The sequence below is a fragment of the Oncorhynchus clarkii genome, chromosome 29 (genome assembly GCF_045791955.1).
Source record: "Oncorhynchus clarkii lewisi isolate Uvic-CL-2024 chromosome 29, UVic_Ocla_1.0, whole genome shotgun sequence".
Classification (NCBI taxonomy): domain Eukaryota; kingdom Metazoa; phylum Chordata; class Actinopteri; order Salmoniformes; family Salmonidae; genus Oncorhynchus; species Oncorhynchus clarkii.
Genome location: NC_092175.1, coordinates 23,921,697 through 24,052,208, shown reverse-complemented (window position 1 = coordinate 24,052,208; position 130,512 = coordinate 23,921,697). Strand labels below are relative to the sequence as shown.

Sequence of the window (130,512 nt, the reverse complement as noted above, 5' to 3'; positions counted from 1 at the left end):
TGCCCCCTAACCCCTTCAACCTTCCAACCCTATGAGGATCAGAGGGGGCTGCCCCCTAACCCCTCCAACCTTCCAACCCTATGAGGATCAGGGGGGGCTGCCCCCTAACCCCTCCAACCCTATGAGGTGCAGATCAGAGAGGGCTGCCCCCTAACCCCTCCAACCTTCCAACCCTATGAGGTGCAGACCAGAGGGGGCTGGCCCCTAACCCCTCCAACCCTATGAGGTGTAGATCAGAGGGGGCTGCCCCAGCTCTCCCCTCCTGACTGGGCCCTGGATCTGTGTGTGGAAGTAGCGGTGCGTGGGTAAAATCACTGGGGAAGCCAAGCCAGGAAGAATATCCATATTACAACCTATGTATTGTGAAAATTGCGTTGTTTGCTCTACAACTTGTTAGTTCATATGCCTTGCGACCATGATATAAGGCCGAGGCAATAAGAAGACACAGTGGCAGAATAAATTTAACCACACCTTAGTTTCACCATAAAACCGGAGAGCAACATCTTTCCAGTGAAGTCCATAAAACATATTGAATGTAACAAACAGTTACATGACCTACAGCAGAGAGTTACTGCAAGTCTCAAACAAACAGGAGCTGACTCCACTATTCCAGCACCATTTCAACTTCAACATTTCAACATCATCGAATCACCAATGCTTAGTCTAATACAGTGACAACTAAAAGATACCAAAAACAGTTTAGTCCAATCAACATCAGCTAAATATGATGTTGCTGTCCATGGTAATGATTTATGTGTGTGTGTGTGTGTGTGTGTGTGTGTGTGTGTGTGTGTGTGTGTGTGTGTGTGTGTGTGTGTGTGTGTGTGTGTGTGTGTGTGTGTGTGTGTGTGTGTGTGTGTGTGTGTGTGTGTGTGTGTGCAAGTAGAAAAAATATGTTGACTCACCCTACTTGTAGAGAAACGCCAATGTCCTCCTCCTAAACGGTCTATAACTCTGTCATATAGTAAGTACACTCTTTTAGTTTTTGTTGTTCTAGGCTACCTGGCTAAAATGCTTGATCATATTGAACTTTCATCTTCTTAGGCAAGGAGCACAATGTATGAATTTATGATTGGATCAGAAGCTTCGTTATAATCATTGGCCAGTACGGAGAATTAAGTAAAACCACAAATCCAAATCCCTATCTCCATCCATGGCTAATTTAGGAAAGGGTCCATTTTAGCTAGCACAACACACAATTTGCAACAATTCTTTTTTGTTGTTGTCAGTAATGACGTTTGGCTTTTGATGTGATGTGATTGGTGTGAAGCAAAATCCAAACTGACTTCCCTTGACACCTTTTTTTGATGTGCCAGCACCATTCACAGCTCAAGCTCACTCAGTTTAGCTCAACGCTGATTGTCTATTATTTAAGATTTTTATCAAGGGAGGCCAAATTCCTGCTGGCTTCCTTTGCATTCAATGGTGCGGGTAGCAACAATATCATATTATTTTTGATCAGACAGCATCAGATAGATGGGCTACACATATAGAGATGCTCGGATGCTATCAGCCTCTTGTGAAATGAAGGAAAATTATGAAACACAGGGAGAAAAAAAGGAAGATTATTTTATGTTTTTTTTATTGGTCCATTTTTTAGGAGGCCTTGCTTCCCTTGGCATCCATGGATACACACCACTGGTGTGTGGCGCCTCTGGCATGACTCTCAGCAGGGGAAAACTACCTCCTTATCACTGCTGCTCAAACATTCATTACACCGCTCTCGTGCAGTGTGTTCCAAAGGGAGACAATGCTGCCTCTCCAGCTTTCAGCCTCTCTCACTTAAGCACCCTATTTACACAGAGATGGCAGGGAGGAAACCTCAAAGTTAGGGCCCCGGGTTCAGGTCCACATACATCACAGTGGAGGGACACACCGGGAGCAGCACTCTCTATTCAGCTGGGAGGTCATTACCGGGCTATGTTTACGTCTAAGCACTGATGTCTGTTGCTGTTTTAACATTTGGAATTCCCTGCTTCCATATACATCCCTTGCAGTCAAAATACCTTATGTTGTGGTGTGTGTTGTTGCTTTAGCTGTGGTTTTTGTTGGTAGTATTGAGTGAGCCATCGTAGACACAGAGGATGACTGTGTGAGAGATGATTATGTTTTTTCCTCATGCAGGGCAGAGCAGTGGAGTGTCCATTCATGGAGAGTCAGGCTAAATGTCTCAAAGTTAGTGAGAATTGTACTTGAACAATGTCATACTATACAATGAAATGCAGGTAGGGTAGTATTGCTCGATTAGGGATGCTATACACAGATAATTTACATCAATTAAATAGAGCCATTATTCTACAAGACACTTCAAATGGCGTATTTATCACAGACTTTCATCAAATACCTCCAATGTGTTTTAAGCGTGGTTGTGGACCTAGACCATCAAATGTTTATCTTTTTTCTATACAAAAAAAGTGTGATTTTGAGAGTGTAAATCTGAAAAATGTATAGGAAAACTAATAACAAACCAAAGGAAAACATGATTTTTGACACAGGTTGCCTTTGCTTTGCTGGGCGGGCCGTTTGGTAACTTTCTGGCAAAATTATAGTATACCCACTTCTCCAGGCACCACTAAACCACTCCATATGGCCGATGGAAAGAAAGCAGTCACACACAGCATGGTGTTAAAGGATAAGCAGTTCATAAACTCTAACATAATGTAATGAGCCAGTAGGTCCCAATCATAAGAATACAAAACACAACCATTAAGCATTTCCCAAATGAAATGTACAACTATTACTTCCTATTGCAAAAAAAACATTTCACGTTTAGCACACCAAGTAACCTGTGACCTAAAGTTTAAAGTGAAACTGACAGCGTTTTAACATACTTTGAGGATATGAAACAAACAGACAATCTTAATATCAATAAAAATATAAAATTCCCAGTTTATGCTAAAAAGAAAACAAATTTATAAGAGGGTTTAAAAATAGGTTATATTTGATTCAACATTCCATGACATACACTAAGGCACTGCAGGCAGAATAGATGGATGCAGTTCAATACATGATTAATATAATTCACCAATACATTTCTTGGTAGTCCAATAAATATTACTATCAGGTTGTAAATCACAGCTGGCCTGGTACATTGTTTGCTGCCTCCATTTGGGATTCACTGTTTCAGTTTCAATTACTCAATATTCTGGACAAATACGGACGAATGTAACTAAGGCTGGGAATGTCAATACAATCAAACTAGCAAGAGCAATGATCACAAGTCAGTCATAACGTGGCTAATAGGCTAGTATATATTTATATATTTATGCAGCAAGTTTAAAACACTGAACCTAATGTTAGCTGGCTAGCTGCTAGAAGGATGTCATGCCATTGAAGGGTGAGTGACTGACTTTTCCCCTCATATCGTTTTTTGGTGGCTACACAGCTAGAGATGCAGGTGTCATTTTATTAGCTAGCAAGAACTTGAACAACTGTTATCTAGTTAACATATCTCTTGCGTTTGCAAATTCAGTATGGCTATCTACCCCCGACATCAGAGCACTCTCGTCTGAGTGTGCCAGAGTGCAAAACAACTTGAATTTACAAACGTGCAACACCAGCTGAATATTTACAGTGTCAGTAAACGTAGGCAAAAAAAGTAATAGTTAGTCAAGAACGCTCTAGATAACATGTAAACAGTCTAACCAGCTCTGTTACTGCGAGTAAAATGGTCAGAGTGAGGCGTTCTCTTATTTGTGTCTGAAAGTAACTAGCTAGAAAGCTAGGCAGCTTTAGCCAGTTAGCTTGGGTGCTTGGTTGGGACAAGCATGCATTGGCAGGCAAGCTGCAGAAGGATAAGGAAGCTTCAATTCCCCATCATTTATCAATGCAATTTTGACGACCAACTAGCTGAAAAAGTTTCAGAGGTTCTTTCGTTAGATTTGAGCTCATCTTGCTCTGGCTAGCATTAGTTGTTCATCTTGTTGTTCCTGATGTGCATACTGTAACTGAGGGAGAGAGAGCCTACATTTTCATGTTTTGTAAGATGACCGTGGTGTTTACATATTTGCAGAAATCCATACAGGTTTATTTTGTGGCTTTTGTCAATTGCGTTCTAATGATCTAATGTATTTAAGTGTCATATTCTTCCTGGGGGTGTATATGAACAGATTTGAATAATATTGCATGTTTCTAAAAAAGCTGCCAGTTAAATGCTACCATGTTTCACACACATAGGTGATTTTCAAAGAGATGGCTAACAACAGCAAGCGCACTGCATTTAAAAACAAAGTTTCACTCATGATGATCATTTGATGATGATCATTTGAAACTTAACTTCTTGTTGAAAGTTATTCTTGAAAAGGGAGAAGCTAACAAATTAGCAGCAATATCCTTTGATAACTCCTGCTGCAGCTGCTACAAACTACCTGACAACAAAAGCTAGCTAGCTAGACCGTAGGAAAACTACTGACCTGTTGGCCTTCAAGAAGGCAATAGTTTCTGGGAGTCGAGGCAGCAGGCAGGGCACTCTGTCGTCAACCCAGGTGAGTCTGCACCACTCTCATCCAGAGTCCTCTGTTGTCCAACTGTTTGTACCTGTTTATTTTCCTGATTTTTCCCCACATTACCAGCATAAGGTGCTAGTCGATTCAGGTGCAGCTGGGAATTTTATTGACAGAGCGCTCGCTTGTAGTCTTATGATCCCCATTATCCCTGTGGCTAGACCTTTCCCGGTACATGCTCTGGATAGTCAACCATTGGGGTCCGGGCTAATCTGGGAAGCCACCATCTCCCTGGCCATGGTGACGCAGGGGGGTCACGAGGAGAGAATCAGTCTCTTCCTCATTGACTCTCCTGCGTTTCCTGTGGTACTAGGCCTTCCCTGGTTAGCTCATCATGACACCACCATTTCATGGCAACAGAGGGCTCTCACGGGGTGGTCGCGAGAGTGTTCGGGGAGGTGTGTCCACCTGAGAGCTCTGTTTACCTCGGCTCCCGTGCTGGCCCATCCGGATCCCTCTTTGGCGTTCATAGTGGAGGTGGACGCGTCCGAGGCTGGGATAGGAGCCATGCTCCCTCAGTGCCTTGTGCTTTCTTCTCGAATAAACTCAGCACGGCGGAGTGGAACTATGATGTGGGGGACCGGGAGCTGTTGGCTGTGGTTAAGGCTTTGAAGGCGTGGAGACATTGGCTTGAGGGGGCTAAACACCCTTTCCTCATCTGGACTGACCACCGCAACCTGGAGTACATCCAGGCAGTGAGGAGACTGAATCATCGTCAGGCAAGGTGGGCCATGTTTTTTTTTTTTTACCCGTTTTGTGTTTACTCTGTCCTACAGACCAGGTTCCCAGAATATGAAGGCAGACGCACTGTCCCGGCTGTATGACACAGAGTAGCGGCCCATGAGTCAGACTCCCATACTCCCTGGCTTCCTGCCTGGTAGAGCCGGTCGCGTGGGAGCTGGATGCGGACATTGAGCAGGCGTTGCGTACAGAGCCCGCTCCCTTCCAGTGTCCCGTCGGGCATCTGTACGTTCCATCTGCTGTCCGTGACCAGTTGATCTATTGGGCCCACACGTCACCCTCCTCTGGTCATCTGGGGATCGATCGGACGGTGCGCTGTCTGACTGGGAAGTACTGGTGGCCCACCTTGGCAAAGGACGTGAGGGTTTATGTTTCCTCCTGCTCGGTGTGCGCCCAGTGTAAGGCTCCTAGACACCTGCCCAGAGGTAAGCTACATCCCTTACCCGTTTCACAACGGCCTTGGTCACACCTGTTGGTGGATTTTCTGATGGATCTTCCTCCCTCACATGGAAACACCACGATCCTGATCGTTGTGGATCGTTTCTCTAAGTTCTGTCATCTCCTCCCTCTGCCCGGTCTCCCTACGGCCCTACAGACTGCGGAGGCCCTGTTTACACACGTCTTCTGGCACTACGGGGTGCCTGAGGATATAGTGTCTGATCGAGGTCCCCAGTTCACTTCGAGAGTCTGGAGGGCGTTCATGGAACGTCTTGGGCTCTCGATCAGCCTCACCTCAGGTTTTCACCCCGAGAGTAATGGGCAGTTGGAAAGAGTGAACCAGGATGTGGGCAGGTTTCTGCGATCCTATTGCCAGGACTGGCCTAGGGAGTGGGCTGCATTCGTGCCCTGGGCAGAGATGGTGCAGAATTCGCTCCGCCACTCCTCCACTAACCTCTCTCCCTTTCAGTGTGTATTGGGGTACCAGCTGGTTCTTGCACCGTGGCATCAGAATCAGACCGAGGCTCCTGCGGTGGACGATTGGTTCAGGCCGCCCATGGTCACTTCCAGCAGGCCGAGCTGCGCCAAAAGACAAGTTCGTACCGTCACCGCAGTGGAGTCTGCGAACACCGCAGGGGGACCGGGTATGGCTCTCGACCCGAAACCTGGCCCGCCGCCTGCCCTGCCGGAAGCTAGGCCTGCAGTTTGTGGCGCCATTCAAAGTCCTGAGGAGAGTGAACGAGGTGTGTTACAGGTTACATCTTCCCCCTGATTACCATATTAACCCCTCGTTCCATGTGTCTCTCCTCAGGCCGGTGGTGGTTGGTCCACTCCAGGAGTCTGAGGTGCAGGAGGTTCCTCCGCCCCCTCTGGGCGTCGAGGGGGCCCCAGCGTACTCCATCCGTTCCATCCTGGACTCGAGGCGTCGGGCGAGGGGCCTTCAGTACCTTGTGGAGTGGGAGGGGTACGGTCCGGAGGAGAGGTGCTGGGTTCCGGTGGTGGATGTGTTGGACCCTGAACTGCTGAGGGAGTTCCACCATCGCCGGCCGGATCACCCTGCGCCTCGCCCTCCGGATCGTCCCCGAGGCCGGTGTTGGCGCGCCGCTGGAGCCGTGCGTCAAGGGGGGATACTGTCACGACTTCCGCCGAAGTCGGCTCCTCCCCTTGTTCGGGCGGCATTCGGTGGTCAACGTCACTTGCTTTCTAGCTAACGCTGCTCCATGTTTCATTGATCCATTTGGTTTGTCTTGTTCCCTGCGCACCTTGGTTTACATTCCCCAATCACACTGCATGTATTTATTCCTCTGTTCCCCCTCATGTCTTTGTGTGATATTGTTTGTGTTACGTGTTATTTTGTGACGCGCCAGACTGGTGTTCTTATATTCCGTGTTGTTCACGAGGTATGTTGATTTGTTAAACATATATTTTGTGACTGTTTGCTCATTTTTGCACTTTTGCCAATTGGCTGGAGGTTTTGATTCAGTTGTGTCCGTCTGTTGGGTTCTCCTGTTTCAATAAAGTGTGCGCCTGTTCACAACCCTCTGCTCTCCTGCACCTGACTTCGCTACCAGTGCGCTGACAGTGGCTCTATTTTCCTTCAGCATGCATTTATTCTGAATGTCTAAAGAATCCACATGTTGTTCTGAAATCTGAACACAAAAATAGTGGACATTTTGAACTATTATTGTGGTGGTGATTTGACAAAATAACAATCATCATCTTAGATTGGACATTTTCTGGTCTTGGTCTTGACCCGGTCTCACATCCCTTGTCCCCTCCCGATCTCGGTATAGACTCAGCCCCCCCCCCCCCCCCCCCCCCCCCCCCCCCGGTTTGCGAACACTGGACCTATGGGTTCAATCTCAGAAATCTTCCATTTCAACCCCAACAATAATATAGACAAACAATGACAAACTGTAATGATAATAACAACCTTATGCACTCACAGAGAAGACAGGATGCGAGTTAAATGAACAAAACCTAGTCTAATTCTCTAGCTCCTTCCTCAATTCTTGCAGTTACCCTCAGAAAGTACACAAGAAAAAAGAACATTGCATGCATATCATTCATTAGCAGCAAATAAAATAAATTCTTTCTAATAGTGTCCCCCAAATACCCAACCTCCCTGCAACATGGAGTGGGAGATCAAAAAATGGGGGAGAAAGATGCAGAAGGAAACCGTCTCCCTCAAGTGCTTGTTAGGCCAAAATTATTATGGCGATGAATAACTTTAAAAATAAATAAGGGAATAAATAAATAAAAAAATAAACATTTATAGATCTAAGTATTATCAGAGGAGCTGCAGGTTTGTTTCCAAGCTCTCCAGGCCCGTTTGAAATCTGCCTTTGTTTTTCACTTTGATATTTAACTCCTAACCTACCCATCGTTTCACCTGATCCCCTGATAACGCTTCACCCACTTCCTCCTATATCCAACTTTTTAGCATTGCTGCCCTAATTGGTAATCATTATCATCATCATTAACATTATTATTTTCCTTGCTTCAAAATTCATTAGCATACTGTATGTAGACCCAGGGAGATGCTGTTCTGCGTGCACAGACAGAAGAGGAGAGAGATGGAAGAGAAAGACTTCGGAGAGTCAGAGATGAAGAGCTCGAGAGAAGTAGAGTGGTGGCCAGCTCCTCTCCTCACACCTCTCTCTCGTCTTCTCCAGGGGGACCCAGGATCCTGACCTGCAGTGCAGGGACATCCCGACCCTGATTCCTAGTTTCAGTATCCCTCTACATCCCCATGTACCCCCGTCTCTCTCGCACAATTTCAACATGACTCTCCCTCTACACCCCCGACAGCTCCCTGAGCCTCTGAGCGGCTCGCTACATTCCGTTTCATCACACATCAAACAGGCCTGACGCTCTTTGCGCCGTGCGGGCCGGACCCAGGGACAACAACATCTGCACAGGGAGGTGTGTGGGGGACACCGGCCTCTGAAGGGGGGGTACGACGAGTGCAGAGCAGATGTCACAGGGACCTGAACAGCAGGTTAGGGGTAGGCCGCAGGGACAGCAAGAGGGACTGTCACCACCCACCCACCTCTAGCTAAGTCTAGAGAAAGAGAGAGGAGAGAGAGAGGGGTAGAGCGAAACCCCTCAGTCCTGTCACATACACCCCTCCCCTACTGGCCCTCCAGCAAGGCCCCCCTCCCTCTGCCCCCTTTGACAGTCCAATTAGGTAATTAGTTACCCCAGTGATAATAAGCTAATCATTATCAGTGTGTTTTTTCTATTACAAAAGCCTTGTCCTCCATGGGTGCTCCCTGAGGGTGGGGGTCCTTTCCTTTTCCTGTCGCGGAGCTGCGTTTTGGGGACACAGAGGTGGTGGGGTTCCTGTCGCAGAGCTGCACTGTGGGGACACAGAGGTGGTTGGGTTCCTGTCGCAGAGCTGCGGTGTGGGGACACAGAGGTAGCAGAGCAGAGATAGAGGTATGCAGGGCCTTTGTCTCAGCACTTCCTGTGGCACAGAAAGAGCCAGCACTCTGCTCCACCAGCACATATAAAGGCCACCCTTTAATTGTGACAGAGAGACTCATCTTTGGAAAGGGTCAGAGTGGCTCTCACATCCATTAACACCAGGACTGTTTCCTCTTCCTGGACTCCCCAATTAGAACAAGTGGCAATCAGGAGCACCCACTGTCAATGAGTCATCAAAAGGCTCTGTTGAAAATACAGTCAGTTCCAAAATTATTGGAACCCTTGATAAAGAAAAATGGAATTTGAAAAAGCTTGTTTTCCTTTTGAAGGCAACACTGTAGGCTTTACATTGGTTCAGATATATGCCCAAATGTCGAACTTAAAAGAGGTAGGCTTTCAGCCGTTTTGGGAAGATTGGCAGGGACTTAGCTGTCCTGACGTTAGGGGAAAGCTTGTTCCACCATTTGGGGCCCAGGACAGAGAAGACGTTTGACTGAGATGAGCGGGGGGTTTTGTTTTCAGAAATAACCACAAGCCTTTGGCCTGGAGTGAGTTTTTCTTTCTCTGCCTCTTCTACTGAACGAGTTCCCAAAATGTTCACACTTCTATAGCTGAACTAAATCTTTCGCAGCTACCATTTCTGGGCTCATGGTGGGAGTGCTCTGAGCCCACTTGTTTACAGAGGATAGTAGGCTACTGTATCTAATCCTGAAAGTTTGGGAAGCCTGGGCCAGGTTGCTCAATGGGAATGAAGGGCAAACCTGCTTGACTGACCTTTCCCCAAAGGTCTGAGCCAGAGAGACCAGCCAAATATCCCCCCTTCCCTTCTCTTTCCTCTATCCCTCCATTTCTCCTCATCTCTCCACCACAGATGAAATTACAAAGAATGTTCAACTTTGCCACAACACCATCCTCTATCCTCCTCTCTCGATTCTGTTCGTTTTGTTTTCTGTATTTGTCTGGGGGAGTTGTGGCCCCCCACGGCGCACGCAGAGACAGCCGTTGTGTTGTCCTCATTACCATTCACATTTATTTTGTCATACAGTGAAGCGCTGGCTCCAAACAGCTGTTTTCCGTGGCAGAATAAATAAGGGTTTGTTCTTCTCACACAGAGGAGAGGGATAGGAGGAGGACAGAGGTCTAGCATTTCCTCAGGTGAGATAACATATCAACAAGAGGACAGAGCACAGAGCACAATACTCATGGTTGAAAGTACGGTGATTGTTTGTCAAAAACATTGTTTCAGAGGAGGTTTAATTAGGAAAGATTGGCATGCAGTAAGGGTCTATATGCGTACACATTTGTATACATATTACATTTACCATTGAACCATGAATAAAACATTGAAGCAGTGATTCTTAACTATCTAGAAAAGCGTCAAACCTCAGAGAGAGATAATTCATGATAATTAATAGACACTATCTTTCTCCTCGATAACAAGCCAGCACATATGGTGAACAAGTGCAAGTAGATGTTTATTGTGGGCAGCAACCTTTATTAGATACAGCAACATATAGCTAATAAGGGCACTAGGGCACATTATTACAGTGTGGGTAATGAGAGATAACTTCCTCACAATGGAGGTAGCGAGTGCATTGCGAGTCAGTCCACCACCACTCCATGCGTTTTGTGTCAGTCGCAATTACTCAGAGGCTGTTGATATTTCCCATTCACTTTATTTGTAAAAATGTACATGAAATTACCAGAGGCCAGCTGTAGGGGATAGTGGCTTGAAGCACCACACTAAATAACAGGTCCCTGACAGCATTCTGGGGATTTACTAATAACTAGGCTGCTTGTCAGGAAGGAGGGCTAGTCAGTTACATTTAAGCTAATGTAAATCCTCCCCACTCCTCCTCATGTCGGAAGTTGGAAGACTTTCCTCAGTCAATATGTTCTCTAAGAGAGATTGACATTTACACAATAGTTACCTGTAGGAAAATGGGGGAGGGTTTAGTTTTTTGGTCCAGGGAGGTTCATGTAATTGTCTCAACCGGTCTCAACCTTTAAGTCTTTACTGAAGACTCATCTCTTCAGTGGGTCATATGATTGAGTGTAGTCTGGCCCAGCAGTGTGAAGGTGAACGGAAAGGCTCTGGAGCAACGAACTGCCCTTGCTTTCTCTGCCTGGCCGGTTCCTCTCTCCACTGGGATTCTCTGCCTCTAACCCTATTACAGGGGCTGAGTCACTGGCTTACTGGGGCTCTCTCATACCGTCCCTGGAAGGGGTGCGTCACCTGAGTGGGTTGAGTCAATGACGTGATCTTCCTGTCTGGGTTGCCCCCCCCCCCCCCCCCCTTGGGTTGTGCCGTGGCGGAGATCTTTGTGGGCTATACTCGGCTTTGTCTCAGGATGGTACGTTGGTGGTTGGAGATATCCCTCTAGTGGTGTGGGGGCTGTGCTTTGGCAAAGTGGGTGGGGTTATAACCTGCCTCTTTGGCCCTGTCCGGGGGTATCATCGGATGGGGCCACAGTGTCTCCTGACCCCTCCTGTCTCAGCCTCTAGTATTTATGCTGCAGTAGTTTATGTGTCGGGGAGCTAGGGTCAGTCTGTTATATCTGGAGTACTTCTCCTGTCTTATCCGGTGTCCTGTGTAAATTTAAGTGTGCTCTCTCTAATTCTCTCTTTCTCTCTCTCTTTCTTTCATTCTCTCTCTCTCTGAGGACCTTAGCCCTAGGAGCATGCCTCAGGACTACCTGGCATGATGACTCCTTGCTGTCCCCAGTCCACCTGGCCGTGCTGCTGCTCCAGTTTCAACTGTTCTGCCTGCGGCTATGGAACCCTGACCTGTTCACCGGACGTGCTACCTGTCCCAGCCCTGCTGTTTGCAACTCTCTAGAGACAGCAGGAGCGGTAGAGATACTCTTAATGATCGGCTATGAAAAGCCAACTGACATTTACTCCTGAGGTGCTGACCTGTTGCACCCTCGACAACTACTGTGATTATTATTATTTGACCATGCTGGTCATTTATGAACATTTGAACATCTTGGCCATGTTCCATTATAATCTCCACCCGACACAGCCAGAAGAGGACTGGCCACCCCTCATAGCCTGGTTCCTCTCTAGGTTTCTTCCTAGGTTTTGGCCTTTCTAGGGAGGTTTTCCTAGCCACCGTGCTTCTACACCTGCATTGCTTGCTGTTTGGGGTTTTAGGCTGGGTTTCTGTACAGCACTTTGAGATATCAGCTGATGTAAGAAGGGCTATATAAATACATTTGATTTGATGTAATTTGTGATCGATTAAATATCATATTGATCCATAGCCTATATATACTACAGGCTATAGGTCTAGTTTATATGAAGAGCATGCTTGGAGAAGCATAGGGCAAAGTTAGATTTCTAAGAAAGATTATTCATACAGCACTTTTATTCGAATGGAAGTCTTTTCACCCCCCTTGTCTTCAGTGGTCTGCGAATCCACAACCTTCTGGTTACTTACAAAATGAAGAACAGTTTCTAAACTGCATATCTAAGGCTCTGGTCAGTCCTAAGAGTGAGGGTAAATGGTAGGCATGTTCTCTGCTATCCACTTTACGTTCTAATGGTTATTTTGGGTATGGGGGGATTGTCACTTTTTTTAAAAGCGTTCAGGGAGGGTTGGGTAAAAATACACTTTACTGGAGGGAGGGCCATCCATTTTAATTCCAGAGAGATTAGATTTTCTCCAGGTATCCCTCATCATAAATAATATACATTCCCTCAACTGAACATTGCTAAGAGCTTCTCTTAGATTCAGTTACTAGTACTTGTAGTGTATTAAGGTTGATTCATTGTGATAAGTTGGTGTTCAATCTCTCCCTCAGTGTGTGATAGGAAAGGGAGGAGGTGGATGGGTACTGTCAGGCAGACCTCTGCTCTGATAAGGCGATAACAGGTCAGATTCAGCCATCGCTCTGAGAGTTGCCTGTTGTGATTGACAAGTACAAAGAGACATCAGAGAGGTTTCCTGGTGGAGCTCCATGCTTTTATGTAGATAAAGACTTAAATAAACAGATAACTACTATCAGGCTTTTAGCCTGAGGCAATAGCATCACTACTAGATTCAACAAAACAATCATCTTCAATAGTAGAAAAAGTCAATTGTCTTAACCGTCTTAATTATTTAACTCTGGGACAAAGCAATTCCCTGAATTCATTAGGGAACCACGAAAAGCATCATGGGCAGATTTGAATGACAGCAAATTCTTTAAACAGAAACAGTTAGACACCAGACGGATGATGATTATTCTTGATGACAGATTAGTGCTACTGACAGAATACCTATCCATCATGCCATTACTGTGGTTTCAGGCGAGTCATATTTGAGGGGTGGACTACAAAACCTGCCCAAACACCTACCCACAAGGACAGCCCTTATTCCCTGAGCAGCCTACCAGTGAAGAAACCAGAGGTAGTATTCTGGAGGGAATTCTACAGAAGAATGCAAGAGAAAACAGACAGGGAATAAATTGAATCCCATACAGTGCGCGACATGTTCAAATAAAACCCATTTTCTTTGAAATTCAAATGAGCCGATAGTCTTCTATCCAATAACTAAGATGTGTAGTAATCAAAACCAACTGAACTGCCGTTGGACTGCACTCGGATTGTAGTCCTTTCACACATGTTTTGCCTTTGAAACAGATCATGTATTGCAGTGAACGGCAGGACAGCGAGCCCATTCGCTGGCATGAAAGGAAAACAACACCACTGTCACGGCAACCCAGTTGGTGGGAATTGTAACGTGGCTTATATAGCAAGGATTGCCACATTACACTCTGCGAACGGAAAAGGCACGTCCCTGTGTTTTGACCTACCAAAGCCCCATCAGATGTCCAGACCGTACATTACGATGGCCTCACGGCCGCCATCCCATTTCTGACACCAATGTAGTGAACAAAGTGGAAGGGAAGTGAACCTGGGTTGTTTTACTTTTATTTATAAATTTTTTTACCCCTTTTTCTCCCCAATTTCGTGGTATCCAATTGTTGTAGTAGCTACTATCTTGTCTCATTGCTATAACTCCCGTACGGGCTCGGGAGAGACGAAGGCTGAATGTCATGCATCCTCCGATACACAACCCAACCAGCCGTACTGCTTCTTAACACAGCGCGCATCCAACCCGGAAGCCAGCCGCACCAATGTGTCGGAGGCTACACCGTGCACCTGGCAACCTTGGCTAGCGCGCACTGCGCCCGGCCCACCACAGGAGTCGCTGGTGCGCGATGAGACAAGGAGATCCCTACCGACCAATCCCTCCCTAACCCGGACGACGCTAGGCCAATTGTGCGTCGCCCCACGGACCTCCCGGTCGCGGCCGGTTACGACAGAGCCTGGGCGAAAAACCCAGGGACTCTGATGGCACAGCTGGCGCTGCAGTACAGCGCCCTTAACCACTGCGCCACCCGGGAGGACAAACCTGGGTTGTTAACGTGAAAGGAAAACACCCTGCGCATCGCGCCATTAGAGTTAATCCACTTGGTGGAAACTGTAACGTGGTAGCTCGTATATATTTTTTCCCGCAATAAACTGACCAGGAAAGCTTCAACTCTCATATCTCTAAACCCAGTGCAGTTTCACTTAAACACATAACTCCCCCTAAATTGACTAGCAAATTGCCCTGGGCCTCCAGCCCTCTCCCCCCTCCCCTTTTGACCTTCACCCTTACTGCGGTCCCAAACATCCCATATTGATTCTGATAACTATCTGTTTACTCCTCGTAGGCCTCCACTCCCTCCCAGCTGCAGGAGAGGAGCATTGTTTGCCCCGAGGCAATCAGCGGGGCCCAGCTTGTTCCAGACTTTGATCATCGTTCAGTCAGAGGATTAACATATGCACACTCTCTTCCTCCAGTTTGTCACCGTGCCTGATCATAAATCTATGGGCTCCCCTCTTTCCCTCCAATATGGGATGAGCCCCATGAATCAATGGCCGTAGTTTACGTCTCTTGCTCAACATAGATCCTAATGGTGGATGAATGTCTGTAGGTAAAACTGTGTTTATTCCAACTCCATGACTGATTCAGTATGCCGCCTCTCATCCACAAGCATGCCAGGTAGTAGAAAATCAAATCACGGATATGAATATTATCAAAATGTATATGGGGGACGATGAGAGAGAACAATCTGAAATGATTTCTGAGAACACAGCGTACATTCAAAACAGACAAAGCAAAAAGCGAATTAAGTCAATGATTTTCTAAGTGTTCATGCTGGCTAAAATGGGACTACTATAAAAGACACTGTAGTGCAGGGGTGCATCTGGCTCTCTGTCATGCCAGCCCTAGCTGTGAAGTAAGTGTACTAATTGCAGTGATATGGGCCTGCTACAGTCTCCACTGTTTGTCTGCACTAGCTAGAGGAACTAATTTAAGGGCTGGGGAAGAGCTGAGAATGCAGCCTGATAGGCTGAATGGCTGTGGAAGTGGGACACGGTGCCCTAACGGGGTGGGGGGTGGGGGGGGGGGGGGTTCTACATTGGCCACTGTTGTGCTGTTGAGCTGGTATACCTACACTCCCAACTAACTGAGCCAATATCACCACGCTTATTATGACCTAATTAGACATTAGCTAATGCCCATCATCCTGCCCTAAATACCATCAATTATCTCATGGTCAACCTTTTGGTTATCATGTAAAAAGGCAATCTCTATAGTCATGGGCAGATTGGCCATCTGGCATTTCGGTCAAATGTGTTAGAAATACCAGGGCCAATTTCCGGTCCCAGTCCGCCCCCGTCTATAGGTCATAACACAATTAACCATGGCTATTGATTCACATGAGCACCACTTCCATTGAGCCTTGCAATGGAGCCTCAAAAAATGCAATGAAATAAGAATTTCCAGGTGGCTGAGCTGCATGCAGTGAATAAAAACACAGTAACGACACGAGCCAAGGTTTGGCTGCAGATTCCAGGTTACAAGCAGCCCAAACTGTACGAGCTCTCATCCTCATCAACCTGCAGGTCTGAACTGAGCAATGAGCAGAGCGACCTGCAAGGTGTTGGAGCCCAGGCCCTAATAAACCTGGAGCGCACCTTGCCGTAAGGATACATCTTTTCCTGTCATGGAAAAACCAATCCACCCGCCTCGACAGTAATACCATCAGCCGTGCTCTGGGCGGCGTGACACAGGGATGACCCGCTGTTTCCTGCGTGAGGCCGGCTCTACAGACTGATGAGCACAAACATCAAACAGGCCGTGACAGACCTCCCAGCGACGTCTCTCCACTGCCCTGTCTCATGCTCTCCCCTTTTATTTGGGGTTGATGTAGGAGGACGGATCGTCAAATATCGATCATGGTGTGCTCCGTAAAATTCTCTCTCCAGGTTTGAGAGGTGATTATAGACCCAGGCCCAGCTGATGCAGACAGTGGTGTGTGTGTGTGTCTCTCTCAGATGCTGCTACCCAATATGTTCCAATCATCCAGACACAGACACCCCAAAGAGAATGACTAGAGGGAAAGATATCTAAAATAGGCCATGGAAATACTGAGAATAATGCATATGAAATCCAATCATAAAAATTATAATGATTTGGAGCCATCCCTCCAACCATCCCCCTTTCCCTTGCCTGCCTTCTGTTGAAGAGGCTCCAGAATTCCCAATAAGATGCAGCTAGATTCCAACTGTTTGCAATAGGAATGGGCTGTTATTAATTAAGGTTGTGGGTAGAGTTTTTGACAGGGGCTCCAGAGTGCAAAGCGGTGTGATTCTTGGCGCTGACCTAGCCCAGCGGGGGTACTCGCTGCGTCTTTGAGGAGGGGGGAAGATAGAGGGTGGCAGAAAGGAGAGAGGCAAAGTCGTGGGGGCTGGCTCCATGCCGGCAAGCAGGCCTGCCACGTCTGTGTGCCTGCTTTGAAGTGTCACCTTGAGGAAAGAGCCCATGGCCGGGAAGCAGGGAGGGCGGGAGCCGTGGAAAGGAGTGGCACTGTTGGCATTGCTAGACACGGCGTTTTAATATTACATGGGCTCCCGTCCATCTCTCTACACACATAGAAAATTCCTTCTGCTTGATTTAGTTTGAAAGTAGATCTTTGGGGTTTTTCTCCTCACCGTGCTGTGGCTCAACACCTGTGCTGGTTCTGTGTCCACCCTGGCCTGAACAAATGTCAAGCTCTCAAAACGGAATATATTTAGTAAGGCATAATATCATTCAGCATAACACCAAATGGTCAATAATGTATGACTAGGTGCTTATATTCTGATAAATTTGATGTACAGTATTTCTACAAGAAAGTAGGCTTGAACCAAACATGTAAGTTGGCAGCAGAGGCAATATAACGGACTATAAAACTATACTGAACAAAAATGTAAACGCAACATCAATTCAAATCAAATCAAATGTTATTTGTCACATGCGCCTAATACAACAGGTATATAGACCTTACTGTGAAATGCTTACTTACAAGCTCTTAACCAACAATGCAGTTCAAGAAATATAGTTAAGAAAATATTTACTAAATAAACTAAAGTATATATGCTCCACTCTACCCGCTCCACTCTCTACCTGCTCCACTCTACCCGCTCCACTCTCTACCTGCCCCACTCTACCCGCTCCACTCTCTACCTGCCCCACTCTACCCGCTCCACTCTCTACCTGCCCCACTCTACCCGCTCCACTCTCTACCTGCTCCACTCTACCCGCTCCACTCTCTACCTGCTCCACTCTACCCGCTCCACTCTCTACCTGCCCCACTCTACCCGCTCCACTCTCTACCTGCCCCACTCTACCCGCTCCACTCTCTACCTGCTCCACTCTACCCGCTCCACTCTCTACCTGCCCCACTCTACCCGCTCCACTCTCTACCTGCCCCACTCTACCCGCTCCACTCTCTACCTGCCCCACTCTACCCGCTCCACTCTCTACCTGCTCCACTCTACCCGCTCCACTCTCTACCTGCTCCACTCTCTACCTGCCCCACTCTACCCGCTCCACTCTCTACCTGCCCCACTCTACCCGCTCCACTCTCTACCTGCCCCACTCTACCCGCTCCACTCTCTACCTGCTCCACTCTACCCGCTCCACTCTCTACCTGCTCCACTCTACCCGCTCCACTCTCTACCTGCCCCACTCTACCCGCTCCACTCTCTACCTGCCCCACTCTACCCGCTCCACTCTCTACCTGCTCCACTCTACCCGCTCCACTCTCTACCTGCCCCACTCTACCCGCTCCACTCTCTACCTGCCCCACTCTACCCGCTCCACTCTCTACCTGCCCCACTCTACCCGCTCCACTCTACCTACCTGCTCCACTCTACCCGCTCCACTCTCTACCTGCTCCACTCTCTACCTGCCCCACTCTACCCGCTCCACTCTCTACCTGCCCCACTCTACCCGCTCCACTCTCTACCTGCTCCACTCTACCCGCTCCACTCTCTACCTGCTCCACTCTACCCGCTCCACTCTCTACCTGCCCCACTCTACCCGCTCCACTCTCTACCTGCCCCACTCTACCCGCTCCACTCTCTACCTGCCCCACTCTACCCGCTCCACTCTCTACCTGCCCCACTCTACCCGCTCCACTCTCTACCTGCCCCACTCTACCCGCTCCACTCTCTACCTGCCCCACTCTACCCGCTCCACTCTCTACCTGCCCCACTCTACCCGCTCCACTCTCTACCTGCCCCACTCTACCCGCTCCACTCTCTACCTGCCCCACTCTACCCGCTCCACTCTCTACCTGCCCCACTCTACCCGCTCCACTCTCTACCTGCCCCACTCTACCCGCTCCACTCTCTACCTGCCCCACTCTACCCGCTCCACTCTCTACCTGCCCCACTCTACCCGCTCCACTCTCTACCTGCCCCACTCTACCCGCTCCACTCTCTACCTGCCCCACTCTACCCGCTCCACTCTCTACCTGCCCCACTCTACCCGCTCCACTCTCTACCTGCCCCACTCTACCCGCTCCACTCTCTACCTGCCCCACTCTACCCGCTCCACTCTCTACCTGCCCCACTCTACCCGCTCCACTCTCTACCTGCTCCACTCTACCCGCTCCACTCTCTACCTGCTCCACTCTACCCGCTCCACTCTCTACCTGCCCCACTCTACCCGCTCCACTCTCTACCTGCCCCACTCTTCCCGCTCCACTCTCTACCTGCTCCACTCTACCCGCTCCACTCTCTACCTGCCCTACTCTACCCGCTCCACTCTCTACCTGCCCCACTCTACCCGCTCCACTCTCTACCTGCCCCACTCTACCCGCTCCACTCTCTACCTGCCCCACTCTACCCGCTCCACTCTCTACCTGCCCCACTCTACCCGCTCCACTCTCTACCTGCCCCACTCTACCCGCTCCACTCTCTACCTGCCCCACTCTACCCGCTCCACTCTCTACCTGCCCCACTCTACCCGCTCCACTCTCTACCTGCTCCACTCTACCCGCTCCACTCTCTACCTGCCCCACTCTACCCGCTCCACTCTCTACCTGCCCCACTCTACCCGCTCCACTCTCTACCTGCCCCACTCTACCCGCTCCACTCTCTACCTGCCCCACTCTACCCGCTCCACTCTCTACCTGCCCCACTCTTCCCGCTCCACTCTCTACCTGCTCCACTCTACCCGCTCCACTCTCTACCTGCCCCACTCTACCCGCTCCACTCTCTACCTGCCCCACTCTTCCCTCTCCACTCTTTACTTGCCCCACTCTACCCGCTCCACTCTCTACCTGCCCCGTTTATGTTAATGGTGTCTGCTTGGTCCATGCAACAATTTCAAAGATTTTACTGAGTTACAGTTCATATAAGGAAATTAGTCAATTTAAATACATTTTTTAGGCCCTAATCCATGGATTTCAGATGACTGGGAATACAGATATGCATCTGTTTAATTTAACCTTTATTTAACCAGGAAGGGCTCATTGAGATTTAAAATCTCTTTTTCAAGAGCGTCCTGGCCAAGATAGGCAGCACCAAGTCATTACAAAAATTAAAGACAAACAACATGAAAAACTACAAGTAATCTAGTAAAAACCATAGAATTCACTAGAGTATAACAAAATCAAAAACAGCAAATTAAAAACATTGACAGGTCAGGGAATCAGTCTCAAGATCATTCATCAGTGATTTAAAAATACCAATCGGGACAAGTTCTTCCAGTTTAAAAGTATTTTGTAAGGCTTTCCAAGACGATGGCGCAGAGTACATAAAAGCCCTTTTACCAAATTTAGTTCGGACATTTGGAACAGTTAGCAGGATAAAGTCCAGCGAACGAAGAGAGTACCCACCACATTTCTGAACAATAAAAATGCCCAAATAAAAAGGTAGTAAACCCAAAATGGCTTTGTAAATAAAAGTATACCAGTGCCTGAGCCTACGAGTGACTAGAGAAGGCCAGCCCACCCTGGTATACAAAGTGCAGTGGTGAGTAAGGGTTTTGCAGTTTAAAATAAATCACAAAGTGCCATGGTAAAGGGTGTCAATTGATCTCAAACATTGAGGGGAAGCATTCATATATAAAATATCCCCATAGTCTAGTAAGGCATAAATGTAGCTGGTACTAGCCTCCTTCTGGCTTCAAAAGAAAAACAGGCCTTATTCCTAAAATAAAATCTCAATTTCAGCTTCAAATTTTTTGTAAGTTGTTGAATATGCAATTTAAAAGAGGCCGTCATCAATTAAAATTCCAAGATATTTATATGAAGTTACAACCTCAATCTCCTTTCCCTGACAGGTAGTAATAAGTGAAATGTTCAGAGGTCTATTTTTTGCTTTAGAAAACACCATTAGTTTAGTTTTGTCAGTATTGAGGATAATCTTCAATTGACACAAGGTATGTTGAACAGTATAAAAAGCAGTTTTCAAGTTCTGGAAAGCTTTTGTAAGAGAAGAGGCACAACAGTAAATAACAGTATCATCAACATAAAAATGAAGTTGCGCATTTTGGACATTTTGTTTATAAATAGTGAATAAGAGAGGACCAAGTACAGAGCCTTGGGGCACACCATTAAATACATACAATTTAACAGACATAAGCCCATCAAATTGAGTGCACTGAGTTCTATCAGACAGATAGTTAGCAAACCATGCAACTGCATGCTCTGAAAGACCTACCCTCAACAATCTGCCTTAGCACAGCATGATCAACTGTATCAAAAGCCTTAGAGAGATCAATAAAAAGTGAGACACAATGCTGTTTTTTGTCAAGGGCTTCAGTGATATCATTTAAAACCTTCATGGCTGCTGTAATTGTGCTATGCTTCTTCCTGAAGCCCGATTGATACATTGATAAAATAGAGTTAGTAAATAAAAACTCTTTTAGCTGTTCACTCACAAGGGTTTCAAGTATTTTCACCAGGGGTGACAGCTTTGAGATTGGCATATAATTATTTAAAAGAGTTGGATCTCCCCCTTTTAAAAGTGGTAGGACAAATGCTGATTTCCAGATTTTCGGGATTTCATTACATTCCAGGGTTAGATTGGACAGATATGTAAGTGGTTCAGCTATGAAATCAGCTGCCAGATTTAAAAAGCAGGGATCCAAAAGATCAGGACCTGCAGGCTTTCTCTGATCTAAGGATTTCAGGGCTTTTATGTACCACCTGCACTGAGAATGGCAAAAAGCTAAAAGTTTGACGAGCTCTCACTGGTTCATCCACACAGGGTTGTTCAGAGGACAGAAGACACTGAATCAAACAGCCTACCAGATGATACAAAGTGCTCGTTGAAGCAATTCAGCATTTCAGTTTTGTCATATGCAGCAACAGAGTCCTTCAAAACACATGACGGTAATTCATTAACATTACTGTTACCAGACATAGACTTAATAGCCTTCTAAAACTTTCTAGGGTCATTCAGGTTGTCAGTGGTAACAGACATAAAATATTCCGACTTGGCCTTCCTGAGAAGAAAAGAACACTTGTTTCGTAACTGCCTAAAAATAAGCCAATCAGCATCAGAACATGATTTCCTTGCCTTAGCCCAGGCTAGATTACGGTCATGAATAATACAAGACAGCTCAGAAGAAAACCATGGATTATCCCACCCTTTAACCCTGAATCTGCGGAATGGGGCATGTTTGTTTACTATTTGGAAAAAATCATCATGAAAGAATTTCCAGGCAGTTTCCACATCAGGGATAAACTCAATCTTGAAACAAAGCCTGCTCATTAAAACACTTCAAATTTCTCTTACGAATTAAACGTGGGTTTGTCTTAGGAACCTTAGTATTTCTAACAGCAACAACAACACAATGGTCATTTAAATCATTATAAAAAAACACCAACCGCAGAATATTTATGTGGAACATTTGTCAATATCAAATCAATCAGGGTAGATGTATCTGGGCATTTCAGATTTGGGCGAGTGGGTGAGTTAATCAACTGGGTAAGAATTACAAAACATTTTTAAATCATCAGACACCAGCTTTAACCAACACCAGTTGAGATCACCAATCAAGATATTTTCACTGTAAAGAAGTTTAGACATGAGGTGCGCATCACCGAGAGCAGAGGGGGGTCTATAACAGCCAATCACAGTTATAGAGAGCAGAGGGAGGTCTATAACAGCCAATCACAGTTATAGAGCGCAGAGGGGGGTCTATAACAGCCAATCACAGTTATAGAGAGCAGAGGGGGGTCTATAACAGCCAATCACAGTTACAGAGAGCAGAGGGGGGTCTATAACAGCCAATCACAGTTATAGAGAGGCCCATTGAAACCTCACTATTCAAAGCAAGAAATTCCAACTGTTTACAAATAGTTTCAGACTTTGCCACACTTACAGGGAATTTAGTTTTTACATATATAGCCACACCCCCACCTTTCTTAACTCGATCAGTGCGATAAATATTGTAACGACTTATGCAAATATCCTTATCAAAAACAGACTTGCTGAGCCAGGTTTCAGAAGACGCAATTACATCAGCAACAGTTGATTTAGGCCAAATCCTAACCCCATCAATTTTTTGACAACAGGCTGCGTACATTTAAATGAAAAATACCAAAACCAGATCTTGATTTAAAATCAGAGGGGGTTTGGAGACATTGCATATCAGGGCCAGGGTTAGGTGGCACGTTACCTGATATCAACAAAAGAAGAATAACTAGGCACCTCTGTTTAAAAACCTTGCACGGCTTCTCTTTTTTAAGAGACCTACTGCAAGCGAATTCTACAAGTGAGTTTCCAGACAAAACAAAACATTCATTTAAAACCATTAGACTTTGGTAGTGACACAAATTCGTACTGTTCACATCATGCCACAAATACATTGGCACTTGGACGAGTGGACCGATTGAAAAAGAGCTATCTGTTGGTCACAGATACCTTAAAAAAAAGGTAGGTGCGTGGATAAAAAAAACAGTCAGTATCTGGTGTGCCCAAGCAGCGAGACATCTCCTTCTCATAGAGTTGATCAGGCTGTTGATTGTGGCATGTGGAATGTGGTCCCAATCCTCTTCAATGGCTGTACGAAGTTACTGAATATTGGCAGGAACTGGAACACGCTGTCAAACACGTTGATCCAGAGCATCCCAAACATGCTCAAAGGGTTACATGTCTGGTGAGTATGCAGGCCATGGAAGAACTGGGACATTTTCAGCTCCAGGAATTGTGTACAGATCCTTGCGACGTGGGGTCATGCATTATCATGCTGAAACATGAGGTGATGGGGGCAAATTAATAGCACGACAATGGGCCTCAGGATTTCGTCAGGGTATCTCTGTGACATTGAAATTGCCATTGATAAAATGCAATTGTGTTCGTTGTCCGTAGCTTATGCCTGCCCATACCATAACCCCACCGCCACCGTGGGGCACTCTGTTCACAACGTTGACATCAGCAAACCGCTCAACAACACAACGCCGCACACGTAGTCTGCGGTTGTGAGGCCGGTCGGACCTAATACCAAAAACTCTAAAACGATGTTGGAGGCGGCTTACGGTAGATAAATGAACATTCAATTATCTGGCAAAAGCTTTGGTGGACAGTCAGTATGCAGTCAACATACGAATTGCACATTCCCTCAAAACTTGAGACATTTGTGGCATTGTGTTGTGTAACAAAACTGCACATTTTAGAGTGGCCTATAATTGTACCCAGCACAAGGTGCACCTGTGTAGTGATCATGCTGTTTAATCAGCTTCTTCATATGCCATACCTGTCAGGTGAATGGATTATCTTGGCAAAGTAAAAATGCTCAGTAACAGGGATGTAAACACATTTTTGCACAAAATTTGAGAGAAATAAGCTTTTTGTGTGTTTATAAAATGTATTTTTTTTCAGCTCATGAAACACGGGACCAACACTTTACATGTTGCGTTTATATTTTTGTTCAGTGCACTTATTAGTTGGAGATAACTTGAATTAAGGGGTGTACACTCCATTTGATAGTACTGCTATCATAAACTAAATATATTTCAGTGATGCTAATTGCTAAGCTAATGTTACTCACTTGCCCATATAATTGCTTTTTTAATGAAAAGTCAGTATCATTAGGGGAAAAACACATCCTATCAAAATCTTTTAGCAATCTTCCCATGTCCCTCCCTCCTGCCAAGACTCAGTGTTGTAGAGCACACCAGAATATCAAGCACTGTGTCAGTCATTTCACTGGCAGTGTGCTGCGAGAGAATGAAGAGAGCTTCTCGGGTATGAGGGAAGTGTAACAGAGAATGAGGAAGGAGGTGTTTTGAAGTGAGGAAATAAAATAAAACATCTTTCTACCCACTTTAAAAACCGTCCCAGTTCACAAATAGCAGTTTTAACTCCCCTGATTAGCTCTGACATCTACAGCCTTTCATCTTTCCCTCCATCTTGTTTTTTAAAATCACATTAACCCAAACGGGCATCCTTTAATGGCCTCTTTTTTAGGAAAGCTGAAAGAGGAAAGATAATTAAAATAATTAAACCATAGGGATTGGCCTGTGCATGCTCCTCTTCTCTCTCTCTCTTTTCTTTTCTTCTCTCCTTTTTTAAGTTTTGAATCTGCTTTGCTTACTGATTCAAGAGAGAGAGAGAGAGAGAGAAAGAGAGAGTGAGACTCACCACCCTCATTTAATTGCATTAACTCTCCTCTCAGAGGTCCAATTTTTTCATCCAAAAACAGCAACCAATATAGTCTGATGTGGAGGTGCATGTCAGCTGTCTAAATGTGATAGTGGGGGAAGGGCACATGTTCTAAACAGACTTTATAGTGCATATTTATTTAGTCTATTTTAGGGTGTTTTGCATAAGGCCTCGTATTAAAAAAAGGAAAAAGTATATTCTTTAATGATTATTTATTCATGGACTTTAAGCTTTTAATGAGGACAAATGAAGTCGTTTTCCACAGTGTCAGTATGTAGTATGCTTACCAAAAATGTTCTTGTTTTGCATTTTTCATCCAGTGTGTGACCATGTGGAATAAACACAAACATTTAAATAGAACTAGGCTTTTGAAAAGGAGACTTAGATAATCATGATTTTAACTTGATCCTGCATAAATGCCTTATCTTAAATATTTCTCCTATAAATTCTTATCAAATTCAAATCATGATACTTAACAGCTGCACAGTATTTTCTGCCTCTAAATTAGATTTCAATTCCTGTAGATTATTGCAATAATTTAAGGGAACATCTTGAATTAATAAAACTTTGAGTTTGATGTCCAGTGCAATGGACAGAAATAACTATTTCAAACTCATTATATTAATGGGATAGAACGTTGTCAAGTGCCTATAGACTTTCAAACAAAGTCTTACTTGAGGAAACCCTTCTTCTGGGCAACTTCAAAGAACATTTCCTGGTCATTAAATATGTCATTATGATATTATTAGGAAAAGGAGGACATTAAGTATAAGGAGGACATTAAGTTTAAAACTTTACTGGCCACATGAATGTAACAGATGCTCCAGTTCATTGGAAAATGTGGATATTATTCAGGAGATAGTTGCTGTAAAAGAGAGTGATGTGTTCACCTGTATTAAAATATATTTTTTCTTCCATCTAATACTTTTGACCAATCAGATCAGCTCTGAAAAAGATCTGATATGAAAAAATACCAACTAGTGGAAAAAATATCAGAATTGGGCTTCCCGTGTAAATGCAACTACGTCTGCTTGCAATTTTATACATAAATATCTTCTGTTGCTTAAACTAGCACCCCTGTGTTAACCTATTTAGAAACATCTGTAATGTAGTGTATTAATTGAGGTTTGGAAATTAAGGGTGGCAGGTAGCCTAGCGGTTAAGTGCGTTGGGCCAGAAACCGAAAGGTCGCTGGTTACAATCCCCGAGCTGACTAGCGGAAAAAACTGATGATGTACCCATGAGCAAGGCACTTAACCCTAATTGCTTTTGAAAGTTATTCTGGATAAGAGTGTCTGCTAAATGACTAAAATGTAACTGTGTAAGAATCAATGTAGCAAAGTAATACTCTGCATTACAGGTGTATATCTGAAAATTGTTATGAAATAATTCAAACTTGACTATTTTTGTCTCTCAAAAAAAAATATTATCCACAGGGCTTTACTGTTGGTAAGAGATAGACATTCTCCTTAGAGCCCAATTCTAACTTGAACTTTTCCTCATTCAGATAATTTTCACAGGGCTTCATTTCAAGTTGGCAAAAAGAGAAGAATCCCTTTGCTGGAAATACTTTAGATTTTATATTAAAATGTTCATGGAATCTATGAGAACATTGAGGACTGACATCACATTTGCACTGACATTGAATTTCTCAAGAAATGTTAAATCACAAATTGCCAAGGATTCCCTCTGTGCCCAATTATCCTGCATCAATTTCCCTGACCCCGTGGAGGACTGGTGAATTAATCATACCATCTTTTTTTTTTAACTCACTCATGAAATACATAGGCACATGTTTGATAAACTAATCATACTTGCTCAGTTATACCCACAATGATTCCTTTCCTTTCACAGACTGATATAGAACCAAGTAGTATTAACCCAGGGAACTAAGCTTTGTCGACGACACACACACACACACACACACACACACACACACACACACACACACACACACACACACACACACACACACACACACACACACACACACACACACACACAATATCGGCATAAATCGGTCACTATTCATTTTATGGCTTTGCCCAATATATTCATATATGGATTAGAAATTTACTAAATAAAAACAGTTTCAGGTAATAGGAAGGGGAGGAATTTAGAATTATTTGATGCTTAGGAAATAGTCAGAATGGACAGACTACACTGAACAAAAATATAAACGCAACAAAATATTGTTCCCATGTTTCATGAGCTGAAATAAAAGATCCCAGAAATGTCAACATGCACAAAAGCTTATTTCTCTTACATTTTGTGAACAAATTTGTTTACATCCCTGTTATTGAACATTTATACTTTGCCAAGATAATCCATCCACCTGACAGGTGTGGCATATCAAGAAGCTGATTAAAAAGCATGATCACTACACAGGTGCACCTACACCTTGTGTCCTTGTACAATTAAAGGCCACTCTAAAATGTGCAGTTTTGTTACACAACACCACAGATGTCTCAAGTTGAGGGAGTGGGCAATTGGCATGCTGACTGCAAGAATGTCCACCAGAGCTGTTGCCAGATAATTGAATGTTAATTTATCTACCATAATCTGCATCCAACGTCATTTTAGAGAATTTGGCAGTACTTCCAAACGGCCTCACAACCGCAGACCATGTGTACAGCTTCGTGTGTTCGAGCGGTTTGCTTATGTCAAAGTTGTGAACAGAGTGCCGCATGGTGGCGGTAGGGTTATGGTATGGGCAGGCATAAGCTACGCACAACGAACACAATTGTGTTTTATCAATGGCAATTTGAATGCACAAAAATACCGTGATGAGACCCTGACACAATTTTTTTTTTAAAGATATCTGTGCCCAACAAATACAAATCTGTATTCCCAGTCATTTGAAGTCAATGGATTAGGGCCTAATGAATGTATTTCATTTGACTGATTTTCTCAAATAAACTGTAGCCCAGTAAAACAATATTTGAAAAGTTGCAAGTTGCATTTATATTTTTGATCAGTATATTTCAGCAAGGTTGAAGTGTTATGATTGAGCTAGTTTGATACATGACTATTACATTCTATGCTGTCTTTTTGTACCACTAACCATTTCATATAGTTGACGAGTAATAATGCAACAGATGACATAATTGCATATATATATATATATACACACACACACAGTGAGGGAAAAAAGTATTTGATCCCCTGCTGATTTTGTACGTTTGCCTACTGACCAAGAAATGATCAGTCTATAATTTTAATGGTAGGTTTATTTGAACAAACAGAATAACAAAAAAATCCAGAACAACGCATGTCAAAAATGTTACAAACTGATTTGCCTTATGAGGGAAATAAGTATTTGACCCCTCTGCAACACGTTACTTAGTACTTGGTGGCAAAACCCTTGTTGGCAATCACAGTCATACGTTTCTCGTAGTTGGCCACCAGGTTTGCACACATCTCAGGAGGGATTTTGTCCCACTCCTCTTTGCAGATCTTCTCCAAGTCATTAAGGTTTCGAGGTTGACGTTTGGCAACTTGAACCTTCAGCTACCTCCGCAGATTTTCTATGGGATTAAGGTCTGGAGACTGGCTAGGCCTCTCCAGGACCTTAATGTGCTTATTCTTGAGCCACTCCTTTGTTGCCTTGGCCTTGTGTTTGGGGTCATTGTCATGCTGGAATACCCATCCACGACCCATTTTCAATGCCCTGGCTGGGGGAAGGAGGTTCTCACCCAAGATTTGACGGTACATGGCCCCGTCCATTGTCCCTTTGATGCGGTGAAGTTGTCCTGTCCCCTTAGCAGAAAAACACCCCCAAAGCATAATAATGTTTCCACCTCCATGTTTGACGTTGGGGATGATTCTTGGGGTCATAGGCAGCATTCCTCCTCCAAACACGGCGAGTTGAGTTGATGCCAAAGAGCTCCATTTTGGTCTCATCTGACCACAACACTTTCACCCAGTTGTCCTCTGAATCATTCAGATGTTCATTGGCAAACTTCAGACGGGCATTTATATGTGCTTTCTTGAGCAGGGGGACCTTGCGGGTGCTGCAGGATTTCAGTCCTTCACTTCTTTCATGTTTTCTTGGTGACTATGGTCCCAGCTGCCTTGAGATCATTGACAAGATCCTCCCGTGTAGTTCTGGGCTGATTCCTCACCGTTCTCATGATCATTGCAACTCCACGAGGTGAGATCTTGCATGGAGCCCCAGGCCGAAGGAGATTGACAATTCTTTTGCGTTTTTCATTTGCGAATGGATTTGCGAATCGCTGTTGTCACTTTATCACCAAGCTGCTTGGCGATGGTCTTGTAGCCCATTCCAGCCTTGTGTAGGTCTACAATCTTGTCCCTGACATCCTTGGAGAGCTCTTGGCCATGGTGGAGAGTTTGGAATCTGATTGATTGCTTCTGTGGACAGGTGTCTTTTATACAGGTAACAAACTGAGATTAGGAGCACTCCCTTTAAGAGAGTGTGCTCTTGATCTCAGCTCGTTACCTGTATAAAAGACACCTGGGGGCCAGAAATCTTTCTGATTGAGAGGGGGTCAAATACTTATTTCCCTCATTAAAATGCAAATCAATTTAACATTTTTGACATGTGTTTTTCTGGATCTCTCACTGTTACAATAAACCTACCATTAAAATGATACTGATCATTTCTTTGTCAGTGGGCAAACGTACAAAATCAGCAGTGGATCCAATACTTTTTTCGCCTCACATATACAAAAAAGTATATATAGTATTTACACAAATACATCCTGTAGCTCCCACTGACAGTATTTGACATTAACAATAATTGTCTATGGACTTGTTCGCTCCAATCTACCAGACTGGTTTACCTGTTGATTGAACCACTGCAGGAAAAAGGCTGAGTATTTAGAACAACAGTGCTCTCTAGTGGGGAATGAGACAAAAAAAATAGTTTAGGGGTCAGTTTGAGCCTTGAAGTGGAGTTGTGTGACTATAGAAAATGAAAAACATTCAGAGGATCTGTAGTGCAAAACATTGAAGACGATTTTTATTGGTTCACAGTTAAACACAAGCAACTGCTTTTAAGAACTTAGTTTTTTCAAAATCTCCAGCTCCAAAAGGAATCCCAGTTCAAGCTTTACATTCAGTCCACGCTTGATTGTACCTTCTATCTTGGGTTTGTTGTAGCCCCTACTACTATACTGTTGGCATTAAAGTGGATTGTTGAACATGCTTTAGATAGCAAGGCAGAGGAAATAACAGCTCAAGTTCACAGTGGACAACAGGATTTATGACCATTTAAACACATGGAAGAACCCAAAAGAAAGAGGCAATTCTGACTGTCATTGGTCAGTAGGACCAATAAGAATCAATTGGCAGAGACTTGTTTTTTCTTTTCGAACTCACTGTAGCGATGACAAGAGGATGACACATGCAAACCTTTTATACAGCAATCAGCCCCTTTTGAGAGACACCCAGATACCGAACTAGAATAGGAGCACTTGGTGAGGCCAATGAGTCATTTTGAAATGGTTGTATTCTATATCTGGTAAATGTTTGGCACTATCTTTCTGTACACTTTCGGTTAGTGAACTCAAACAGAAAATACTGCTGCACACAGGTTGATGTACTGCAAATTATTTGTCAGAATTAACATAACAAGTCTGATTTAAAGTCAAGATAAGTGGTTATCAGCAACATTAGTTGCAGAAAGTTACAAGTACTTTAAGTATCATATTTGTCACTACTCATAAAAAAAACATTTCTAAATGATTGCAACATGACTTAAACATAAACTTGCATGCATGCATACACACTCTCCCTCTTCAACGCATACTCAAGGTCATTTCTGTCAGGAACATAATGAAACCAGCATGGAAAAAAAGCAATCCTCCTCCTATATTTTATCTACAATGAAACAGTCAAACTCCCACGTTCCTCCCCAAGCATAGCAGAGGAGTTGGACTCATTGACAACAATCTCATACTTGGCACAGCTCCTCCCCAAGCCTGAAGGATCACACCACCCCAACCCACCTCCTTCACACATCATCAGTACAGGTGCTCAAGACAATAGCCAACCAAAACCAGGCTTTCATAACCATCCCTTTCTCACACTCTACAAGACGAATACATACGAATGAAAAGGCCCTCTCATACTTTTCTTAGTGTTTTATACTCATCTAACTTGTTTTGAACCCAATATGGTGTATTCTTATAACTTCAAACAACAAATTTGGAACTAGGGTCTCTATTTATATGAAATTGTTTCCGGAAAAAATAACTCCCAGTTGTCTAAGTATATAAAATGCCTAAGTATAACTGCAGTCAGACCAGATAGATAATGTGGTCTCTGCTGGTAGATTGTAAAATTATCTTATTTAAACCTTCCTTCATTCCCATCTTTACATCTGGGATTAAATCAATCAGTGGTTCAAATCCTGTTGTCCACTTGAGGGAATGGGATAACACTGAATTTAACAGAGCTTTGTCTTCAACTCTTACGGTTCTACTGCTTGTAGCTCTTGCTCCAGACAACCTCTTCTCTCGCAGTTTGGTGTCTCTTTAACTGTGCTCTTGTTGTGTTTCGTTGTAGTCCATGATCCTAAATTGCTGTTGCTGTCTGGTTTGTGCTTCGCTGGCCACTGCCCCTCCCCTTGCTCCTCCCATTTCCCTCGTAGGACTCTCCTGCTTGATAGCCCTTTGCCTGGTTTCAGGTGGGTGCTCCTTGGCAGGCACAGTGAGAGGGGCCCCTACTATAGAGGCAGGGACAAGGGTAGGGGTAGGGGTTGGGACAGGGGCAGAGACAGGACATGTCAGAGCATTCCCCAGTGGGGGAAATAAGGGCTCCACACACAGCTCAGTCTTCAGGCCCTGTGAAAGGCCGGCCAGGTGGGGGGGCTTCTCGTCACACTGGCTTTCGCTCTTGTTCCGGAACAGCTCCCGCGCCCTCATGCCCAGGAAGCTGTTGGCGCTGGGGTAGGAGCCAACGGTGAGGGGGGCGGCGCCATGGGGCAGCGGGGTGGCCAGCGGGGCATGGGGATGGGAAAAAGAGGGCTCCACAAGGAGAGGCGGGGGGATGTCCTGGGTGCTGCTGGCAGAGTTGACAGGGGGAGCTTTAGGAGGGTTGTTCGCCTTTGGTTGCCCTGGCAATAAAGTGCTGCCGTTGCCCCGTGGGGACTGATATGGTCTGCTGTCATCAGACCACTCATTGGTCCCCAATGTGACAGGTCCATCTGGTTCCATGATACTGCCATTACCATAGCGACAGAGGAAAACATGGAGGGTGATTACTTTAATATACATTTGGCTTCCAATGGCACAAATACACATTTCTGCATGTGAATTCACAGCAATAAAATAAGAAAATGTAACTAACAGTTTGACTGCCATCTTACCAAGAGTCTATAGGAGGGCCAGGATCGGTACTGCTGCCCCCTGCTGCTGAGGGTGTGGCAAGGCAGGCATGACCCTCCATCTCTAGTCTGCTATAGAGGTGCAGCAGCTCCGTTTGCAGGAGCTGCGTCGCTCTCCTCTGGGCCTGGTACCTGCTCTCTGACGCCTGCAGCTCGCCCCTGCACAGACCGATGGATATGTTCATATCACACACTTACAGAGACAAGCTGCTATGCTAACACACACATTTGTACAGAAAAATACAATCCAACTGCTTTGATGCAAATAAGTCTGAGGCCTTTTCCACCACTAAACCCAGAGCGCACATACTTGGCCTGGCCCTTGACATCCTCCAGGAACTTCTTCTGCTCCACGATGAGGTGTTCCTTCTTGGTGAGCTGAGTCTCCAGCTCGCCCACTCTCTGCTGCGCTGCCTCCAGCTTCTGGCCCTGCTGCAGCAGGCTTTGCCTCAGCCGCTCAACCTCCTTCCCCCAGGACGCCTGCACCATCTGGGCCTCCTGCAGGGATAAAGAGATGGTGGTGGCGACAGGGGACTGTAAACTAGTTTGGCATCTATAAGTTGTTGGTCTTTTCCAAATACATACATATGGGAACAGGCCTCAGACAACTTTTACTACAATGGAACACAATATGGAAGACAGGTATTCTCACATGGTGGTTACAGAAAGAGAAATCCATAGCAACTTTTCACTGATTCAGATTCTACACATGCTCTACTATCGAGTCGGTTATTTCCCCCCCCCCGTCGGTGGCCCTTGGCCCCCCCCTACCTTGGTGTTGTCTGATCCCGTGTGCTGCTGCTGCTGCAGTACATCCAGCTTGTGGGCCTCCCCCAGGAGCAGCAGCTGCTTGTTCAGGAAACTCATCTGCTGCTGGGTGCTCTCACTGGTGCTCAGCTGAAGGACACACATAACCAATCAGAAGGGAGACAAACCCCACAAAGCCCTCTGTTTGGCTGATTTATGGAAACCAAAACACCAAGCTTCTTAGTCCTTTAATCTATGCACATAAAGACTGATACTTTACAGAGCAGAGCAAGTAGAGCTAGGTGAAGTGCCTCACCTTGATGGTCATCTGGTTGAGAAGGTGCCCTGTGTGACACACCTTGTTGTTGGCTCTCTGTAGATCTGCCACCAGGTCATTCATCTTCTTCTGATACTCATTCAACAGACTCTGGAGAGGACATTCCAGAGCAGAGATAATTCAACACAGTGCATGGAAGACTTGATATACGGTATTGTGTGTGTGTAAATGTGGTCATGCGTCTACCTGCAGTTCCTGGTTCTTGGTGTAGTAGTCGTCCCGGCCCTGTTGTAACTGGCGGACCTGGCTGTGTAGTCTGGTGACCACGGTCTCTCGGTCGTCCCACAGCTGTCGGCAGCGCTGCTGCTCCACCTGCAGACTCTCCTTCAGAGTCACCACGTCCACACGCTGCAGGTTCAGCTGGTCCTTCTGCAGGCAGACACACAAAACAGGGAGCCAGGATGACACACCACTCACTGTTTCTGAAGTAATCTACAATGTCATATGATTTAATAAAACAGGTTTTTTCTCTCCACCATATGCAACACAGAGGAAAACCTACAATACTCTACTGAACCCTCACATGCATGTGTGAGCGAGTATAACCAAGTCGGCGAGTGAAATGGGTCAAGAGCAGGCGCCTGATTCTTTCGGATTCTTTGAATGATAACCACTTTGGCAGTCAGGGAGGTTGGAATCTCCAAACAGATTTGTGCTGGTTCTGAGAAGCTACGGGACGAATCCAGGGAAGGGAGGAGCGTTCATTACCATAGCGTTGTTCTGCTCTTCCAGTGCAGTGGCGTTGATGACGCGGCGCAGTAGACGTCGGTTGCGGACGGCGTGCTGCTCCCTCTTGTAGCGCTCGTACAGCAGCTGGCTGTGCAGCAGGAGCAGCTGGCTACGCAACGTGTGCAGCTCGTCCAGCGGAGCAGAGCCTGGGGCAGGGAGGACAGGCACACAGAGGGTTAATGACCAGGAAAATGGTGTGGTCATAGACAGATAAATCAGGATAATAGACTATTTACACGGAGTGGAGTGTACCAAACAGAAATAAGTTCAGAAATACAATCGAGCAACTCAATATTAAGTGTTCGTAAAGTGTTCGTAATGAACACTTAATATTGAGTTGCTCGATTGTATTTCTGAACTTATTTCTGATTATTCCTACTCACAGTTCCATCTCTCCCTCTACTGCTATTATGGGCTAAAATATCTTGGACATTGATTATTCATCATCTTTTAGTAAAGCTGTATGAGAAGTGCACTCTATGTAGTCAAACTAACAGAGGAAAGAGGGGACTGAGTAGGTGTACATAAAATAAACTGCCAGATAACATTATGAGAATTTTACACCGAGGCCTCAGTCCTTCCGGGAGCTCTTGGTGGAGTTGACTTCACAATCACTTATACATTACTTCTAGAAGTTGTATAACCAGGGGATCTTATTCAATTCCAATATTTGGCAAGCGGAGAGGGAGTTTTGGCCCAGACAAGGCTGTTATACAGTGATCAGCAGCTGGAGATGGTTAAGACAGAGCCCCTTGTACCCATCCAGAGAGGATCAGATTCTCATATAGCATCTAGGATCATGTGAACTCTGCTTGTCTTTATTATTGCTCTTCTACCTCCAAGGTACTTAATGAGTCCAGGTTTTTTCCAGGATCCAGGAAAAGGGGCTTAGCTGGATAGCGTGTTTTTGGAATATTTTATACAAAAATTCTCCATGACTGTCCAGCTTTTACTTTGGTGATTGTTAGTTCTCAAAGATGATATTAGAGAAGAAAAAAAAAAAATGTCCATATCCTTTCTACACACTTTATATCAGGTTTTAGTGTTTAAGTTTACTGAAAGCGTTTCCATCCCGAAAATGTCTAATAATAAAACAAACGTTTCAGAAGCCCACCAAAGGATTTCAATGGCAGAAAAGTGTGAGCATATTGTCAAATGCCCTCGGTTTCTGCATGATGTAGGAAAACTACATTGTAGTCATTGTATGGTAAACACATCATGAGGCCTAAATAGCCTGAAAGCATTCAGAGATCCCCTGTTGCACTAGCTAGTCCAGTGTTCCTGCAGTGCTCTGGTGCTGGTTCTATACCTCCAAAATGTGTCCAGTCAGCTGACTTGCTTGGCAAAGGTAATCTGTAAGAGAAAAAAAAACAGGGGCAGCTCAACAGGGGCAGCATTGGGACAGTACATCAGACCCCATATAAAAATACCCGAATGGTAGATCCCAGCCTTCTCGACCCATCTGGGCTAGGACACACTTGTGTGTGTGTGTGTGTGTAGGCCCTCTGTCCCAGTGAATTACATCCCTCAAACAGGGTATGGCCAGCCATTCATCTTTGGGGAAGATACTAAAGAGGTGGGGGGGGGAAACGTGCAAAGCCAGATAGTTCTGCACAGAACGCCAACTCTGCTGACACGGTCTCTGCTGCTGTATTATTGGTTTAGGAGCGAGGACTGTGTGTGTGTGTGTGTGTGTGTGTGTGGGAGGGGAGTGGAGTGTGTCAGACAAAGCCTGTAGTTCTCCACTGAGCATTTCCTGTGGGCTAGGGCAGTGGACTGGAAAGAACCCAGCCCAATTCCACACAGTGAGGTTCACATCACATCACATACACTCCGTCTTCCCCTTGCGTCCAACACATACAGCACACAGAAACCCATGTTCTTGGACTAGGTACTAAGACAACCCATTAATGGTTTTGATAGAGACTGATTGGCATAAAATTGATCAGACAGTGGTGACCGGATAGATATTAAAAGCTGGGCCCCTCACCTCTTGAGCACCTTGTCGTGGGTGTCGCTGCCCTGCTGAACAAGGTGATCTAGCACCTCCAGGGGGGAAGCATTCACCATCCCCTCGCCCTCCTCCCTGTCCTCCAGTCCCTCCTGCTGCTGGCACATCCTCTCCAGGGCAGCTCTGCCCCGGGCTTCCGACGTCCTCCTCCCAACGAAGAGGGATGCAGCCCGGGGCAGAGCTAGGTCAAACAGGGCCTCGTAGGGCAGGGAGGGGCTCTTCATTGGGCGGCTTGGCGAGAAAAGGCCACTGAACTTGGCCACCTCGTCCTCCAGGGCAGAGAGGCTCTGGTGGAGAGGGTGTTGGATAGGGCTGAAAGGACACACGGGTTCAATAGACCAGGACTGGTCCAGGGCCGAGCCCCTACTACTGTCCCCACCTCCACCAATAGCCCCCTGGGTATTCTCCAATGCATTGTCTGAGGTCGACACAGCATTGTGGGGGTCCTGGGGCGGCACGGGGCCGCCCAGTGGGGGGTTGGGCAGGGGCTTCTCCTGGGTACCTGTCAGGGTCTCGGTGGTGTGGTAGAACGGGGAATCAAAGACCCTCAGGCCGGCCAAGTCCCGCATGTCCTCCGTGATTTTCAGGAGCTCCTCTGAGATGGCAGCTGGTGAGTTTTTGGAGAAGTAAAACGGGAGACATGAGGCTTGTAGTGGAACAGGCTTTTGAGTCATTGGTGACTATTTCTATGAAATGTACACACACAAAAGTATATGGACACAGCTTCAAATTAGTGGATTCGGCTAGTTAAGCCACACCCGTTACTGACAGGTGTATAAAATCGAGCACACAGGCACGCAATCTCCATAGACAAACATTGGCAATAGAATGGCCTCACTGAAGAGCTTAGTGACTTTCAACATGACTCCGTCATAGGATTCCACCTTTCCAACAGGTCAGTTCGTCAAATGTCTGCCCTGCTAGTGCTGCCCCGGTCAACTGTAAGTGCCGTTATTGTGAAGTGGAAATATCTAGAGGCAACAACGGCTCAGCCGCGAATTTGTTGGCCACACAAGCTCACAGAACGGGACCGCCGAGTGCTGAAGCGTGTAAAAATTGTCTGTCCTTGGTTACAACACACACACACCGAGTTCCAAAAGGCATCTGGAAGCAATGTCAGCACAAGAACTGCTCGTTGGGAGCTTCATGAAATGGGTTTCCATGGCCGAGCAGACACACACAAGCCTAAGATAACCATGTGCAATACCAAGCGTCAGCTGGAGTGGTGTAAAGCTTGGACTCTGGAGCAGTGAAAACGCGTTCTCTGGAGTGATGAATCACACTTCACCATCTGGCAGTCCAACAGATGAATCTGGGTTTGGCAGATGCCAGGAGAACGCTACCTTCCACAATGCATAGTGCCAACTGTCAAGTTTGGTGGAGGAGGAATAATGGTCTGGGGCTGTTTTTCCAGGCCCCTTAGTTCCGGTAAAGAAAAATCTTAGCGCTACAGCACACAATGACATTCTAGAAGATTGGACTCTGGAGCAACTTGGTGACAAAAGTTTGGGGAAGGTTATTTCCTGTTTCAGTATGACAATTCCCCTGTGCACGAAGCGAGTTCCATACAGAAATGGTTTGTTGAGTTTGGTGTGGAAGAACTTGACTGGCCTGCACAGAGTCCTGACCTTGGCTGCTTCTACAGGGTGGCCCCATGTTCGATGGGGCCACCCATGAATTGGAATGCTAACTGCAAGCCAGGCCTAATATCAGTGCCCGACCTCATGACTGAATGGAAGCAAGTCCCTGCAGCAATGTCCCAACATCTAGTGGAAAGCCTTCCCATAAGAGTGGAGGCTGTTATAGCAAAGGGGAACGTCTCCATATCAATGCCCATGATTTTGGAATGAGATGGTCGACGAGCAGTGTCCACATACTTTTGGTCATGTAGTGTATATGGTTCACTCTCATTCAACTGAAATGTTATGTCAACCTCATTTAGACCAGCTCACTCCCATTCTCAATCCTTGTACTCACTCTCTTCCCTCTCTGTCCTCTGCTGAAGCTCCTGATCCTTCATAAAGACTGACAGCGTCTTGGAAACGGTCTCACCACCACCACCACCACCATCTAGTATGCAAAAGACAGCCAATAAACATTGTTTTATGTAAAACAGAGAACATGGACTGACAATGTTTAAAAACCAAGGACTTTGTAAAAAGCATACAATATCCATTTCCACACTTTTTAATGACGACTGACCTCTGTTGATGACTTCTCCCCCCTTTTCAGGATCTCTGATTGGTTCCTGCCTCACCAGGCTGGGTTTGGCTGCTTCTACAGGGTGACCATCCTGAAAATGAACAGTTGTGTTATTCAGAAGTTTTTATTTAACAAGGAAGTCCTCCCAAGTTCTCTACTTACTACACTACAAAAGGCCAGAATGCCCATTGTGGGAATTGATGTCATACTGTACCTTCTGTGGTGGACTGGTGGTGTTGGAGAGCAGGGGAGCAGGGATAGGGAAATCAGAGGGGGTGTGGGGCGGGGAGGAGGTGGCAGGAGTGCTGGAGGCAGGCGTGCCTTTGCCACCTGCTGACAGAGCCCAGCAATTAGAAGAAAATAACCATCAAAATGTCATGTAGGATTAACACTAGAACTGTTAAAGCAGTCATTTTCACTGCTCATTAATATATATGTCATTTTTTAAGTTCCCCTCCATCCTGGACTTTTCCTGAATAAGTCTACATACGGTCAGTGTTAGAATATTAATATCAAAGTTAGAACCAGTTTTAGGATGGCATGCAATTTTTATTAAAATGGTTTTCCCACGTTGGGACCACCCTGCAAAAAAAAGTTACAAAATAAAATAGGGCCTGCCCAGCTGATAATCGCCCCGTTAACGGCCTCGAAACTATAACGAAAATACATTTCACACATAACAGATGAAAAATATGAAGTAAAGTATGATGGGGGAGAATGGGTGAGTTGATGAGAGAGAGAAAGCGAACAATGCCTAATTATGTAATCACCAATTGTGAATGAACAGGGCGGGCCATTCTATTGTATTGATCCATTGAAACTCCACTGAACAAAAATAAAATGCAACATGTTACAATAAAGACTTCTGAGTTACAGTTCATATGAAAGGAAATCAGTCAATTGACAAATTCATTGGGCCCTAATCTATGGATTTCACATGAATAAGAAACACAGATATGCATATGTTTTTTTTTATTTTTAAGTAGGGGCGTAAATCAGAAAACCAGTCAGTATTTGGTGTGACCACCATTTGCCTCATGCAGCATGACACATCTCCTTCGCAGAGTTGATCAGGCTGTTGATTGTGGCCTGTGGAATGTTGTCCCACTCCTCTTCAAATGGCTGTGCGAAGTTGCTGGATATTGGCGGGAACAGGAACACGCTGTCGTACACGTCGATCCAGAGCATCCCAAACATGGTCAATGGGTGACATGTCTGGTGAGTATGCCAGGCCATGCAATAACTAACATTTTCAGCTTCCAGGAATTCTATACAGATCCTTGAAATGGGGTTATGCATTATCACGCTGAAACATGTGATGGCGGCAGATGAATGGCACAACAATGGGCCTCAGGATCTTGTCATGTGCATTGATTTTTATGTATTTGTTGTCCGTAGCTTATGCCTGCCCAGATCACAACCTCACCATGGGGCACTCGGTTCACAACGTTGACATCAGCAAATCGCTGGCCCACATGATGCCATTCACGCTGCCACAGTTGATAACCGGGATTCATCTGTGAAGAGCATACTTCACCCACGTGCCACCGGCCATCGAAGGTGAGCCTTAGCCCACTGAAGTTGGTTGTGATGCCGAACTGCAGTCAGGTAAAGACCCTGGTTAGGATGACGAGCACGCAGATGAGCTTCCCTGAGACGGTTTCTGACAGTTTGTACAGAAATTCTTTGATTGGGCAAACAGTTTCCTCAGCTGTCCGGGTTGCTGGTCTCAGACAATCCGCAGGTGAAGAAAGCCGGATGTGAAGGTCCTGGGCTGGCGTGGTTATATGTGGTCTGCGCTTGTGAGGCCGGTTGGATATACTGCCAAATTCTCTAAAACAACATTGGGAGGTAGCTTATGGTAAAGAAATTAATATTCAATCCTTTGGACCGTGCATTTTGGTGTTTGGGGTATTTTATTATTAAAAAAGTGTTACCGTGTTCCAACACATATGCTTTCAAGTTGTAACTAAACACAGTCCACAGAAATGGTGTCTGTATAAACTACTAGCACACAGCCATGCATACCCCACAAGACATGCCACCAGAGGTCTCTTCATAATCCCCAAGTCCAGAACAGACTATGGGAGGCACAGAGTACTACATAGAGCCATGACTACATGGAACTCTATTCCACATCAGGTAACTGATGCAAGCAGTAGAATCAGATTTTTTTTAAACATAAAAATATACCTTATGGAAAAGCGGGGACTGTGGACACACACACACGGATGTTGTATTGTAAATATGTGATCGTGGAGTATTTTATTTGACCTTTAACTAGATAAGAACAAATTCTTATTTTCAATGACGGCCTAGGAACAGTGAGTTAACGGCGTTGTTCAGGGGCAGAACGACAGATTTTTACCTCGTCAGCTCGGGGATTTGATCTTGCAACCTTTCGGTTACTAGTCCAATGCTCTAACCACTAGGCTACCTGCCACCCTATAGTAGTGGCCTGAGGGAACACATTAAATGTATTGGGTAAAATGTTATAAAGTTTAAAATATTACGACATTTCATAACTGCCTTAACGTTGCAGGATCCCAGGAAGAGTAGGTGCTGCCATGGCAGGAACTAATGGGGATCCTTAATAAACCCCAGGAAGAGTAGGTGCTGCCATGGCAGGAACTAATGGGGATCCTTAATAAAACCCAGGAAGAGTAGGTGCTGCCATGGCAGGAACTAATGGGGATCCATAATAAAACCCAGGAAGAGTAGGTGCTGCCATGGCAGGAACTAATGGGGATCCATAATAAAACCCAGGAAGAGTAGGTGCTGCCATGGAAGGAACTAATGGGGATCCATAATAAACCCCAGGAAGAGTAGGTGCTGCCATGGCAGGAACTATTGGGGATCCATAATAAAACCCAGGAAGAGTAGGTGCTGCCATGGCAGGAACTAATGGGGATCCTTAATAAACCCCAGGAAGAGTAGGTGCTGCCATGGCAGGAACTAATGGGGATCCATAATAAAACCCAGGAAGAGTAGGTGCTGCCATGGAAGGAACTAATGGGGATCCATAATAAAACCCAGGAAGAGTAGGTGCTGCCATGGCAGGAACTAATGGGGATCCTTAATAAACCCCAGGAAGAGTAGGTGCTGCCATGGCAGGAACTAATGGGGATCCTTAATAAACCCCAGGAAGAGTAGGTGCTGCCATGGCAGGAACTAATGGGGATCCATAATAAACCCCAGGAAGAGTAGGTGCTGCCATGGCAGGAACTAATGGGGATCCATAATAAACCCCAGGAAGAGTAGGTGCTGCCATGGCAGGAACTAATGGGGATCCATAATAAAACCCAGGAAGAGTAGGTGCTGCCATGGAAGGAACTAATGGGGATCCATAATAAACCCCAGGAAGAGTAGGTGCTGCCATGGCAGGAACTAATGGGGATCCTTAATAAACCCCAGGAAGAGTAGGTGCTGCCATGGCAGGAACTAATGGGGATCCTTAATAAACCCCAGGAAGAGTAGGTGCTGCCATGGCAGGAACTAATGGGGATCCTTAATCAATACAAATAGTGTAAACAGAAAAGACAGATCGTACGTCATAGTATAAAGCTGTAAAGACGCATGTTGGGATCATTTTCTACAGCATATCATACAAATCAATATTGTTTATTCAATCTATATCAATCCCATAACACTTAATTCAGTCAAGGGAACCATTAGTTATCGACCTGATAAAGATCAGCAAAAAATAAATACTGAGCTATTTTGTATGCAAAAAAAGGGGGGGGAAATTATATTTTATGCTAACACAACTGCTCAGAGAAATATTTTGTAGTCTGCGAGGGTAAAGACAGACCTTTTCTCAAATCTTTTATGAGATTGGAGAACACATTGGGAGGGATATTAGACTATTGGTCCTGCAGGGGCCCTTGTTAAGGTCAACAGCATCATGAACTTTACCAAGTAGCCAAAAAGCTGGTTGCCTCTTCCAGGAGGATGACACTTGGCCGCAAGTGAATCTTTCAACAAGACAATCATCCCAAGCACTAATCAAAATCCAAAGAAATGGTTAATTGTCCATAAAAAAAATCTCAGTCTCCGGACTTGAACCCCATTGTAAACCTGTGGTTTGAATTGAAGAGGGCAGTCCATAAGAACAGATGAAGGATATCAAGGATCTGGAAAGATTCTGTATGGAGGAATGGTCTAAGATCCCGCCCAATGTGTTCTCATATCTAATAAAACATTTATCGCTAGGGGAGGGTGTTAGTTTACTGAAAGCAGGAGAGGCAATCATTTCAACCCATATATTTTGTATTACTTGTTAATGGACCTGACTATGTTGTAATAGTTGAATGATCCCTTGTCACCTGATGTGCTGTGGACACGGGGGCCTGGGAGGTGAGAGGCACTGTGGGAGAGCTCTTGGTTGGGTGACATGCCCCTAGAGGAAGGGGGAGTGGCCATGCCACACTGGGAGGAAGGGCTCCAAAGTTCCTTTACCCCACAGGTGGAGTCGAGTTCACAGCTAGAGTTCTATAGGAAGACATTCAATGTTACAGGTTAAGTGATAATTACACATAATTATACTGAAATGTTTGATAATGACAGATGTAGTATACTACAAAATTGTATCTGTAAATTAGGTTAGTGTTTTCCAGGATCTCAGTTTCCTACCGACGAATCCTCAGACAGACCCAGAGGGCTGAACACCAGAACCCCCTGCGTGGGTGGCTCACAAAGAGAGGGACAGACAGTGTCGCCAGGGCAACCAGCTCCTGTGACAGACCATAGTAGAGTGGCAGGGCGGGGGCATGTTTTCCGCTTTCTAAGGCCTGACACCACCGCCCGCGCCAATGATTCAAAGCCCCACCCACCCACCCACTCTGAAGCACTCCCTCCCACCACTCCTCTCTGAAATAATGGGGGCGATTCATAGGCCCGGAGAGGGGGGGGGGGGGGGGGGGGGGGTGCAGTGGGATCAGGGACAATTGACTAACCAGCATCTGACACAGCCAATATATCAAGTGTAAACAAACTCTGCAAACCAAGAAGTGAATTAGAGAAGCAGCAGCAGATAGCAGTGGCTACCCACTCAGGCTGACAGTCTCCAACAAATCCTGTTTCCATCTAGGGACTAATCTGGACAATTACTATAGGTCAGTGCAGTGAAATATTGTGCAACAGAAATGCTGTGTGACTTTGTTACCTGACTTCTGGAGGTCTGGGGGCTGCGATACAAGGACTGTGTCCCTGGGAGAGGGGCCAGGGACAGGGGAGGTGGCAGTGACTGGCGGGGGGTAGAGAAAGGGGTTGAAGAGGAGCTTCCTGTGGGGAGGAGAGGAAAATAATAAAATCAGTCTGACTCACTGACTACCATATCCATGTGTTAAATCTTCCATTCATTCACCATTATTATCAACAACACCATCACCTCATGACAAGTCATAATTACACTCCAGCTAACGCGTCTGGCAGCCAAACAACATTAGACACATTTCAGATGATTAATAGTCTGAGCATTCACGTGACTCAGAAAAACAGAACACATTTTAGACATGAACAATGAACAGTGAGAACACCAATCAAACTTATGACATTCCTATCCACCAATGGGAGGTGAGGGAGGGGGGTGTGTTCTCACCGTAGCTGTTGTGGAAGTCTGTGTAGGGGCTGGAGACGGACTCTTGTGGCCGAAGCTCTGGGTGGGGGTAGAAGTTCCCGGGCATGGTCGCATAGCCCTCCTCACACGACGCCTCCTTGGGGTCCAGAGACACTTTGGCACACTCTATAACGATGTCATGAATCTCAAACTTTTTCCACCTGCAGAGGTCCAGCATGGTCAATCACATTGAGGAAAACTATGTAATAATATTAATCTCTAATTTGTCAGCAGATAAGATATTTTTTGGGTTGACAGAATATGGTGCAAAAACAAGCGAGTGAAGCTGGAGAGCTGTGATTGACTGACCTGGTGGGATCAAGCTCATGGTCTTTAGTTCCAGTCACTAGTTCTGGATGTATACGGACATGTTCCAGCATTGGCTGCAAAATACATAAAAACAATATTGGGGAAAACACAAAGGATTAGATCAATTTCTATGGGTAGAACATCTTCCTGAAGCCAAAATCAATAGAATAAAAATCTAAATTAAAGATTGCTCAAAATCTCAACTCTTTCACCTTCACCACTTCCTCAAAGGTGTCCACGTTCTCCTTCATGTTGTAGTGGGAGCGCAGGTAGGACACAAAGTTGCAGGGGTACATGCCGTAGAGACGGTGGAAGAGCGAGTAGATACTGGCGTGTAGGTGGATGAGGTACACCTCGGAGATGTGCCCTGGGGGAAGCAAGAGTAACATGATGTCAGGTCAGAGGCAGTGTGAACCAAAACAGTCCATCTAAAACCATGCCTGGCTCTCAACCATTTTCAATATTTTTATTGTCTTCTATCTTAATAAAATAGCTCCTCGGAGTCTTTTCTCAGGGATTACCTGGGTACTTCAGGTTCCAGGAAGCTAGGCGACCAAAGATGTCAAAGAACTCATACAGGTGTTGTTTGCCAGCGTGGGGGATCATGGGGAGCAGAGTGATCAACACCAGGACTCCAGTTATGAGGACCACCACGTCTAAATCCGTCTGTACACAACGGGAAGAAAAACACTTAACATTAGCATACATTTGAAAGATGTCCAGGACACTCGATTTAATAAGCTTGTGCTTCCAAGTATTTTTTATTTTTTTTAACAAAAGCCATCTATATAGGAGACCTCTGTGGCCAATGGCCCATCTGTCCCTCTTACCTTGAGGCATTTAAGCAGTGAGAGAAGCAGCGGGTAGCGGGCGATCTTGTGGATCCAGGACGGCTGCTTGCGGACCACATGGCCTAGCAGGGTGAGGGTAGGCAGCCGGCAGGCCTGTTTGGTCATACACTCGTTCATCTTGTCCAGTAGGTGCTGTGGTGGGTAAATTAAAAACATTGAGCTATAAGACAATCATATGTATTCATTGTTTCACAATGCATGAGTTTAAGTTATTGAATTAACATCTGATGAAAAATGGGGTTACAGTCTCTTGCAATATAAGGTGATGGTGGGGTTCGGCAGATCTCACCTTATCATGTGGCTCTCTGACTGAGGAGAGAATATGAATGGCCTGGGCCGAATTAGTCTCCAGGAAGTAGTCCACCAGTCCATTCAGCAGCATGGCCCCTCGCTCTGCACAGAGAGGAGGGAATAATTAACATTGTCCCAACATCCACATTATGGTCCACAATATGGCTGCATAATTGAAATGACCAGAGCCCTCTAATACAATCAGAGTACAGGATACAAGGTTGACTGACCAAGTCCAAAAACAACTTATTAAAAAGCCAAGTTCTCACCAGTGCTGAGATGCTCATTGATAAGGCCTTTAATCTCCTCCAGTTGGTGGATGTCGGAGGACTCCAGGAGAGGGAGGAGGTCCCCTACGTTGGGCTGCTCTCTCGCCATGGTGACAGTGGTGGAGGGGGAGGTGGTGGTAGGAGGGGGTGTCTCTCACAGTGTCCTGCCTGGAGGGCTCCCTGAGCCTCCGGCCAATACAGTCTCCAGGCACCACTACAGGACAGGGCAAGCAACAGGACAGGGTCAAACCTGACTCAACACAAGTCAGAGAACTTCAGTGATATGGAGGTTATTAGATACAACTTCACACTGCCGGGATTCTAGAAAAGCATCAATTGTATTAACATATGATTATGGCCCTTGTAAAGCCTAAATCTAAAAAAAGTCACAGCGCACAGACAAAATGAAGGAAAATAGCAATGTTATTAATGACACTTATCCTACTGTAGCTAGATACATAATGGTATCATTAGGCTTGTTACAATGCATCTCCCAACTGCTAAGGGTATATACATAAAAGATAAGGCCACCGATAGGTACACAGTGTGCTTTTGATATTGCCATGAGAAATCTAGCACAATAGTTTCAAAGCAGTGAAACACTGACAAATTCTAATACATTTCTCAGACCCCACTTGGCCCAATGGAACAGACAAAAACACAATCTTAGTCATCTCTGTGCCCACAACTTAAACAACCATGCTTAATACAAGAGTCAGAGAAAATAATCTCCTCTCCAGCTAACAGCGGTTTGTCATAATATTCTGAGCGTTCACAGAATCTCTCCGTCTCAGTGACTCAACCTTTCAAAGGAAAAGAGGCCAAAGGAGGCATCCAAATCTCCAGCTGACAAGTGGGCATAAATATTTATGATAGGCAGGTCAATATCACCCGGATGTCAATCACCCATTGTCCCTGGTGGGTAGGACCGTTGGGCCAGTAACCTAAAAGGTTGCTGGATCGAATCCCCGAGCTGACAAGGTACAAATCTGTCATTCTGCCCCTGAGCAAGGCAGTTAACCCACTGTTCCCCGGGCGCTGAAGATGTGGATGTCAATTAAGGCAGCCACCGCACCTCTGATTCAGAGGGGTTGGGTTAAATGCGGAAGACACAATTCAGTTGTACAAATGATTAGGTATCCCCTTCTTCCTATATGTGGGAGAAAAACAGCAAGCATGTTATTGTTTTCATAAATCCTAGTCCCATTCCAATGCCTAGCCTATTTCTGACACTCCATCTTGAAACTAGGCTACTCCGTTTTAATCTTTATGGTGTCAGTGTGTGGCCCTGCTGAGAAGAAAGTTTGACAGGCAGGCACAACTGTTAGCCTATAGACTACTCTGTTACTGAGGCTCTCCCCCACTAGTCTCCCAAGGTATCAATTAGCTCCTTGGTCTTAGCATTGATCTAGGGTTTTAATATTTGTTTTACTTTATTTAACTAGGCAAGTCAATTAAGAACAAATTATTATTTATGTTGGCCTACACCGGCCAACGCAGGGCCAATTGTGCACTGCCCTATGGGACTCCCAATCACAGCCGGTTGTGATAAAGCCTGGATTTGAACCAGGGTGTCTGTAGTGACGCCTCTAGCACAGAGATGCAGTGCCTTAGACCGCTGCACCACTCGGGAGCCTAACGGGTGTGTTGAATTGAATTAGGGTGTTTTCAGTCAGTGGCACAACCAGGAACAACCCTCGGAGTGACCTCAAGCAGCAGCAGCTCTGGAAAACACAAAGAGCCTTTATGCAGCCCCATGCACTTCCATGTAAACACTGGAAATTACATTTGGCTGTGTGCAAGCCGTTAAGCGCCACCCTCATTCTCTCACAAATCATTTCACAAACAAAATCCATTTGAAGCCTTAGGCTAGATCTATGGACTCAACTGGACTAGGATTTTATAATAATTCTGTCATTGATCCCTAGTCCTAACCACAATCTGCAACAATGGACCTGATTTTTTAAAATGTCACCTTTATTTAACCAGGTAGGAGAGTTGAGAACAAGTCCTCATTTACAACTGCGACCTGGCCAAGATAAAGCAAAGCAGTGTGACAAAAACAACACTGAGTTACACATGGAATTAACAAACGTACAGTCAATAACACAATAGAAAAATCTGTATACAGTGTTTGCAAATGAAGTAAGGAGGTAAAGCAATAAATAGGCCATAGTGGCGAAGTAATTACAATTTAGCAATTTACACTGGAGTGATATGTGCAGATGAGGATGTGCAAGTAGATATACTGGTGTGCAAAAGAGCAGAACAACTAAAACAAATATGGGGATGAGGTAGGTAGTTGGTTGGTTGGATGGGCTATTTACAGATTGCAGCTGTACACAGCCAGCGATCGGTAAGCTGCTCAGGTCGCAGTGGTATATGGGGCTTTGGTGACAAAATGGATGGCACTGTGATAGCCTACATCCAATTTGCTGAGTAGAGTGTTGGAGGCTATTTTGTAAATAACGTCGCCGAAGTCAAGGATCGGTAGGATAGTCAGTTTTACGAGGGTGTGTTTGGCAGCATGAGTGAAGGAGGCTTTGTTGCGGAATAGGAAGCCGATTCTGTTTAATTTTGGATGTCTGGAAGGAGAGTTTACAGTCTAACCAGTCACCTAGGTATTTGTAGTTGTCCACATATTCTAAGTCAGAAACGTCCAGAGTAGTGATGCTAGTCGGGCGGGTGCAGGCAGTGATCGGTTGAAGAGGATGCATTTCATTTTACTAGCATTTAAGAGCAGTTGGAGGCCCTCGGAAGGAATGTTGAATGGCATTGTAGCTTGTCTGGAGGTTTGTTAACAGTGTCCAAAGAAGGGCCAGATGTATATAGACTAGATGTCGACCGATTATGATTTTTCAACGCCGACACCGATTATTGGAGGACCAAAAAAGGCCGATATCTATTAATCGGACGATGTTTTGTATTTGTAATAATGACAATTACAACAATATTGAATGAACACTTATTTTAACTTAATATAATACATCAATAACATCAATTTAGCCTCAAATAAATAATGAAAAATGTTCAATTTGGTTTAAATAATGCAAAAACAAAGTGTTGGAGAAGAAAGTAAAAGTGCAATATGTGCTATGTAAGAAAGCTAACGTTTCAGTTCCTTGCTCAGAACATATGAAAGCTGGTGGTTCCTTTTAACATGAGTCTTCAATATTCCCAGGTAAGAAGTTTTAGGTTGTAGTTATTATAGGACTACTTCCCTCTATATCATTTGTATTTCATTAACCTTTGACTATTGGATGTTCTTATAGGCACTTTAGTATTGCCAGTGTAACAGTATAGCTTCCGTCCCTCTCCTCGCTCCTCCCTGGGCTCGAACCAGGAACACAACAGCCACCCTCGAAACAGCGTTACCCATGCAGAGCAAGGGGAACAACCACTCCAAGTCTCAGAGCGACTGACGTTTGAAATGCTATTAGCGTGCACCACGGTAACTAGCTAGCCATTTCACATCGGTTACACCAGCCTCATCTCGGGAGTTGATAGGCTTGAAGTCATTAGCAGCGCAATGCTTGACGCACAACGAAGAGCTGCTGGCAAAATGCACAAAAGTGCTGTTTGAATGAATGCTTACGAGCCTGTGGCTGCCTACCACCACTCAGTCAAATTATATGCAATGCAGGACACGCTAGATAAACTAGTAATATCATCAACCATGTGTAGTTAACTAGTGATTATGATTGATTTTTATAAGTTAGGTTTAATGCTAGCTAGCAACTTACCTTGGCTTACTGCATTCGCGTAACAGGCAGTCTCCTTGTGGAGTGCAACAAGAGGCAGGTGGTTATAGCGTTGGACTAGTTAACTGTAAGGTTGCAAGATTGGATCCCCTGAGCTGACAAGGTGAAAATCTGTCGTTCTGCCCCTGAACGAGGCAGTTAGCCCACCATTCCGAGGCCATCATTGAAAAATAAGAATGTGTTCTTAACTGACTTGCCTAGTTAAATAAAGATTAAATAAGTGTTTAAAATACAATAAAACAAAAAAAAATTAAATCGGTGTCCAAAAATACCGATTGTTATGAAAACGGCCCTAATTAATAGGCCATTCCGATTAATCGGTCAACCTCTAATACAGAATGGTGTCGTCTGCGTAGAGGTGGATCAAGGAATCACCCGCAGCAAGAGCGACATCATTGATGTATACAGAGAAGAGTCGGCCTGAGAATTGAACCCTGTGGCACCCCCAGAGACTGCCAGAGGTCCGGACAACAGGCCCACCGATTTGACACACTGAACTCAATTTGAGAAGTAGTTAGTGAACCAGACGAGGCAGTCATTAGAGAAACCACGGTTGTTGAGTCTGACAATAAGAATACGGGGATTGACCGAATCGAAAGCCTTGGCCAGGTCGATGAAGACGGCTGCACTGTACTATCTTTTATCGATGGCAGTTATGATATCGGTTAGGACCTTGAGAGTGGCTGAGGTGCACCCGTGACCAGCTCGGAAACTGGATTTGCATAGCGGAGAAGGTACGGCGGGATTTGAAATGATCAGTGATCTGTTTGTTCACTTGGCTTTCGAAGAATTTAGAAAAGGCAGGGCAGGATAGATATAGGTCTGTAACAGTTTGGGTCTAAAGTGTCTCCCCCTTTGAAGAGGGGGGGTGACTGCGGCCGCTTTCCAATCTTGAAAGTCTCAGACGATACAAAATAAAGGATGAACAGACTAGTAATAGGAGTTGCAACAATGGCAGCGGATAATTTTAGGAAGAGAGGGTCCAGGTTGTCTAGCCCAGCTGATTTGTACGGGTCCAGGCTTTGCAGCTTTCTTAGAACATCAGCTGTCTGGATTTGGGTGAAGGAGGGGGGGGCTTAGGCCAGTTTATGCAGGCGGTGGACTTTACAGTGTCCCAAAACTTTTTGTAATTAGTGCTGCAGGATGCAAATTTCTGTTTGAAAAAGCTAGCCTTTGCTTTCCTAACTGACTGTGTATATTGGTTCCTGACTTCCCTGAAAAGTTGCATTGCAGGAACTATTCGATGCTAGTGCTCAGGAAGGAGGATAATGAGTTAGTCTATTGCACTAAATAGCCAACTGCAAAGGGACACCCTATCTAGCCTAGTAATGCAACTTGTATCATAATTTAGAGGTGTATAGTAGCTACATACCAAATACACTATGATATTCCTTTTTATTTACGGTTGCATATGATGAATTACCTACGGCCATCTAGTTATACAACAGAATATGCCTACAAGTAGGAATGTGCTGTAATATAAAATGCAATGAGATATAACGTTAGCTAGCTAAATTAGTACCTATGACGCCTACGCCCCAAGCTTTTCTCAAAATGTGATACTGAAAGCAGCTGCAAGATTGCAAGAAGTTGCAGCTGAATACAACAAATATATCTAGCTAGCGAACGTTACATCATTCACCTGTAACTGGCCATGTAAAAATCACTCTGCAGTCAAAAGCAAACTAGCCAAGAATTCTCAACTACAGTATCGAGGAGTTGAGTATTATTGGCTAAACGCTAGCTAGTTGCGTCGCCAGCAAGCAGACTACTGTAGCTAGCTAACGTTATCTGGAATGACCACTTACTGTCGTAAACAACTCAGGGGGAACAATGGGCAGGGCTCGGTTTGTTGTATCCGAGTATCTTACATTAGTTAATCTTGGCAAGCTGAAAACTATTTCAACAGATGCATAGTCATGAAAGTAGCTAACTAGCTATGACTCAAACCATTATTGTCATAGTCTACAGAAATAGAATTAACGTTAGCTGACAGTCCAAAAAAAGTCATTATAAACAGCTACGGCGAAGGGAAACTAAACATGCATTTGACAGTCATGAAAGAACACATAATAATACGCACGCCTTATATTAATGACATTTTAACATCTGAAATTCAGCATTATATATTTAAGTACCTCAATACATGGACCTGTTTACCTGTCAGAGTCGCTGCACTCCACAGGGCGCCGCCATCTTGAACACCTCACAGCCCCTTCCTCTGCAAGCAGCCTCCGCTGACTCGCACGCAAAGTAATCCCTGAGACATTCAGACTCTGCAGTTGCACACTATTTATCTAAATAACGCTACAGCTACGCTTAATCAAATTGTTCCATTCTGCTGTAATCATATTTTAGTGCACCAAACGACTAATTTCCTCACTCTACGAGAAATGAAGCATTGTTTTTCTCAGGTGGAGGGATGAGTTTATATGTAATGCGTTTTCGCGTGACTCAGGTAGTGAGCGCATGCGCTCAACAGAATGGACACATTAGGTGTTATCTGTAGCACTATATTGAATAACTCCAATATCATATCCCATACTCACCTCACAAATTGAAATATGCAACACAGAAATATTTTCTAAATGTTAGCTGATAGTGTTATTAGCCTACATAGGCATATTTATACAGATCAAACATTACCCAACATAAACCAAGCATTCCACTCAAAGCAGTTTAAACTACTTTTTGGGGCCCATCATTAGGATTTCCTTGACTACAGTTACTACAGATATGATTAAGAAAGACTTGTGAACATCAATCTAGTTCAGGAGTTCCCAACCTATTTCACACAGGGTCCCCTATTTCACAACCCAAAAAATAGCTGGAAAGAGAGAAGACATGGTTTTATGTTTAACTAGGCAAGTCAGTTAAGAACAAATTCTTATTTACAATGACAGCCTACCAGGGAACAGTAGGTTAACTGCCTTGTTCAGGGGGAGAAGGGCAGATTTTTATCTTGTCAGCTCTGGGATTCAATCCAGGAACCTTTTGGTTACTGGCACAACGCTCTAACCACTAGGCTACCTGCCGCCCGTAAACCATGCCTCCCCTCTTTCTATTAGCTTTTTATAGACACTTCATTTTATTAACTAAATTGTGTCCTGAAAAGTGCAAAGTAGGCAAGGGATAAAATACACAGTCCTGTTTACCTATTAGAGTGTCTGCAGTCCACACGTGTTATGGAACGAACAATGGCAGTATGAGATGACAGGTAGCCTAGCAGTTAGAGCTTTGGGCCAGTGATCGAAAGGTTATATATCCTAGCCGACAAGGTGAAAAATCTTTTGAGCTGCTCTTGGCCCTTTGAGCAACGCACTTAATCCAAATTGCTTCAGGTAGACTCTGGCTTTGACCCCACTGGGATATGTATAATACATATATGTGTGATGTAGGAAAAACATAAGCAACCACAAACATTTTGGCTTGTAACCGTTGGGCAAGTAACCAAACGGTTGCTGGTTCAAATCCTGGTGCTGACAAGATGAAAAAAATATGTCACTGTGCCCTTGAGCAAGGCATTAAACCCCAATTGCTCCAGGGGTGGTGGACAATGGGGACCCTGGCTGTGACCCCACTCTCTTTTGGTATCTCTGAGGGAGTTGGTATATGCAAGAAAGACATTTCCACTACACAATTATGTGTAACAAGACAAATGTAAGCACCCCCCCAAATTATTATCATCATCTTAGGTACATTTCTATTGTGGGGCCGTAATTGGATGACTTTTATTTTGATGATTTTTATTTTGATAGCGGATGCTGTTGAACCGGGACTGACCACAGGCACAACAGTCTCTTGCACTGACTCCCTGCATTTTACACACATGCACTCCCTCACATAAGCACGAACACACACACACCACATGAATGCTGCAACTGGACACCTGTTTATTTTACAACACTATGTCTATTTATTATTGCACAATCTATTACACAATTCCCTGGCACGTGTAAATATCTTAAATTCGTTTGAGTGCCATCTGGTATTATATTTGAGCTCATTTTAATCCTATTTCTATCCATTGAGCTTTAATTTTTTGTACTCTTTTATTCACTTAATTAGTCTACTATTCTACTGTTGTTGCATTGTCAAGAGGTAAAGATGCAAGTAAGCATTTCGTTGCACTGTGTATTCTACATATATCATATATGATTAATAATCAATCTTGAACTTGAACTGTTGCTTTGGCTATACATCGCAGGGGTTGCTGGGATAGCCCTTCAGTCTAGAGTTTGGTGCCATAGCTCTGCTGATTTTATTTCTCTTTATGTTTAATTTGTCCCCTGAAGTTGAGTGGTTGCTCTAATCAAACCATGATCTATATCGGAGTGCATGCATTCGGAGTGCATTTACCCTGCCTGGGCTTATATCGGGTGGCAGCTGGCTGGTCTTTCAAGAATGAAAGCTAACAAACTATCACCACTGGTGATCTAGACGCTAGACTAGAGACTTGTGAAGGCTCTATAGAGTTAGATAGAGGACTTTAGATGAATAAAACCTATTCTGGCATAAACGTCGCCATTGAGGGCTTCAAAAATTGTAAAGTAGTTAAGTGGGTGGGACTTCCTTTGGGTTAAGGCAGGATCACATGATTCCATCCGGGTCATTAGGAGGGATCAGCCAATTAATTATACTAGTCAGCAAACACTAGGCACTCTTTTAGTTTATTTGCCAAATCAGAAGTAGTAGAAAATTGACTAATTCGACAAGGAGATTCCCTCAATGGCGCTCCCCGTACGCTCACAGACGCCATAGTGGGACAAAAACAAACATGATATCTGTGTAATTCTCTGTGAGGGTCCTGCATGAGAAAAATGTATTGACCAGAAACTGCCACGTGATGTCGCAAGTGTGCCTCTGTACTTCATTGCGGTGTGAGTTCATGCACTTAAATACTCGTCTTGGCAAGATTCAGTATATTAGTGTCGTTTACAAATCTTACATCCATTGTTTTACTGTTATTGTAACACAAAATAACTTCATTGTATTTGTTTTATTCAAAATAATATTTTCATTATTTTCAACGCACTGATCCATTAAGATACATATATGACAGTTTGGATAGAGTAGACCTACTGTCTGACAAAAGTTATGAGAAACAAATCTAAGCTATGTCAGTAACTGATGGACAGGTACACCAAATACAGTCCAGTGCAAACAAGACTGTGTAAACATGAATAATCATAGACTGGTTTGGTGAGTGTATCTATGGAGGAGCTGGTGTCTAGTTTTGCTTATTTAAATCTTAAATCACCCAAGACAATGTATTGCCAATTTTATTTACACAACACAGAGAATGTAACGACTACTGTAAATCTTGTAAATCAAATATTGCAAGTTGTAGGCTAATGTGTTAAACTTTTGGATTGGATTTATTTTTATTTCTCTAATCGATTTTAATAGCTGTAAAGTATTCTGTAATTGGTGAAATTACCTTTGTTCCTTCCAATTTGAAAACCATTATATGCCAAACAAAATATAATCACGTGGGAGACATGATGTTCAATAATTATTCCAATTTATTTGTGAACTGTTTGAAACTTAAAATCGTTTGTAACAGTTTGAGGAGCTGTGTCTACGTTCATATATGTTTTTCTACGCAAATTTCCACCTGTGAGTGGGGCTCTCATTGGTTGAAACCACAGTCAGATTCCACCACAACACTATCTGATTGAAAATCAGGGAGGGGAGGAAAAGAAAAGAGCAAAAAGTGCGATGTCTTACAGTGGTTTGGATTCTGAGTTTTGCGAAAGGATTTTAGGAAATATTTACAGTATATATACAGTAATATACAGTAATACGACCACTATCCTACCTAGCCTACTTGTTATGAACTAACGGTAAGTGCAGCAAGTGCATATTATTATAACGATTTTTTTCCTGTAGCATATAATTTATGTAAATTTGTATTGATAATTCGAAAAAATAAAATTACGATAGATTAATTTAGGTTATAAATAAATTAATGCATTTTACAATTAGCCTATCCAAGTCAGTAATGTATTATTATTATTTAAACATCACAAGCCTATCTATCATCTTTTATTTCAGTCTTTTACAGCGTTATTTCATGATAAGCCTACATACTTAAATAGGTAACTCAAATACTGATTGATCATTCTATTGTATTCGACTTGACAGCATATTTATTTGTGACATATTCTGGGAATGAGTTGGTATCACTTGGTAATTTAAATGTACAATTCATGTAGGACTACAGTTTATTTAGCCTACATTTAAAACATTCGTGTCAGCATAAAGTCAAACAACCTACCTAAACATATAATAATTTCTTTAGCCCATTGTTTCCCTCGCTCAAACTCGCTCCTTCAAAATGTTTATATCAGCCCACCTAAAAATGTTGAAAGTTCACAGACTCGTAAACTGCATTATAACATGTTAGGCCTAGGCCTTCATAATACCTCAAATATTTGGAGTTGCCTATAAGCATTTGCCGTAATTATTTTTTCCAACAGCGTTGTCATGCCACGATCCTTTTTGGTGAAAAACAAGAGGTGCACATCTTACAATGTGCACCAATCTTACGAAGATGAAGCCGAACCGAGGGACCCTGCATTTACAGGTTAGTTAGAATGCCAAGATTATCATGGAGACACATCAATACCTTTACACGTGTATTATGAGAAGTGTATAATGATTTGCCAGTTATTTCATGCATTGCCACAGTATATATTTCATCAATTGACAATGACAAGTTTACATTTCCTTTACTCACATGTGCATCACAGACATCAGTATTTTTTTTAAATTATCTGCACCACTATAGGCTATTGCAAAAAAATGAAAAACAAATTACATTTATTTGACTTGAGGAAAGTGAATCCATAATTATGAGTTGCAGCATGCAGTGGGACTTTTATAAATGTATGTTTCATTAACATCATCATAGAAAATACATAAAATTGAGGACAGAGGCAACACCTGTTGAACTATTAGACGAAGTATCGTCCAAAGCAAGGGAAATATGCTCCGACTTTTATTGATGGTCGGATTTGTCAATGCGTTCACAATTCGCTGAATTCTTTGAATTCATTGCAATTCGCCTATTGAAACTGAGCGGTTAGGGCTGGTTTCACGGATATGCAAAATATAAATTATTCTGAAGAATAGCCGTCAGAGTTTGCACTGTACATGTAACTGCCAAAATAAAGGAAACACAACATAAAGCGTTTTAATAGTGCGTTGGGCCACCACGAACCGCCAGAACAGCTTCAATGCGCCTTGGCATAGATGGTACACGTGTCTGGATCTCTATTGGAGGGATGCGACACCATTCTTTCACGAGAAATAACATCATTTTGTTTTTTGTTTGTTGGTCTGTCTCAGGCGCCACTTCAGAATCTCCCATAGTGTTCCATTAGCTTGAGATCTGGCAACACACACACACACTTTAAACCCTTTGAGACCCCTGTTTCAAAGTCACTTGCCGTGTCCGAATACCCATACTAGTGTACTATACTGAAGAAAAAATATAAACGCAACATTTTCAAATGTTTTACTGAGTTACAGTTCATATAAGGAAATCAGTTCATTGAAATACATTTATTAGGCCCTAGTCTATGGTTTTCACATGACTGGGCAGGGGTGTGGGCCTGGGAGGGCCTGGGAGGGCATAGGCCCATCCACTTGACAGCCGGGCCCACCCACTGGGGAGCCAGGCCCCACCAATCAGAATGGGACCAACACTTTACATGCTGCGTTTATATTTTAGTTCAGTGTACATACTTAAACTGCATACTCATTTCGGAGTTTGATCTAATTTAATTCACTTGTCTTTTCCAACTCAACAGTTTGACAACAGCTGATAATCAGATAAATTGATGCACTGTACCAAAATGAACGAATGGCGGGAGTCAACGCAATCGTGCATTAGATGATGCATTGGGAATACTATTTTCTCAATTTCGCACACTATAAAATTATTTTATTTTGCATACTATTTAGTATGCTAGTATGGTTATTAGGACATGGCCACTGAGATGTCTTCTTCTAGTCATGATTGCCAACATAATGGGAAACTGGGAATTTGTATACATGAATGTAAGCATAATGGGATGTTTTAATTGCTCAATTAACTCCGGAATCACAGCCACATCTGTGTGGAAGAACCTGTTTTTAATATACCTTCTATCCATCACTTACTCAAGTGGTTCCTTTATTTTCGCAGTTACCTATACATTTATGTACATTTTCACAGATAAACGTTTTTCATATAAAACATTTTATTTTATTACTTTTTAACTCTCCATTGTTGGAAAAGGGCTCCATACCTGTTGTATTCGGTCCATGTGACAAAAAAAAACATTCTATTTGATTTGATCTTGTCAGAACCAAAGAGTCCAGAGTCTCCAGTCAGGCCTCAGTCACTGGGTCAGCCCACTCATCCCGACCCCTATTCTTACATGAAAAATGAACAGGAGCCTGAACGGCCAGTCCCCTTTCACCCTGACCCAACAGGACAACCTGTTACCCGTGCTCCACCACCATACTACTTATCAGGTGAGAGACCCTCCAACTGGGCTGGGATGTTGTGAAGAGACAAAAATCGTTGGGAATATAATATAATAGAACCTTATTGGTCCTAAATGGGACAACATATGATTCGGAATGTTTTTTCAGAGGAAGTGTTCATTGAGTCAATTTTCTTATTACTTCTACCCTCAGAGGCTCACATGGCAGAGCTCCCTGCATACTACAAGCCCTCCTACACCTGGGACTCTGTACCTGCGCCCTATGACCTTTGTCCGATTGGCTTCCCCCACTCCCTCCTGCAGCACTCCAGCAGCCTGTTTGGGGCTAAAGTCAGCCAAAGCCCTGAACCCCAGCAACCTCTGGACTGCAGCACACACTACTACCCCACCTCGGGAACTTATCACTGCATCACCTGTGACAAGGTATATATGCAGGAGTGGTGTTATAGCTTTCTCTTTACACTGTGTAACTGACAATAACTAATGGGCCTATACAGAATTAGACTGCCAGAACACTTGTTTAAAAGACTACACATTGACATTGTGACTTCATGGTAAGCTCCTCCTAGCCCTGTCCTCCTCTGCCACGGCAGGTGTTCTCAACCCCTCATGGTTTGGAGGTGCATGTCAGACGCTCCCACAGCGGGACCAGACCATTCGGCTGCAGCATCTGCAGGAAAACCTTTGGTCATGCTGTCAGTCTGGAGCAACACATGAACGTTCACTCACAGGTACCCACAATGCACAGTGTCCTGTTGGAGATGGTTAAGGAGACAAGACAGACAACCAGAGATGTGTACTCTGGCACATTGTCCAAATTGCCCTAAGTTATGTGTATACTTCCATAGAAAAGTAGCCTAAGGTACATACTTTCATGACAATGATATTTTAGAGGAGATGATAAATTAAGTACATGTTTCCTAAAACAAAGAAAAGAAGTTTTGAATGCAAGATGTGTGGAAAGACATTCAAGCGCTCCTCCACCCTCTCCACCCATCTACTCATCCACTCCGACACCAGGCCCTACCCCTGTCAGTACTGTGGAAAGAGGTTCCACCAGAAGTCGGACATGAAGAAACACACCTACATCCACACAGGTGAGGAGACAAGAGCATCCACAGAGCATCAACGTTAGGGATCCAACCACTGATTTGATTGTACTGTAATTTCTCAGAAAACTAAAAAGCAATGTTAGTGATTGCCTCACACTGTATTTCTCTGCTTTCTAGGTGCTGTTAACATGAATTGTTTCCTAGAGTAATATAACTGCCGACGAATCAGAAAAATAAACTTAAACAAATGTCCATCTGATTTGCATATCTGGTTTTCCTACTTTGCCAAGGCCTCTGTGAAAGGAGCTCTGTGCAGGTGGAATATGTCTACAATGAATGTTTGACAAATCTTAACAATGGCACGATTCTTTCCTCCCAGTCACTGATACTGACTTTACAGCACAGATATATGCATAACATGTACAGATATATACTACATGTACAGCAAGAGCATCAATACAAAATGAAACTGTGATATTTGATTCTGATAGATTTGATAATGCCACTGTTTAAACATGTCTTTGTATGTGTCTATTTAGGTGAGAAGCCCCACAAATGCCAGGTGTGCGGCAAGGCATTTAGCCAGAGCTCCAACCTCATCACACACAGTCGTAAACACACAGGCTTTAAGTCCTTTGGCTGTGAGATCTGTGCCAAGGGCTTCCAACGCAAGGTGGACCTCCGCAGACACCATGAGAGCCAGCATGGCCTGAAGTGACGAGGTTGAGAACAATGGATAGAGAAGAAGAGGAAAAAGTGCCTTAGCAAAACAACATAGCAAAGAAAGGGAAAGAAAGACCAAACATGTGCCTTAGTGGTGAGCATCATGGTGCATCATGACACAAAATGGCCACTACGGACACAATCATTTTGTTTTACACATATCGTATTGAATCTTATCCTTCTTGTGAAAATACATTTTTAAGTCAATCAGAGCCAGCAGCTAACCAGCATAAATTGGACAAGGCAAATTATGAAGATGTTTTTTTCATAAAGTATTTGCTATCACTTGAGGAACAGCCCTTTGGAATAAAATATAATTCAACTGATATCCTTTGGGTGCATTGTGATGTTGTATACTTATGACAGAGGCCTTTGAAGTCAAATGTGAAGGGAGATAGGTCTCGTGATTTTGTTGCAGAATGTATTTAATTATGAAAAAGCTTCCTATGTTCACAAAGAGTGCGTTTGCCATTCATACTATAGCTATAAATTCATCTTGTGTCAAATAAAAGGAAGCCATGGTATGAATGAACAAATGCTCTCCAAATAACGGTGAGATTTTATTAGAATCCTCTGTAATCACTGTGGTTTGCGGAGAAAAGACAACTCGCACTCCGCCCATATTTAACATAATCATGCATTCACTGTCGTGTGACAAGTTGACGAACATTGTGAAGAAAAGGGAAAAAAAACAGTCAAAAGGTCAAATGCAAGCGGCATGTTAGCTTCGTAAGATGAGATGGCTCATGGTAAAGCCTTTATGTGTGACCGTTTACTCATGGCGCAGATTGCATGCAGACTGTCTTCCAACTGGCTCTGTAGCAGTCCTCTGCAAGGCTGAGCTCATGTTGTCTGGGGCTGAAATCTCTAGCATGACCAGTCAGAGATCATTCCAATCTATACCTGGAAAACCATGCAAATCTCAAGTCCACCGGGTTTTCAAATGTCACACAGAGGAATGGACTGTCCATGCATGCCATCATGCTCACCAAAGAGCGGAGAGGGAGGATCAATCCCCCTAATCCTTCCATAATCTCAATCACTAATATACAAACTGCTTAGGCCTTCCCCATGTATGATGCAGTTCTTCACACCCGTAAGCAAAGGTCTGCACATTCAACTTCATCTCTAGTTAGTCACACTGTTGGTCTTCAAGTGGGAAGGAGTGTATTCCCTCTGTGTTATGATATTGGATATACTGTATGACAACAGACAGACAGAGGATGGAGTACTCAGACAGCCTGTCCCCATACTGTACCACACCCATCCATTCTGACAGGTTTGCTTTGATATACACATTGCACTTCTCATGAAGACACAACACCTTCCTCAAACACCAAATCCAGTTAGGCCATTTAAGCTGTTACAGTCAAATCAGACCATTTCTTAGTAAAATCTGTCATCAAATACTGTATACGTAGCTGGCCAAGTACAACTATGGGTTAAATCAGGTTGAGGTTTTAGACCTACCACTGTCCACAACTGTTTGCTAATTTCTAACAAAAATATATTAAAATCCCACTTTATGCTGCAGGGTAGCAGAATTCCATGAACTTTCAATAAATTCCCTGGTGTTCCGGAAATCCTGTTTGGAGGGTTCCAGATTTGCCTAAAAAACTGATTTCAACCACCAAATTAACACTCACAGAGAAATTGGCAGGAAAGTAATTTCAGGGGGTGAAAAATACAGCACCCATACATGGTCACAGCAGCAGTATGAGTTTGTTACAAAAATCAGTGTCTAGGTGCGGAATGAAACATACAGCCTGTCCACTGTCTGGTACAGTTGGTAAACAAATCTGTGGTGCCATGCAAATTAGTGTTTATATAACCCAGGCAACAGGTTCCGTTGTGCTCAGGAGAAACAGTTATGGTTGCATCCTGGTGTGAGGGTACAGAGCAAATCAAAATGCTGTACAGGCAGCCAATGGCAGAGAGAGGAGCAGGACGAGCGGGCCTAAACAAACAGGACATGGGTCCTGCATTGGAGGGGTGGAGCCCAGACTGTAGCCTGGGGGGAAACTGGGAAAATTAGGGGACCAGGTCCACCCACACACACCTGAGCTGAACTTCCCTTTTCAACATTCGCATACAGATGTGTGTGAGTGCTTTTTATCATTTAGTACAACACAACGCAGGGTTTTAATTAAAACAACACAATATAGTAACGTCTCAATAGCATATATTAATTATTGTTTGCTTTTATGCTCTCTCTCTCTCCTCCCCCTCTTCATTTGCATCTCCTGTGCCGGCCTGGGGCACAGTGGCATCCTAATCCTTCAAAGCACTAAACTGTACGTTTCTCTGGAACTTCCATGTAAAACTGTCCACTCTAAGTAAAGCTAAAATTAACATCGTTAAACACTTCCAGCTCAACAACAAACTTAAGCTAAATCAAGACAAATTATTTTTCCCTCGTTTGATTTTTTTATTTTTTTTTAACTAAAAGATAATGAAACAAAAGGTGAAATCAACAAAGCAAACGACTTTCTTTTCAATTGTGCAGCACTAATTTGTCTAACGGCCCATGCCTACTGCCTTGCCAGCAAGCTTATGGAGGAATCAGATACCAGAAACCGACTTAACACTGACAAACACATTAACAGAAAACAAGAAAAAAACTCCAAATCTGTTCCACCCAGCCAAGACCCTGTAAAACACAAGAAAATCGTAGCACACATCTGCACACACTCTTAACCTAACCACACACACACACAAGCACACACACACACAGGTAGAGAGCCAGAAGATGAATTAAATTTGTCTTGCAAATGAGTATGCAAAATATCCCTGGTCTGTGCCCTGGTAAAGGGTTGGAAGGTGGAAAGGTGTGCCAGCCCGAGGCTAAAAGCTAGGGCAGACATGTTGAAGAACGGATATCTCCCATGGGCTGCTCTATCTTAAAAAATATGTACTATTTTATGTACTACTTTAATTAGCATACACTGAGTATTTACTCTGTTTCAAGCAATGGAAGCCATAACATCGATGTACAGTCATATAGTATTATATTTACAGTTAGCAATGCTTGACATAGAAAGTGCATGGAAAGTATGAATTGACAATATATATATATATATGTTTAAGTTACACATCCCTAGCTACATGAACTGCCCCACTCCAAATCAACTGAAGGACAAAGAACCCTATCATCCATATTTATGACCTCAGAGCCAGGTACTGGATGATATGAGATAGAGAAGAGACAGAGAAGGAGAGGAGTGACCAGGCCAAGTCTAACACATGCAGATTACCAAAGAAGAGAAGATAAAAGGCAACCATTATTTAAATCCAGGGAGTGGATTATTTGTTTGTGTAAAGCATCAAATTAAGGTAAAGTCATGCTCTTCTCCAGAACCCAGCTGGGAAAGCTGAAGAGGTAAAACACTGAAGAGGCATGAAGCTTGATTTGATCTACTTTTGCTAATACAACATTCATATCATCCTTTTGCTAAATTTATTTGACTTTTACATGTTTATGTTTAGCCTTGACTCTCAATGCTATTGTACTAGTGTACTAAAGAATAAGCCAAACTGAGGCAGCTTTCTTCCATTTGCCTAGACACAGAACGTAGGTCTCTGATCATGAGAGGGGCGGACGGGTGATACCATTTGAATGACAGTTAGCAGGGGGAAGAGTGCAGTGGATCAGAATGACAATAATGGCAGCAGCCATCTTCGCTGCAGCACTGAGGCAGTTCATCATCCAAAAATGGCTTTGCCTTTCCAACCGCCACACAATCAGCTGCAAGGCATGGGCTTCTGACTGCACATGATGCATTGAGAGAGAGAAGATGAGAGAGGGAAGAGAGAGAAGATGAAAAAGGAGTGAGGACTGAGCAGGGTCAACAAGGAAAGAGTTAAAATTTAAAAGAGATAGAGAAAGAGGTGGAAAGAGAGAGGGTGAAATCTGGGGCTATGCAGCAGGCCTTGTGATAGTCTTATCATGGCTGCCCCACACTGTAACGGTCGGAAACATGCCAGCGGCTCGACAGGGAGGAGTGCAGTCCCTCCACAGAGATAGCACCCAACACAGCCGTAATCTGGGAGACACAGGAGCACGGACCAATAGACAGAGGTGCTAGATCCCACTCCGTGTGACACCCCGGCTCCACCACACCACATGACAAATTGTTTCTCCCAGCATGACCTCTTCTACCGTCTCATCTCACGCAAAGCACAGAACTTCATAATACGTCCTGACGCAGGAAGTACAAATGCCTTATCTGTCTCAACTCTAGAAAAGCATGGCACTAGGGTTCTTATTCAAACAGCCGTTACACACCAAAATCATCTCCATTTCAGGGGATGGAGTGAAATATAGTTATTTGTAATATACACTGTGACTGTGTTGGAATGAATCTGAAGTGGTAAAACTGAAACAGGACATCAAAACAAAAGTTTTGCGACTTGACTATCTATCAGAAGGACACCAGCCATCATCAAGCCTACAAAAAAAAAACAAGAAGCCAATGGAAAACATATACTGTTTATCTTGAGTCACATCATATTAGCTTGTATTGCCCTTAAGGCACAGAAGTCGGATTTTAAAAAAGTAAACAGAAATGTCTATCACTAAATAGAACATTGCTAAATTGTAGGCCTTTCCAACATATTTTAACACAACTTGCTTTGCTGATCTAATATTACTTCTCCTCTGTAGAATCAGATTCTCTCTTTCTGATGGAGGATGTGAGATTATACAGATTACACCACACTTGAGGGAGGAGGACATGAAACAAATGCACAAACCACTGTTTCAAAGTTTCTAACAGCAAGACCAGATCACTCCTTTTCTAAATAACAAGAAAACTCTGGGGGCAGGATCCCAAATTGGAGTTTAGCGTAAAGTAAACTTTTAAAATGGTGATACAACTGATATAGCATTTCAAGTTGGCAAGAGAAAATGTATCAATAGGGTGAGGAAAATTACAAGTGGCTTTATCAATCTGAGACAATATCCAAACATTTCAATTTTATGTGTAAGACCGAAGTATACATTAAAGGGAGATTTCAGGACTTTGACAGTGAGGCCCTTTATCTACTTCCCCAGAGTCAAATGAACTTGTGGATATCATTTTTACATCAGTGTTGCAAACGGAACCTTATTTGTCTTTTTACCAAAGTACAGTACTTGATTTGCGTGGGAGCACACCGGAAGTGAGTACCAGATGGCCCACCTAAACACGAAAAAAAGTCACTTAATGGCAAAGTTGGGTTGGAGCTCGTAAGATATCGCCTTTCTCTGTCGGCGCCATCTTCTGTCCGAGGAATAGTGCAGTATGACTAACAAAAGCGATAAAACATCAACATGTGTATGAAGTCTTTAGCGCATATATATTAAAAGCATAATAACTGTTTATAAAGTGGTGGAAATGTCCGTTCGACTTGTAGCTAGTGTAACGCAATTAAGAACGTGCCATAAACTCACTCCACAGCCAACGTTAGCTTGAAATGTCCTGGATGGAGCCATCCAGTTGATAGCTTTCAGGTGGTTCAACCTGTTGGAATGTCAAGTAGAGGATCACTAGTTTAAGCCCAGTATGGGGAAGTTGGTAGGTGAAGGAAAGTTAGCAGCACGAGAGAGACCACAAGGACACACCTGATGCTTAAACCAAAACCTGACCTTAACTTAATTGTATAGCCTTTTTTCTTGCAGTACAGACTGACAATCGTTACACTAGTCTGTCTCTCTCCTGCCCCCTTCTGGCTTGAAATTGCTTAGACTTCAGATCTAATTTGAAAGTCTGTGCTATCAGGATACTTGGGCTGTTCCAAGGATCACGCATAATACTGACCGTAGTGAGAATTATTAGACCTGGCTGAATATAGCCTAAGAGGTTTATAGGGATAAACTAAATATTGGAGCTGACATCAAACATGCTTCTTCCATAGCCGATATTCGTCAAGTCTAATCATTTTCTCTGGTCGGAACTATAAACACGTCCGATTGTTTCCACCCGTAGGGATTTATTGGTCGAAATGTTTGAGCTTTTTACGAATCAGAAAACCACACTTCAATCTGTAAATTGTTTAGCTATTTAGTCAACTTAAAGGCATTCAAATAACGCAATCAACTCAAACTGTGACAGTTATTTATCCAAAGGTGAGATGGCAGCATCGGGGTTGGACGATTTGAATTTTACAATGAAAGAGATAACTGGCTCCGGCAGCACAAGTGATGAGACGTTCACTGCCAGTGTTGTGCCTGAGAGTTCGTCGACTCTTTCCCTATCAGAGGACAATAAACTCGTCTGTGTGGAATATCCAGGTATTATCTCCAATGTGGACAAGATGCTGGAAAGTATTGGGGGTATACAAGGGATGTCCAAGGTGAGCAAGCAATTCTAGCTAGCTACACACGCCGATCACTAGCTTGCTACGTTACTCTGCTTGCAATGTTTATATAGCTAGCGACATATTTTAATGAGACATTTTATAATTCACACCATATTAGTTTACTGTAGGTAACTGGTGTTAGCTATTTCAGACATACATACCTACTCACATGTTGTTGTTCCCATAATCACCACCACTATTTGTGTTGTTCATAATATTGATGATGAACTAAAAAGGAAGTGCTTCTCCACAGACCTATGCTGACCCCAGCAGACGGTTGGAACTTCGCTTTCGTCCCCAGGACCCGTTCTGTCACCCTGTCTGTGGAAACCGTTACCCCTCCACCAACCTGCTGCTGCGCATGAAAAGGAGGGTGCGTAAAGGCAACCCCAAGGAAGCCCAAATCAGCATGGACATCCTGGGTGTCATTGGGACAACATACAAATTCCAAGGTTCAACTTCTTAAACTTCAAACACTTGAGTGTCTGTGACCCCTTTATATCGCTTTATGATTCCTTCCCATTGCCTCCCTACTCTGCTCTGTGCTGTTATTACTCTTAATTGTGTATTTGTTGACATTAAGAACACCTGCTCTTTCCATGGCAGACTGACCAGGTGAATCCAGGCTAAAGCTATGATCCCTTATTGATGTCACTTGTTAAATCCACTTCAGTGAGTGTAGATGAAGAGGAGGAGATGGATTAAAGAAGGGTTTTTAAGAAGCCTTGATACGGATTGTATGTCTCAATTGAGGTTGAAGGTGCAAGACTGCTGCTCAATATTAGGAAGGTGTTCTTAATGTTTTGTATACTCAGTGTATATTGTCAATTGTTGCAGGGATGGCAGACTTCCAGTATCTTGCGGTGCATTCAGCAAAGAACGGCTCACACACATCCCTCTACGATAAGATCATCTTGCGTAAACCAGAGAATAATGAGTTCTTTGAGCAGCCTGTGCCCCTCTTCCTTCCTCCACCCATCTTCTCTCGCCTGGACAGTGCTGTGGACTATAACTACCGACCTGAAATCCAACACAAGTAAGCAGGGGCATTGGAGCAGTGTTACACTACACAGTTTCACCCTCATCAGAGGAAGTGTGTTCAGCTCAGAAACAAATATGCCAATGGAAGTCAACATGTGTGTCAGCAATTATGCATAATAATTCCCAACAACAACAAAATGGTGTGTTCCACAACAGGAGCAAGACAGGAAGCCCCTTATTTAGTTCTAAAGATGCAGGTGCTAACAGATTTGGCCATTGGCCAACCCGTAGGGGTTATTAGCTAAACCATTGTGGTCTTGTGTCTTCCGTGCAGAGAAGGCCATTGTCCCCCAACAGTCTCCAGGGATAATCTGATTGGTTTGAGTCGAGCCCGTCGGCCTCATAATGCCATCTTCCTCACTTTTAATGACCAGAACATCCCCACTGAGCCCCTGGAGGCTGCCAAGGTCAACTGGAAGAGAGTGTGTGTTCACCCCAGTGACATAAAGGCAGAGGAACAACTGAAGGAGGTTAGTATACTTTACATTGGGCTACTGAGGTTTATTCACAAGCCATTGTGAAGACTGCATGAAGTCAAAAGCAGGGGGGCATGTTTTCATGTTTGAAACAATTTTTTATTATGTTAATCACATATGCATAGGAACATAGCTTTTTTTCAGTTTGAGCCTTAGTTTTTTTATTCTACTGCTATTTCAAGACAGAAGTGTTTACTTAAGTGTTATTAGTCTGTAGGGTAGTTTGTATTTGGTCTCTCTGATTTAGATGCAATTACAATGGACACTCTCAGACCTTGATGACGATACCCAGTGTGCTAGTGGAGGGTGAACACAGTTGACCCAGTTTTTTGTTGTTGTTGCCCAACAGTTTGTTGAGAAATACAGTACCAGTCAAAAGTTTGGATACACCTACTGATTCAAGGGTTTTTCTTTATTTTTACTGTTTTCTACATTGTAGAATAATAATAATTTTTTATTTGTCAGTTAAGTCAGTTAAGAACACATTCTTATTTTCAATGATGGCCTAGGAACAGTGGGTCTGTTCAGGGGCAGAACAACAGATTTGTACCTTGTCAGCTCGGGGGTTTGAACTTGCAACCTTCCGGTTACTAGTCCAACGCTCTTAACAACTAGGCTACCCTGCCGCCCCTAATAACACACATGGAATCATGTAGTAACCAAAAAAGTGTTAAACAAATGTATTTTATGTTTGAGATTCTCCAAAGTAGCCACCCGTTGCCTTGATGACAGCTTTGCATCTCTCAACCAGCTTCATGAGGTAGTCACCTGGAATGCATTTCAATTAACAGGTGTATGTATGTTATGTTCATTTGTGCAATTTCTTTCCTTAATGCGCTTGAGCCAATTAGTTGTGCTGTGACAAGGTAGGGGGGTATACAGAAGATAGCCCTATTTGGTAAAAGACCATGTACATATTATGGCAAGAACAGCTCAAATAAGCAAAGAGAAATAACAGTCCATCATCAAGAACATTGAGTTACTTCAAGTGCAGTCGCAAACACCATCAAGCACTATGATGAAACTGGCTCTCATGAGGACCGCCACAGGAAAGGAAGACCCAGAGTTACCTCTGCTGCAGAGGATAAGTTCGTTAAAGTTACCAGCCTCTGAAATTTCAGCCCAAGTAAATGCTTCATAGAGTTCAAGTAACAGACACATCTCAATATTAACTGTTCAGAGGAGACTGCGTGAATCAGGCCTTTATGGTCTAATTGCTGCAAAGAAACCACTGCTAAAGGACACCAATAAGAATAGACTTGCTTGGGCCAGGTAATAAGAACAATGGTCATTAGACCAGTGGAAATCTGTCCTTTGGTCTGATTTTTGGTTCAAACCATCGTGTCTTTGTGAGACGCCGAGTTGGTGAACGGATGATCTCCACATGTGTAGTTTTGATGCTTCACTATTCTACAATGTAGAAAATACTAAAAATAAAGAAACCCTTGAATGAGTAGATGTGTCAACTTTTGACTGGTACTGTACATTGAAAGTATAGGGAGCGTTACTTTTTTCACCACGACCGGTGATCAGAGTTTACCCGCTTATTTTCATTTTTACAACTACATCACTGGCATTACCTGCCCACCTATTTTTTTAAAAACGTTTTTTTATTTTTTTTATTTTTTATTTTTTTACATCACCATGTATAAAGGATGTTCCTATGTGTACAATTTCCATAGAAAAATACCATCGGAAATGTTAAGTCTATTGCTTTGATATCCCATCTGTGTTAACTTTTCCCAAACCACACTGTGTGTAGATGTTTGAGAGCCGGCCCATCTGGTCCGGGTACGCGGTCAAGGCCAACCTGGACCTCCACCCTGATAAACTGAAGCTGCTGCTCCCTATCATGGCCTACTATATGGTGAGGAGACCTAGACCAGCCAATGGAAAAAGCAATAGAAAACATATCTCCAAAAATAGTATATGTCTGCTATCTAACTGTCACCATGGATACTACAACCCAAGCTCAAGGTCACATACCTGTATACCATTCATCAGGATACCAATTGTTTGGATGTCTGCATATTCTCTGACACCTAACTAATCTATATGGTGAGCAGACCCAGACCAGCAGGTGGTCAATAAAGGAAAATAGGGCATCTCTCTATTTACATGACATGTCCTATTCAATTCACTTGACTTGAAATTAGCCTCATGAGAGAAGTAGAAGTGGATGGTGGCAAGAGAGAAAGAAGACGCAAACATGAAAATCTATTTGGTCAATAGAATATTAAATAAAAGTGTAGTGGGAAAAACAGAACGAGTCCTCACAATATAATCATTGAGTGAGTCAACAGAACAGCCCATTGTTCTTATTTGCCATACAAATTCCATTGAAATCTGATATGTGTATCCTCTAGGTGACAGGCCCCTGGAGGAGCCTCTGGGTGAGATTTGGCTACGACCCTTGCAAGACACCAGAGGCCAAGAAATACCAGGTGCTGGATTTCAGGATCCGCTGCAGTACCAAGCACGGTGAGGAGTGGGGGCAGGGTGGAGGTTTGGTTCAATCTAATCTGAAGGGACAATTTAATTCCACAGCCTTTGTTAATCATGCGTTGTTTTATGATACTGTGTTTTCCCCCCCTGTGACTCTTCAGGATATACTATAAATGACATGCCAGTGAAGGCCAAGAGGAGCACTTTCAACTATACCCTGCCAATCACACTTAACAAAGCAGGTGGGTAACTGGGTATATGTCTGGTGTGTGTGTGTGTCTGTGCTTGCGTGTGTGTGTCCGTGTGTATTAGTGAGGATTGTCTCACTAATGTCCCTCTTTGTTGTTCAGTGCCCCAGGCTGCTAATGTGACAGATTTACCTCCTGAGGGCCCTGCTGGTGGACGTAGTGCAAATATAACCAGGTACCAGCTCAAGGTAAGAGACTATAGACTTCCCCACAACTTACTCACTCTATAAATATTATACTGTACTAACAAGAATGTCACAGTAATAAGTTCTCAGATACCAACCTCCTTTTACCCTGTCTCCTGTTTGTCCAGGATTCCTCATACATATTCCGAGATGGGACCCTGCCCCCCCACAGGCAGATGTTCTACCAGCTCTGTGATCTGGATGTGGAGAGGTAAAATCTAACATGGTATACGGGCGATTCCATTAGAGATTGGCCCAAATATATTTGTTTTCGATCTTCCTGAAATAGAATCAATAGAAAGGTCCTTTGGGGGAAGGATGTTTGGCATACCTTTTAAAAAATTATGTATAACATTTTAGCCTTACCAGGTCTTCTTTAAGACACTACAACAATGAGTCAGTAGATGCTACAAACCCAGACGTAGTGTTATTTTAAACAGTACTGTGTGCTCTGAAATATGACTAGTGTTGAGATTAAGAATACCATTTCTGTACATTCGTTTATGGTTCTTTAAAAATATAAACCTACATTTCTTAAGTACCCTTTTTGATGTTCATTATTTGGCATATTGTTTTAAACAATATACTCTACAAGTACATAACATTTCCAGAGTTGGTGCTCTGCTACTTTTGAAGTTATGATACATTTTATGAGCAACACCAATATATTGAATGGGAAAATGGATTCAAAGGAACTCCTTCTGCTGGTGACTTACTAAATATGCAATCCTAAAGGAGGGCTGTGATTGGCCTTTAATTTCAATAATTAAATGGGTCAGAGCACACAGTAAGGTTTCACATGACACCAAGAATGGCTTTTTAGCATCTATAGAGTCATTGTTGTAGTGTCTAAAATAAGGTGTGTGTGTAAGGCCAAAATGTGGAAAAATTGCCTAACTTTATTAATTATTCTAAGGTATGCCAAACATCCTTCCCCCAAGGGACCTTTCTTTGGATTTATTTAATAATACAGTCTAAACATAACTACAGTGCCTTCAGAAAGTAATCATACCCCTTGAATTTTTCCACATTTTGTTGTTTTACAGCCTGAATTCAAAATGAATTAAATGTATTATTTTTCTCACCCATGTACACACAATACCCCATAATGACAGTCATACATTTTATTTTTTTTGAAAAATACAGAAATATCTCATTTACATAAGTATTCACAATTCTGGGTCTGTACTCTGTAGAAGCTTCTTTGGCATTGATTACAGCTGTGAGTCTTTCTGGGTAAGTCTCTAAGTGCTTTCCACACCTGGATTGTGCAACATTTCCCGATTTTATTGTTTTCAAAATTCTTCAAGCTCTGTCAAATTGGTTGTTGATCATTGCTAGATAAACATTTTCAGGTGTTGTCATAGATTTTCAAGTAGATTTAAGTAAAAACTGTAACTCGGCCACACCATTCACATTCTTCTTGGGAAGCAACTCCAGTGTAGATTTGGCCTTGTGTTTTAGGTTATTGCCCTGTTGAAAGGTGATTTCATTTCCCACATGCCTCCTTTTCACTCTGTCAATTAGGTTAGAATTGTAGAGTAACAACAATGTTGATCCATCTTCAGTTTTCTCGGAACACAGCCATTAAAACCTGTAAGTGTTTTAAAGTCACAATTGTCCACATGGTCAAATCCCTAAGCGGTTTCCTTCCCCTCTGGCAACTGAGTTAGGAACAATGCCTGTATCCTTGTAGTGACTGGGTGTTTTGATACACCATCAAAAGTGTAATTCATAACTTCACCATGCTCAAAAGGATATTCATTGTCTGCTTTTTTTTTGTTTGTTTTACCCATCTACCAATAGGTGCCCTTCCTTGAGAGGCTTTGGAAAACCTCCCTGATCTTTGTGGTTGAATCTGTTTGTAATTCACTGCTCGACTGAGGGACCTTACAATTATCTGTATGTTTAAAAAAAAATAATTATTTAACCTTTATTTAACTAGGCAAGTCAGTTAAGAACACATTTTTATTTACAATGACGGCCTACCCCGGCCAAACCCTAGCCCGAATGACGCTGGGCCAATTGTGTGTGTCCCTATGGGACTCCCAATCACGGCCAGTTGTGATACAGCCTGGAATCAAACCAGGGTATGTAGTGAAACCTCTAGCACTAAGATGCAGTGCCTTAGACCGCTGCGCCACTCGGGAGTGTGTGGGGTACAGAGATGAGGTAGTCATTAAAAAATCATGTTGAACACTATTACTGCACACAGTGAGTCCATGCTACTTATGTGACTTGTTAAACAAATGTTTACTCCTAAACTTATTTAGGCTTGCCATAACAAAGGGGTTGAATACTTATTGACTCAAGACATTTCAACTTTTCATTTGTAAACATTTTGAAAAACATAGTTCCACTTTGACATTATGGGTTTTGGTGTGTAGGCCAGTGACAAAAAACATCTTAAGCTTAATCAATTTTAAATTCCAGCTGTAACAACAAAATGTGGAAAAAGTCAAGGGGTGAGAATACTTTCTGAAGTCACTGTATATTTGGACCAATCTCCTTTGGAATTGCAGTGGCAAAGGTCTCTGCATGTTGTCTGTTTGTGTCAAATGTTATGACCCTGCTCCTGGCTCAGCATAAGGAACGTGATCAGTCGGAACGATGGCCAGGAGGAGGAGTGTGACGAGAGGGATGGCTGGTGTCTGTCCCACACCTCTGATGACCTCCGAGATATCATGTCCTCCATGATCAAGCAGGTTATCCGTGCCAAGAGGTCAGGTGAGACCTCTCTCTCTAACACTGGTGCAGCATTCACCTATGATCGACCTGGCAGAGTTTGACTTCATGGTGTTTAGGGGGTTTTGAGTGTGTGTGTTGAATTGCAGTTCTTTCATAAGAGTTGAAGGAGAACCCCCTGGTCAGGGATAGAACTGTTACTAAACACAACAAGTGATGACTACAGTCCTTCCCACAGGTCAAGCTGCTTTTTATTAATGTTCAGATGTTGTGCATGAAAAAATAGTTGCTATGCCTATACTTTTTACATATAATTTCCAACATTTGGTAGGCAATTTTGTTATTCAAAATGTCCAAAGAACCTCAGTTTGACTGGTTTTAAGGAAATGAAAGGCTGGGAAAATGATCCAACTTGTTTCTGATAATATTAAGTTCTTCTTGGATGCATATTTTATGTGGTTGGTTGGAATACTGTCAGCTTTTATATTGCTGAAAAAGATAGCATTTCTACACTCCTGTTCCCGAAACAAAATTGACATTTGGTTTATGAATTTACTGCAAGAAATGCATAATTCAGCAGGAGTTAATATTATATTATGCTTCATGTGAGAGGTTATAGGCCTACAGTTGATGTCTATTTCGCCCATCTGACCAAGGGGTTCGGCCACACCTTCAGCAACCCTACTTCCGCTATCCCTGATGTGAAGTGAACTAGTGTGGTCCAAGATTAACCATACTGTAGGCCCAGTCACCATGAGAATACTTTCCTCTAGCTCTGGACACAACAGTCTGTCTGTCTGAGGTTTTGGTTACTTCCCCACTGCCGGTGTGCAAGTGTGGGAACAATAAGTGCATCTACAGTGCCTTGCGAAAGTATTCGGCCCCCTTGAACTTTGCGACCTTTTGCCACATTTCAGGCTTCAAACATAAAGATATAAAACTGTATTTTTTTGTGAAGAATCAACAACAAGTGGGACATAATCATGAAGTGGAACGACATTTATTGGATATTTCAAACTTTTTTAACAAATCAAAAACTGAAATATTGGGCTTGCAAAATTATTCAGCCCCCTTAAGTTAATACTTTGTAGCGCCACCTTTTGCTGCGATTACAGCTGTAAGTCGCTTGGGGTATGTCTCTATCAGTTTTGCACATCGAGAGACTGAAATTTTTTCCCATTCCTCCTTGCAAAACAGCTCGAGCTCAGTGAGGTTGGATGGAGAGCATTTGTGAACAGCAGTTTTCAGTTCTTTCCACAGATTCTCGATTGGATTCAGGTCTGGACTTTGACTTGGCCATTCTAACACCTGGATATGTTTATTTTTGAACCATTCCATTGTAGATTTTGCTTTATGTTTTGGATCATTGTCTTGTTGGAAGACAAATCTCCGTCCCAGTCTCAGGTCTTTTGCAGACTCCATCAGGTTTTCTTCCAGAATGGTCCTGTATTTGGCTCCATCCATCTTCCCATCAATTTTAACCATCTTCCCTGTCCCTGCTGAAGAAAAGCAGGCCCAAACCATGATGCTGCCACCACCATGTTTGACAGTGGGGATGGTGTGTTCGTGATGAGCTGTGTTGCTTTTACGCCAAACATAACGTTTTGCATTGTTGCCAAAAAGTTCAATTTTGGTTTCATCTGACCAGAGCACCTTCTTCCACATGTTTGGTGTGTCTCCCAGGTGGCTTGTGGCAAACTTTAAACAACACTTTTTATGGATATCTTTAAGAAATGGCTTTCTTCTTGCCACTCTTCCATAAAGGCCAGATTTGTGCAATATACGACTGATTGTTGTCCTATGGACAGAGTCTCCCACCTCAGCTGTAGATCTCTGCAGTTCATCCAGAGTGATCATGGGCCTCTTGGCTGCATCTCTGATCAGTCTTCTCCTTGTATGAGCTGAAAGTTTAGAGGGACGGCCAGGTCTTGGTAGATTTGCAGTGGTCTGATACTCCTTCCATTTCAATATTATCGCTTGCACAGTGCTCCTTGGGATGTTTAAAGCTTGGGAAATCTTTTTGTATCCAAATCCGGCTTTAAACTTCTTCACAACAGTAACTCGGACCTGCCTGGTGTGTTCCTTGTTCTTCATGATGCTCTCTGCGCTTTTAACGGACCTCTGAGACTATCACAGTGCAGGTGCATTTATACGGAGACTTGATTACACACAGGTGGATTGTATTTATCATCATTAGTCATTTAGGTCAACATTGGATCATTCAGAGATCCTCACTGAACTTCTGGAGAGAGTTTGCTGCACTGAAAGTAAAGGGGCTGAATCATTTTGCACGCCCAATTTTTCAGTTTTTGATTTGTTAAAAAAGTTTGAAATATCCAATAAATGTCGTTCCACTTCATGATTGTGTCCCACTTGTTGTTGATTCTTCACAAAAAAATACAGTTTTATATCTTTATGTTTGAAGCCTGAAATGTGGCAAAAGGTCGCAAAGTTCAAGGGGGCCGAATACTTTCGCTAGGCACTGTATAATGAAGAAAAATATAAACGCAACTTCAAACAGTTTCAAATCAGTCAATTGAAATACATTCATTAGACCATAATCGATGGATTTCACATAACTGGGAATACATAAACTCGTCAAAAAAAGAAACATCCCTTTTTCAGGACCCTGTCCTTCAAAGATAATTTGTAAAAATCCAAATAACTTCACAGATCTTCATTGTAAAGGGTTTAAACACTGTTTCCCATGCTTGTTCGATGAAACAATTAATGAACATGCATCTGTGGAACGGTCATTAAGATACTAACAGTTTACAGACGGTAGGCAATTAAGGTCACAGTTATGAAAACTTAGGACACTAAAGAGACCTTTCTACTGACTCTGAAAAACACCAAAAGAAAGATGCCCAGGGTCCCTGCTCATCTGCATTGAATGTGCCTTAGGCATGCTGCAAGGAGGCATGAGGACTGCAGATGTGGCCAGAGCAATAAATTGCAATGTCCGTCCTGTGAGATGCCTAAGACAGCGCTACATAATGGACAGCTGATCGTCCTCGCAGTGGCAGACCACGTGTAACAACACCTGCACAGGATTGGTACATCTGAACTTCACACCTGCGGGACAGGCACAGGATGGCAACAACAACTGCCCGAGTTACACCAGGAACGCACAATCCCTCCATCAGTGCTCAGACTGTCCGCAATAGGCTGAGAGAGGCTGGACTGAGGGCTTGTAGGCCTGTTGTAAGGCAGGTCCTCACCAGACATCACCGGCAACAACGTCACCTATGGGCACAAACCCACCGTCGCTGGACCAGACAGGACTGGCAAAAAGTGCTCTTCACTGATGAGTCACGGTTTTGTCTCACCAGGGGTGATGATCAAATTCACGTTTATCGTCGAAAGAATGATTGTTACGAGGCCTGTACTCTGGAGCGGGATCAATTTGGAGGTGGAGGGTCCGTCATAGTCTGAGGCGGTGTGTCACAGCATCATCGGACTGAGCTTGTTGTCATTGCAGGCAATCTCAACGCTGTTCGTTACAGGGATGACATCCTCCTCCCTCATGTGGTACCCTTCCTGCAGGCTCATCCTGACTTGACCCTCCAGCATGACAATGCCACCAGCCATACTGCTCGTTCTGTGCGTGATTTCCTGCAAGACATGAATGTCAGTGTTCTGCCATGGCCAGCGAAGAGCTCGGATCTCAATCCCATTGAGCACGGCCGGGACCTGTTGGATCGGAGGGTGAGGGCTAGGACCATTCCCCCCCAGAAATGTCCAGGAACTTGCAGGTGCCTTGGTGGAAGAGTGGGGTAACATCTCACAGCAAGAACTGGCAAATCTGGTGCAGTCCATGAGGAGGAGATGCACTGCAGTACTTAATGCAGCTGGTGGCCACACCAGATACTGACTGTTACTTTTGAACCCCCCCCCCCCTCCCCCCCTTTGTTCAGGGACACATTATTCCATTTGTATTAGTCACATGTCTGTGGAACTTGTTCAGTATGTCTCAGTTCCAGAAAGCTGATGTTCTGAAAGAGCTGCAAAACCTGGACCCCTACAAATCAGCCGGGCAAACGCTCCCGCAGGTATATTTCACTAGTCATCCCCAAAGCCAATTCCTCCTTCGGCCGCATTTCCTTCCAGTTCTCTGCTACTAATGACTGGAAAGAACTGCAGAAATCACTGATGCTGGAGACTCATATCTCCCTCACTTGCTTTAAGCACCAGCTGTCAGAGCAGCTCACTGCACCTGTACATAGCCTATCTGTAAATAGCCCATCCAACTACCCCATCCCCGTACTGTTATCTATTTGATTTATTTTTGCTCCTTTGCACCCCAGTATCTCTACTTGTACACTCATCTTCTGCACATCGATCACTCCAGTGTTTAATTACTGTATTATAATTATTTTGCCACTACGGCCTATTTATTGCCTTACCTCTGTTATCCTACCTCAGTTGCACACACTGTATATAGACTTTTTCTACTCTATTATTGACTTTGTTTGTTTCCTGTGTAACTCTGTTTGTGTTGCTTTGCTTTATCTTGGCCAGGTCACAGTTGTAAATGAGAACTTGTTCTCAACCTGGTTAAATAAAGGTGAAATAAAAAAGTTGTTGAGTCTTCTGTTCATACAAATATTTACACATGTTAAGTTTGCTGAAAATAAGTGCAGTTGACAGTGGGATGACATTTCTATTTTTTCTGAATTTGTGTGCATCTGTTGGTCATAGATACCTTAGGGGCATGGATCAGACAACCAGTTTGTATCTGATGTGACCACCATTTGCCTCATGCAGCACGACACATCTCCTTTGCATAGAGTTGATCAGGCTGTTGATTGTGGCCTGTACCATGTTGTTCCACTCCTCTTCAATGGCTGTACGAAGTTGCTGGATATTGACGGGAACTGGAACACGCTGTCGTACACGTCTCAAACATGCTCAATGGGTAACATGTCTGAGTTTGCAGGTCGTGGAAGAACTGGGACATTTTCAGCTTCCAGGAATTGTGTACAGTTCCTTGCGACATGGGTCTGTGCATTATCATGCTGAAACACGCAGTGATGTCGGCGGATAAGTGGCACGATAATGGGCTTCAGGATCTCGTTATGGTTGCTGTGTATTCAAATTGTCATTGCTAAAATGCAGTAGTGTTCATTGTCCATAGCTTAGGCCGAGCCCATACCATTACTTCACCTCCACCATGGGGCACTCTGTTCACAATGTTGACATCAGCAAAATACTCGCCCACTTGACTCCATACACGTGGTCTGCTGTTGTGAGGCCAGTTGGACGTACTGCAAATTCTCTAAAATGACATTGTAGAGAAATTAATATTACAATTTCTGGCAACAGCTCTGGTGGACATTTCTGCAGTCAGCATGCCGATTTCACACACCCTCAACTTGAGACATCTGTGGCGTTATGTGACGGCACATTTCCGAGTGGCCTTTTGTCCCCCAGCACAAGGTGTACCTGTGTAATGATCGTGCTGTTTAATCAGCTTCTTGACATGCCACACCTGTCCGGTAGATGGATTAACTTGGCAATAGAGAAATGTTAACAGGGATTTAAACAAATTTGTGCACAGCATTTGAGAGTAATAACTTTTTGTACGTATGGAACATTTCTGGGATCTTTTATTTCAGCTCATGAAACATGGGTCCAACACTTTGCATGTTGCTTTTTATATTTTTGTTCAGTGTAGCATGTTAGATAACGTGTGCATAAATGAATTGTTCATTAAATAAGTGAGTTTGTGTGTATCTTTTGACTTGTTGCTGTAAGATTTTAATCAATTATGGGGACATTGAATGTTTTAGTCCATCATACAGTATATCTGTGCTTTCTGCAGCTCCATACTCTTCTGGGCCTGAGAGTTCTATTACCAGGCGAAAGACCCCAGAAAGTGGAGATGATGATGAAGAGGAGGAAGATGAGTTTCATCCCTCAGAGGGGAGTGACAATGAGATGCAGACAGAGATGCTGGATTATATGTGAGGAAGGACACGGTCTACCCCTGCCCTGAGAAATGGACTGGAATTGTACAAACTTGCTTCGTTCTCTATACAAACATACTTTTTTTGTGTATTTGCAAATTAGTGTGAATAAATGTGTTTAAGTTGAGGAGTGATCTTTCCTTATTGTCCACAATGGAAAAATGTATTCAGGAGAAGTGTATCAGTTATCAATAAGCTATCAGTTGGTGAGGTTCTGGCTGTACACATAACAATAACCAATGGGAAAAGTGACAAGAAACACTTTCAACACACCTCCAAAAATAGCGTGTCTAACTCTGTCACCATGCATACTGCTGCCCATACCCACGGTCACATACCTGTACACCATCCACCCAGGATGCCATTTGTTTTGCTGCCTGTCTGCATATTCTCTTGACACCTAACTAATCTCTAAACTGTATAGATTAAGTTACATGAGCTGCAAAATATTTAATAACGAGATGAGCTCTGATTTGTATTTATTATGGATTCCTGGGGTCCAGCAAAATTGTCAGTTATACAATTTTTAAAACATTACAATACATTGACAACACATTGTGTGCCCTTAGGCCACTCCTACCACAGATCTACGACTCAAAATCTACTTGTGTGCAAGTGCCTGTGTTTGTGTCTCTTCACAGTCCCCGCTGTTCCATAATGTGTATTTTTATTTTAAAATAATTTTACTGCTTGCATGAGTTATTTGATGTGGGAGAGTTTCATGTAGTCATGACTCTATGTTGCACTGTGCGCCTCCCATAGTCTTTTCTGGCCTTGGGGACAATGAAAAGACCTATGGAGGCATTTCTTGTGGGGTATGCATGGGTGTCTGAACAGTGTGCCAGTAGTTCAAACAGACAGCTTGGTGCATTCAACATGTCAATACCGCTCACAAATACAAGTAGTGATGAAGTCAATCTCTCCTCCACTTTGAGCCAGGAGAGATTGACATGCATATTATTATTGTTAGCTCTCTGTGTACATCCAAGGACCAGTCATGCTACCTTGTTCTGAGCCAAGTCCCTCTTTGTGGCACCATGACCACACAACTGAACAGTAGTCCAGGTGCAACAAAACTAGGGCCTGTAAGTGCCTTGTTGATAGTGTTGTAAAAAAACAGACAAGTGCTATATTATGGACAGGCTTCTCCAAATCTTAACTACTATTGTATCAATATGTTTCGATAATAACAGTTTACAATCCAGGGTTACTCCAAGCAGTTTAGTCACCTCAGCTTACTCAATTTCCACATTATTCATTACAAGATTTAGTTGAGATTAGGGTTTAGTGAATAATTTGTCCCATATACAATGCTTTTAGTTTTTTTGAAATATTTAGGACGAACGTATTCCTTGCCACCTATTCTGAAACTAACTGCAGCTCTTTGTTAAACGTTGCAGTCATTTCAGTTGCTGTAGTAGCTGACATGTACAGTGTTGAGTCATCCGGTAGACCCACTATATTGTGGATAAGTAGTTACCTTTCTAAGAGAACACAGAGGGTGTTCTTTAATGGATGCCTCTCCCAACATAATCCAGGTAGAATCAGGAATTCCCCAGGGCAGCTGTCTAGGCCCCTTTACTTTTTTCAATCTTTACTAACGACATGCCACTGGCTTTGAGTAAAGCCAATATTGCTATGTATGTAGATGACTCAACACTATACACGTCAGCTACTGCAGCAACTGAAATGACTGTAACATTTCACAAAGAGCTGCAGTTTGTTAAGGAATGGCTGGCAAGGAATAAGTTAGTCCTAAATACGTTTTTCCAATAGTAGACTATGATCGATAATGTCAAAAGCCGCACTGAAGTCTAAAAAAACAGCCCCCACAATATTATCTTGCATCGATTTCTCTCAGCCAATCATCAGTCATTTGTTTAGGTGCTGCTTGTTGAATGTACTTCCCTTCAAGCGTGCTGAAAGTCTGTTGTCAATTTGTTTACAGTAAAATAGCATTGTATCTGGTCAAACACAATTATTTCCAAAAGTTTGCTCAGGGTTGATAACAGGCTGATCGGTTGGGAATTTGAGCCAGTAAAAGGGGGCTTTACTATTCTTAGGTAGCGTAATAACTTTTGCTTCTTCCAGGCCTGAGGGCACACACTTTCTAGTAGGCTTAAATTGAAGATATTATCCACTATTATCCTCAGTAATTTTCCATTTAAATTGTCAGACCCAGGTGGCTTGTCATTGTTGATAGACAACAATAATATTTTCACCTCTTCCTTTTTATGGAATTGAAAATTGCAATGCTTGTCTTTCATAATTTGGTCAAATATACTTGGATGTATAGTGTCATCGTTTTGTTGCTGGCATGTCATGCCTAACTTTGCTAATCTTGACAATGAAAAAAACATTAAAGTAGTTGGCAATATCAGTGGGTTTTGTCATAAATGAGCCACCTGATTCAATGAATGATGGCACAGAGTTTGCCTTTATGCCCAAAATGTAATTAAAGGTGTTCCAAAGCTTTTTACTATCATTCGTTATATAATTTATATTTGTTTCATCGTATAGTTTCTTCTTTTTATTCAGTTTAGTCACATAATTTCTCAATTTGCAGTACTTTTGAAAATCGGTTGTGCAGCCAGCCTTACTGGGAAGTTTTCAGACCATATTTGCCACATTTTGTTACGTTACAGCCTTATTCTAAAATTGGTTACATACATTTTCCCCTCATCAATCTACACACAATATACCATAATGACAAATAGAACACTTTAAAAAAAATTTTTACAAGTTTTAGGTAATTTATTAAAAATAAAAAACAGATACCTTATTTACATAATTATTCTGGTGCATCCTGTTTCCATTGGTTATCCTTGATATGTTTCTACAACTTGATTGGAGTCCACCTGTGGTAAATTCAATTGATTGGACATGATTTGGAAAGACACACACCTGTCTATATAAGGTCCCACAGTTGACAGTACAAAACCAAGCCATGAGGTCGAAGGAATTGTCCCTAGAGCTCCAAGACAAGAGTGTCGTGGCACAGAGGGTATTAAAACATTTCTGCAGCATTGAAGGTCCCTAAGAACACAGTGGCCACCATCATTCTTAAATGGAAGACGTTTGGAACCACCAAGACTCTTCCTAGTGCTGGCTGCATGGCCAAACTTAGCAATTAGGGGAGAAGGGCCTTTGTCAGGGACCTCCAGAGTTCCTCTGTGGAGATGGGAGAACCTTCCAGAAAGACCACCATCTCTTCAGCACTCCATCAATTAGGCCTTTATGGTAGAGTGGGCAGATGGAAGCCACTCCTCAGTAAAAGGCACATACAGCTTGCTTTGAGTTTGCAAAAGGGCACCCTAAATGTCTCAGACCATGATAAACAAGATATTCTGGTCTGATGAAACCAAGATTGAACTTTTTGGCCTTCATGCCAAGAGTCACATCTGGAGGAAACCTGGCACCATCCCTACGGTGAAGCATGGTGGTGGCAGAATCATGCTAAGGTTTTTTTTTCTTCCGTGGCAGGGACTGGGAGACCAGTCAGGATCAAGGGAAAGATGAACGGAGCAAAGTACAGAGAGATCCTTTGATGAAAATCTGCTCCAGAGTGCTCAGGACCTCAGACTGGGGCAAAGGTTCACTTTCCAGCAAGACAACGACCCTAAGCACACAGCCATGACAATGCAGGAGTGGCTTCGGCACAAGTCTCTGAATGTCCTTGAATGGTCCAGCCAGAGCCCGGACTTGAACCTGGTCGAACATCTCTGGAGAGATCTAATCATAATCTTGCATAAAACACACAACAACAAGCTGACTAGGTAAATACAGTGAGCTCCAAAAGTATTGGGAGAGTGACAACTTTTTTCATTGTTTTGGCTCTGGATTTGAAATGATCCCATATTCCTAGTACACAATGATTATGTCAAGCTTTTTGGATGCATTTACTGTTTATTTTGGTTGTGTTTCATATTATTTTGTGCCCAATAGAAATTAATGGTAAATAATGTGTTGTGTAATTTTGGAGTCACTTTTATTCAAGTTAAGAATGTAATATGTTTCTAAACACTTCTACATTAATGTGGATGCTGCCATAATTACAGATAATACTGAGTAAATGAGAGCTGTTCTAGCATCTTCAATGTGCACCTCTGCAGAAATATTTTTTTATGTTCCATATTTACTTTGCCGCGGCGGCAATAATTTTCCCGTGGTGCAATGCCACAATGCCACATATAAATAAATGCCTGCAGCATAAACACTGAGTAAATGAGAATGAAATAATATTAATACAATTCAATTAAATGTAATATACACAACTGAAATATGTTATTAAAGTGAAGTCATTTAAAGTAATGTGAATAAATGATTGTTAACTCACATAATGCATAGTGCATTTAATAAAAATAATTCAAAAGGTTTGAAATCGAAAACCGTGCTAACTTTTTCTTAATCGAACCGAAAACAAACTCAAAAAGCACTAATTGCTCTGCACTAGCGAGCACAGATGTTCACTTTCGCTTCGTCGAGTTCTGCTACAAGCTGTAAGAACCTAATCTGCACGCGCCTTTATGGACATTGTGAAACTCTGTCTGGAACAGAACATGCTCTGTGATGGTGTAATATGGCTAGAGAGATGGGAGGGGCCTCCTCCTGTATAAAATGTGTGCTGACAGGTGTCTTTGGATGACCGTTATGAAGACGCTGGGGATTTTGGTTTCTGCTGCCCTGTTCCTGGGGTCCTCCTCTGCTGCCACTGTAAGTCCATTTTAGTTGATTTGGTTTTGATCATTTGATTTTTTATCAAATTAGCTTTTTTAGTAAAACACATTTCCACATATCATATTTGTTAATGTAGCTGTTTTAATGTAGCCATGTTTTTTCTTACTATCTGTGGTTTTGATCAGCTCGTTGAGGTGAAGAAGATACTATAGAAATGTAGTTGGACAAAAAAGGTCTACTAAGTATAAAATAGTTTATACTGAGAAGGTAAACAATAGTAAAACACAAAGGCTTAAAACATCAGAGTTAAGAACATCTCCTGCGTTTGTACTCACGCTGCAGGTTTTTTCACATGTTTATCAGCAATGGGTTGACAAGCAGTGTGAATTCAACAGCTGAACATCTTTTTTGCAACAGTTCGTACTAATAAACAACAAAAAACAATGACACTACATCCATAAAACAGCATCACTGAATAGATTGGTGCCTATTATAAAAACAGTTTCACACTTTACACATGCACATATGACTGAATGTTTAATGAGTTACTATCTGCCCTTTGGGTGTGGATGTGTAGCTTGGAGTGGTGTACACTGAGGGAGGCATGGTGCAGGGGAAGAACATCAATTCTGATGGACTGTTCCACACCATGGACGTCTTCAAAGGAATCCCCTTTGCTGACAAGCCCGGCAAGTTTGAGAAGCCCAAGCGTCACCCTGGATGGGATGGTGGGTACCAAAAAACAAAATGCCTCAGATGTCTATCCATTCAGCAAGAAATATCATATTACTTGTACAAAACAATGTAGTAATACTGAAGCAGATTGTAAAATAAATATTGGACAGGCATGTATCAGACCGTACTCTTACTAACACTCATCTCAGTTGACTGACTGCTTCTCCCTGTGTCTCCTTCCAGGTGTTCTCAAGGCCACTAAGTTCAAACCGAGGTGTATGCAGCTGAACCTGCTCCAGTCAGACACCCGTGGCCAAGAGGACTGCCTCTACCTGAACATATGGGTCCCTCAGGGCAGCAGCGGTATGTATAATGTACAAATGTAGGATCTTAATTTGATCACCCAGTTGTAGTGAACTTAATCTTGTAATCCATTTGAGGTTAAAAAAGCTTCTCAAGTTTGTAATTTCCACGTTGAAATTTCAGACTTGATTTTCTCTTTTGAAAATTGTATAAACCTCAACGAAAATGTCCATTGACTATAATCCACATAAGAATTTACATTTGCTGTTGCTGCACGATTATTTTCCTGCTTAAGCAAACTGGCTCAAATTAAGATCCTACACCTGTGCCTGTGTCTTTACCTGTCACTAGAGTAGGACACCAGATAATAAGGCGTCAGCCCTTGTCTTTCATCTACATATCAATTTTATTTATTTATTTATTTTATTTCACCTTTATTTAACCAGGTAGTCCAGTTGAAAACAAGTTCTCATTTACAACTGCGACCTGGCCAAGATAAAGCAAAGCAGAGCAGTGCGACAAAAACAACACTGAGTTACACATAAACAAACATACAGTCAATAACACAATAGAAAAATCTATGTACAGTGTGTGCAAATGTAGAAGATTACGTAGGTAAGAAAATAAATAGGCCATAGAGGCTAAATAATTACAATTTAGCATTAACACTGGAGTGATAGATGTGCAGATAATTTGTTTTTTAACCTTTATTTAACCAGGAAGGGCTCATTGAGATTTAAAATCTATTTTTCAAGAGCGTCCTGGCCAAGATAGGCAGCACCAAGTCATTACAAAAATTACAGACAAACAACATGAAAAACTACAAGTAATCTAGTAAAAACCATAGAATTCACAAGAGTATAACAAAATCAAAAACAGCCAATTAAAAACATTGACAGGTCAGGGAATCAGTCTCAAGATCATTTATCAGTGATTTAAAAATACCAATCGGGACAAGTTCTTCCAGTTTAAAAGTATTTTGTAAGGCTTTCCAAGACGATGGCGCAAAGTACATAAAAACCCTTTTACCAAGTTCAGTTCGGACATTTGGAACAGTTAGCAGGATAAAGTCCAGCGAACGAAGAGAGTACCCACCACATTTCTGAACAATAAAAATGCCCAAATAAAAAGGTATGATGATGTGCAAGTAGAGATACTGTGCAAAATAGGAAGAGATAAATAACAATATGGGGATGAGGTAGTTGGGTGTGCTATTTACAGATTGGTTGTGTACAGTAATTGGTAAGCTGCTCTGGCAGCTGGTGCTTAAAGTTAGAGAGGGAGTTGTAAGTCTCCAGCTTCAGTGATTTTTGCAATTCGTTCCAGTCATTGGCAGCAGAGAACTGGAAGGAGAGGCGGCCAAAGGAAGTGTTGGCTTTGGGGATGACCTTTGAAATATACCCGATGGAGCGTGTGCAACGGGTGGGTGTTGCTATGGTGACCAATGAGCTGAGATAAGGGGGGCTTTACCTAGCAAAGACTTATAGATGACCTGGAGCCAGTGGATTTGGAGACCGCTTATGTCTGGAGTCGGCCCTGACACTCAGAATCTGCCCACTGGAAAATAGTATGTAGAGTACTGCTGCTTGCTCACAGAGCTGTCTTCCATGTCAGGTAACTATGGTTTGTGGGACCATTACGCTGCCATTGCTTGGGTAAACAGGAACATCCGTGCCTTCGGAGGAGACCCCAACAACCTCACCATCTTCGGGGAGTCTGCCGGCGCTGTTAGTTCCAGCTTCCAGGTGTGGGACTAAAAAAGGAGAGTAACAGTTCTAATACAGAGCTCTCAGGGCAAAGATAGTGATGTCAAAATACAAAGAAAGTCTAGTAGAATGATGTTTCTTCAGTCTCAATGTTATAAACTCTTCATTAAAATGTCATGATTATTCAGTGTCTTCCTGCCATAAAGCATACGTTAATTGTGTCTAGTTTCTATTAACTGTTGTGTCTATGAAGTTAGTTGGTAGGGTGGTGATACATTTAACAATGAGAACAGTGAGATTTATTTTGGACCATGATGTCCTGTACGCTACATAGTCAGCTGTTTGTCACAAGTTCCTGAGACCTCGGAGAACTCTGTGTCCTGTGTCTAAAAAGGTTGATGGAAAACACTTGTATTTCAGACCTTTTTTAACGTTGAACTTTTTAGATAGTTAGATATGTGTAAGCATTAAGCAGGGTTCTCCTGTTATGATTGTAAGCAAAGATAGGTACAGATATGCCATTCGGCTTGGGTCCTCTGTCCACAGTAGGATAGCAAATGATAATGTAGCAAATGCAATGTACTAATTTGAGTTTAAATGTACTTTACCTCCACACAGACACTCTCTCCCCATAACAAAAGGCAATCTCCCAGAGTGGTGTTGCGTTTCAGATTATTTTGTGTCCAATAGAAATTAATGGTAAATAATGTATTGTGTAATTTTGGAGTCACTTTTATTCAAGTAAAAAAATAGAATATGTTTCTTAACACTGTTAAAGGGATGTCTCATCCCCCTTTCTGTCTCTTTAGGTTGCTGAGAAATGGTGGGCTGCCCCAAGGATGATCAGATGATGGCCTGCCTGAAACTTATTGACGCTAATGTTCTCACTCTGGCCGGTACCACGGCCCTGGGTGCTTCTCCCTCCAGTGAGTATCCACTGAGATTAATGTACGGGGCTGTGGCACGCTGTGAGAAAGACACTGAGGAGGATGTGATTTGTATGCATTGATGCCTGTAATGATACCTGTATAGATGAGCATTAGCCTGATGCTCACGTCTCCTCAGCCCACCATTTTACACAGTCATTTGGTGATGACCATGTCCTGCTGAGAGCATCAAGAGGTATGTCTGTCTCTGCCTGCCTTTTCTAGCCCCCATGGTAGACAACCTGGTCCTCTCCCCTGTGATCGATGGGGACTTCCTGCCAGATCACCCAGGCAACCTTTTCCACAATGCCGTTGACAGCGACCATCTCGCTGGGGTCAACAGCATGGATGCCCAACCTCTTCACTGGCCCGGACATTATTTACCTGGGAGGAAGAGGGCTGATTGGTTACCTGGGAGGAAGATGGCACTCTGTTCGGTGTTGGCCATGTGCATGGTGTAGCTTAAATGGGACTGCAGATTTTACAGAACCAACTGAGTCCAACAAGTAGAAGTAGAATCAAATAATAAAGGACAGGTTATCAGTTCAGCCAGGTCCCTAACACAGTGAGATTCAGAAGGGGTTGATATATCTGTTGGGCCTTATCTCTAGGGTATCCAATCAAAAATGCATATTTTGACCAATGGGTAAAATAATGTGTCAATTTTGTAGAAACTCCTTTAAGAAAACCAATGGTCCAAACCTCATGTTTCTACCATCATCCGTTCAAAAGTCATTGATGTTTTTACCCTTGTAGGATGGCCAAAATTAGGATGACTAAATCAATGGAGGAAAGAGAAAAAAAGTGTTAAAAAATAAGGAATATTGCACAGCATCGCATTAGCTATGTATGAATGAAGGCTACCTGACAGGGTCACTTTCCCGGTTAACTCGTCATATCTCTTCACGAATCCCGTAGGACATAAAACAATATAGAGATTCACTACATGACCAGCTCGTCGAACATCTCATTCCAAAATCATAGGCATTAATATGGAGTTGGTCTCCCCTTTGCTGCTTTAACAGCCTCCAGTAAATGCCAGTCAAGTACTTTCACACCAATCTCGACAACCCAGTTCTGTATGGACTTCGCTTTGTGCATGGGGGCATTGTCATGCTGAAACAGGAAAGAGCCTTCCCCAAACTGTTGCCACCAAGTTGGAAGCACAGAATCTTCTAGTATGTCATTTTTTAAATGTAGTATTACAATTTCCCTTCACTGGAAATTAGGGGCCTAGCCCAAACCATGAAAAACAGCCCAGACCGTTATTCCTCTTTCACCAAACTTTACAGTTGACACTATGCATTCGGGCAGGTAGCGTTCTCCTGGCATCTGCCAAACCCAGATTCATCTGTTGGACTGCCAGATGGTGAAGCGTGATTCATCACACGTTTCTGCTGCTCCAGAGTCCAATGGCGGCGAGCTCCACACCGCTCTAGCCGACGCTTGGCCATGGAAACACATTTCATGAAGCTCCCGATAAACAGTTCTTGTGCTGACGTTACTTCCAGAGGCAGTTTGGAACTCTGTAGTATGTGTTGCAACTGAGGACAGATCGTTTTTACGCACCATGCACTACAGCAGTCGGCTGTCCTGTTCTGTGAGATTGTGTGGCCTACCACTTCGAGGCTGAGCCGTTGTTGCTCTTAGACGTTTCCACTTCACAATAACAGCACTTACAGTTGAACGGTGCAGCTCTAGCAGGGCATACATTTTGATGAACTGACTAGTTGGAAAGGTGGCATCCTGTAACTGTGCCACAATGAAAGTCACTGAGTAAGGTCATTCTACTGCAAATGTTTTTGTGCTCGATTTTATACACCTGTCAGCAACTAGTGTGGCTGAAATGGCCAAATTCAGTAATATGAAGGGGTGTCCACATACTTTTGTATATATAGTGCATCTCTCTTCCTCTTTCTCACTACAGGTCAGACGTGAAACTGCTCTTGAGTTCTTTGACTGAGAAGGGAGACGCCGCTACAAAAAACGCTTTCGCAGAGTACACGGCTGACTGGGGAGATGAGCCAGAAGACAATCAAGAAGACCGTTGTTATGATCGAAACTGACTACATCTTCCTGGTTCCTACCCAGGTTGCTCTCTACCTGCATGCCTCTAATGCCCAGTGAGTCTTCCTCATTGTTACTGTAGCACAGCCCTTCTCACCCAGTTTGTTTCCCACCCTAGCATTACATATCTGATATCTAGTAATTTCTCCTGTCCTTGCCCTACTCCAGATCTGCACGCACCTACTCCTACCTCTTTTCGGAGCCCAGCCGCATGGCCGGGATAGTCCAACCTTACCCCAGCTGGATGGAGGCTGACCATGCTGATGACCTGCAGTATGTGTTCGGCAAGCCCTTCACAACACCCCTGGCATACTGGCCCAGCCACCGTGACGTCTCCAGATACTTGATTGCCTACTGGACCAACTTCGCCAGGACTGGGTAAAAAAGAGCTGCAACGCAATCATGTTTTTGTCTCCCCCACTGGATGGGATTACTGTATAAGGGATGTTATCCTCACGAAAACTATAATATATCTAATGTTCTCACCATTATGTCCCCAACAACTGGAAGTCGAAGGTGCCTGTGACCTGGCCTGCATACACCACCTCTGGGCAAAAATACCTGGAGATCAATGCCCACATGAACAAGAACTACGTCCATGAGAAGATGAGGGTGCACTTTGTGAACTGGTGGTCTAACATTTTTCCCAGCCTGCCCTCTGTCTGAGAAAGCTCTCACTGAGCACAGGCTCCCTGATGCATCATTCACAGCTATACAAATTTGTCTTGTCATGTCACAAATGCAAGGTTACCAGTATCACCAGATGCATTTCTGATTGTAACATTTTTTTTCATTGGCAAATTAAATTAATGCAATTAAGAAGTCTACCCTGTTTTCTGTTTTTAATACTATCCAGAGGGGTATACAACAAATCAGGATCAATGAGTTATCCAGCTAACTTTGAGAAACAACCAGATTTTCTGGTTCATTAATACATCTAAACGTATATATGTGTTTTTGGTTGTTGAGTCAATTAGACTATGCCCATTTCAAGCTTATCTTTCAAAAGAATAAAACGTATATTTAGGCAAGTTTGCTGACTAACTCATTGATCCTGCTTGCTAGTATACCACTCTGTCCACCAGTGAAAGGTATTTTGTTTGTATTTGTCAAGACATTATCTTATATAGACATTATAAACTCCTACCAAGTAATATACACAAGCCCGATGGGGAAAGAAACAGTATGTTGGGGTAAACTTATACATCGAAGTTCTGTCATCAGAATTTACATTGGTGTTGTTTTTCTCGGATTAGTTGCATTAAATCGTTTTGCCACTAGAGATCACTGACGCGACAGGTAACTCCCAAAATAAAGGATACAGTTGAGTGAATTAGGGATACAAAGTTTGTTGAAAGCAGGTGCGGTTCCTGAGTAAATTAAACAATTAACATCCCATCATGCTTAGGGTCGGTGGTATAAAGTACTTATGTAAAATTACTGGAAAGTGCTAAATATGTTGTTTTTGGGGTATCTGTACTTTACTATTTATATTTTTGACAACGTTTACTTCACTAACTGGCTGTCAAAAAAAAACTATTATTATAAAATATTATTGTAAGGATTTGGATGTATAGCATTTACTTTTATTCAAGTGTGACAATTTAGTACTTTTTCCACCATTTGTACTTAAGTCAATTTAAAACCAGATACTTTTAGACTTTTACTCAAGTAGTATTTTACTGGGTTACTTTCACTTTTACTTGAGTCATTTTATATTAATTTATCTTTACTTTTACTCAAGTATGACAATTGAGTACTTTTTCCACCTCTGCTTAGGGTAATGTGTAAAAATACCCATATACTGATTGTTTTGGCTACTACCATGGCTAGAAGAAGAGCGCTAAGTGACTTTGAAAAAGGGGTCTCAAAGGAACGTAGGGGGTTTAACGTATGTGTCAGTCAATCACCAGATCTCAACCCAATTGAATAGCTTTGGGAGATTCTGGAGTGGCGACTGAAACAGAGTTTTCCATCAACAAAACACCAAATCATGGAATTTATCATGGAAGAATGGTGTTGCATCCCTCCAATAGTGTGCCAGACATTAGATGAGTAGCTCACAGTCACCAGGAGCAGGTTGACATTTGTTGGGATGAAGGATCAGGTAGAACCTGAGCCTAGAAACTGAGAAAAGCTGCAACTATTGCATAGGAACTTTACCAGTGGCATCTTTATAGCCTACTTCAGACAACCACTCACACATCAGAGTTTAGATCCATGTATCAATAAGAAGCACCCACCAATGCTGAGTATAAAAAGGAGAGATGAAAGCAGAAAGTAAAAGCAATGTTGTAAAGACGATTGTGTTGCACTTATCCCAAGCTTGACTTCTCACTTGTCGGAGGTGTGGCCCATCTCCCAAGTGTTGCAGCTTGTTTCCAAGGCGCTCTGCCTCAAGACCTATAGAACATGTATGCCACATCTGACGAAAAGCCTGCAAACTATTACATCAGTAGGATTTGTTTTACCGTGGTTAAGTGAGCCCACCAGATACAGATTTGTTTTTATACCACACAATTGACTGAAATGAGTGGCTACTCTGACAATGACAAACTGAGATCAATCTGGTATTGAATTCAAACAATAGCACGGGCCAATGAAGCAACAGATGTGATATATAGGGTAACAGTCAAAACTTTGGACACACCTACTCATTCCAGGGTTTCTCTTTATTTTTACTATTTTCTACATTGCAGAATAGAAGTGAAGACATCAAAACTATGAAATAACACATGGAATCATGTAGTAACCAAAAAGGTGTTAAACGAATCAAAATATATTTGAGATTATTCAAAGTAGCCACCCTTTGCCTTGAGGACAGCTTTGCACACTCTTGGCACTCTCAACCAGCTTCATTAGGTAGTCACCTGGAATGCATTTCAATTAAAAGATGTGCCTTGTTATAAGTTAATTTGTGGAATTTCACATTTTTTATAATTTAGTACAAATAAAAAACAGAAATACCTTATTTACATGGCCCTTCGTTGGAGCAAAGTACAGAGAGATCCTTCATGAAAACCTGCTCCAGAGCGCTCAGGACCTGAGACTGGGGCAAAGGTTCTCTTTCCAACTGGACAAAAACCCTAAGCATACAGCCAAGACAACGCAGGAATGGCTTCGGGACAAGTCTCTGAATGTCCTTGAGTGGCCACGCCAGAGCCCGGACTTGAACCCGATCGAACATCCCTGGAGAGACCTGAAAATAGCTGTGCAGCGACACTCCTTATCCAACATGACAGAGTTTTAGTGGATCTACAGAGAAGAAAGGGAGAAACTACCGAAATACAGGTGTGCCAAGCTTGTAGCATCATACGCAAGAAGACTCAAGGCTGGGTCAAAATGATCACAAGAACGGTGAGCAAAAATCCCAGAACTACACGGGGGGACCTAGTGAATGACCTGCAGAGAGCTGGGACCAAAGTAACAAAGCCTACCATCAGTAACACACTACGCCGCCAAGCACTCAAATCCTGCAGTGCCAGACGTGTCCCCCTGCTTAAGCCAGTACATGTCCAGGCCCGTCTGAAGTTTGCTAGAGAGCATTTGGATGATCCAGAAGAAGATTGGGAGAATGTCGTATGGTCAGATGAAACCAAAATATAACTTTTTGGTAAAAACTCAACTCGTCGTGTTTGGAGGACAAAGAATGCTGAGTTGCATCCAAAGAACAGCATACCTACTGTGAAGCATGGGGGTGGAAACATCATGCTTTGGGGCTGTTTTTCTGCAAAGGGACCAGGACGACTGATCCGTGTAAAGGAAAGAATGAATGGGGCCATGTATCGTGAGATTTTGAGTGAAAACCTCCTTCCATCAGCAAGGGCATTGAAGATGAAACGTGACTGGGTCTTTCAGCATGACAATTATCCCAAACACACCGCCCGGGCAATGAAGGAGTGCCTTCGTAAGAAGCATTTCAAGGTCCTGGAGTGGCCTAGCCAGTCTCCAGATTTCAACCCCATAGAAAATCTTTTGAGGGACTTGAAAGTCCGTGTTGCCCAGCAACAAGAGGAGATCTGCATGGAGGAATGGGCCAAAATACCAGCAACAGTGTGTGAAAACCTTGTGAAGACTTACAGAAAACGTTTGACCTCTGTCATTGCCAACAAAGGGTATAAAACAAAGTATTGAGATAAACTTTTGTTATTGACCAAATACTTATTTTCCAACATAATTTGCAACATAATTTGCAAATAAATTCATTAAACATCTTACAATGTGATTTTCTGGATTTTTTTCCTCTCTGGATTTTGTCTGTCATAGTTGAAGTGTACCTATGATGAAAATTACAGGCCTCTCTCATCTTTTTAAGTGGGAGAACTTGCACAATTGGTGGCTGACTAAATACTTTTTTGCCCCACTGTATGTATGAGATGAGTAATGCAAAATATGTAAACATTATTAAAGTGACTAGTGTTCCAATTATTAAAGTGGCCAGTGTTTTCAACTCTATCTATAGGGCAGCAGCCTCTAATGTGCTAGTGATGGCTATTACAGTCTGATGGCCTTGAGATAGAAGCTGTTTTTCAGTCTCTTGGTCCCAGCTTTGATGCACCTGAGCAACTCTTGGTCCCAGCTTTGATGCACCTGACTTCTCCTACTGGATGATAGCGGAGTGAACAGGCAGTGGCTCGGTTGGTTGTTGTCCTTGATGATATTTTTGGCTTTCCTGTGACAAGTGCTGTAGGTGTCCTGGAGGGCAGGTAGTTGGTCCCCGATGATGCGTTGGGCAGACTGCACTACCCTCTGGAGAGCCCTGCGGTTGCGGGCGGTGCAGTTGCCGTACCAGGCGGTGATACAGCCCGACAGGATGCTCTCAATTGTGCATCTGTAAAATTTTGTGAGGTTTTAGGTGACAAGCCAAATTTCTTCTGCCTCCTGAGGTTCCAGAGGCTCTGAGGCGCCTTCTTCACCACACTGTCTGTGAGGGTGGGCCATTTCAGTTTGTCAATGATGTGTACACTGAGGAACTTGAAGCTTTCCACCTTCTCCACTGCTGTCCCATTGATGTGAATAGGAGGGTTCTCCCTCTGCTGTTTCCTGAAGTCCACAATCATCTCCTTTGTTTTGTTGACGTTGGGTTAGAGGTTGTTTTCCTGGCACCACACTTCCAGGGCCCTCACCTCCTCCCTGTAGGGTGTCTTGTCATTGTTGGTAATCAGGCCTACTACTGTTGTGTCGTCTGCAAACTTGATGATTGAGTTGGAGTCGTGAGTGGCCACACAGTCATTGGTGAACAGCGAGTACAGGAGAGGGCTGAGGACACATCCTTGTGGGGCCCCAGTGTTGAGGATCAGCAAAGTGAAGATGTTGTTTCCTACCTTCATCACCTGGGGACGGCTTGTCAGGAAGTCCAGGACCCAGTCACACAGGGCGGGGTTCAGATCCAGGGCCTTGAGCTTAATGATGATTTTGGAGGGTACTATGGTGTTGAATGCTGAGCTGTAGTCAGTGAACAGCATTCTTACATAGGTATTCCTCTTGTCCGGATAGGATAGTGCAGTGTACAGTGTGATGGCGATTGCATCGTCTGTGGATCTGTTGGGGCAGTAAGCAAATTAAAGTGGGTCTAGGTTGTCAGGTAAGGTGGAGGTGATATGATCCTTGACTAGTCTCTCAAAGCACCTCATGATGACAGAAGTGAGTGCTACGGGGCGATAGTCATTTAGTTCAGTTAGCTTTGCTTTCTTGGGTACAGGAACAATGGTGGACATCTTGAAGCATGTGGGGACAACTGACTGGGATACGGAGAGATTGACTATGTCCTTAAACACTCCAGACAGCTGGTCTGCGTATGCTCTGAGGACTCGGCTAGAGATGCTGTCAGGGCTGGCAGCCTTGCGAGGGTTAACAAGCTTAAATCTCTTACTAACGTCGACCACGGAGAAGGAGAGCCCACAGTCCTTTGTAGTGGGCCGCGTCGGTGGCACTCTGTTATCCTCAAAGCGGGCAAAGAAGGTGTTTAGCTTGTCCGGAAGCAAGAAGTCGGTGTCCGCGACGTGGCTGGATTTCCCTTTGTAGTCTGTGAATGTCTGTAGATCCTGCCACATAAGTCTTGTTTCTGAGCCGTTGAATTGCGACTCCACTTTGTCTTTATACTGACTATTTGCCTGTTTGATTGCCTTGCGGAGGAAATAACTACACTGCCATATTCCCAGTCACCTTGCAATATCTTGCGCTTTCAGTTTTGCCCGAATGCTGCCCTCTGTCAATGGTTTCTGGTTAGGGTAGGTTTTAATAGTCACAGTGGATACAACATCTCCTATCCACTTCCTGACAAACTCAGTCACCATATCAGTATATTCATCTATATTGTTCTCGGAGTCTACCCGGGACATATCCCAGTTCACGTGATCAAAACAAGCGTGGATTCCGATTGGTCAGGCAACATCGAGTCGTGATCAGATTTGTCTAAGGGAGGGCGGGGGTGGGCCTTGTAGGCATCCTGGAAGTTGGAGTGGCAGTAGTCGAGTGTTTTAGCAGCGATAGTACTACTGTCAATGTGTTGATAAAACTTCGGTAATGTTTTCCTAAAATTTGCTGTGTTAAAATCCCCAGCTACAATAATAATAATACAGCCTCAGGAAATGTGGTTTCCAGTTTGATTGTGAGGTATTCTAGGTCAGGTGAACAATAGGACTTGTTCCTGTATGGTATCACAATCACACCATGTGTAGTTAATCATGAAACATACACCCCTGGCCTTCTTCTTCCCAGAGAGATATTTATTCCTGTCTGTGCGATGAACTGAGAACCCAACTGGTTGAACGGACTCAGACAGTATATCCCGAGAGAGTATGTTACAATCCATGATGGCTCTCTGGAAGGAAATCCTTGCCCTGAGCTCATCTACTTTATTATCCAGAGACTGAACATTAGCGAGTAATATACTTGGAAGCTGTTGGTGGTGTGCCCGCCTCCTGAGTCGGACTAAAAGTCAGCTCTGAGTCTGTCTTTTCTGCTGGCGAAGTTTTGGAACAGCCTCTGGGATCAGTTTAATTGCCCTGGGGGATACAAATGGTTCTGGGAAATTCGTATTCCTGGTCGCATTGCTGGTAATGCTGGTGAGTTACCGTCGCTCTGATATTCAAAAGTTCTTCCTGGCTGTATGTAATAACACAAAACATTTCCTGGGCTAATAATGTAAGCAATAACACATAAAAACAAAATATTGCAAAGTTTACTTAGTGCTTGAAACATGGCAGCCCTATCCGTTGATGCCATTATCATCAGAATTCAAATATATTTAATACATTTTAGAATAAGCTGTAATGTAACAAATTGTGGAAAAAGTCACAGGGTCTGAATACTTTCCGAATTCCCTGTATACAGTATATATTTCCTTTATTATTATTATTATTATTATTTTTTGCCTCTTGGTCCCCCCACAGGCTTGGGCCTAGCGGTTCTGCCCCGGTAAGTCCCTGCATTAAACCGGCACTGGCAGTCAAGCTATCCATGCCTCAGTCCCCTCCTGAATTTGTGTGTGTTTTCTGGTGGGGAAATTGAGTTGTAGCACAGATAGAGAAGATATGCACAGATAGAGATGATAACTGCAAATAATTCCAAGCAAACAGTTTGAAGCACACTTATTCAATCTTAAATGATAACAAAGCTTTTTTTCCTTTTCACACCTTATCATTTTAATTCACCAGTAGAGTGAGCATAGACTAGAAGCTGCAGTAAACTACACAGGGTTCTGCTTAGCAAATGTTAAATTGTGTTTATATGTGTTTACTGTCATGACATACAGACACACACACAGTTTGACAGCAAGATAAGTCAGCTTGATAGGTTTTTCTATGTTTTCTTTGTATTTCATTAAATAAATAAAAAAGATTTGAAGTAAATGATTGTAAAATAACAACATTTTACTATCTCCACGTTCCTTACATTTTAAAAAAAATCTAGTTATTACCATTAAAGTGAATGTTGACGAGCCTTAAATCAAAGATGGCACTGTCAAAATGGCTGGTAGACATTTTGTGAGATGTGTGGGAGAAGGTAGATCAATAATCCATTGTCATTACCATGGCACACCATAATACCATATTATGCCAGCTCAAAGAATGAAAATAAACTTTTCTCTTCCTATTACTGTGAACTTTGAGGGAACATAAGTTTTAAACAGTAAAAATGCATGGTAAATATTTGTGGCATGTGTGCCACGAGTATATTAATAATCTTGTGTCATTGCCATGTCACACCATAAGATGCCCATGCTATGCCAATTCAAAGATGGAGAAAAGGCTTTTGGGTATCTTATGGTCGATAAGCATTCAAGCCCTTTGTTATGGCAAGCCTAAATATGTTCAGGAGTAAAAATGTGCCTAACAAGTCACATAATAATTTGCATGGACTCACTCTGTGTGCAATAATAATGTTAAACATGACTTTTGAATGACTACCTCACCTCTGTACCCCACACATACAATTATCTGTAAGGTGTCTCAGTCGAGCAGGGATTTTCAAACACAGATTCAACCACAAAGACCAGGGAGGTTTTCTAATGCCTTGCAAAAAAGGGCACCTACTGGTAGATTTGTAAAAATAAAAAAATCTGACCTTGAATATCTCTGCCTTTGAACGGGTATGGTAGTAGGTGCCAGGCGCACCGGTTTGTGTCAAGAACGGCAACGCAGCTTCCCGTGTGTATCAAGAATGGTCCACCACCCAAAGGACATCAAGCCAACTGGACACAACTGTGGGACGTATTGGAGTCAAACATGGGCCAGCATCCCTGTGGAATGCTTTCGAAAACATTGTTGAGTCCATGCCACAACAAACTGAGGCTGTTCTGAGGGCAAGGGGGGGAGTGCAATTCTATATTGTTAATTGTTGCAGGGGTGACAGACTTCCAGTATCTTGCGGTGCATTCAGCAAAGGACGGCTCACACACATCCCTCTACGATAAGATCATCTTGCGTAAACCAGAGAATAATGAGTTCTTTGAGCAGCCTGTGCCCCTCTTCCTTCCTCCACCCATCTTCTCTCGCCTGGACAGTGCTGTGGACTATAACTACCGACCTGAAATCCAACACAAGTAAGCAGGGGCATTGGAGCAGTGTTACACTACACAGTTTCACCCTCATCAGAGGAAGTGTGTTCAGCTCAGAAACAAATATGCCAATGGAAGTCAACATGTGTGTCAGCAATTATGCATAAGAATTCCCAACAACAACTTTACAAAATGGTGTGTTCAACAACAGGAGCAAGACAGGAAGCCCCTTATTTAGTTATAAAGATGCAGGTGCTAATATATTTGGCCATTGGCCAACCTGTAGGAATTATTAGCTAAACCATTGTGGTCTTGTGTCTTCCGTGCAGAGAAGGCCATTGTCCCCCAACAGTCTCCAGGGATAATCTGATTGGTTTGAGTCGAGCCCGTCGGCCTCATAATAACGTCTTCCTCACTTTTAACGACCAGAACATCCCCACGGAGCCCCTGGAGGCTGCCAAGGTCAACTGGAAGATAGTGTGTGTTCACCCCAGTGACATAAAGGCAGAGGAACAACTGAAGGAGGTTAATATACTTTACATTGGGCTACTGAGGTTATTGTGAAGACTGCAGGAAGTCACACACAGCGGGTGATGTTTTATACAATTTGTATTATTGTTAATCACAGACGTGTTAATTGCATATACATAGGAACATAGCTTTTTTCAGTTTGAGCCTTTGTTTTTTAATCCTAATGCTATTTCAAGACTGAAACATTTACTTGGGTGTTAGGCAATAGCAGGGTTCCCCGACTGGTGGCCCGTGGGACGAATTTGGCCAGTAGGTGATTTTATTTGGCCCCCAAAGTTTTCTGACATAAAACATTGTAAAAACACCAGCAAATCATCTGTGATTTTAATTTTGGAAATCTGTTACAAAGTATTCCCCACACATAATAGAGAGATACAGTATATGTGATCATATACACATGTAAACAAGGTTTTAAATTATTATGTTTTAGTCAAATATTATATTTGGAGTCCACAAATGATTTGTCATTATCTTTCTGCCCTCTGACGAACAGCTGAAGATAAAAATCCACCTAAGGCTGAATTTAGTTGATGATCCCTAGCCTATAGGCTAGTTTGTATTTTATCTCTAGGATTTAGAGGGAACTACAATGGATGCTTTCAGGCCTTGAGGAGGTTTTCTGTGGGGAAAAAATGCATTGAAAATAAAGGGAGCGTTTACCCACCTAATTGTTTTACCACTACAGCACTGACATTACCTGCCCACCTAGCCTATATTTTTTACATCACCGTGTCCAGAGACTGTTCCTAAGGTATTTGTCTGCACATATGAGAAATGTGTTGCTCAATAAGGTATTTTTCTGATCTCCTGAGATAAATTGGATATATTTTGAATCATGTAGCTCTCGTTCATGTCTGACTTCTCTCTCATAAAGGCTCCTTAAGAGAAATAGAAATATGTCAAAGAGAAGCTGTTGTTGAGACATGTGATATGGAAAATATGCACATGGGAAATGTTAAGTCTATTGCTTTGATATCCCATCTGTGTTAACTTTTCCCAAACCACACTGTGTGTAGATGTTTGAGAGCCGGCCCATCTGGTCCGGGTACGCGGTCAAGGCCAACCTGGACCTCCACCCTGATAAACTGAAGCTGCTGCTCCCTATCATGGCCTACTATATGGTGAGGAGACCTAGACCAGCCAATGGAAAAGGCAACAGGAAACACACCTCCAAAAATAGCGTATGTCTGCTATCTAACTGTCACCATGGATACTACAGCCCAAGCTCAAGGTCACGTACCTGTATACCATTCATCAGGATGCCAATTGTTTGGCTGTCTGCATATTCTCTGACACCTAACTAATCTATATGGTGAGCAGACCCAGACCAGCAGGGGGTCAATAAAGGAAAATAGGGCATCTCTCTATTTACATACCATGTCCTATTCAATTCACTTGACTTGAAATGAACCTCTTGAGAGAAGTAGAGGTGGATGGTGGCAAGAGAGAAAGAAGACGCAAACATGAAAATCTATTTGATCAATACACTCCTTGACCAAACGTATGTGGACACCTGCTTGTCGAACATCTTATTCCAAAATCATTAGAATTTATATGGAGTTGGTCCCCCCCTTTGCTGCTGTAACAGCCTCCACTCATCTGGGAAGGCTTTCCACTAGATGTTGGAACATTGCTGTGGGGACTTGCTTCCATTCAGCCACAATAGCATTAGTGAGGTTGGGCACTGATGTTTGGGTCGACATCAAGATTGAGTCAACGGAACACGTCATTGTTCTTATTTGCCATTCAAAATACATTGAAAACCTCCCCTGGAGGAGCCTCTAGGTGAGATATGACTATGACACCAGAGGCCAAGAAATACCAGGTGCTGGACTTCAGGATCCGCTGCAGTACCAAGCACGGTGAGGAGTGGGGGCAGGGTGGAGGTTTGGTTCAATCTAATCTGGAGGGACAATTTATTTCACAGCCTTTGTTAATCATGCGTTGTTTTATGAGACTGTGTTTCACCCCCCTGTGACTGTCTTCAGGATATACTATCAATGACATGCCAGTGAAGGCCAAGAGGAGAACTTTCAAATATATCCTGCCAATCACACTTAACAAAGCAGGTGGGTAACTGGGTATATGTCTGGTGTGTGTGACTGGGTTTGTGCTTGCGTGTGTGTGTCCGTGTGTATTAGTGAGGATTGTCTCACTAATGTCCCTCTTTGTTGTTCAGTGCCCCAGGCTGCTAATGTGACAGATTTACCTCCTGAGGGCCCTGCTGGTGGACGTAGTGCAAATATAACCAGATACCAGCTCAAGGTAAAAGACTATAGACTTCTCCACAACTTTTTCACATTCTACACGATACACTGTACTCACAAGAATAATGTCACAGTAATAAGACATCATATGCTAACCCCCCTCCACCATGTCTCTTGTTTGTCCAGGATTCCTCATGCAAATTCTGAGATGGGACCCTGCCCCCCCACAGGCAGATGTTCTACCAGCTCTGTGATCTGGACGTGGATAGGTAAGATCCAACATGGTATATGGGTGATTCCAGACAAGATTGGCCAAAAAATATTTATTCTGTTTTGGATCTTACTGAAATAAAATCTGTTGAAAGATCCTTTGTGGGATGTATGTTTGGCGTACCTTTTGAAATCTGTATCCAAAATAACGATTGCGAAATAACTAATTCAAGTTGGGACATTTTTTACCTTTTGGATTTACCCAGGTCTTCTTTAAGACACTACAACAATGAGTCAGTAGATGCTACAAAGCCAGACGTAGTGTCATTTTAAACAGTACTGTGTGCTCTGAAATATGACTAGTGTTGAGATTAAGAATACCATTTCTGTACATTAGTTTATGGTTCTTTAAAAATATAAACCTACATTTCTTAAGTACCCTTTTTGATGTTCATTATTTGGCATATTGTTTTAAACAATATACTCTACAAGTACATAACATTTCCAGAGTTGGTGCTCTGCTACTTTTGAAGTTATGATACATTTTATGAGCAACACCAATATATTGAATGGGAAAATGGATTCAAAGGAACTCCTTCTGCTGGTGACTTACTAAATATGCAATCCTAAAGGAGGGCTGTGATTGGCCTTTAATTTCAATAATTAAATGGGTCAGAGCACACAGTAAGGTTTCACATGACACCAAGAATGGCTTTGTAGCATCTACAGCATCCACAGAATCATTGTTGTAGTGTCTAAAAGAAGGCTGGGGTATGTGAAAAATTACCTAACTTTAATCATTTATTTCTCAATAATGATTTTTGGTACAGACTTCAATGATATGCCAAACATCCTTCCCACAGGGGACCTTTCTATGGATTTCAATTCAGAAAGATTCAAAACATCATAACAACACTGCCTTCAAAAACTATTTAGAATTATTCAGTATTTTGTTGTGTTACAGTCTGAATTACAAAGGAATTAAATGTATTGTTTTTCCTATAAGTCCTAAAAAATTATTTTAGTATTTTTAGCAAATTTATTGAAAATGAAATACAGAAATATTTGTGGAATGTGATGTGGAATAGAGTTCCTTGTAGTCGTGGCTCTGAGCACCTCCCATAGTCTGTTTTTGACTTGGGGACTGTGAAGAGACCTCTGGTGGCATGTCTTGTGGGGTATGCATGGGTGTCCGAGCTGTGTGCCAGTAGTTTGACAGCTCGGTGCATTCAACATGTCAATACCTCTCACAAATACAAGTAGTGATGAAGTCAATCTCTCCTCTACTTTGAGCCAGGAGAGATTGACATGCACTTTATTATTGTTAGCTCTCTGTGTACATCCAAGGGACAGCCGTGCTGCCCTGTTCTGAGCCAAGTCCCTCTTTGTGGCACCTGACACATAACTGAACAGTAGTCCAGGTGCAACAAAACTAGGGTCTGTAGGACTTGCCTTGTTGATAGTGCTGTTGAGAACACCTTACTGTGGACAGACTTCTCATCATCTTAGCTACTGTTGTATCAATATGTTTGGACCATGACAGTTACTCCAAGCAGTTTAGTCTCCTCAACTTGCTCAATTTCCATATTATTCATCACGAGACGTAGTTCAGGTTAAGAATTTAGTGAATGATTTGTCACAAATACAATGCTTTTAGTTGTTTAAATATTTAGGACTAACTTATTCTTTGCCACCCATTCTGAAACTAACTGCAGCTCTTTGTTAAATGTTGCAGTAATTTCAGTCGCTGCAGTAGCTGACATGTATAGTGTTGAGTCATCCGAATACATAGACACACTGGCTTTACTCAACGCTAGTGGCATGTTGTCAGTAAAGATTGAAAAAAGTAGACAGCTGCCCTGGGGAATTCCTGATTCTACATGGATTTTGTTGGTGTCACGACTTCCGCCGAAATCGGTCCCTCTCCTTGTTCGGGCGGTGTTCGGTGGTCGACGTCACCGGCTTTCTAGCTACCGCCGATCCACTTCACTTTCCATTTGTTTTGTCTTTGTTTCACACACCTGTTTTCAATCCCACAATCACCTGTTCATTATTTAACCCTCTGTTCCCCCCATGGTTTTTGTGAGTGATTGTTTATTTGCACGTTTGATTACTCATATCTGCTGTCCTGCGCCTGACTCTCTACACCAGCTACACCTAGGGCCATTACAGTTGGGGAGGCTTCCATTCAAGAACACCCTCTGTGTTATGTGACAGGTAACTCTTTATCCACAATATAGCAGGGTGTGTAAAGCCATAACACATATGTTTTTCAAGCAACAGACTTTGATCAATAATGTCAAAAGCCGCACTGAAGTCTAACAAAACAGCCCCCACAATCTTTTTAACAATCAATTTCTCTCAGCCAATCATCAGTCATTTTTGTAAGTGCTGTGCTTGTTGAATGTCCTTCCCTATAAGAGTGCTGAACGTCTGTTGTCAATTTGTTTACTGTAAAATAACATTGTATCTGGTATGTGTGGGGTACAGAGATGAGGTAGTCATTAAAAATAATTATTTGGGATCGGTATCCCATCCATGGGATGGTTGAGCTAACATAAGCTAATGCGATTAGCATGAGGTTGTAAGTAACAAGAAAATTTCCCAGGACATAGACATATCTGATATTGGCAGAAAGCTTAAATTCTTCTTGATCTAACCGCACTGTCCAATTTACAGTAGCTATTACAGTGAAATAATACCATACTATTGTTTGAGGAGAGTGCACAATTTTTAACATAACAAGTTATTAATAAACAAATTAGGCACATTTGGGCAGTCTTGATACAACATTTAGAACAGAAATGCAATGGTTCATTGGATCAGTCTAAAACTTTGCACATACACTGCTGCCATCTAGTGGCCACAATCTAAATTGCATCTGTGCTGGAATAATACATTTTGGCCTTTCTCTTGCATTTCAAAGATGATGGTACAAAAATGTATAAAAGAACGGTTGGTTATTTATTTTGTATTATCTTTTACCAGATCTAATGTGCTATATTCTCCTACATTCCTTTCACATTTCCACAACCTTCAAAGTGTTTACTTTCAAATGGTACCAAGAATATGCATATTCTTGCATCAGGGCCTGAGCTACAAGCAGTTAGATTTGGGTATGTCATTCTAGGCAAAATTCTTAAACACAAAAGGGCAGATTCTTAAACACCATTATTGCACAGAGAGTGAGTCCATGCAACTTATTATGTGACATGTTAAGGGAAATTTTACTACTGAACTTCTTTAGGCTTTCCAATTTAATACTTATTGAATCAAGACATTTCAGCTTTTCATTTTTAATTAAATATATATATATATTTTTTTTTTAACATAATTACACTGACATTATGGGGTATTGGGTGAAGGCCAGGGACAAAAATATATATATATTTAATCCAGGTGAGACCTCTCTCTGTAACACTGGTGCAGCATTCACATATGATCGACCTGGCAGAGTTTGACTTCATGGTGTTTAGGTGGTTTTGAGTGTGTGTTGAATTGCAGTTATTTCATAAGAGTTGAAGGAGAACCCCCTGGGGAGGGATAAAACTGTTACAATACACAACAAGTGATGACTACAGTCTTTCTCATAGGTCAAGCTGCTTTTTATTAATGTTCAGATGTAGTGCAGGAAAAATTGTTGTTATGCCTAATTTAGATATTTTTTTGCATATAATTTCCGACATTTGGTAGGATTTTTTTTTACTCAACTTGCCTCTATTTAAATAGATGCAGCTTCTCTTGTACCATTTCTCTCTGTGCTGGACGAGTTTCTTAAACTCAGCCCCCTCTATTTAAATAGATGCTGCTTCTCTTCTACCATTTCTCTCTGTGCTGGTCCAGAGTTTCTTAAACAGACCCCTATTTAAATAGATGCAGCTTCTCTTCTACCATTTCTCTCTGTGCTGGACCAGAGTTTCTTAAACTCAGCCCCCTCTATTTAAATAGATGCAGCTTCTCATGTACAATTTCTCTCTGTGCTAGACCAGAGTTTCTTAAACTCAGCCCCCCCTATTTAAATAGATGCAGCTTCTCTTGTACCATTTCTCTCTGTGCTGGACAAGTTTCTTAAACTCTGCCCCCCCTATTTAAATAGATGCAGCTTCTCTTCTACCATTTCTCTCTGTGCTGGACAAGTTTCTTAAACTCAGCCCCCCCTATTTAAATAGATGCAGCTTCTCTTCTACCATTTCTCTCTGTGCTGGACAAGTTTCTTAAACTCAGCCCCCCCCTATTTAAATAGATGCAGCTTCTCTTGTACCATTTCTCTCTGTGCTGGACGAGTTTCTTAAACTCAGCCCCCCCTATTTAAATAGATGCAGCTTCTCTACCATTTCTCTCTGTGCTGGACCAGAGTTTCTTAAACTCAGCCCCCTCTATTTAAATAGATGCAGCTTCTCTACCATTTCTCTCTGTACTGGACCAGAGTTTCTTAAACTCAGCCCCCCAACCCACAATAAAAAAACAACCCAGGACCGAGATTGGGAAACCCTACCCTAGACGACTAAATAAAGCCTTGCTCACCCGAGTAATGTAAAATAGATTGGATTCTCTTAAATTTCTGCTTCTCTCACGGAGCGAGGGAATTAAGTGATTGGGGGGGAAATGCAATAACTCTAAAACAGCAGAAAGATTCTGTTCAAAATGTCCAAAGAACCTCAGTTTGACTGGTTTTAAGGAAATTAAAGGCTGGGAAAACGATCCAACTTGTTTCTGATAATATTAAGTTCTTCTTGGATGCATATTTTATGTGGTTGGTTGGAATACTGTCAGCTTTTATATTGCTGAAAAACATTTATACACAGTCCCTATGTCACGGTCTTCCTCCTCTTCATCTGAAGAGGAGAGGCGAGAAGGATCAGAGGACCAAAATGCGGCGTGGTAAGTGTTCATAGTGAATTTTAATAAAGAAAACACTGAACACTGCAACACTATACAAAAACAATAAACCAATGACGACCGTGAAGCTACAAATGAGACCTGTGCTGACACAAGCCACTAACATAGACAATCACCCACAAACAAACAGTGCAACCCAGGCTACCTAAGTATGATTCTCAATCAGAGACAATTAATGACACCTGCCTCTGATTGAGAACCATACTAGGCCGAAACATAGAAATCCCCAAATCATAGAAAATCAAACATAGACTGCCCACCGAACTCACGCCCTGACCATACTAAATAAATACAAAACAAAGGAAATAAAGGTCAGAACGTGACACCCTAACCGCATAGTCACATTCTCTCAAGATGCTGAAAGAACTCAATCATATTTCTCCACTCCTGTTCCCTAGGCAAAATTATCATTTGATATATGAATTTACTGCAAGAAAGACTTAAATCAGTAGGAGTTAATTAATATTATATTATTCTACATGTGAGAGGTTATAGGCCTACAGTTGATGTCCTGACTTCACTTTCTTTTCTGAACTTCAACGGTTCGCTGACCAGGGGGTTCGGCCACACCTTCAGCAACCCTACTTCCGCAATCCCTGATGTGAAGTGAACTAGTGTGGTCCAAGATTAACCATACTGTAGGCCCAGTCACCATGAGAATACTTTCCTCTAGCTCTGGACACAACAGTCTGTCTGTCTGAGGTTTTGGTTACTTCCCCACTGCCGGTGTGCAAGTGTGGGCACAATAAGGAGTGCAATCTAGTATGTTAGATGACATGTGGATCAATGAATTGTACATGAAATAAGTGTGTTTGTGTGAGTATACAGTGTTTGTTTTGTTGACTTGTTGATGTAAGATTTAAATCAAATATGGGGACACAGTGAATGTTTTAGTTGTTTCTATGTCAATCATACAGTATATCTGTGCTTTCTGCAGCACCATAGTCTTCTGGGCCTGAGAGTTCTATTAACAGGAGAAAGACCCTAGAGAGTGGAGAGGATGATTTTATTTATTTATTTATTTTACCTTTATTTAACCAGGTAGGCAAGTTGAGAACAAGTTCTCATTTACAATTGCGACCTGGCCAAGATAAAGCAAAGCAGTTCGACAGATACAACGACACATGGATTAAAACAAACATACAGTCAATAATACAGTATAAACAAGTCTATATACAATGTGAGCAAATGAGGTGAGAAGGGAGGTAAAGGCAAAAAAGGCCATGGTGGCAAAGTAAATACAATATAGCAAGTAAAACACTGGAATGGTAGTTTTGCAATGGAAGAATGTGCAAAGTAGAAATAAAAATAATGGGGTGCAAAGGAGCAAAATAAATAAATAAATTAAATACAGTTGGGAAAGAGGTAGTTGTTTTTTGGGCTAAATTATAGGTGGGCTATGTACAGGTGCAGTAATCTGTGAGCTGCTCTGACAGTTGGTGCTTAAAGCTAGTGAGGGAGATAAGTGTTTCCAGTTTCAGAGATTTTTGTAGTTCGTTCCAGTCATTGGCAGCAGAGAACTTGAAGGAGAGGCGGCCAAAGAAAGAATTGGTTTTGGGGGTGACTAGAGAGATATACCTGCTGGAGCGTGTGCTACAGGTGGGAGATGCTATGGTGACCAGCGAGCTGAGATAAGGGGGGACTTTACCTAGCAGGGTCTTGTAGATGACATGGAGCCAGTGGGTTTGGCGACGAGTATGAAGCGAGGGCCAGCCAACGAGAGCGTACAGGTCGCAATGGTGGGTAGTATATGGGGCTTTGGTGACAAAACGGATTGCACTGTGATAGACTGCATCCAATTTGTTGAGTAGGGTATTGGAGGCTATTTTGTAAATGACATCGCCAAAGTCGAGGATTGGTAGGATGGTCAGTTTTACAAGGGTATGTTTGGCAGCATGAGTGAAGGATGCTTTGTTGCGAAATAGGAAGCCAATTCTAGATTTAACTTTGGATTGGAGATGTTTGATATGGGTCTGGAAGGAGAGTTTACAGTCTAACCAGACACCTAAGTATTTGTAGTTGTCCACGTATTCTAAGTCAGAGCCGTCCATGATGATGAAGAGGAGTGACAATGAGATGCAGACAGAGATGTTGGATTATATGTGAGGAAGGACACGGTCTACCCCTGCCCTGAGAAATGGACTAGAATTGTACAAACTTGCTTCGTTCACTGCAAAAACTTACATTTTTGTGTGAATAAATGTATTTAAGTTGAGGAGTGATCTTTCCTCCTTTATTGTACACATAACAATAACCAATGGAAAAAGTGACAAGAAACACTTTCAACACACCTCCAAAAATAGCATGTCTGCTATCTAATTCTGTCACCATGCATACTACTGCCCATACCCAAGGTCACATACCAGTACACCATCCACCCAGGATGCCATTTGTTTTGATGTCTGTATATTCTGACACCTAACTAATCTATCGATTGTAAAGATTGAGTTACATGAGCTGCAAAATATTTAGTAATGTGATTGAACATCTTATAGACCAGGGGTAAGCAAATCCTACCCTGAGGTTTTTCTGTTCTACCTGATAATTTTTGCCACCATCTGGTATCCCAGGTCTAAATCTGTCCCTGGTTAATTAAAAAATGCCTTCAAGGTCAAGATTTGAACTTGTGGGTAGACTCTAGTATGAATGGTCATCTTGAACCAGTTGAAAATAAACATGTCATATACCAGGGCCCACCATGGAAGCTACAATGACAACGTCCCTCCCATATTTATGTTACTCTGTTCCCAACTCTCTGGGTAGAGGGGACGATACCGTATGCCTCCCAGTCAAAACAGTTGCCACATATATTATGGCAACATTTTGTGACGTTTTTGTTAGTTTTGATCTTAGGCGGGTTTCTTTTCGGCGGTTTGTGCACACAATTTTTTTTCTTGAAGCAAGTTTATTGTTTTCAACAGTACAACGACCCAACACACCCCCAGGCTGTGTAATGGCTATTTGACCAAGAAGGGGAGTGATGGAGTGCTGCATCAGATGACCTGGACTCCACAATCACCAGACCTTAACCAAATTGAGATGGTTTGGGATGAGTTGGACTGCAGAGTGAAGCAAAAGCAGCCAACAAGTGCTCAGCATATGTGGGAACTCCTTCAAGGCTGTTGGAAAAGCATTCGTCATGAAGCTGGTTGAGAGAATGCCAAGAGTATGCAAAGCTGTCATCAAAATAAAGGGTGGCTAATTTGAAGAATCTGAAATATAAAATATATTTAGATTTGTTATCACTTTTTTGGTTACAACATGATTCCATATGTGTTATTTCATAGTTTTCATGTCTTCACTATTATTCTACAATGTAGAAAATAGTACAAATACAGACAAACCCTGGAATAAGTAGATGTGTCCACAATCTTTTTTTTCCGTTATGCTCTTCAGCAGGTTTTTTTTCCAGCTGTTCGTGCACACAAAATGTTTTCATGATGCAAGTGGAAGTTCGGTAGCTGAAGTCTATGCCCCTTCGTCGGTGATTGGTCAACACCACTACTCCTAGTAGGAGTAGGAACTATGGACGGGATTTGTCAATTAAGTGTTTGCTGTCAGTAAACGAAGGACTTCTAGTCTTGCACATTTTTTCACTTCAGAAATAACATTTACATATTTTACATTACTCATATCGCATGTATTATACTGTATTTTATACCATGTATTGCACCTTGCCTATGCTGCTCGGTCATCGATCATCTTTATACTTATATGTACATATTTTCATTCACCCCTTTAGATTTGCGTGCAATAGGTAGTTGTTGGGGAATTGTTAGATTACTTGTTAGATATTACTGGACTGTCGGAACTAGAAGCACAAGCATTTCTCTACACTCGCATTAACATCTGCAAAGCATGTGTATGTGACAAATAACATTTGATTTGATTTGAAAAGTGGAAAGTTTAGAGTTCCTCGGCGTACACATCACAGACAAACTGAAATGGTCCACCCACACAGACAGTGTGGTGAAGAAGGCACAACAGTGCCTATTCAACCTCATTAAGCTGAAGAAATTTGGCTTGTCACCTAAAACCCTCACACACTTTTATAGATGCACAATTGAGAGCATCCTGTTTCACCACTGTTTCACAACTTATCACCGGTGGCAAACTACCTGCCCTACAGTACACCTACAGTACCCGATGTCACAGGAAGGCCAAAAAGATCATCAAGGACAACAACCACCTGAGCCACTACCTGTTCACCCCGCTACCATCCAGAAGGCGATGTCAGTACAGGTGCATCGAAGCTGGGACCGAGAGACTGAAAAACAGCTTCTATCTCAAGTCCATCAGACAGTCATCACTAACACAGAGACTGCTGCCTACATACAGACTCAAATCATTGGCCACTTTAATAAATGGATCACTAGTCACTTAATACAATGCACTTTAAAAAATGCCACTTTAGTAATGTTTACACATGTTACATTACTCATCTCATATGTATATACTGTATTTTATACCATCTACTGCATCTTGTCTATGCCGCTCGGTTATCGCTCATCCATATATTTAGATTGACATATTCTTATTCCATCCCTTTAGATCTGTGTGTATTAGGTAGTTGTTGTGGAATTGTTAGATTACTTGTTAGATATTACTGCACTGTCGGAACTAGAAGCACAAGCATTTCGCTACACTCACAATAACATCTGCTAACCATGCGTATGTGACCAATAAAATGTTTAAACATGTATTATTTTAATCTGGGTTACAACATTCAACCCACATAATGCATAACACATTTAATTTTCAAAATAATAATTAAAAAGATATATAATTGAAATTGAAAACTGTGAAAAGAATGTCATAATCAAACCGAAACAATCTCAAAAAGCGCTAATCGCTCAGCTCTAGCGAGCACAAACGTTCACTTTTGCCTCACCGAGTTCTGCTAGGAGCAGTAAAAATTTCACCTTTATGGACTTGAACAAAACTCAACAAACAAAGCTCTGTGATGGTGTAATATGGCTATGGGAGGGGCCTCCTCCTGTATAAAAGGTGTGCTGACAGGTGTCTTTGGATGACCGTTATGAAGACGCTGGGGATTTTGGTTTCTGCTGCCCTGTTCCTGGGGTCCTCCTCTGCTGCCACTGTAAGTCCATTTTAGTTGATTTGGTTTTGATCATTTGATCTTTACTGTAATTAAATCAATTATTGTTTTTTTTGTGTGAAACAAATGTCCACATATCATATTTGTTAATGTAGCTGTTTTAATGTAGCCATGTTTTTTCTTACTATCTGTGGTTTTGATCAGCTCGTTGAGGTGAAGAAGATACTATAGAAATGTAGTTGGACAAAAAAGGTCTACTAAGTATAAAATAGTTTATACTGAGAAGGTAAACAATAGTAAAACACAAAGGCTTAAAACATCAGAGTTAAGAACATCTCCTGCGTTTGTAGTCACGCTGCAGGTTTTTTCACATGTTTATCAGCAATGGGTTGACAAGCAGTGTGAATTCAACAGCTGAACATCTTTTTTGCAACTGTTCGTACTAATAAACAACAAAAAACAATGACACTACATCCATAAAACAGCATCACTGAATAGATTGGTGCCTATTATAAAAACAGTTTCACACTTTACACATGCACATATTACTGAATGTTTAATGAGTTACTATCTGCCCTTTGGGTGTGGATGTGTAGCTTGGAGTGGTGTACACTGAGGGAGGCATGGTGCAGGGGAAGAACATCAATTCTGATGGACTGTTCCACACCATGGACGTCTTCAAAGGAATTCCCTTTGCTGACAAGCCCGGCAAGTTTGAGAAGCCCAAGCGTCACCCTGGATGGGATGGTGGGTACCAAACAACTAAATTCCTCAGATGTCTATCCATTCAGCAAGAAATATCATATTACTTGTACAAAACAATGTAGTAATACTGAAGCAGATTGTAAAATAAATATTGGACAGGCATGTATCAGACCGTACTCTTACTAACACTCATCTCAGTTGACTGACTGCTTCTCCCTGTGTCTCCTTCCAGGTGTTCTCAAGGCCACTAAGTTCAAACCGAGGTGTATGCAGCTGAACCTGCTCCAGTCAGACACCCGTGGCCAAGAGGACTGCCTCTACCTGAACATATGGGTCCCTCAGGGCAGCAGCGGTATGTATAATGTACAAATGTAGGATCTTAATTTGATCACCCAGTTGTAGTGAACTTAAACTTGTAATCCATTTGAGGTTAAAAAAGCTTCTCAAGTTTGTAATTTCCACTTTGAAATTTCAGACTTGATTTTCTCTTTTGAAAATTGTATAAACCTCAACGAAAATGTCCATTGACTATAATCCACATAAGAATTTACATTTGCTGTTGCTGCACGATTATTTTCCTGCTTAAGCAAACTGGCTCAAATTAAGATCCTACACCTGTTCCTGTGTCTTTACCTGTCACTAGAGTAGGACACCAGATAATAAGGCGTCAGCCCTAGTCTTTCATCCACATATCAAGACATCATACAGTATGACCTGCTGATGTGTAGTAATACTAACAATGATATGACCATATGGTGTAATTCTTCAAATGTATTGAAATATCCCTCCTTTCTTTCAGTCTCCACTGGTCTGCCAGTAATGGTGTGGCTCTATGGAGGTGGTTTCCAGGTTGGTGGCTCTATGGGCGCTAACTTCCTGGATAACTATCTGTATGACGGGGAGGAGATTGCTAACAGAGGCAATGTAATCGTGGTGACCCTGGGTTACCGTGTGGGCACCCTGGGCTTCCTCAGCTCTGGAGATGCCAGCGGACCTGGTAGGTGTCAACCAAGGCTTTGCCTGGCTGGCTGGCTGGCTGGCTGGCTGGCTGGCTGGCTGGCTGGCTGGCTGGCTAGGTGGGTGGGTAAATGGCCGTGGCACAATCGGTGTCACATCAGCTGATGTATGACATTGATCTTTTCTTCATGTACTGATTCTCAGGTGACTGAATCCACTTTATGGGAATAATGTTTAAGAATACTGTGTTTGTTTAACTTTTAGTAATCAACTGGCTCTTTCAGAAACTTGAGCCATTCTGTTGGAGGCAGATGTACAGTATGTCAGTAGGTAGATAATCTCTCTTAACCCAGAAGTAAAATCTTGAGTAATTTGGCCAGCGTCGTGATTGCTTTAACTTCGTGTCCATACTGTATGTGTTAGAAATGGAAACTTCCATCAAAAACAAAGTCTCCAACCTCGCAAAAGGTAACTCAAAATGAAACTCTACCCATTTGGCCATGGTGTGGAGAGACTTTTTTTTCCAGTTTTAATGAACATTTCCTGAATTTCTACACATTTAGCCAAAACTTAATTTATTTAATGATATCTGAGTGAGAGCGACAAACAAAATCAATGGGGGCTCCCTGAAGGTCAAGTCCCCTGGGCACATGCCCTGCATGCCTAATCAGTATTCGGCAATGATAGCTGTCTAGACTAACTTACCAATCAATACATTCTTAGCTGACATGGCTAATTGAGTGACTGTCAGTAATTGACATAACAAGAGAAAAACTGCTGAGGCACAACAATATTTTGAAATCACACCTCATGTATTCTACTAATCAAATTCTCAACAGTAAGTTAAGACCCCAGACTGAGTTCCATAAGCGACTGATTATGCCTGGAGCCGGCCCTGACATGCAGAATCTGCCCACGGGAAATTAGTAGGTAGAGTACTGCTGCTGGCTCACAGAGCTGTCTTCCATGTCAGGTAACTATGGTTTGTGGGACCAGCACGCTGCCATTGCTTGGGTAAACAGGAACATCCGTGCCTTCGGAGGAGACCCCAACAACCTCACCATCTTCGGGGAGTCTGCCGGCGCTGTTAGCTCCAGCTTCCAGGTGTGGGACTAATAAAGGAGAGTAACAGTTCTAATACAGAGCTCTCAGGGCGAAGATAGTGATGTCAAAATACAAAGAAAGTCTAGTAGAATGATGTTTCTTCAGTTTCAATGTTATAAACTCTTCATTAAAATGTCTTGATTATTCAGGGTATTCCTGCCATAAAGCATACGTTAATTGTCAAAGTGTCTAGTTTCTGTTAACTGTTGTGTCTATGAAGTTAGTTGGTAGGGTGGTGACACATTTAACAATGAGAACAGTGAGATTTATTTTGAACCATGATGTCCTGTACGCTACATAGTCAGCTGTTTGTCACAAGTTCCTGAGACCTCGGAGAACTCTGTGTCCTGTGTCTAAAAAGGTTGATGTAAAACACTTGTATTTCAGACCTTTTTAACGTTGAACTTTTTAGATAGTTAGATATGTGTAAGCATTAAGCAGGGTTCCCCTGTTATGATTGTAAGCAAATATAGGTACAGATGTACTATGTACTAATGTACTAATTTGAGTTTGATTGTACTTTACCGCCACACAGACACTCTCTCCCCATAACAAAGGGCTGATCCGCAGGGCAATCTCCCAGAGTGGTGTTGCTCTCTGCCCCTGGGCTATCAACAGGAACCCCCGTGCCTTTGCAGAGAACGTATGTGTACTTCTGTAACAATGAGGTAGAATATGGACTGACAGAGAGGGATATTGGCTGTTAAAGGGATGTCTCATCCCCCTTTCTGTCTCTTTAGGTTGCTGAGAAGGTGGGCTGCCCCAAGGATGATCAGATGATGGCCTGCCTGAAACTTGTTGACGCTAATGTTCTCACTCTGGCCGGTACCACGGCCCTGGGTGGTTCTCCCTCCAGTGAGTATTCACTGAGATTAATGTACGGGGCTGTGGCACGCTGTGAGAAAGACACTGAAGAGGATGTGATTTGCATGCGTTGATGCCTGTAATGATACCTGTATAGATGACAATTACACAGTAATTTGGTGATGGCCATGTCCTGCCGATAGCATCAAGAGGTATGTCTGTCTCTCTAGCCCCCATGGTAGACAACCTGGTCCTCTCCCCTGTGATCGATGGGGACTTCCTGCCTGATCACCCAGGTAACCTGTTCCACAACGCCGCTGACATTGATTACCTCGCCGGGGTCAACAGCATGGATGCCCACCTCTTCGCTGGCCAGGACATCCCCAATATCAACAATCCAAGCGCAAACGTCCCCGTGTGAGTGGCTATGCTATGGGCTGGGAGGAAGAGGGCTGATTGGTTACCTGGGAGGAAGAGGGCACTCTGTTCGGTGTTGGCCATGTGGATGGTGTAGCTTAAATGGGACTGCAGATTTTACAGAACCAACTGAGTCCAACAAGTAGTAGTAGAATCAAATAATAAAGGACAGGGTTATCAGTTCAGCCAGGTCCCTAACACAGTGAGATTCAGAAGGGGTTGATATATCTGTTGGGCCTTATCTCTAGGGTATCCAATCAGAAATGCATTTTTTGACCAATGGGTAAAATAATGTGTCAATTTTGTAGAAACTCCTCTAAGAAAACCAATGGTCCAAACCATCATCCATTCAAAAGTCATTGATGTTTTTACCCTTGTAGGATGGCCAAAATTAGGATGACTAAATCAAGGGAGGAAAGAGAAAAAAAAGTTATAAAAAATAAGGAATATTGCACAGCATCGCATTAGCTAGGCTGGGTGCTATGTATGAATGAAAGCTACCTGGCAGGGTCACATTCCTGTTTAATTTGTCATATTTCTTCACGAATCCGTGGGACATAAAACAATATAGAGATACACTACACGACCAAAAGTATGTGGACATCTGCTTGTCGAACATCTTATTTGGGGCGGCAGGGTAGCCTAGTGGTTAGAGCGTTAGACTAGTAACCGGAAGGTTGCAAATTCAAACCCCCGAGCTGACAAGGCACAAATCTGTTATTCTGCCTCTGAACAAGGCAGTTAACCCACTGTTCCTAGGCCATCATTGAAAATAAGAATTTGTTCTTAACTGACTTGCCTAGTTATATAAAGGTAAAATAATGGGCTTTATGGAGTTGGTTTCCCCTTTGCTACTAAATCAAGTTTTTCCAACTAGATCTCGACAAACCATTTCTGTTTTTTCGGAGCCCGCATGGCCGGGATAGTCCAACCTCACTTTGTGCACAGGGGTATTGTCATGCTGAAGCAGGAAGGGGCCTTCTCCAAAATGTTGCCAAAAAGTTGGAAGCACAGAATTATCTAGAATCATTGTATAATGTAGCGTTAAGATTTCCCTTCACTGGAACTAAGGGTTTTTTGCCCCGAACCATGAAAAACAGACACAGACCATTATTCCTCATCCACCAAACTTTACAGTTGGCACTATGCATAGAGGCAGGTAGCGTTCTCCTGGCATCCATCAAACCCAGATTCTTCCGTCGGACTGCCAGATGGTGAAGCGTGATTCATCACTCAAGAGAACGGATTTCCAGTGCTCAAGAGGCCAATGGCAGCGATCTTTACACCACTCCAGATGACGCTTGGCATTGCGCATGGGGATCTTAGGTTTGTGTGTGGCTGCTCGGCCATGGAAACCCATTTCAAGAAGCCCCGGATTAACCATTTATCGTCCTGACATTGCATCTAGAGCCAGTTTGGAACTCAGTAGTGAGTGTTGCAACTAAGGACAGACAGTTTTTACACGCTGCAGGCTGCAGCACTCGGCGGTCCTGTTCTGTGAGATTGTGTGGCCTACCACTTCGTGGCTGAGCAGACGTTGCTCTTAGACGTTTCCACTTCATAATAACAGCACTGACAGTTGAATGGGGCAGGTCTATCAGGGCATAAATTTGATGAACTGACTAGTTGGAAAGGTGGCATCCTATCTCCATAGACAAACATTGACAATAGAATGGCTGTGCCACAATGGAAGTCACTAAGCTCTTCAGTAAGGCCATTCTACTGTCAATGTTTGTGTATGGAGACTGCATGGCAGCGTGCTCGATTTTATACACCTGTCAGCAACTAGTGTGGCTGAAATAGCCAAATCCAGTAATATCAAGGGGTCTCCACATACTTTTTTTATATATATTGCATCTCTCTTCCCCTTTCTCACTACAGGTCAGACGTGAAACTGCTCTTGAGTTCCTTGACTAAGAAGGGAGAGGCCGCTTCAAATAACGCTTTCGCAGAGTACACGGCTGACTGGGGAGATGAGCCTAGTCAGAAGACAATCAAGAAGACCGTTGTTATGATCGAAACTGACTACATCTTCCTGGTTCCTACCCAGGTTGCTCTCTACCTGCACGCCTCTAATGCCCAGTGAGTCTTCCTCATTGTTACTGTAGCACAGCCCTTCTCACCCAGTTTGTTTCCCATCCTAGCATTACATATTGATATCTAGTAATTTCTCCTGTCCTTGCCCTACTCCAGATCTGCACGTACCTACTCCTACCTCTTTTCGGAGCCCAGCCGCATGGCCGGGATAGTCCAACCTTACCCCAGCTGGATGGAGGCTGACCATGCTGATGACCTGCAGTATGTGTTCGGCAAGCCCTTCACAACGCCCCTGGCATACTGGCCCAGCCACCGTGACGTCTCCAGATACTTGATTGCCTACTGGACCAACTTCGCCAGGACTGGGTAAAAAAGAGCTGCAATGCAATCATGTTTTTGTCTCCCCCACTGGATGGGATTACTGTATAAGGGATGTTATCCTCACGAAAACTATATATATCTAATGTCCTCACCATTATGTTTTTCTTACCATCAACCCCTTCCCACCACAGAGACCCCAACAACGGGGAGTCGAAGGTGCCTGTGACCTGGCCTGCATACACCACCTCTGGGCAAAAATACCTGGAGATCAATGCCCAAATGAACAAGAACTACGTCCATGAGAAGATGAGGGTGCGCTTTGTGAACTGGTGGTCTAACATTTTTCCCAGCCTGCCCTCCGTCTGAGAAAGCTCTCACTGAGCACAGGCTCCCTGATGCATCATTCACAGCTATACAAATTGAAGGTATTACCAGATGCATTTCTGATTGTATTTTTTTTTATTGACAAATTAAATTAATGCAATTAAGAAGTCTACCCTGTTTTCTGTTTTTAATACTGTCCAGAGTATTTTGTTTGTATTTATCAAGAAATGATCTTATATGGACATTATGAACTCCTACCAAGTAATATACAAATTTTTTTCACATCCCGATGGTGAAAGAAACAGTATGTTGGTGTAGACCTATTCCTCAAAGCTGTATCATCAGAATTTACCTAGAGTTATATATATATATATATATATATATATATATACATACAAAGTATGTGGACACCCCTTGGTGGCATACCACTGCTGGTCAGTCCCTGGATGGGAGACCTGATGCTGCTGGAAGTGGTGTTGGAGGGCCAGTAGGAGGCACTCTTTCCTCTGGTCTAAAAAAATATCCCAATGCCCCAGGGCAGTGATTGGGGACACTGCCCTGTGTAGGGTGCTGTCTTTCGGATGGGACGTTAAACGGGTGTCCTGACTCTCTGAAGTCATTAAAGATCCCATGGCACTCATTGTAAGAGTAGGGGTGTTATCCCCGGTGTCCTGGCTAAATTCCCAATCTTGCCCTCAAACCATCATGGTCACCTAATAATCCCCAGTTTACAATTGGCTCATTCATCCCCCTCCTCTCCCCTGTAGCTATTCCCCAGGTTGTTGCTGTAAATGAGAATGTGTTCTCAGTCAACTTACCTGGTAAAATAACAAATAAATAAATATAATTATGTGTATGCCTACTGCAGCTAGGGCAACATTACAGATACATGTTATAGCGGGGCACATATCTTTCTTGTGTTTTTATATAAACCAATGGTTGAAGTGCACGGCTACATTTCAAATACATTTTTTTTAAAACAATTGAACAGTTATAGGACCAATCTACCTTGTGTTATTAGGGATCTAAAGCAATACTAGTTGTTGTCCCCCCCATGGATTTAAAATGCCTCCTCAGGCATCCCAGAGCCGGACGGACACACACACACACACACACACACACACACACACACACACGACTCTAGACAGCTCGATACATTTTTGTTTGTATTTCATTAAATAAATACAAAATTTAAAAAAGATTGTTAAGGGTAGGCGTCCTTAACGGGACAGCTGTAAATCATGCAGCGCCTTGTGTCGCCATCGCAGATTTTAGAGAAACAATAAATGTCGGTACATATAAGTGTATTATATTGGCAGAAAGCTTAGATTCTTGTTAATATAATTGCACTGTCCAATTTACAGTAGCTATTACTGCAAACAAATGCCATACTATTGTTTGAGGAGAGCTCCTAACAACAAAACACTTTTTTCACTGCAATAGGTTTGATAAATTCACCTCTGAAGGTGAAGTGTGTACTTACATTCTGAAATCTTCCTCTGTTTTTTCATCTAAAGGGTCCTAGAGATTACATCAAGTGTCGTTTTGTTAGATAAAATAATTTTTTCATATCCTAAAAAGGTCCATATAGCATGCATGATCGATTTTGTATTTCCACTCGTTCAATTTGCAAACAAAAGAGTCTGTGGAAATCTAACCCTAAACATTGTTTCAACCAGTCAAATGACGTGTGTATGTATTCCTCAGAGATCCTAGAACATAAACCAGACTTCACTATATCATTAGGAGTGTAGTATATCCTATAGGATACAAATTTGGTCAGAGAGCAACGCTTTCATGGCACACCGATGACGATCTTCATTTGATCGACTGTATCTTTGTCAAATAAGCACCAATTGGGTTCAAACAAAGCTAGCTAGATAGCCAATGAGCTGGGTTTTATGGGAGTATCCGGTAAAACCCTGTATCTGTCGCAAAATGTTGGTGCTAACCTTTTGCGACAGCATGCCTCTTCCTTTTGGACAAAAATTATAAGACTATTCAGAGTTTTGAAGTTATGAAAACTGATTGTTTTGCAAATGTTGAACTTATAATATGGCAACTAATACTGGAAAAGCTAAATCAAAGTCCAAGTATACAGATTTGACGATATTCTTGCATAAAAATGCTACTTCTCCAGTTGCGCAATATTTTCTGTGCTGGAGAGCTTCAGAAAAGCAAACTAAATCAAACTAAGTGCATATTCTATAGTCATAGCTGATGTGAAATGTCCTACATGGCAGTAGCTCATTTGAATCTGCCGTGAATAAGAGTAAATGCCTATTCTGAGAGCAACACACACACGCTATAGCAAGAGAGCAGGCAGGGGGTGAACAAGTAGTGTCATTTTCATCGTATTGACATTCCTTTTACAGTAGCCTATCATACAATAACTGTGTAATACAAATGAATGATAACAGAGTTAAAGTTTGTCTACACACGGTATTGGTCCTACATACAACATTTACAAAAACGTAGGCCTATCTGAAATGCATCATATTGACAACAACTGTCATTTTGCACATAAGAAAGCATTCAATGTTGAAGAGAAGCCCCACGATGACTGGTAGCCCAAGATGCGCTCATTAAAACAGCATACACCTTAACCATCAATTCAGGACCAAGGACAGAAGGCCAGTCAGCGCGATGAAAGGATAACTTAAGAGGAACTTCCAATTTCAGGTCTCCTCAGAGCACAAAAAAATAGGCTACATTGTCCCTATACCCGTCAAATAACGCAAAGCTGTACATCTATCAGTAACATTTAGACCCACAAAAGCAAGCGATGACATAAATAATCAGCGATAAATCTAAAAGATGAATTGAAGTAAAAAGCGAAGGCCTAAACTGTGCATTATTCAAAAATAAGCCAAACAACCAGTAGGCTTACATGAGAGAAAACCAATGAATGAATCATTCTGACAGGCAGTCAGGGACATAAAGGTTGTAGTTTACCATTTAGACGAGTTGCAGCCTCCTCCAAGCTGTGTTAAACCTCATGAGAAGTTTGATTATGTTCCCCTTCCTGGCTAAATTGACTTGTAAGGTCCCTCTCAGATGCCAGCTGGACAAGCTGTAACATGTTGAGTCGGTCTGTGTTCACTGAATACGTTCTTCAGAGTGGAGAAGGAATTTTCACACATTGCTGTTAATCCAAATTTATGTTTCAGTACCAACAGCACAGTCGGCATTGCTGACAAATGGCCCATTTGTTGTTGATGGCTGTGGTTCCGATTTCACTTTGCAAGAATCAATAAATTCTGCTTCCACTGGTTCACTGGTTCAGTTTTAGTTAGATCCAACAGGTCGTCAGGTGCTAGTGGCTGGGGTAATGGAAGTGCAGGTGCTTGTTGTTATGTTACCCTCGTGCTGTTGGTGCTAGGCCCTGGATCTTCTCAATCTTGTTAGTCAGCCGAGTCTGCTTCTCTAAAATGGATAGGTAGAACATTCCATGAAAATAGATGGTGTTAATACACAATAATTTTGGATGCCAGCCGCCGATAAACCCCACAGAAGAAGGGGCGGGAGCCGTACACCGGTAGACACTGTCATTTCCCGCAGTTCTGTTAACAACGGCAAGTGGGGTCTGCCACTAGCACAGTCAGTGTAGTCAGCTCAGTTATCCCCATTGGCGACTGTGTCTATGCCTCGATCTAGGTTAGGCAAAACTGAACATGGCGGTCTTCGCTTTAGCAATCTCATTGGAATAAAGACCTCCTCCATTCCTGTCATTGTTGAAAGAGATTTAGATATCTCACATCTCAAAATATGGCTACTTAATGTTAGATCCCTCACTTCCAAGGAAGTTATAGTAAATTAACTAATCACTGATCATAATCTTGATGTGATTGGCCTGATTGAAACATGACTCAAGCTTGATGAATTTACTGTGTTAAATGAGGCCTCTCCTCTTGGTTACACTAGTGACCATATCCCCTGCGCATCCTGCAAATGCGGAGGTGTTGCTAACATTTACAACAGCAAATGTAAATTTACCCCCCAAAAATGACTGTGTTTTTGTGTTTTGAGCTTGTAATCATGAAATCTATACAGCCTACTCAATCACTTTTTATAGGTACTTTTTACAGGCCTCCTGAGCTGTATACAGCATTCCTCACTGAGTTCCCTGAATTCCTATTGGACCTTGTAGTCATGGCAGATATAAAAAAAATTAAATGGTTACTTCAATATTCACTTTGAAAAGTCCATAGTCTCACTCTGAAAGTCTTTAGGAGCCATCATCGACTCAGTGGGTTTTGTCCAAACATCTCTCCAGACCTTCTCAATTCCACAGTCATACTAATTTGGAATATTAGTTTTGTCCCGTGGAATAAATATTGTGTATCTAAATGTTTTTCCTCATAATCCTGGACTATCAGACCATCATTTTATTACCTTTGCAATCGCAACAAATAATCAGCTCAGACCCCAACCAAGGATCATCAAAAGCTGTGCTATACATTCTGAGACAACCCAAATATTCCTAGATGCCCTTCCTGACTCCCTCCACCTACCCAATGATGTCGGAGTACAAAAATCAGTTAACCACCTAACTGAGGATCTAAATGTAACCTTGCACAATACCCTAGATGTAGTCGCACCCCTAAAAACAAAAATCCTAAGAAATTAGCTCCCTGGTATACAGAAAATACCCGAACCCTGAAGCAAGCTTTCAGAAAATTGGAACGGAATTGGCACTCCACCAAACTAGAAGTCTTCCGACTAGCTTGGAAAGATAGTTCTGTATAATATCGAAGAGGCCTCACTGAAGCTCGATCATCCTATTTTTCCAACCTAATTGAGGAGAATAAGAACAATTCAAAATTTATTTTTGATACTGTTGCAAAGCTAACTAAAAAGCAGCATTCCCCAAGAGAGGATGGTTTTCACTTGTGCAGGGACTAATTAATGAACTTCGTTGACAAAAAGATCATGATCATTAGAAAGCAAATTACAGATTTCTCTTTGAATCTGCATATTTATCCAAAGCTCAGTTGTCCTGAGTCTGCACAGAACTGCCAGGACCTAGGATCAATGGAGAAAATCAAGTTTTGGAATCCTGTATCTCTTGACACATTCATGAATATAGTCATCATGGCATCTAAACCAACTAAACCAAGCTGCGTACTGGACCCTATTCCAACTAAACTACAGAAAGAACTACTTGCCCCCCCCCCCCCCCCATATAAAATCTCCCATTCCTCTAAAATGATTTAGAAAAATAATGTATATGAAACACTTCAGGCTGGTTTTAGACCCTATCATAACACTGAGACTGCACTTGTGAAGCCCAAGGCTCTGGCGTCAGACCAAGGCTCTGCATCTGTCCTCGTGCTCCTAGACCTTACTGCTGCTTTTCACACCATAGAGCATCGCATTCTGTTGGAGATATTGGAAACCTTAATTGGTCTACATGGACAAGTTATTGCCTGGTTTAGATATTATCTGACAGAAAATATATCAGTTCGTCTTTGTGGATGGACTGTCCTTTGACAAATCAATTGTATGTTTCGGTGTTCCTCAAAGTTCCATGTTAGGACCACGATTGTTTCCACTATATACTCTACGTCTTGAAAATGTCATTCGGAAACACAATGTCAACTTTCACTGCTATGTGGACAACACACAGCTGTACAATTAATGAAGTCCCAAAATTGCCTACCCTGGAAGCCTTTGTTTCCGACATAAGGAAGTGGATTGTGGCAAATGTTTTACTTTTAAACTGGGACAAAACAGAGATGCTAGTTCTAGGTCCGAAGAAACAAAGAGATCTGCTGTTGGATCTGACTATTAATCTTGATGGTTGTGCAATCATTTCAAACTGTGAAGGACCTCAGCGTTACTCTGGACCCTGATCTCTCTTTTGAGGAACATATTAAAAATATTTCAAAGACAGCTTTTTTCCATCTTCGTAACATTGCAAAAATCAGAAACGTTTTTTCCAAAAATTATGCAGAAAAACGAATCCATGCTTCTAGATTAGACTACTGCGATGCTCTACTCTCCGACTATAAAGAGAAAGCACTAAATAAACTTCAGTTAGTGTTAAACAGGAATGCTAGTGTCACGACTTCCACCGAAGGTGGCTCCTCTCCCTGTTCGGGTGGTGCTCGGCAGTCGTCGTCGCTGGCCTACTAGCTGCCACCCATCCATTTTTCCTTTTTGTTTTTGTCTGTTTTATTGATTACACCTGTGTCTTATTAGTTGCTTTCGGTGGGTATATTTACCTAAATTCTGTTATACTCACAGACATGATTCAAACAGTTTTAGAAACTTCAGAGTGTTTTCTATCCAAATCTACTAATAATATGCATATCGTATATTCTTGGCATGAGTAGCAGGAAGTTGAAATTGGGCACGCTATTTATTCAAAAGTGAAAATGCTGCCCCCAATACCTTAAGAAGTTAAACAAATCAAAATATATTATATCTTTGAGATTTTTCATAGTAGTCACCCTTTGCCTTGATGACAGCTTTGCACACTCTTGGCATTCTCTCAACCAGCTTCATGAGGTAGTCACATGGAATGCATTTCAATTAACAGGTGAGCCTTGTTACAAGTTAATTTGTGGAATTTCTTTCCTTCTTTATCCGTTTGAGCCAATCAGTTGTGTTGTGACAAGGTAGGGGTGGTATTAATGATGCTATTGTTTGCCACAGTGGGTCCATGCAGCTTACTCCTGAATTTATTTAGGCTTGCCATAACAAAGGGGTTGAATAGTTATTGCCTCAAGACACTTCAGCATTTCATTTATGTAAACATTTCTAAACACATATTTCCACGTTGACATTATGGGGTATTGTGTTTAGTCCAGTTACACAATTTCTACGTAATACATGTTAAATTCAGGATGTAACAGAAAAATTGTGGAACATGTCATACTATATTAGTCACAGAAGTAGGTACATTAATGCAGAACTGTGCTGCAATATTTGTGCAAACATGGTTTGACACAGAATATTATGGTTGGATTTCAAAATGATTAGCTGATCACCAACAATGTGTTTTTCCTTCATTATCCTGGAGGTGGATGCCATGGTCACTAATGTTTGTTTTAGTTACTAAATTATTTTGGTTTTACCTTACAAGTGGGAAATGTCTAGTTGTACATCTCTTGTGGTCATTGAGCTGCCTTGGAGACTCTGTCACCCGGAACCCTGCTGTGTGTCTCTGTGGTCTCTGCTGACCTGTGACAGCAGTGACTCAGTCCGTAAATCAGTAAATGCTGACTTCTGGGTGATGCTGATGAAGCAGTTTTTCAGTAAGAAAAGCAGACGGACAGGAGGCGGAGGGCGGTGTTTTGTCAGGACTAGTCTTGGTTGCCCAAGTGTTGGGTTGGTTGCCCAAGCCTCTACTGTGGGTCAAGTCTGACAACACACCTTAGCTGCCCAATCCTACATGTCTAATGCTCTTCACACAGCAATTCATTGTGAATCTGACATACTTCTATTCAAGGGGCCGAGATTAGGTCAATTGAGGTGAGTGGGTGACCCAAAGGTCATCTAGCTAACTTGACACAACTGTGGGAAGCATTGGAGTCAACATGGGCCAGCATCCCTGTGGAACACTTTTGACACCTTGTAGAGTCCATGCCCTGACGAATTGAGGTTGTTCTGAGGGCCAACTAGGCAAGTCAATTACGGTAAGAACTAATTCTTATTTACAATGACAGCCTACCCCGGCCAAACCCGGATGACGCTGGGCTAATTGTGCTCCGCCCTATTGGACTCCCAATCACGGCCAGATGTGATACAGCCTGGATACGAACTAGGGACTGTAGTGACTATGGGAATCCCAATCACAGCTGGATGTGATACAGCCTGGATACAAACCAGGGACTGTAGTGACTATGGGAAACCCAATCACAGCTGGATGTGATTCAGCCTGGATACAAACCAGGGACTGTAGTGACTATGGACTCCCAATCACAGCTGGATATGATTCAGCCTGGATACAAACCAGGGACTGTAGTGACTAGGAAGGTGTTCCTAATGTTTGGTATACACAGTGTAAATGAAGTTTAAAAGGATCCCAGTAATTGTTAAAGTTTTGGCCACACAGCTCCTTTAAAGAAAAAAAAAGACATTTGGATAGTCCTCCATCTCTCTCTCTTTGTATTGACAGGGTATGCTGCCATACTTGACTCAAATCATGTCAGTGAAAGTTAGATACATCTCCCCCTGTTACATTTGCAGTGGTGTCGCCACAATATACATTTTTTCATGAGTACATGTTATTGTATGGGACAATATATAACCTTCTTTGAGAAACGTAGAAGGAAAACAATGATTGGGGCGGCAGGTAGCCTAATGGTTAGAGCGTTGGGCCAGTAACCGAAAAGTTGCTAGATTGAATCCCCAAACTGACAAGGTAAAAATCTGTCGTTCTGCCCCTGAACAAGACAGTTAACCCACCGTTCCTAGGCCGTCATGGTAAATAAGAATTTGTTCTTAACTGACTTGCCTAGTTAAATAAAGGGTAAAATTGTGAAAATGTATGTATTGGTTCTCCTAATTTTGTTTGTTTGTTTATTAGGATCTCCATGATCTGTTGCTCATACAGCAGCTACTCTTCTTTTAGCTTCACACAAAACATAAAGCATAACATAATACAACACGTTGATAACAACAGCTCAAGGACCGAGCTACATATTTTTAAAATAAGAATAGTTATTTTAAGAGATGGAAATTTAATGAATTGGGGTCATTTGTTGACGAAAAAATCGTAATTTACAGATTTTAAAGTTGTGTCATTAGATTTGGGGTGGGGTCCAAAATGGGGTCTCTGCTGAAAATGTTTGAATACCACTAGTTTACAGGATATTTGATTGAGGTATTGTATGCTCTTTGCGAAATGCTCTTTAAACCACTGCATTCATAACTGCGAATGCATTACATTTACCTAACATATCAAATGAATGATGGTTTGTTCTTGTAAGATTTGTCTCAGCTTTTTGAAAAAGATTCTTACTGCATTTATATTTCAAAATGTCCTTGTCTAAAATGATTTATGCTCAGTTCTCACTGGCACAGATGTCATTTAAACATTTAGTTTTGGTTGAGTTGTCAACTAATGTGAATTCAATGTGAACCCCCCCCCCCCAAAAAAAAAAATTACTGTCATTGGGTGAAAAAAATATGAAACTCCCTTACATTGATGACTTTTTGCATATCCAATCAGTTTTCCTTGTTGATTCATCTGTGCCAGTTATCCAGGCAACAGTAAGAGCCTGTCCCAGATTCTGCTGACCCAAACCAATGACATGTTCCGTTGTGGTCTATACATTTAGCCCTGAAATCTGTCAGTTTTATTCAGTACACAGTCAGTCTAGGACACTCTTCTCAATCTATCTCAGTCAACTATTGCAGGCTGTCTCATTCTGTTCTGCAGCGAGTGTATTTACAGTCATGGTGTGCTCTACTTAGCTGCTCTCCTTGGGGCGGCAGGGCGTTAACCAGAAGTGCCTTCTCACTGCCAAGCATTCCCAGGGCCACTGTATCTTAACCTTAGTGACGGTCCGGTGGCTTTTTAAAATGATTTATTTATTTTAATCTGAAGGTAATCTTAGCTACCTGGGGTCACAGTCGGGGTCTGAGCCAGATGGGTTGCGACTTGGCTTTTGGTTCTGCCTCCAATCCTGCACTGTCTCAATCTGATTGCTCACTACGCAGGGCAGGGCAATGGCTTAATGTGGTATTGGTGCCTAACGCTTCCTGATCTGTTTACTGGTGACATCCTGTGGATTTAAAGAGAAATGCAGCCTTTTCGCATATTTTGAGCTGTCCGTCAAAGAGTAGCTGACTCAATAACTTAGGTGTCTGAACTGACTTCAAGAGGATATTTCAAGTATTTTATTGTAGTAGTCATTTCATTTTAAGTCTCAACTCCTCACAGGTTACTTTTGACCTCCTTTCCCAAATCTGTTTTCCTCCCAGATGAGCAGGTGGCAGTGTTCGGGGGCACAGAGGACAAAGCTTGTGTGGTGGATGCCTACTGCCCCCACCTGGGTGCCAATCTGTCAGTAGGGGGGCATGTGGTGGGACAGAGCATAGTTTGCCCGTTCCACAGCTGGCAGTGCCGGAGGGAAGACGGAAACTGTGTGAGGATCCCTATGCAGAGAAAGGTGAGAAGCCATGACTAAATCAATGTAATTTAACTATGTTTATAATTTATCCAGCAAACTAAATGGGATTCGACGTCTGTCAACTATGTAATCTTTCGTGACAGCCTTAACATTATTAGTTGATTTGGTTCTTTGCGCCAAGATTATAAACAGTGTAATGTCTTAAATTACATTTTAAAATAGATTGATGTGTCATTTAGAGAAATATAATAATGTGTTTTTTCCCTCAGTTGATCCTTGTTGATCCAAGGTGCGCTGCTGTCCCAGTATGGAGACCAGCGGTCAGGTTCTGGTGTGGTTCCACTGTGACGGAGAGGAACCCGGCTGGATGGTACCAAAGCTCACACAGGGGGAATAGGTCTACCGGGGATGCACTGAGCACTTCATCAACGCAAACATAGAGGTTTGTTTTCTGTTGTAGATGTGTGTTTGATAAGGAAAAAGTACTAATTTTATACTTGTTTTGTTTTTTGTTTTACCATATGATTACTCTAGGTGTGTGCAGTGGCGACCCGTCATTCAGCGGGGTGGTTGCCTGTTTTGCATGTTATTTTGGCATTAATACGTGTCACATATTAGTTTGCAAACAATGTAAAAACAAATACAAAATAATTGAGTTAATTAAGCTGCATACAAACACGGTCTCTTTTTGCGTTCTTGAGTAAGGCAGCTCCGAAATGAGTAAAAGTCCAAAACTATTTGGTTTTAAATATCCTTAAGTATCAAAAGTAAAAGTAAAAATACAATATACTTATATCAAGCAAACCAGACGGCACAATGTTCTTTACATTTTTGTTACGGATAGCCAGAGGCACACTCCAACACTCATCATTTGCAAACAAAGCATTTGTATTTAGTGAGTCCGCCAGATCAGATGCAGTAGGGATGGTCAGGGATTGTCTCTTTAAGTGTGTGAATTAGAAAATGTTCCTGTCCTGCTAAGCATTCAAAATGTAATGAGTACTTTTGGGTGTCAGGGAAAATGTATGGAGTAGAAAGTACATTATTTTCTTTAGGAATGTAGTGGAGTAAAAGTAAAAATTGTAAAAAAGTATATATATATAAATAGTAATGTAAAGTACAGAAAACTACTGAAGTAGTACTTTCAAGTATTTTTACTTAAGTACTTTACACCACTGCTCACAGACAGGCAGGCAGCCAGACAGGAAGACAGACTGCCCCCAGGGCAGCACTAGATAGTGTTTAGATGATGTCCCTGGGGTGATGCATTCAGTCATAAAACACAGCTGAAGTGTGTCAGCCAAGGCCACCCAGTGCAAAGACTGCTCTTGGTTTTAGCCTCTCCGTCAGCTTAGATATATGTCACTGTCTCCAAGGAATAAACTGGCCATTCAGACAGCTTTTCCACCTCTTGTTTTCGCTTGACTGTGCTTTGGACCTGTGTACACGGCTGCTTCCAAACAAGCTGCCTCAGCCAGTATGATGATGCCGAACAAGCCCTTTGGCAGTGTGGAGATGACCTAGAACTCTGTCTTAGGTCACCTGAGGTTGGAGAGTGTGGTCCCTGGTTGCTGTAGAGACAGAACAAGGAACAGTATTCAAACACTCATCATAGAAAGCAGTTAACATTCACCTTAGTTTAGGATCAATAACAGTGTTTCAGTCTGATGTGCCCAGAAATATAAGCCAATTAAATGTGTTGATGAAAGGTCCATTTGGCTCCACCCAGAATTGTGTACATTTGTGACACCCGTGGAGCCTCTACTGCACTGTGTCCCACTCCATCTTCTACCAGAGCAGTCAATGGTCCAACCCTTCTCAATGTCATAAATCATATTACAAACAAGACGAATATCATATGCATGTCAATTCATACACCTCATTAGTATCCTTAACCTCTCAGAGTCTAAGCCCTAAGCTATATGGAATTGTTTTAATCAATTCATATCGAGGATCATTTAGCTATTTGATTTAGAATTTTAATACCCCTTGAAGTATAAAAAATATATATATAATTTTTGGGGTGTCCTTACTGCTATTAGCCCATACATTGAATAACAGATTTACTACATAGTACAACAGATAGTCCCAAAATAATATCAAAAGGAAGTTTGTTCTGAAGTGTCTCTCCTATATCTGAGAGATATAAAACAGATCAGGAAACATTTGTTTGTTTTTTAACTGCATATGTTGGGCATTATTCATATTAAATTGGTTATAATTTGGTGAACACATGGTTGAAAATATGAAGATTTTATTTCCAA

The 130,512-nt window shown here is 42.7% G+C and overlaps 4 protein-coding genes and 2 pseudogenes across 6 annotated transcripts; 5 read left to right on the top strand and 1 right to left on the bottom strand.

The window, feature by feature from the left end:
* Window positions 1–30,054: 30,054 nt before the first annotated feature.
* LOC139387820 (hamartin-like) lies at window positions 30,055–51,811 on the bottom strand. Of its 2 annotated transcripts, none has more exons than XM_071134066.1 (22): window positions 51,733–51,811; window positions 45,812–46,025; window positions 45,541–45,644; window positions 45,231–45,383; window positions 44,922–45,066; window positions 44,613–44,767; window positions 44,401–44,474; window positions 44,074–44,252; window positions 43,639–43,757; window positions 42,800–42,965; window positions 38,689–38,804; window positions 38,475–38,565; window positions 38,250–38,342; window positions 36,252–36,879; window positions 35,571–35,614; window positions 34,241–34,407; window positions 33,719–33,901; window positions 33,512–33,622; window positions 33,220–33,345; window positions 32,759–32,946; window positions 32,431–32,607; window positions 30,055–32,282 (listed from the first exon to the last, which is right to left on the bottom strand). In XM_071134066.1, the coding sequence occupies exons 2-22, from the start codon at window positions 45,918–45,920 to the stop codon at window positions 31,598–31,600; spliced, it is 3,813 nt and encodes a 1,270-aa protein (XP_070990167.1). In that variant the 5' UTR covers window positions 45,921–46,025; window positions 51,733–51,811; the 3' UTR covers window positions 30,055–31,597. The 2 variants fall into 2 exon arrangements, with proteins under 2 accessions (XP_070990167.1, XP_070990168.1); XM_071134067.1 differs by having other exon boundaries at window positions 51,711–51,782.
* Window positions 51,812–55,252: 3,441 nt separating this feature from the next.
* LOC139388324 (zinc finger protein Gfi-1b-like) lies at window positions 55,253–60,381 on the top strand. Its single transcript, XM_071134928.1, has 7 exons — window positions 55,253–55,418; window positions 56,055–56,161; window positions 57,928–58,098; window positions 58,264–58,493; window positions 58,664–58,801; window positions 59,002–59,167; window positions 59,662–60,381. The coding sequence occupies exons 2-7, from the start codon at window positions 56,062–56,064 to the stop codon at window positions 59,838–59,840; spliced, it is 984 nt and encodes a 327-aa protein (XP_070991029.1). The 5' UTR covers window positions 55,253–55,418; window positions 56,055–56,061; the 3' UTR covers window positions 59,841–60,381.
* Window positions 60,382–64,981: 4,600 nt separating this feature from the next.
* On the top strand, window positions 64,982–81,613 carry LOC139388456 (general transcription factor 3C polypeptide 5-like). Of its 2 annotated transcripts, XM_071135121.1 has the most exons (11): window positions 64,982–66,178; window positions 66,438–66,636; window positions 67,022–67,220; window positions 67,500–67,695; window positions 69,464–69,568; window positions 70,068–70,182; window positions 70,308–70,388; window positions 70,497–70,582; window positions 70,708–70,790; window positions 73,164–73,306; window positions 79,089–81,613. In XM_071135121.1, the coding sequence occupies exons 1-11, from the start codon at window positions 65,957–65,959 to the stop codon at window positions 79,232–79,234; spliced, it is 1,575 nt and encodes a 524-aa protein (XP_070991222.1). In that variant the 5' UTR covers window positions 64,982–65,956; the 3' UTR covers window positions 79,235–81,613. The 2 variants fall into 2 exon arrangements, with proteins under 2 accessions (XP_070991222.1, XP_070991223.1); XM_071135122.1 differs by lacking the exon at window positions 73,164–73,306 and having other exon boundaries at window positions 65,811–66,178; window positions 79,089–79,269.
* A 2,177-nt stretch (window positions 81,614–83,790) lies between these two features.
* LOC139388176 (bile salt-activated lipase-like) lies at window positions 83,791–90,327 on the top strand (annotated as a pseudogene).
* A 7,924-nt stretch (window positions 90,328–98,251) lies between these two features.
* On the top strand, window positions 98,252–101,599 carry LOC139388175 (general transcription factor 3C polypeptide 5-like; annotated as a pseudogene).
* A 9,874-nt stretch (window positions 101,600–111,473) lies between these two features.
* Window positions 111,474–118,255, top strand: LOC139388425 (bile salt-activated lipase-like). The gene is made up of 11 exons (XM_071135078.1): window positions 111,474–111,536; window positions 112,091–112,241; window positions 112,432–112,551; window positions 112,999–113,196; window positions 114,130–114,260; window positions 114,796–114,903; window positions 115,001–115,115; window positions 115,295–115,481; window positions 117,363–117,563; window positions 117,675–117,884; window positions 118,031–118,255. The coding sequence occupies exons 1-11, from the start codon at window positions 111,474–111,476 to the stop codon at window positions 118,203–118,205; spliced, it is 1,659 nt and encodes a 552-aa protein (XP_070991179.1). The 3' UTR covers window positions 118,206–118,255.
* Window positions 118,256–130,512: the final 12,257 nt, after the last annotated feature.

Excerpts from the sequence above, each read along its gene's own strand:
- LOC139388456 (XM_071135121.1), top strand. The coding sequence starts at position 65,957 with ATGGCAGCATCGGGGTTGGACGATTTGAATTTTACAATGAAAGAGATA. Across the intron at positions 69,569-70,067 it reads CTATCATGGCCTACTATATG|GTGACAGGCCCCTGGAGGAG; the intron begins GTGAGGAGACCT and ends TGTATCCTCTAG. Across the intron at positions 70,389-70,496 it reads AATCACACTTAACAAAGCAG|TGCCCCAGGCTGCTAATGTG; the intron begins GTGGGTAACTGG and ends TTTGTTGTTCAG.
- LOC139387820 (XM_071134066.1), bottom strand. The coding sequence starts at position 45,920 with ATGGCGAGAGAGCAGCCCAACGTAGGGGACCTCCTCCCTCTCCTGGAG. Across the intron at positions 45,645-45,811 it reads CAATGAGCATCTCAGCACTG|AGCGAGGGGCCATGCTGCTG; the intron begins GTGAGAACTTGG and ends CTCTCTGTGCAG. Across the intron at positions 44,475-44,612 it reads CCTTTGAGGAAGTGGTGAAG|CCAATGCTGGAACATGTCCG; the intron begins GTGAAAGAGTTG and ends TGTATTTTGCAG.
- LOC139388425 (XM_071135078.1), top strand. The coding sequence starts at position 111,474 with ATGAAGACGCTGGGGATTTTGGTTTCTGCTGCCCTGTTCCTGGGGTCC. Across the intron at positions 114,261-114,795 it reads CTGTTAGCTCCAGCTTCCAG|ACACTCTCTCCCCATAACAA; the intron begins GTGTGGGACTAA and ends ACCGCCACACAG. Across the intron at positions 115,482-117,362 it reads CCAAGCGCAAACGTCCCCGT|GTCAGACGTGAAACTGCTCT; the intron begins GTGAGTGGCTAT and ends TTCTCACTACAG.
- LOC139388324 (XM_071134928.1), top strand. The coding sequence starts at position 56,062 with ATGCCACGATCCTTTTTGGTGAAAAACAAGAGGTGCACATCTTACAAT. Across the intron at positions 58,494-58,663 it reads ACTGCATCACCTGTGACAAG|GTGTTCTCAACCCCTCATGG; the intron begins GTATATATGCAG and ends CTGCCACGGCAG. Across the intron at positions 58,802-59,001 it reads ACATGAACGTTCACTCACAG|AAAAGAAGTTTTGAATGCAA; the intron begins GTACCCACAATG and ends CCTAAAACAAAG.